We start from the raw sequence: 144,179 nt of genomic DNA, 5'->3' as shown, positions 1-144,179 counted from the left end.
TAAAACTCCTTTGAGGGCAGGATTCAGACCTATTGAATCCAGCTATCAATAAATAGTGAATGCATAGTAGTTCTTTATTGCCACCAACATAGAAAAAGCCCTCAGCTATTCTGAGGGGAAAAGTGAGGTGATGTATTTAAGTTCAAAAGATAGACATTTTGGGATGCCTGGGTGGCTCCGTTGGTTAAGATTCTGCCTTCAGCTCAAGTCATGATCCCAGGGTCCTGGGATAGGGCCCCACATCGGGCTACCTGCTTAGTGGGGCATCTGCTTCTCCTTCTGCTGCTTCCCCTGCTGGTGCTCAGTCTCTCTCTCTGGCTTTCAAATAAATAAATAAATAAATAAAATCTTTAAAAATATATATACATCTTTGAGTGAGAAGACAATGTTCAGATTCCAGTTTTTGCTGTTTCACGCAATTTTGAGCCTTGGTTTCTACAACTATAAAATGAAGATAAAAGCTTTCAAGATTTTTGTGAAATTTAGAGATAATTTATCTCAGCTCTTGGCACATAAAAGTACTTCACATATTGGTAGCTGTGGTTTGATTACTACTATTATTTTGTTGTCACTATTGTTTTACATTCCCAACAAATGGAGTTTGGTAGATAGCTGCTGTTCAATGAAAGGTTAGCTGTGAAAATCTGAAGCTTCCTCATTCTGTCTTTGAGATAGTATGGACTGACCTTAAAGTATTAAACTTGAGTGTTTCACCACCAAGATACTGTGGCAGGTAGAATAATACCTCCCCTTCCCACCTCCCCACAAGGATATCCAAGTCCCAATCCCCAGAACTTGTGAATATGTTACCTTTTATGGCAAAAGAGGACTTTGAGGATGTGATTCATCTAAGGATCTTGAGAAGGGGAGCTTATCCTAGTGGACCCAGTATAATCACAAGAATCCTTAAAAGCAGTAGCAAGAGGGTCAGAGTCAGAGAGCAGAGATGCAGAAACAGAGCCCGGGGAGAGGCGTGGAAAATGGAAGTCCTCTGCTGTCTCAGAATACCACAGACAGAGTGGCTTCATAAACAGCAATTTAGAAATCTTCTGATATCCCGAGAGGTGACTTCACTAAGGGAGAGAAAGACCAGGCAAAGTGGCCGCCCTTGAGCCACAGTGGGCCACAACCCACTGCTAGTTTCCTAGACCCAACGGTTGCGTGGGAGAAGCTTACCTTGTGGGCAGTGGTTCTGCATCTGCACCCTGTGGGGTATTTTCATCCTCGAATCCTTTTGCTTTTATTAAATTCCCTTTTACTTGGCTTGGTTCGGCATCATGGAGACTGCAGGTAAAGCGGAAAGAGGAGAGATGGTGGTCCAGAGCACAGGGGCAAGAGGCAAGAGAACCAGACCATTACTGGTTGGTAGAAGGGGTGGAAGAGTAGCCACCAGGATGAGAGAAAGCTGTGTGAGGGCAGTTGTTAGGGAGCTCTGCAGGGAAGAGGAGAAAGTCTCCAAATTCTAGGGCGATCTGGAGGGTAGGTTCTTCTTAAAGGAGAGCTGCCAGTAATGCTTTGCCACCAGCTTGTTGAATAGAAAGGGAATCAGACACAGATTACCATCAGTAAGAAGAAAGTCGAGAACATATAGCATCCTGGAACCCAAGTGGAAAAGGGAGGATCATTCAGGTCCAGTGCTGGTGCTACGTCAAAGAGCATACGGGCTCAATGGTAAGCTGAGATGTACAGCTACATAGAGAAAATAAATAAATAAAGTCAATTCATATTTACAGAAGCATCTTTTTAATGCCCAGCCAGTGCAACACTCAGGTACATAATCAAACACATAAGTTACTCTCTTTTACTTGATATTGAATTGGGGAGAGGGGGTGGTAACGCGCCCAACCTGGCACTCACTCTTAGCGCTAATCATCTCCATCGTATTTCGCCCCGCAGCCTCTGGACAGTATGTTCCCCTTGCTATGTACCTTCGCTTTTCTCTGAATAATCTGGCCCCCGTACTTTTCTAACTCGGGTTTCTGGTGTCAGAAATGTCTGCGTTCTCGTCCAGCTAGTGATCCCTCAACCAAACTCTTGTCTTCCTCTACAGGAATAGCCCTCCCTTTCTCTTTGTTTGGGACTGACATTTATGAAGGGCAATCATATGCTGACACCGAGCTCACATTTTCCCTGTATGACCTCATTTAGTCCTCAAACCAATCCAAGGAGGAAGGTTCTGTTATTATTCCCATTTTACATAAAAAGCCCAGAGAAGATAAACAACTTGCCCAAGGTTCACTAACTCTTACGTGGTAATCTGGGTTTGCAAGTCAGGTCTGTTGGCTGATTCCAGAATTGGAAATCTTAACTTTTACACTGCTCTCCCCTTCCATGGCCCCCTTCTTTCCCTCCTTCCCCTGTCCCTGCCCAGAGAGCCACTTACGCCGCCTCCCTGCACCTGCCTGCCTGGCGCTAGTATCCTTGTATCATTTCCTGTGTTGTTTGTTAGGCAGCTCTATATATGTCTGTCTCGCTATTAGACTCTCAGTCCTTCAGAACCTATGCTTTTTTGTTTTGTTTTCCTCCATAGTGAATTCCCTGTGCGTGGTAGAGAGATGGAGATATGACAGGCTCTCCAGCGGGTCCTCAGGGCTTGTTGATATGTTTCTCTTCTCTAGAGAAGAAAAGCCTGCTGTGTGCTATTCTAGGCTTAATATTTGGCCTAATGACAATGTTTTCTGGTTGTCACCTAAAAACAAATATCTAAAGAAGAAGTTTCCTTCTAATCCTTGTTTTACCACATAGGCTCCCAAAGTGACATCATTTAACTGGTGGTTTTTTTTTTTTTTTTCCCTCAAGCTGGATAATTATGATGGAAAAAACAGCACAAGAAACAGATTTTGACTGACACTTTGGTGCAGTTGATGTTATTTGTAAAGAGGTCCTCATCTTCTGAAACCTGAGGGCTCAGAGTAAGTATGTGAAATATAGCAGAATTCTAAGGGAATGCTTTTCATATTTTGTTGCTTTTTAAGCAGGAATCACTATTAAATCATTGGTTCTATAGTAGGAGGGCTGTGTTTAAATTAATGAAGGAAATTTTGCTTATGTATTTTTTGCTTCTCAGGGCAGGGAACTCTAGTCCATTATTAAAGCAGTTAGCATTTTAATTAAAACTTTATTGGGGGAGCGCCTGGGTGGCTCAGTGGGTTAAGCCGCTGCCTTTGGCTCAGGTCATGATCTCAGGGTCCTGGGATCGAGTCCCGCATCGGGCTCTCTTCTCAGCAGGGAACCTGCTTCCTCCTCTCTTTCTCTGCTGCCTCTCTGCCTACTTGTGATCTCTCTCTGTCAAATAAATAAATAAAATCTTTAAAAAAAAAAAAAACTTTATTGGGTGTTGGTAAGACAGATCTGGACCCTGAGTCTTTTACCAAGGTGTAATTTATGAATCTTTGCATGATATTATGTGAATCATATTCATTTTTAAACATACATTATGGAAAGGAAGGAAGGAAGGAAGGACGGACGAGAGAGAAAGGGAGAGAGGGAGGAAGGAGGGAGTGTAGGAAGGAAGGAAGAAAAGAGAGAAAGACAAGAAGAAAAGAGAGAAAGAGAGGGAGGGAGAGAGAGAGAGGAGGAAGGAAAGAAGGGGCAGAAAGGGAGGAAGAGAAAGAAAGAGAGAGAGGGACGGGCTAGAAGGAGAGAGACAGGAGGAAGGAAAGTGAGGAAGGAGGCTATTTTGAAGTTCTGTAGAAAACACCACCACTTCCCATCAGCTCTGACTCTGACTGGCTCTTGGACGCCGGGCTCACTCTCTTCTCTCATGGATGCTTCCGGACCCGGCAGGAAGGCTCCAAGTGCTCGGCAGGCTCCTGCTCACAGGCCATGCTGCTCAGGAGGTCCTGCTCTCTTACAAGAGGGAAAAAGTCAGTTCGTCTCCCTCAATCACAAGGACCCCTTGGGATCCTGCTATGGATAGATGAGTGTTGCTTCAAGTTCTCTGAAGTATGATACGTCCTTTTCCTAATTTCCACAGAAATCCTTCCAAACAGTATTTCAGATACTTTTCTTCTTGAACTAATCATCACATGTCCTTTGAGATTTTCATCATCACTCAGTACCACCAGCACGAACATTTCTTAATGAGCTCTGTTGCCAGGCTGGGATGGCTCTGAAGTTTATTGGAACTGATAAAGATTTGGGCCGTTGTCTATAAATTGATAAAATGATAAAATGTGAGGTTTGTTTTTTTTTTTTTTTTCCTTCTAGCCTTTTCCCGTCCTTTCCTGTGTACTCATTCCCTTCTTTGAATATATATGTCGATGATTGCAGATCTGAATTGCCTGGGATTTGGCCTCCATTTATGTGTGTAGTAACATTGTGTGACCCAGTCACAACTCTGACACATGTGCAGTGACAGTAAATGCAATAGACATGAGGGCCAGCTGTGCCCCACCCAAGAACACTGTATTGATGCCTTGATGGCTGGATCTGGTGTATACTTTTTAGCTGCTTGCAGCAGCACTGGTTTTTGTTGTTGTTAATGCTCGGTTTGCAATTCTGTTTGAAATATATAAGATCGCCAAACAGATGAGTTCCTTGATAGACCAGGTGCTGAAGTGATGAGTTCATCTATTTTATATTTGTTTAATTATTTTCACCTGCAGCATTCCAGAGCTTGTATCATGTAACCTGGGCTCTGTAACCTGGCCCGACTCTTTGTAAGTCCTTTCTCCCACACTTAGCAGCGGTATGATGTTGGGCAAGTTGCTTAACCTTCCTGTGTCAGTGTTGTCTTATCTATAAAAGAGAAGAAATAGTAGTATCTAAATCAGGGCTATTGTGAAAATGAAATCTGTAGTCTCTAGCTCCATGCCTTGCACATACTAAGCACTCAGGGAATGTTATTTTATTAACATTGCCATTGCAAGCCTAGAACTGTGGATCCCAAGTGTTAAATGGAGCTGCCACACATGGTCAATATCCAGGGTCTATCAGTCATTCCACTTCCTGGAAAAGATCTTTTCTGAATGCAATGGACTCTCACTTTAAAAGATCAGGGGAACTTTGACCGACTTTTCTTTACGTGCTTGTCTTACTGTACTTCCAACTGCAGTTATGGAAAAAGAAAATCTCTGTGGAAGGTAAGAACTATAGTATTGCTCACCATGACCTAAAGCACCAGCACTCAATCAAAAACTAATTTTAAGGGCCACCTGCGTGGCTCTGTTGGTTAAGTGGCCAACTCTTGGTTTTGGTTCAGGTCATGATCTCAGGGTTGTAGGATTGAGCCCCATGTTGGGCTCTGTGCTCAGTGAGGAGTCTGCTTGCCCCTCTTCTTTCCCCTCTCCCCCACTCCCCCCCGCCCCTCTTGCTCTCCTTCTAAATAAATAAATAAAATATTTTTGAAAACTAATTTTGAATTGAAAGCAGATATATATTTATGTATTGAGCAGCTTTTTCATTCAAAAGAAAAAAAAATACATGTATATATAGCTTCTGAGGAACATCTCTAATTAATGATACTTTCACAGAGGAAAACTAGTTCCAGGAATGAGTAATGTTTACCAGATAAACAAAGTTCTCAAAGTGCTTTTTCAGCTCGGTAAATCAGTAGAAATACCAACCACCCCCAAAAATGTGACTCTCAGTAATCACAGCAGGGCTTTCCTCTCATGCCCAGACCTTTCTCTGGGAAGAGGAAAATCAATACCCCGCAGGGGTTTTTCCAGGTTGACTTCCTTCAGTGTTGCTCCACTCTGGCAACTGGTGTTGACAGCCCAGATGGAAAATGTTGACACACTTAGAAGTGCTCTTCCAACTACATCAAGCTGAAGCCTGTGGAATATCTCTTTGATATAACCACTCTGCTTCATACTCTTCCAATTCTCTCAAGGTCGGAAGGGAGGAGTGTGGATTTAATGTAACACACTTACCAACGATAACCAGTCCGTCTGGATCATCGGTTATGGATTACAGCACTTGAGCAGTTCGTGCTCTATGAAAATACTCATGGACTCAAATATGTGTTATGGCTAAAGGAGGGAAAGTGCACACTGTAGGGAACGTGTATCGTGTCATTACTTCCAAAGACAAAATTCACCTTTGACGGCAGTTTCAGTGGAAAAAGAGGAATTCACCTCAGTTAAGCGGGAGGAGGGATGAGGAGAAGTGTCGCACCCAGAGGAAGTGGTGTCTGAAGAAAGTACTGTGGGTCTGTCCCAAGTATCTCCTTGTACAAACACCCCCCCCACTCCACTTCCATCCCGGCTGTTCTTCTTCCCTGCTTGACCTCCTCGAGGGGGACCCCCCTTCCCCAGCCTTTCTAACCTCCCTTAGCCTCTCCTTACTACTGAACACCCAAGCCAGGTTGGACTCTTCACACCACCTTGTGGCAACACCTAAAAATCTTTTAAAAGACAGCTTTTTGTTTCTTTTGCTCAGAACTTCCATGTAGGTCTTCCTTTTCTAATTAAACAAGTTTATTTTTTTAACCACTTAAGATAACTAAAAATTTGTTTCATACCACTACATATTGTCATGTGTGATTTTGTATTTTAGTAGCAGAGTTGTAGCTAAGGGTGCTTTATCACCATCTGTTTTGTGCATTTTTACTTTTGTGAAAATTATTTGACTTTTGTAAAAATTATTAACTGATTAACAATCAACCGGTATAAGATTTCTGTTTTTAAAAAAAGCAGAACTACCATTGAACCAATGAAGCAATGGTTACATGAAATAACAGTAAGACAAAACTTTAATGTCAGGAGGGATGTGGAGATTCATATTCTGGGCTTGCCGCTCTCCACTTGGGGCTTCAAAACTTCATTCCCACACATCACCAGGAAGCACAGGAAACTGGTTGCCATCTGTTTTCCTAAGGCAAAGCCTCCTCAAATAGGGTACAGCAGTAAGAGGTCTGCTATTATTCCCCTCTCTTCCAATAAAAACTACAAATTATTGATATCTCCCAGACCCTCCTTTGTTCTCAAAGATTCCGTAACTTCATATGTATGGTGTTTCCTAGTTGAAGAATAAAATCTCCATATAAAAGAACGGTTGAGTTTGAAGAAGACTCACTACAGCGTTTGGATTGTTCAAAGAGAAGGGAAACCAACAAATAGTTAAAGGCCTGGAGGTGTCCATGGATGAAAAGAATTGTCATCGTCCAAGAAAATAGCAGTGAGAAACTTCTAGATTTAGAAAGAAACTTGCAAAGTCTGATTCATTAGCTGAGGAAATGAGGAGTGTAAGGTCATATTTGGCTTTTTGGTAGTAGTATGGGATAAGAACCAGGTATCTCTGATCTCTGTCTCTTTGGACCTTTTTACAAGGGAGGAAGAGACTCAGGCCATGTTGAAATACTACCAATGAGACTTGAGCAGGACAGTCACAGTACTGCTCAGCTTCCAAATCCAGACTTAACTATTTGCCTTGTTCTAGACTGTAGGTAATAGAGTTCTATATAGAAGAAGAAGAAGGTTTGATCTTAACGGTAGGTACAGCAAACCACCTTGTCCACATTTCTACACACATTAACTCTGTGAATAAAAAAACAAGGGCTACTTTGGGATTAATATTAGCAGATTTCGGCACATTGTTAGACTGAACATGAATTAGGTGAGTCCTGAGACTATCTCAGGTTTGGGTTTAGGGACAAATGCAGACCCTCCAGTTTGCACAAGGAACCTCTGGAGAAGACTTAGAATAAACAGCCGGATGGTAATATCACTCCTGGCAGATCTTATTTCCATAAAAGCCAAGCTTCTGTGTAACTCTTACCTGTTTTAATCTCTCTCAGCCATGGACTTCAATGAACGTTCTGTTGATGTAAATAGGAAAACATCAGGAGAATTTTCCTCTTTTAACGGTTCTCTCAGTAGAACTGGGACACTCTTACTGTGTTTTAAATGATGGTTGCCTTTGCACTTGAGGAGTAGGTGACAAGGAAGACCAGTGTCGTCGGAAACCAGCATGCCTCCCCAGAACAGGTGGGCCCTGTTCCGCCTCACTCTTGCTCAGCAAACAGAGGCAGACGTGTTGGGACATCTGTAGTTGTGTGATGTCAAGGAAAATTTTCCTGCAGGCTTTGACTTGACAAGCCTTGAAATATTTCCCAGCTTTTCAGCGATATTATAATATTTTCCACGTATAATGGATTTATTATTTTTTTATGCTGCCAAAATGCGGTATACAGGAAAGACAACATGGAAAATTACCTGTGCCTACAGGATTCCAGTTCCTGTACGTTTTGGGGCTCTACACATGCAAGTTGGGACGAGGGCTCAATCAGGAGAGCAATTACCACTGACACGTTACATTGCAAAGCTACCCAACTTTATATAAAATGGGGTATCTTGGCACTCAGACAGCAAACTGAAGGAATACGAAATTGGGACTAAGAATGTGGCCTCAGAGACATTGTTGCCAAGGTGTAACAGAGAATATCTCTCTTTTAGATTTGTCGCAAATATTACATTGTATAATGCAAGTAGACTACTACTCATTTCTTGTACAGATTGAGGTTCTAGAAATGTTACCTATAATCAGCATTGCGTGATGCCAATATCCTGGACGAGAAGTGGGAACAAGACAATAATCCAGACCTTGTTTAAATGATTAGGAATATTAAAATATCTGAAATCACCTGACCAATGGATTTTTTTTAAAGATTTAGAATAACACAGACTTATGCTTATATTGCCTTTTTAAATGGCGTATTTCACAGGGGATGCCTATCGTTGTGCTTTGCATATAGTTTTAATATAATAAATGTTTGCAAAATGAATTTATTTTTTAAAGGAATAAATAAGTGCATTATTGTTCATCACATAGTATGTGATTTGTTCTTTCAAGCCCCATACAAAAACTGCATAGAATTTTCTCTTTTGCCTTCATTGGCCTGAGCACATATGAGAATTGTAGGGAGCTAAGAATGCAAGTCAATGAATACTCTTACTTTTCAGGCCCTTATTTATATAAATGTGTTCATTCCTAGTGGTGATATGTTAGGCATGATGATAATATGTTACGATTGTAGAGTGCCTTATAGTTTTTAAAGCATAGTCAAATGAAATATTTCACTTTCTGGGCAAAGGATGTGGGGATCATTGTCATTATTTGATAGAAAACAAAAAATGGTCAGGCAGATTGACTTGTTTAAGGTCATTCAATTAATAAATGAAAGAGAGAGAACAGTGTCTGCATAGGACTTTTTCAGTACATGTTTCTTGGATGGATGAATAAATGGATGGATGGGTGGATAGGTGGATGGATGGGTGAATGGGTTGATGGATAAGGATGGACAGATTGACGGATGGGTGGATGGGTGGATGAATTAATGGCTCGGTTATATACATTCTATCTACTGCTTTTTGCTACACCAAAACAAAGAGATTAAAGAATTGTATCTTAGTGTTTGTATCTATTACTATTTTTGTACCTTTTTTATTTATGGCAAAATTACTTAACACATTTCAAAAACAAGTTAATCTGTGCACAAATAATTGTTGATGCCTGCAGGGTATTAGGCATCAGCAATATAGATGTAAGGAAAAAAGAACCTCTTTAAGGAGTTCATATTATATTGGGGATTGGAAAGCATAGACCAAAAAAAAAAAAAAAAAAAAAAAAAAAAAAAAAAGGCTGCAATAGAATAACTGTGCTCCATCAGTCAGAATGGCTAAAATTAACAAGTCAGGAAATGACAGATGTTGGGGAGGATGTGGAGAAAGGGGAGCCCTTCTACACTGTTGGTGGGAATGCATGCTGGTTTAGCCACTCTGGAGCCTGCTTCCACCTCTCTTTCTCTGCCTACTTGTGATCTCTGCCTCTCAAATAAATAAATAAAATCTTTAAAAAATAATGAAACCTTATCATTTGCAACGACATGGATGGAACTAGAGGGTATTATGCTGAGCGAAATAAGTCAACCAGAGAAAGACAATTATCCTATCTCTCTTATATGAGGAATCTGAGAGCTGGGGGATGGGGGTTGAGGAGTAGGGAAGGAAAAAATGAAACAAGATGGGATCGGGAGGGAGACAAACCATAAGAGACTCTGAATCTCACAAAACAAACTGAGGGTTGCAGGGGAGAGGCGTGTAGGGATAGGGTAGCTGGGTTATGGACACTGAAGAGGGTATGTGATATGGTGAGTGCTGTGAAATGTGTAAGCCTGATGATTCACAGACCTGTATCCTTGGGGCAAATAATACATTATATGTTAATAAAAATAATTAATAAAAAAAGAATAAATGTGATCTATTCAGCTGTTGGTAATTTATGGAGTAGATAAAATGGAATATTATGATAGAGACTAGAATATAGGACATGACAGGGAAGTTAATGTTCCCATGACATGAACCAAAGACAGAGACTTAACTCACTGAGCCACCCACGTGCCCCTTGGGTTGAGTTTTATAAGTTCTTTATATATTTTGAATACTAACCCTTTAATGGATAAGTCATTTGCAAATATCTTCTCCTATTCAGTAGGTTGACTTGAGTTTGTTGAGTGTTTCCTTCACTGTGCAGATTTTATTTTGATGTAAACCCCATAGTTTATTTTTGCTTTTATTTCCCTTGCCTCAGGAGATGTACCTATTGAAAAATGTTACTATGACTGATGTCAGAGAAATTACTGCCTGTGCTTTCTTCTAGTGTTCTTATGGTTTCAGGTCTCACATTTAGGTCTTTAATCCATTTGAGTTTGTATCTGTATGGTGGAAAACAACGGTCCAGCTTCATTCTTTTGCGTGTAGCTGTCCAGTTTTCCCAGCACCATTTGTGGAGGAGACCATCTTTCTTCCATTATACAGTCTTTCTTCCTTTGTCAAAGATGAACTGACCATATAATTGTGGTATTACTTCTGGGTTTTCTCTTCTGTTCCATTGATCTATGTGTCTATTTTTATTACATAGCTTAAGAATTTTAAGGTGTCAAACTCAGGCTTCTCAAATCTGTTTAATACAATTCAGCTCACTCAAACATAATATAAAGCTCTTATTATGTGTCATAAATTAGATGTAGGTGAATTTTATCAGTGTCTTCAAAACCAAGCCCAGTTGTGTACAGTATATGTACACGAATGCTTCTGAATGAAAAAAAAATGAATGAATGAATAAAACTACTTGGCCCACTCAAGGACCTGATCCTAAAGCTAAATTCAACCATATTTTTTTTTTCCATCTGATTCCATCTCTTATGCTCACTATCTTACTTAAAGAAACTTGCATGTTTCTGGTTACTCTGGCTTCTAGTTGACTCTAGTTATTTCCCCACTTGGATTGGTTTTTCTATTACTGTTGTAACAAATTACCATAAATTTAGCAGCTTTTAACAACACACATCTAAGATCTCAGTGTGCTGCAGTATAAAAGTCCTAGTGAACTCAACTGTGTCTCACAAGGCTGAAATCAAAGTAGTAACAGGGCTGGCTCCTTTTAGAGGTTCTGAGGGAAGACTCTCCATTCAAACTCATTGAACTTCTTGGCTGAATTCAGTTTCTCACAGTTGTAGGACAAAAGACACCATCTTCTTATTGGCTAAGAGCTGGAAGTCACTTCTAGTTTCTAGAATTAGCCCTCTGCTCCAATGTCTCCATCTTCAACCAGCAATGGCCAGTCCTTCTCATGGGTGAGCTGAAGACTTCTCATGCTTTATATCCTTCTGACTTCCTCTTTTGCTCCTGCCCAGAGAATACCCTTTGCTTTTAAAGGGCTTTTGTGTTTAGGTTAGAACCACCTGGAAAATCTCCCTTATGTCATATAACATAACATAATCACAGGAATAATATCAGGGGCTGAGGATCATGGACCCATACTAGAATTTTGCTTACCATACTCCCCATAGTTTATTACATCCATTGTATTATCAAGTATTATGGGTCTCACATTCACACCTTTGCATTGCTACCACATACTAATTAAGGAAGTAAACTGGTGTATTTACCAAGACATGTTAGGGCCTAAAGAGTTTATGTCCCACCTAGGCAGTAGCCCAATGCTAGGTTTTCAATAAAAGTCTAAAAATGCAGATTTGGAGTAAAAAGTATCTCTGTTTCAATTATATCAATATATATATTTTTTAAATCTGTGCAGATCAAAACAAACATTTCTTCTGGCTACATCTAACTCTGGATTATCAGTTTATAATCTAGACTGCCCAGATTTTTAGCTCTTTTCAAAATAAAGATTGTGTCTACATGTCTCCAGAATCTGGAGTTCCCTTGATTCCTGTTAGGCCCCCATTACTGTATAGTCAATGAATTAATGATAACATTGAACTTTTAGTTAAAATTGGGTGATAGTGTATGTAATCTGCTTATCTCACAGAGATATCAGGAGACTCAGATATTTTTCAATCTCCTTAGATAATAGTCCCTACATCTGATTTGTGGTCACAAGAAAGGGTATATTTTAATACTTCAGAAATAAGGTATGTTCTAGGAGCAATGACATTCACAATATGTTAAAGGAAATGTTTCCACCATTGATGCCGAGATTGCTCAAGAAAATAAATCAGGTCTTTGACAATATTTATATCCAAATCATTTAGAGCTTACCTGAAAGCATTTATTTGGTGCATGAAGCTGTACTTTAAACGTCCACAACCTCTTGAGCTCTCCCGCTGGATGCTTTATAAGTGGGCTTTTACTCTACCCAAAGCCCAGTTTTTAAGTACATTAGCAGTCTCTGAGACACCAACAGTTTCTTGCATGACTCCTTAGCAGTGTAACAGTCTTACCTGATATTATATTTAGCATCAACTTCAAAGTCCTATCCAAAATTCAAATGTTTCATATTTCCAAAAAGTAAGATGTCCTAAATTAGTGGGCAGGTGTTGAGAGAGGACAGATTGAGAGCAAGAATGACAACTTACTGAATGGTGCCTCTATCAGTGACACATATAGAAGATCCATCAACAAAGCAATGTGAAATCGATTTTGAACTTCTGGGATGACAACCATGATGTGTTTCCTTGAACCCTCAGAACCTATTCTTTCCATTGGGTAGAGGGATGAATTTTTGAGCTCAGAAGCTATCCACAAAGAAAGTTAGGAGAACTGCTGATTCTAGGCAGTTGCTACTGTACAAAGATAAATGGCATCCTCTAGACCAGCCTGAAGATAAATTTTGGACATTTGGAACTACGGTGTTGTCATAATGTCATATTTACTGTCAAAATTAAAGGATATAAGTTTAGATAAAATATTTTTTAAAAAGAGCTCCCCAGGGAAAGGGGATGCCTGATTGGCTCAGTCAGTTAAGCATACAACTCTTGATTTTGGCTCAGGTCATTATCTCAGGGTCCTGGAATTGAGCCCTACATTGGGCACCATGCTCAGTGGGGAGTCTGCTTAAGGATTCTCTCCCTCTGCCCTTCCCTCCACTCACACACTCTCTCTTTCTCAAATAAATAAATATGTCTTTAAAAAAATAGATCTCTCTGGGTTCATGATTAGAATATATTGCTGCACAGTTGTTTTCTAGGAGAAACATAAAGATATTGTTATTTTCTCTTTAGTATCCACATAGTACATTCCAAAGGGCCATAGCACTAACTTAGATGGGACATTAACCCATTTTGTGTTCACAAGTGCCCCTTACTCATTTCAAGCTTTAAGTGCTTTATGAAGACAATGACATTTATGAACAGAAAGGAAATCTGGCCCGCTTACAAATTATGAAGAAAGTTAATCATACTTTGTGGTAGAGTATCCTGATTTTTATTTTATGATTACAAAACTAAATTTTGTTATCCAACCCAAAACGTCTAGTATCCTAAGCCAATTGAATTGATAGTGTTCTCAGAAAAATAAATGAAACAAAATGAGTTATTTTAAGGGAGGTAAATCTTACACCATGAAAGACAGCTGCTTTTCAAATAACACAAATTAATATAACCTGTTAGAATTTTCTTTTCTTCCCCTACTTGAGAGACGTTTTAAGTGAAACATAGTGACCCAAATCTACAATTTGGCTTTCTTTCCTCCAAGACATTCTTATGTTCAATTCCCACTATTTTTAGCTTTGTGCAGCTGTTCCAAGAACATACTTTTTTTCTCAGAAAGTAATAATTTCTCCACCATCAAAGAGAAAATTTAGGAAAGGTTAGAAAATGCAGACTTTCTAAAAATATCCTTGGCCCACTTCTTCTGAGCACTTAAAAACAACTGGGTTTCTTTAGCTCAGTCTCTCTAAAGAACAAAAGCAAATGCAGAGTGTGTTGTTGTACACGTGTGACCTGACCAATGGAAACTATGAAACATGGAATGCAGGACCATCAAACCACTTACGTCTCTGCTAGTAAGTAGCTTACCTTCTTTCGTGGTTGGTCCCTTATTGTCACTGATTCTTACAGTCAAGACTGGTCTTCACAGTCTACAACCAACTAGCCCAAAAGATGTCACTGCCTTTTTCAGGTCTTCTAAAGAAAATCAGGAGCTTGGCAGTAGAACCATGTCTGACCAGCATGTGCCAATGAAGCAGGATATGCAGGAATTGCATCTATGTGTTTATTGTAGGGATGTGATATCATGATATGGTGGTAGATGGTAGAATGTAGATACAATGCGATATATGTTGTAAGGAGTTACAAATACATCAGAACAAGTGTTACTGACAGAATTCCTAGAAAAACACAAGGTCAGGAATCAAGAATAAGCCCCAGGGATGAAAAGTATTAAAATGAAAATTGTGGTGATTTCCACTTTCCAGAGAGTTGCATAGCTATCGGAATACAAGTGCAAAAATAAATCTCTTTTCTGTTCCTTTCCACTTACAAAAGCTATTGAAGAGGTTGAAAGGCTGCAATATCAAACCCTTGCTCTGATGAGACCCAGGATAGATGGTTCTTTGTTGAGTGGTGTGTATTAACAAGTCCCTTGGAGCTAAACGTAGTTTCGGGGATGAATAAATGGTGGCAGGTTAACTTCAAAGACATCATAAGCTGATGGGCCAGAAAAATGGAAGAACAGAGACAGTGACATAGAGGAGGCCTTGAGAAAGTGGCAGGCTGAGTAGCCCGACCATTGAAGTAGGGAAGGCAGCCGAAAGACTTAAGAACAAGGATACACCATAATCAATTTTGCGTTATTTGCCTTCCATCTCTATAAAATGATTCACTCACTATGCATCTCAACTTTGGTAAAAATCAGAAATAAATACAGTGCCTCCAATCTGGTGAACTCAGTCATTTTTAAGAATTAGTTCAAATGTCAGCCCCTCTTTGTGACTTCCCCTGACCCACCCCTACCCTAAGAAGTCAATCAGGAAATAATCTCTTCTTGTTCTATGTTCTTATAGTACTTCACACATGATGTCTAGAACTTGCCTACCCGGATTTTTTTAGTCTTGCTTTGAAAAAAATGTCTCATCCATTAGACCATGAGCTGGGGGCCTTTTCTGTTCATCTCCATAACCCCCAAATCCAAGCACCATTCTGGGATGGCCCCTAATAACCATTCAATAAATCTTGATTGAAATAAATCACTCAAGGCAGCCTTCCAAGAACAAATCAGCTGTTTAGAAAGAAAGCAAAGTTAAAGATAAAAAGTTTCAACAACAATTTATTGATCACAAAGATAGGGATATAGAGAGAAACCAAAGTTAGTTGTATTATAGGAGCAAATAGTATGGACATCTAAAGTTTCCGGGCCATTGTCCAGGACATATGGCACTTTGTACATGAGTCGCTTATAGTGTTGATATGTTTGTATAGCTTAAGTCTTCAACAGACTGTGGGCACCTCATGTTCTGTATCTCTCCACATGTATAGTACCTGATAGATATAGTCAGGGCCTAAAAAAAGTTTTAGAAAGGATGAAAGGACAAATTGAAAAGAGTGAGTGGAAAGAAAAAAAAAAGACAAAGAGTAAAATATTAAAAGTGTGATATAAAAATATCACAAAAGAATGTTTTGCTGGGTTGGAGGTGTCTAGGCCAAATAAGGCACTCAGACCTACAGGAGTTTCCAAGCTGACAGTGATTGAGCCAAAAGAAAATCTGATTCTTCCCCGTCTCCTCCTTGTTCCTCAGGTGCCACATGTATATCTGACTAACGTCAAAATAGAAAGCTGGACTCCTCGCACAAAAATGTGCTGGCAAGCCAACCAGTGACCTTTAAGCATCAATCACTGAAAATGGGCATTGGAGCAAGAGGCTGGCTGTTTCTCTTCTACATATGCTGGCTGGCAAAGCGGCAGGCACAAAATTACAAGGAGCACAATTTTTGTTTTCAGATCGCCTGCCCAAACCTTTCAGTATTTTCCATAGCTTTAGTGCAAAAAATAACACCAGTCTTAAGCTTAACACAGGATGTGAAACCCCCTCCATGTTTTGAGACAATTGCCCTCCTGTGCCGCTGCTCAGCTTCCTGGCCTCTCCCTACTCACCCAGTGTGATCTGCGTAAATTATTCTAACAGCCAGATACCAAGAGCAAATATTGGCCTTTCTTCTTCCTGTGTCCCCAAGTTTTCCCTTTAATCAAAGGCACCTGGCACCTGGCCAAAGTCAGAAGGAATGGCCAAGGTCTTATTTATGAGCTCAGTGTGGATAAACACAGCTCATAGCAGCCCCCCAGTAGTCCTTCCTTGCTCAGATATTTTCATTCCCTTTGCAAGCCCAAGGTTCGGCGATCTGAAGTTGCCCATCACTGGTGGTTCTTTTTCAAGACCAGGTAGTATGGGGTGTCAAACAACAAATGCAAGGCCTGCCCTGAACTTTAAAGCAGAAAATACAGCTTCTAGAATAATATTTGTCCTTTGGCATTTCTCAAAGTATCTGCTCACAAGCTTACACATTGTTACTGAATAATTCAAAGAAATGACAGTTTCTATTATTCTTCTAATGAACACACACACACACACACACACACACACACACACGAAATGTAGTTTGTTTATTTCTTTGTTTCTCTTTGTTTTTGGAATGGAAGGAGGAAGTGAGGAAAGGCAGTTGCTTTGTTTTTAAGTATACAGTAGACCTCCTTTTAAGACTCCCCCCAAAAATCTTAAAGAAAAACCTCAAAAATCATACTATATTTGAACTTTGAATATAGCTTTCTTTTCCCTAGAAGGTATGTTTCTAGTAGAAGCAGAGGAGGTAGTCAGAAGTAAAGTTAGGCACACTCTATAGCAATGCTATATTAGAATAATCCAACTTTATTTATAACATTTTGTCACCAGCAATGAGAAACAACTAGCTCACGGAAGAAGTTTATATAATGTTCAGAAGTGAATCTAATATTATAGATGAAATACTACTGAAAAAATATTTTTTTCATTTTGAACAAATCTGAAAACTAGAACACATGTAATAGATACTGTATTTCCAGCTTTGAATAAAATGTGACGATATAAATGCTTTGAATAAAATGTTCACTAAATTATCATCTAAAACACTTCCTCAGCATTTCCTTTTTCTATTCATATACTTTATGGCAATAAATTTCAATACCGCTTCATCTTTGTCCTCTCCTGTTCCTATTTCTTCTTAGAAATGTGCTGTGAATGTGTCTTCGAGGCCCTATGACCTCTTGGAGTCCATTCCTAATACCTTAAAGTCTACGTAAGCAGTGGGTAAGGCTTCTTTTCAACAGGTTGCTGTTAAACTAGGTTTGCAGTACAACACAGCTGACTTCACGTGGCTCGTTCCAATACCCATATTAGACATCATTAATTAAGGAAGCTACTTTCTCTTGTAGAGTATGGATTAGACTCAACCTTGCCAAACATGGAGATCCACACCGCCAAGGAAACCTATCTCTCGGACTGGTGATGGTACTAAAGGAAGTCAGGTCTGTTCTCTGAAGTCCCTCTATGTCTTACAGTTGTGAACTTTGATCTGTCATCATCACTCTGGGAGTTTGTCAAGGCCAATTTGAGAAATGGTCAGGACGTAATTAGCTACTGCTTTTCTACAGTTCTGAATTAGAATAAAGGGACCTCTCCCATTTTATGAGTCAGAGAATTTTCCAGAATACCAATAGTACTGGACAAGCCCTGATCCTGGAGCAGCTAGGGCCACCACAGGACAGCTCTACTGTTGTAGAAGGAGCACATTCTGTTCCTTTTCTGGACCAGCCAGCCAGAATAAATAAGAGCCGGGCTCCCCTCATCTCTGGAGCCACATTCCAGTGCGGACTGGAGAGGTGCCCCTGACATTCGGTGTTTCCTACTGGGAAATGTGCTAAAATTAGCCAGAAGTTCCTCAAGTCCTTGCTGGGGAGATATCACACAGTCAGCATAACTCACTTTTCCTCCTTCGGCCCATGTTTTTTTCTTGCTGTCTCTGGAGCAAGTTCTCTTTGGCATTCTGGAGGATTTATAATTGTTGTGTCTTATATTTGTAACTCTTTAGTAATGATCAAATAGTGGGAATTTCAGGGACCAGAGCATTCTACTATACTAATTCCATGCATGAACTACATTCAGAAAGACTTCTGTGTGCGGCTTTTTCTTCCACAGGCCCTATGGGGCTTCCTTGGCCCAGGTCTGAGGAAACCTAGTGCAGAAATGAAACCTCTCCATCCTCCTGTCCTCCATCTATTAGGCCTTCCGACTACGTCGCCTCTTTGGGGCAAAGGCACTGGGGTTTCCAACAAGTCATGTGGGGGAATATGGGGGGATTCTCTAGTAACTCAGGGGCACCACCCATGCACAGCACTGCCGAGAGCTTCAGGTAGGAAGTCTGCTTCACAGGAGAGTGGCCATTCAGCCCTCTCCGTGAATGTCACTTTGTCCCCTCACAGAGGTGGCCAGGACTGTGATGAGGCATTCCTCTACCTACACCAGGCTGACTCCAAGTCTAGCACCAGCATTTGACTTTGGATCTGCTCACCTGACCCCTCGCCCTCTAGCTCGGCCTTGGCCTGAGCCAACTTCCCAGGCTATCTCAGGCCTGGCCCCGGGAGGGCTGGGGGCGGGGGGGTCTTCACCTGCCTGGTCTTCGCCTCTTTCCTGCATCCCACACTGACCTGCAGCCCTGCCTCCAGCTGACCAATGTACCCGTGCCCTGGGGTCCCTTCTCTCCACGACACTACTGTCTATCTGAAACCCTTGAGATCTAGATTCTACCTTCCAAATGCAAGACGTAGGGCCGGAGCACAGAACTGTGGCTGCACTGGGGGCTGGAGAGGCCTCTCCATGGGGTCTGGAAGAGACCTGGAGAGGCCTGGACGCTGGGGCTTGGCACACCGTCTGGGGAGCGCCGTTGCTCACTTGTTCCTTGACATTATGCAAGTCTCTGACCTGCGCTCAGGCTTTCTTTCTTCATCCTGAAAAGGAGGTAGACCTAATGCTCAGGGACTAATTAAATATTCTGCTCGAAGCCTTTAGGACTGGGCTGGCAGGTGCACGGAGCTTCTCAGTATTTGCTTTTATCATCTCAGTGACACCAACACACCTCGAGAAGAAATGCGACTCAGGATCTGCCCTACCAGAAAGCTTCCCAGTCAAATGGGGAAATGGGGTGAACTGAAACTTACCCAAGGTCACGTGGAGGTTTGTAATTTCCGGAGGCAGTTCTTCCACGTAGGAGCCTAGACAAATTAATGACTCCGTTTCCATTTTTCTCACCCATAAAATCGGACCAATAATAGTCTCTTCCCTCTATTACTTTTTGAGCACTAAATCACACGCCATAGATTAAGCAGCAAAAAGCCTGGCATACCACATGTTAACGAGGACTTTTACAACCACTATTCTTACAACTATTTAATGATGCTGAGAATTCTTGCACTTAAAAAACAAAAACAAAACAAAAAACAAAACCTTTCTAATGTGACTGAACCAAATGTTTCCCAAAATTTTTTTACCCTGGGTCTCCTTTTTGGTGACCAGGAGAACACACGATCTAAAGAATTGAACCCTTTAGACCTGTGCGGTGTTTAACAAGAAGCTGCCAGAGGTATTGTGTCTTAACCCAAAGAACTGCTCACTGAGCTCTCCTTGGCATGTGCGGTTCCTGCTGTGAGAGCAAACATTACAAGAGGGCATGGTAGTGACAAAGCCTGGCTTCAGAGTCCAAACTCAAGAGCATCCCAACAGAGGGCCAAGAGTCTGAGCGGAAGACTTCAGATGGAATGGAGTCTAAATCCTCACTGGGCATTTATTATTCTTTTTGGGGGATCAAAGGGAATTATTTCATCTCCCTAAAGTTCAGTTTTCTCATCTACAAAATAAGAAGGATTGGGACTGCTTTGCAGGATTGTTTTCCAGTACAATAAATGACACTTAAGCCTCAAGAAATTATATCTCTTGGTTATTATAATTGTATTGTTATTATCTTGGCTATTACTATCTCAGATTCTCTGCCTAATTAGTGTATGATCTTCAGCACAATACATGTTTATATCTGGAAATTATTCATGGACTTTGGAAGGTTAAATGAGAAAATGCATGTGAAGAGGGTGACCCAGGGAAAGTGCTCAGTATAAAGCTTTTCCTTCCCCAGCTTGGACTCCTATAGAATTGATTGTAGCCCATTTTCCCCTGAGCCCCATGGTTTCTTATATTGAGACTTTTTTTTTTTTTTTTTTTTTTTAGTTTTCTTATTTGAGAGGGAGTGTGCATGCACAGAGAGAGAGAGAGAGAGCAAGCGAGCAGGAACAGGCAAGAGGAAGAAGGAGAAGCAAACTACCCCCTGAGCAGGGAGTCCAACACAGGGCTCAATCCCAGGACTCTAGAATCATGACCTGGACCAAAGGCAGATGCATAACAAACTGAGCCATCCACGAGCTCCAAGACTTTTTTTCCTTTTTTTACCAGACTGAAAAGTATGTTATAAATTGTCTCCCATCAGTCTACCTTTTTCTAAGTATCCAGAATATACCAAATATGTAGAAGATTGTCTATGGTTCACTGTGTGAAAGGAAATAGTGGAATGTCAAGTATTAATCGGACTAGTGTAGGACAAAGTTTCAAGCTAGCTTCTTTCTGGAACCCTTCAAATCAAGACCTTAAAGAAACACCTTTTCTAGTTTTGTGTTCCAAAGTGAAGAGCCACCACCCCTCTGTGGAAAAAAAGCAAACATAACTCTTGGCATGCTTTATTCTTCTTGTGCCTTGAATTCAATCGCAAAGTCCCCAAGTTGAGGAAGCAAATTCCTGTAGGTATTTGGTCCTGCAGAATCCTATATTCCCAGAATTCTTTGGCTCTTCTTCATGTCCTGAATCACTTCCAGCAAGCTGCCAATGGTTAACCACAGCCCCTAGGGCATAAGTCAATGCCGCTTACTTTGTTCTGAAGATTCTGTTAATTATATGGAAAAGGAAACCTCTTACATCTGAAAGTCTTATGGGTCAAATTTCTATCCTCCATAACTTTTCAGAAGGCAAGAATGGGCCTTGTGATGGTTACTTGTATGTGTCAACAGGACTGGGCTAAGTGATGACCAGAGAGCTAGTAAAACATCATTTCAGGGACTGTCTGGGAAGAGGTTAGCATTTGAATCAGTGAACTGAGTAACGCAGATCATCCTAACTCACACAGTAAGCTTCGCCAGACCTACTGAGATCTTAAGGAGAACGAAAAGGTAGAGAAGGGACTTTGTTCTCTCTGCTTGAGCTGAGAGATTCATCTTCTGCCCTTGACCCTGGACACTCTGGTTCTTAGGCTTCCAGATTCAGTTAGAGATTTCCACCCTCAGCCTCCATTTCAGACCTTTGGACTCAGACTGAATTACCACTCTGGCTGGCCCACTTCTCCAGCTTTCAGGCAGATGTCTCCGACTCCAGAACAGTGATGGCCGGTTCCTACAATACATTTCTTCTTATCTATCTATCATCTTTTTGTCATGTATCTCCTATCGGCTCTGTTCCTCTGAAGAACGTTGACAAATACAGACCTCATAGAATGGCCACATATGCAAACATTTGATGCTAAAAGTTTATTAACACTCTCTTTATTTTAGAAAACTGAGAAAATAGAAAAATAAATAAATAAATAAATTGGCCAGAAAATTATACCTCCTTTTGAGAGACACTATATTTTATTTTTAAGCAAACCTACTCTGTGAACAAACTGATTCATCTAAAATAAAATAAAACAGGGGATCACAGGCCCCTGATCCCAATCCCAGGGCTCAGAGGGGAGTCTGCTTATCCCTCTCCCTCTGCCTGGCACTCCCCCCACCCCCTCTCTCTCAAATAAATAAATAAAATCTTAAAAACAAAAACAAAAACAAAAACAGCCCATGGGTGGTTGCTTGCTTATTACCCAGCACAGTCCTTGAAAGTAAGAACTTTATTTTTTCTCTCTATTCACCTTGCAGACAGCCCCTGATATTAACAGGCACAAAGTGTACTTTTTATATAATGATTTCCCTTCAAATAGAAATATTAAATATCATAAAATATTAAGATTTCTATTTTAAAATATAAAAATTAATTGACACAGCTTTCATTACTTACACTGGTTCATCTATTTCATGAGAAGAAACATAGTTGAATTCCCACACACAGGTAATGTCATGAGAAGCTTTCTATTCATTAAAAATGATTCAGTGAATTTTTCTTACGTCAGACACCTGCTAAACATTCAGGTTCTTGAGCTAAATCTAAATTTAGCTACACTTCTCACAAATGGACATTGGCAATCAGTTTGGGGCGGTTTTATTGTTTGTTCCTTTCAGTTTGAAGTGGCTAGAAACACTTGGGTGTGTCATTGTTTTAGATAGATTCCACTAATGTGTGCAAGACAGGAGACTGGGAAGCACTGGGTTCAAAAGGAGTTCTGTACTTTTTCACAATTGTCTTTAAAAGGCTGTTTTAAGATGAACTTTCTTATCCTTCATATGTAATGATAATAGAAAATACTAAATTGTTAGGATTGCTTTCAAGATTTCTAGGCAGATCCTTAAATGCCCACCTACCCTTTCGACGATATTCAAATCCTTCTTGGATTGTCTTTTGGATTCCTTCCAGAGAATTTACCACACTCTTTGCAAAGGTGACAAATCTACCACAAGAGGGCACTGTGCTCCCCATTGACTCCAAAAGAAGCTAAAATCAAAACAGCCCTCTGTCCTGGCTTATGCCCGGAGGTTCCAGCTGCAGTAAAAAGAACGTCTGCATGTGTCTATTGTATTTGAATGGTGATAAAGCAGATGCTATTATGAATCCAGTAGTTCCAAAGGCAAGAAAACAAATATGTAATGAGGACTGGCTGGCCTGCACAACAAATCATTTGTCATTTATGCCACAAGATGGCACTCTTTCCCACCCATAGCTGTGCTGCCTGCAGGGACCCAGCGACAATTTTTCTTAAAACTTTGGGTTGACAATCAGCACTGTCATGTTGAAAAAAAGAGTATTTCTTTCTTTCTTTCTTTCTTTATTTTTTTAAGATTTTACTTACTTATTTGACAAAGAGGGAGATCACAAGTAGGCAGAGAGGCAGACGGGGGTGGGGGGGTGGGGGTGGGGGGGTTAGGTGTGGGGGGTGGGGGGGTGGGGGTGGAGGGGGTTAGGTGTGGGGGTGGGGGGGGGTTCTCCACTGAGCAGAGAGCCCAATGTGGGGCTGGATCCCAAGACCCTGAGATCATGACCTGAGCCGAAGACAGTGGCTTAACCCACTGAGCCACCCAGGTGCCCCCCAAAAGAGTATTTCTTATAAATAGACATTTTATTAAGAAACTTTTACTTTAGCTTTTTAGTTTTTTTCATCTGCTTGTGAAAATGTGTTATTTTTTGAGAACGTGTTTCTGTTAAAGACAAACAAATGTCAGAACAATGAAATGGAGAGCTATTTACTATGCCTGAGGGATTTTCTCCAGTCCCTGAGCAGAGGTTCATTTAATATAGGCAAGGCTGTAATTCACCTATCTTTCATTTCCAGTACTATCTTTAAAAGCCTATCAGTGAAACTGACAGAAATCCTTTTAAACAATCAGCAATAATTCTCCCAGGAGAACCGTGAGGAAGATTATTTTTTGAGGAAAATGACTTCATTTCTTGGTGTGCAAATTAGGTTTTTGGCTCTGAATTTCTGGATAGTTTTCCAAGTCACAAAGTTTGCCCTTATTTTGCATTTTGACTTGCATGGTCCATTGTTAAAGTTCTGAAGCTTGAAGCATTTCTGGGCCGTCTTGCAGCATCTTGAACTGTGGTTTCTCTGTGTAGCATGAGGGTGATGTATTGTCCTCTCTAGGAAGAGGAAGGAGGAGGACAGTCTGAGTGTGAATATGTTTACTGGAGGTATAGGCTGCCGTGGTGGAATGATAAGTGTAAGGGCCTATTCAGCCAGAGAGGCCCCACCCCGGCTGAACGGCCATTTTGTTGTAAAATTTAAATTGACTTTGCTCCCTGCCCCTCAGGGGAACTTACTTAAAAACAAGCCCCGGAAACCAGTCCCAAGTAACAAAGTCCAAGTACAAGGGTGGGTCAGGCCCGGTGGAGGTATTCAATCAGTGGGGGGCGCATACTGTCTCCTAGCTACCAAGGAGTATGGGCCCTGCCCTTTAGGCACCTGTTGGGTGCCAATTCTGAACAAGATGATAGGCTGGTTCAAATGTCTACTAGGGTAAATTGTACTTCAATTGGTCACCGAGCATGACTGTGCAGCTTTCTCTGTGTGTTACAATTTCATTAGCCACCTGTGTGGCCAGGCCCAACCACATGGGCTTTGCTCTATAAAAGTTAGTCTGGAAAGCAGGGAGGGGTCATCCCCTCTGTAAGGGGCAGCCCCAACCATTCTGTTTGAAGGTCGGTTTGATTCTTGATTTTTGGCACGAAATAAAGCTTTGCTTGACTTTTGCTTTGTATCAGTCTCGCTCCTTTAATCACGGACCCATTATTGGGGTACCCAATTTTGGGGGGACCCAACAATAAGAATATTGATGAGGGTTTTTTTGGTTTTTGTTTTTTAGAGAGAAAGGGAGAGAAAGGGGGAGGGGCGGAGGGAGAGAAGGAATCTTAAGCAGGCTCCACACCCAGCACAGTGCCCAATGTGGGGCTCGATCTCACAATCCTGACTGAGATCATGACCTGAACCAAAATCAAGAGTGGAACACTTAACCGACTGAGGCATCCAGGCGCCCCTTGATGTGTATTTTTGAGAAGCTAGTGCGTTGCTGTAATTAGCTAATTGTGAGTGATCCAAGCCCATCCCCTGAGATTACGCTTCAGGAGCTATGATGTGGAGACTGAGAATGGGAAGTTTTATGTTTATGAAATGTCCAATATGATTCTGACACACATCCAGGTTTTGGAATCACTGACAAGATAACTATGACAAAAGATCAAATGAAAGATAATAAGAATTTGAATTGAACTCCTAACACTTGAGGATAGAGAAAGGATTCAAGGGTCTATAAGAAATAGGGACAGGTGACTATGAGGACTGTAGAATTGGGTGACATCTATGATGAGTTCAAATTCCAGTTTATGTGATGAGAAGACTGTGGGGCCAGTTCACAGAAAGGAAATAGATGAGAACATGGAATTAATGAAGCAAGATGAGTTCTATTAGGGATACAACAACTTTGAAATAAATATGTATACACCACATATATTCTTATATAATACATATCATATATAATATATATTACATAATATATAACAATAGATAGTATATATAAATAATTTTACATATTTTATATGTATCTGTATCTCCATGTTCTTGTATCTAGTCCAACATGCTTGAGGCCAGGAATTATCATGAAACAAATACTAGTGAAACCCAAGAAGGACTGAACCCTGATAAGCATCAGCATTTAAGCCTGGAAATTACTGAATCACAGAAATACATTTTGTAAGATTTACCCAACATTTTTAAAATTTGATTTAATTTAAAAAATTAAAACTTTTTAGTTGAGGCTTGTGTTCTTTAATTTGGCCGAGACCTCTTCATTCCAAATTTTCTTATAATTGACAAGCATGATGCTTATTTATATTACCTGTTTAACCACCACAGTTATTGAACTTGCCACTTTAAATCCAGGAATGAGTAGGGTTTAGGAAAAGATGAAAATCTGGGAAAGAACAAGGAGAAAAAGTATGAAGAAAGAAGGGGGTAGTGATTCTTGCATTACATGCAACAAGAAGTTAGATGAGATTGGTCTTAGAAGCAACCTGAACTTTCAACTTATAATTTGAAAAGAATGCATTATTCAACAAAAGTTTATTGATGACTTTCTCTCTACACAGTAATAAGTTAGGAGAAAGTGAGAAACATAAACAAGACAGTTATAATTCTTGTCTTTGTAGAACTCACAGGCCAGAGGACATAGAAAAATATGCAGGGAGTGTATAATAATAAATCCTCTGAAAATGGGAGTACATGATGCTATTGGGTAATAGACAAGGAGCTGTTAATCCAGACATGAGGGATGGGAAGAGTCAAGAAAGACCCCTGGAGGAATAAGCACCTACAGCTGGCCCCTCTGTTTGGCTGGCTGGCTTCCAGTGTCTTGGACCACTCTGACTTGGACTTTGGCTTTCTGATCCTCTTAGTGCCGCATTCTTTCCTGGTCTTAGCATTCCCTTTTAACTTGGGTCCCATGAAATGGATGGAAGCTTCCCATTCCTATGCCATGCCCAAGGAACCTGACTGACCAGATAGAAAAGCTTTTCTTCTCCTTTGTAGGAAAAATGAAAATTCAGGCAGAAACCAAGACATTTCAGATCATCACGAGATTTATTGACTTATAAGCTTATTAATTACATGAACATTTATCTAGGCTGCTGTCTATCTGAATCAAAGAAACCCAGTAGTGTCCCTGAGTTGAGGAGACAGAACTGGGCTTACAAGAAAGCCAAGGATGCTAGTATTCACAGGAAGGATATGAGAGAGAAAAGAGATGCACAGAGAGAAAACCCCAGGAATCTGCAGCAGTCTCCATTAAGTATTCAGTTGACTATGAGTCAGCTCATGCTGAAGCCACAGGAAAAAACACCTGAGCTGATTGGAGGGGATAGTGTCTGGAGGTTACCCAACATTGAGAGTAATGCTAGTGTCTCTTTCCACCAGCCAGAGTTAAAAACTCATAATTAATTGGGGCATTGATTAAAATGCTAAGACAAATCTTGCTTCAGTAGTGAGCAAAAAATTAACACTGGACTAAAAGTTTCCACCAACAAAGCTTAAAAGATCTGGAGATTAAACTGTTTCCAGGTAACTTAAGTATTCCAGAACAAAATTCAAGACTACTTATAATGATACAAAAATATCCCACAACCATTACAGTACACTTCAAAATGTCTACCATTTAGTAAAAAGTTACTGCAAAAAAAAAAAAAAAAGGTCCTGCAAAGAAGCAGGAAGGTACAGTTGATAGTTGGGGAAAGAAAGTCCATTGGTTGGAACTGATCTAGACATATGAAGGTGATGGGATCAGTAGCCAAGGGTGTTATGATAGTTTTTAACTGTATTCCATATATTCAAGAAACTAGAGAAAAGATTGACCATGTTAAATAAAGTAATGGGAGATATAAAAGATTCACTTCAAATTTCTGGAGAGGAAAGCTACAATATCTTTGATGAAGAATATGCTCATTGGTAATAGCAGTGTACAATCCTGGAAAGACACTCCTGGAAAGACATAGCGATAAAAATTTCCAAAATGAAGCACAGTGAGAAAAAAATAAAAATTTAAAAAAGAAAGGCTACTTTGGGGGAAAAAAAAGAAAAGCACCAATCACTGTGAGACAATGTCAAATCTAATATACCTAATATACAAATCACTGGAGTCCCCAAAGAAGAAGGATAGGAGACAGAAAACATATTTGGAGAAATAATAGTCAACATTTCTTTGAATGTTGTGGATCCCGGATCCACAAATCTCAACAACCCCCAGGCACAAGAAACATGAAGAAAATTATACCAAAACATATTGTAATCAGATTGCTCAAACTTACAGTGATCAACAGAAAGCAGTCAAGAAAAAAACCTACTATGCACAAAAGAATAAAAACAATGATTGTACATTCTCATTAGAAATAATGCAAAAGGGCCACAAGGCTAAAGCCATGAAAAGAAAACGAACAGCCTAGAATTCCCAGCAAAAATGTCTTTCTAAAAGAAGGTGAAATAAAGACTTTTTTGCAAAATATGAAGGCTGAGCGAATTTATTACAGCAGCCCTGTGGTACAGGAAATGTTCCTGGAAGTCTGACAAGCGGAAGGCAAAGGATACCAGATGGAAAGCTAGATCTGCGCAAAGAAAGGGCCATCACTGGAAAGCTGATTGCATGGCTGAAATTCTTCTTATTACTGAAATTTCTTTAAGGTTCATACACTATTTGAAGGAAAAATAATAGGACATATCACGGGGTTTATAATACATGGAGATGTAAAGTATACAACAACAATAGTAAGAAATTCTGAAGAGGAGAAATGAGAGTACACTGTTGAGAAGTTCTTACACTATATGCAAAGTAATGAGAAAGCACTTGACGGCAGGACAGGAAAAGTTAAATATGTACACTCCAAACCCTCCACAACCACTAAAATGACATAACTAAGAGTCATAGGCAGCCAGCAAGGAAAGAAAATGGAGTCACAAATAATAATTAATTTAAAAGAAGGCAGAAAAAGAGAAAGGTGAACGAAAAAGAGATGGAACAAAAGGAGGTAGTAAGAGAATAGATTTGAACCCAACCGTGTCAATAATCATATTAAATGTAAATGGCTTAAAGACTGCAATTAAAACAGAAATGACTAGGGGCGCCTGGGTGGCTCCATCAGTTAAGCACCTGACTCTTGGTTTGGGCTCCGATCATAATCTCACAGTTGAGGGATGGAGCCTCACTATCCCCCTACCCTGTCCCATACTACCCCTCCATGCTGGGGGTGGAAGCTGCTTAGGATTCTCTCCCTGCCCCTCCCTGCTCTTCAAAAGAAATAATTGAAACACAGAAATGATCAGAATCTCATACAATTGCAAGACCCAACTACACACTGTCCCAAAGAAACTCACTTTAAATATAAAGATACAAGTCCATTAAAATTAAAAAGATGGAAAAATAAACATCATGCTAAAGCTAATTAATACTAACTAAATATGTGAAAATTTCTTGGCTATAAGTAGTGTCAGTCTCCTGCCTAAATTTATTTATGTGAGAAATAATATCTAGGGGACAGGCCATGGAATAAGTGAGAAATCTCTATACTTCCTCTCTATTTTGCTGTAAACCTTCAACGACTCATTAAAAAAAAAAAAAAAAAAAAAGACAAGGTTTAAAAAAACCCACAAACCAATACCTACAACTTGTTTTGATCTCTTCCGTCAAGCACACTGTTATGCAATTTTCCCTTCAGCATCATCCAAGTGATGTTTCATAGATGTGGTAACTGGAGGAAAGATGAAACTTCCTTTTATTAGGGTGTGATGACGTTTTAGCACGTCTACTGAAGGCAGTCACATGTTTGATGGGAGGGCAGACCTCGGCAACCTGTATGTGTTGTTGATATCCAGAGCCCCTCATGGGAAACACTGTTATTTTGCCACAGAGCACACTGACAGAGTTAAGTTGGCAAATGGTCTTTGACTGTGAAAGGCTATTCCACAGAAGTTGAGAAAGTCTGGTTTTTTGGGGAAGGATTTTCATTAGAAGTCTCTTCAGCCCTCATGGTGAGGCAGAACTCAGGGGACATTCTCCAACACAGCAGGGCCCTCACAGCGTCAACTGAGTTGAGTCACTGAGTCACTGGAGACAGCATCAATAACTCCGATGGAACCAAGGGGCTCTGCAGCTCCTGTCACCAATGTGACAGCAGCTGGCCCCATGCTGGAGCAGAGCAAACATTCCAGATGATGTTTCCCAACTCCTGTTCCTGAAATTAAACATTCTCCTGACACTCCGCACTCCCCCACTGAGGACAGATCCCCCATGCGTGAGTTTTCTAACCAATACGTAGTGAACTGTTTTTGTTATTTAAAAATTTTTCATTATTACTTTTAAATTTTCAAATAGCTTAAGGCTCACGAGAAGCTGAAAGTAGGCTATAGTACAGATTGCCGGTAGACCAGTCATCCAGCTTTTCCTAATAAGAACATCTGAGGTAACTATGGAGCATTGTCTGAAGCAGCAAACTCATATTGGTCCAATACAATTAACTAAACTACAGACAATGTTGGCATTTCACCAGGATTTTCAGGCACCTTTTTTTGGAGGAGAAGGCTATCTAGACTAGGAAAGCTTATCACACGTATATATTTGTGTAACCGTCATAATTAGGAAACTGAACTAGCCCATCACTGCAGAGAAACCTCATTTTATACCCCTCACTAGTCAAATCCTCCTAACAACCCTGCTTCCTAGCAAACTCTGGTCTCTCTTCCACCACTATAATCTTGTCATTCGGATAACATTCCAAAAGTGGAATTGGACGTTGTGTAACCTTTCTAGACGGTTGTGTTCCTTCCGCGTGAGGACTCCAGAAACCGTGCAAATTCTCATATGGAGAGTTCAATCCTTTTCACTGCAGAGTGGTTTTTCAGCGGCTACATGCACCACAATCTGTTTCTGCATTCAACCATTTAAGAACATTGGGGGTGTTTCCAGTTTTTACTAATATAAATAAAGCTGCTATGAACATTCGTGGAAGACAGGGCTTCCTGTCTCTAATATAAATACCCAGGGGCAGAAAGGCGGAGTTATATGTTAAATAAATGTTTCACTTTAGAAGAAACTGCAAACTTTTTATCAGAACGCCTGTACCATTTTACATTCCTACCAGCAATGTGTGAAAATTGGTATATTTTTGCTTCCTCCCCTCACTGGCATTTTTTCAGGGTTTTATTTTAGCCACTCTAACATACGCATAGTGGCAATTGTCTGATTGCTGTTCATGGTGTTTCTCTCCCATCAGGCTGTCAGTTCTAGAAAGTTTGGAGATTTGTCCTGCTTATGGCCTGACCAGGTGGATGCTCACTAAACCTATGCCATCTAACTGAGAGGATGAGGGAACGAAGAACGAAAGGGCAATTCTGCAGGCGGAAGGGAGAAGCTAGAAGGAAGGGTGGGGAGAGAACATGGGAGAAAAATGAAGAATCTGTGGCCCACAGTGTTGGCTCAAAGTCCAGGCTACTGTGTAATCCGCAAGACCAAATTGTGGGATTCTGCAGGCCTGAGGATATTTCTGCCTCGGCCTGGACCTCTGCTCACAAAAGGGTGGGCACAACCCTTAAAAACTAACGAGGGCGTCAATGACGGGTCGCCCCTCCGTTCTTGGGTAAGGTGACACCTACCGCCAGGAGGGGAGAAGGAGCACCTCTTTTCCCTCTTCTGCATACAGTGGGGAGTCAACTTTGCACAGATTTTTCCACTTGTGAAGGCTCTTGTTTTACTTCCTGTTTTATACTGATGCTATTTGTGTGTGTGTGTGGGGGGGGGTGACAGGAGAGAATGCATTGAAGGCAAATTATTTGGACAAATTTTGGGTGTGGCTTCTGCACCTCCCTGGTGCCCACTAAGAAAATTGGAAAGTAGGTTGTTTTAGATTTCTTTCTAGTGCCTGTTACCTCTTACAGGAACGCCTACTCATTCTTTCACCTGAATACACCACCTCGCTCAGCCCGAAACCTTTTACTCTCACCACATCCCACCAAACTCCTTCTCTCTCCAGAAGGCATAATAATAAGATTTACTGTATTATCTTCCCCATTACCAAATAATAATATTCTATTGGGGGGATTTTAGGCAACAGCCAGCAAGGGGGCGTTTTTCCATCTATCCCATAAGCCTTTGAATTCCTGAAGCTGGATCACATGGATGGTTCTCCAAGTTGCCTACTTACGAAGTAAGCCTCGCCTGCAAGACATAGCCTTATACTAGTTCTGTTTGCTGTGTTTTTCTACCAGAATAAGTTCTCCCATGAAATAACTTTACATGAAAACACTTGATTTATTTTGTCTGACATCATATGCTTTGTATCACATTTGGTACAAAACACTCTGAATTCAAAATTTTTTTTTAGAATTTTATTTTGTTTTTATTTTTATTTATTTTTTTTAAAGATTTTATTTATTTATTTCACAGAGAGAGAGAGAGAGATAAGAAGCAAGCAGAGAGGCAGGCAGAAGGAGATGGGAAAGCAGGCTCCCACTGAGCAGAGAACCCAAAGCGGGGCTCAATCCCAGAACCCTGGGATGATGACCTCAGCTGAAAGCAGAGGCTTTAACCCACTGAGCCACCGAGGTGCCCCTAGAATTTTAAATAATAAATATATTTAGCTTCCTGGGATTTGGCAACCTACTTAAAATTTTTTTTCAAACAAGGTTGGAGGTACTCTAAAACTACATATTTCAGAATTATTCAACTAATATTTACAGTGAAATGACTACAGGCAATTTACTGGACTAAACTCAGTAGGGGTTACAAAGGGAGATGATGGAAACTTTTCAGTTAAATCACATTAGACAGTCCATAGGACTGGGATTTTTGAATAACTATCTTAAGAGGATTTTTAAAAGTTTGATATTTTATTATAGCTTTTTCATTGTACTTGGGTCAGCATTTTTTTTTTTTTGAGATTTTATTATTGTATTTGAGAAAGAATGAGAGAACACACGGGCAAGCAGGGGGAGCGGCAGAGAAAGAGGGAGAGAGAGAGAGAATCTCAATCAGGTTCCACACTCAACACGGAGCCCAAAGCAGGGTTCTGTCTCATGACCCTGAGATCACGTCCTGAGCTGAAACCAAGAGTCAGATGCTTAACTGACTGAGCCACCTAGGTACCCCAGTACTTGGGTCAGCTTTAAATCAATCCTCTATCATCATGATGAAGTAAGGCAAAGAACAAGTTAATTCTTCATGCCAAAATAGGTGCTACTATGAACTGGAGCTACTATGAACTGGAGACCAAGCATGTGTAACAAATTCCAAGTAAACATGTTTTTCCGTAGATAGGCAGTATTGACCACAGTCAAAGCTCTCCTTCTCTGCAGACTCTCTGCTCACTCATTCTACCTCTCAGTTCCCCTTTCATCCTGGTAGGGAAAGTGTTCAAGAGTATAATTTATAAATTAGATAGAGTTGAATGGAGCCAAATCACATAAAAATTAATATTCTTCTTGGAGATACAGGCATATCTTACTTAAAGAAAGTTCTTTTGAACTATTGAGTTAAATGAATTCATCTATAGATAACAACCAAAAATAAGTTAAAAGTTCTAAAAATACCACTAACCTTGAGGGTAAATACAATAGCTATAGACGCTGTGCATGTCAAAGATGATGACACGAAGTATACTAGACATGCAAAGAAACAATGTCTTATGGCCATCAGAATAGATGCGGTATTAACTATGCAAAGAGGACTCAAAACTAAGAGATTTTTATTTGCTTTTATTTTTTATTTACTTATTTGACAAAGAGAGAGAGCACAAGCAGGGGGAGCAGCAGAGGGAGAAGGAGAAGCAGGCTTCCCACTGAGCAGGGAGCCCGATGTGGGGCTCCATCCCAGGCCCCGGGGATCACGACCTGAGCCGAAGGCAGACGCTTAACCAACTGAGTCATCCAGGTGTCCTGAAAAAAGAGACTGTTAAAAATCATACCTACAGGGGCGCCTGGGTGGCTCAGTGGGTTAGGCCACTGCCTTTGGCTCAGGTCATGATCTCAGCGTCCTGGAATCGAGTCCCGCATCGGGCTCTCTGCTCAGCAGGGAGCCTGCTTCCTCCTCTCTCTCTCTGCCTGCCTCTCTGCCTACTTGTGATCTCTCTCTGTCAAATAAATAAATAAAATCTTAAAAAAAAAAATCATACCTACAACCTCTGGTTTTCTCCCTGTATTTGAGCTCCAGCTTTCTTGTTTACCAGCGTATTTCAAGTCTGTAGCGAAGTGTCTGAGTCAAGGGTGAATGAATGACTGATGAAAAGCTAAAACCATTTAAAGGATGCATACAGGCTTCCTGCAAGCCCATATGGACAACTACATCTCAATTAAGTAAGGAATGGACTGCAGGAAATCTCTGTTAACCATAAAAATAGAAGATCTTAAAAGAACAAAAGAGAAAATTTCTCTAATTAGCAGTCACAAAAGTGACAGGAGTTGCCTCAGTAACTGTATTTGCCCCGTTCTCCAGGTCCAATGCCCGTATATGGTTCCTGGCTTGAAGATGAAATTGTCCAAATTAACTCCAGACCCTGTGGTTTTGTAATTTGGGGACTATGGAATTTTAAAGAACCGAGTCCTTCATATCAGGACCAAATGGTCTGTGGAAGGCAACACCATTCTTGCAAAACCGCTGTGTCATCTGAGTGATGGGATCTATGACTCTAGCAAGATTAACAAAGGAAGCATTGGAAAATTTCAACTATCCTGGGAAATCCTTTAGAGGAAACCAGTGATAAAGATACAAAGTGTGTGTGTGTGGGGGGGATTCCTCCACTCTTTCTTATTCTCCAAGTGCCTTCTCACCCACTGCTCACGATTCTGCTGATGAGGTTCACGCTGTTAGGAGAGTAAAGAAGGATATTTTTTAAGCATAAAGAACGAATGGGCTAAATAATAAAGAGACTGGAAAGCCATAATTAAGATGGTGAGATCAGAATTAAAAGGGGAAATTAAACAAGAAAACAAACCCAAAAAGTGAGAAATAAGAGAACGGAAAGTTAAAGATCTAAACAATTTAAAATGGAAGGTGAACTATGAAATGCATGCTATAATGAAGCATCAAATTGAAATTTTTATTTTATTTTTAAATATTTTATTTGTTCATTTATTTTAGAGACACGGAGAGAAAGTGTGAACAAGGGGAGGAGCAGAGGAGGAGGGAGACGGAGAGAAAATCAAAAGGACTCTGTACTGGGCGGGGCGCCCAGGCTCATGATCTGGACAGCATGACCCAAGCTGACACCAAGTCTGAGGCTCCACAGACTGAGGCACCCAGGCACCCCCAAACTGGAAATTTTAGAAAGGAGGCTTAGAGTCATCTCTATAAAAGGCTAAGAGACCTAAGATTGACCTCCGAGCTAGACCGTGAGAAAGAAAGTTCAAACTTGAGGTAATTGAATTTAGAAATAGCACCAATAAACGTAATAGGGAAGGAAGTAGATAGAGTTAGTGTGGAAGGTTAGGGCAGTTCTGAGACGCCCGCAAGATTTCCAGCCAGATGTGCAGCACGCCCTCTAGTGGCTAATAGGGAGCAATACTTCCCTCTCGATACAGATCTCTCTCCCACCGCCCTCTCTTTCATGTCCCATATCTGTCTTATTTTTGCTTAACAGAATATCATTTTGCTTAGTAGCATTATTTGGAAAAGCCTGTTTTTCCAGACATGATAATAAGAGAAAGACAACTTATGGAACAATTTCTCAAGGTAAGGTGAAGTTACTGTAATCAAACATGGAAGATAAAAGTTCATGAAACAATAAAAAATAGAGCAGAATTTAAAGCTACTCACAAACTCATCGTACAAAAGACAAGAAAGGTGGATTGGCTCATTTTAACTCTGAACTAGCATTCATTTCATTGAGAAGTCATTACTTCTGAGAGGAGAGACAAAAAAGCAAAATAAGGTGCTTTTCTCCTCTTCAGAATCAGAAGACATATTAGGTAGTCAGTCATTAGAGAGATTTTTTTGAGGGACTGATTGTCAAATTCACCCAGATCTAATATTCATTTGATTGTGTATCATTTGCTCAGCAGAAATGGTTCGGTTAGTCTAATTTTAGTTGATTGTGCCTGAAAGGTAAGAGAGAAAATTCTGTATTTATCATCAGAGAGTGTGTACCCCAGTGTGAGATCTTCAAAGAGAGGGAAAAAAGTACTATTGACAGTGCAGTGTGCTGGGTGCTATCTCTTTATTGCCACTTTTAGTCCACAAGGCACTTCATAAGGCTAGAAATTATTATCCTCACTTTGTCAGTGGGAAAACAGACGCTTAGTAAGTCCAAGTCATTTGGATCTAGTTCATACACATGTAGTTCGTAAAGTGATTGCAACAGGTCTTCCACAATTATTGGGAATAAAATGCTGTCTCCTTAGCTTTTCTGAATATAAGCATTCACTTATAAGAGCAGTTTTAAGCACTAAATATGTAAAAACACTTTACAAATTCCAAAGCATTAGATAAATGTATGGCATTATGTTGCTCATGAATATTTAATAGGGCTACTTAAAAATATTAAGGAGGAAAGTGGTTCAGTTCAGGCTTGCATCCTACATTTGTAGATTATTCCCCACACTTCCCCCCAGTTTTTTTTTTTTTTTTTTTTTTTTGTATTATGTCAATTCCACACCATTAGTCTCTGTCCAGAGGTCTTAAACTTTCCAAAGACATACAGCCTTATTGGTCAACATTTCTCAAATACCTAATTCATGTCATTTAATTCATTTTAGTATATTCTTTTTTAATATTCCCTTTTAAATTCCTTTTTAAAATTCTATTATACTACCTCTAGACTGATTTTTTTAAAAGTAGCATATGTTTGTTGGCAAAACAGAACAGGAAGTAAGGAAGAGACTAGTGAATGTAAGTGGAAGGCCTATGTCTGTCGGGCTGTGTTTTACAGTTGCCCATGAACAGTTTGGAAACTTCCATAAAACTTGTTACGAAAACCTGGCTATCCTCTGCCAGGAAAGTTGTGTGCCCCAAAGCTCATTTCTTGGGGAATGTTTTTCCACCACTGCACGGTACATTGGGAAATGTTTCATAGAGCATAAACTTCTTTTGGACTTTCAGATGCATATATATATATTTAAAGACTCAGAAGTTCTGTAGTAAGCCTGTTTAACTTTGCAAAAATTTTCCATGACTCTTCATATTTTCCATGGAACACAGCTCTGACCGGGGAAGCACGGGTTGCTGCCATCAGTCTATTCGATTATCTGTTTTCTGCTAGTGACGTATCAGTTTGACCATGCTGGATTTGGATACAACTGTCAATCAAGATACTGTAGGGCTAAGATGATCAAACTAGGATACAAACTGGATTCATGGTACAAATTTATGGAAAAAGTGAATGAATAAGCTTTTCATAAAGCTTAATTTATTCAATTCGAAGGACTGACATTTATTCTGAATCCTTCCATGTTTTATTTAACTTTTTAAAAAATTTTATTTATTTATTTGTCACACATAGAGAGAGAGAAAGACAGGCAGGAGAAGCGGCAGGCGGAGGGAGAAGTAGACTCCTCACCGCGCAGGAATCCCAATGTGGGACTCGATCCCAGGACTCTGGATCATAATCCGGGTCAAAGGCAGAGATTTTAACCAACTGAGCCATCCAGGCACCCCTCCTTCCACATTGTAAAGTGAAATGTTGGTGATAGGAGATGAGCTTCCTCACAAGTCTAAATCTCCATTATGGCACAGATAATATCTGTTTTTTGCTCACAGTTCTAAGGCCAATACTCCAGTGCAGAGCCTGGCTCCAAAGAGGCTTTCAGTAAAATTTGTGAAATAAATAGTAGTTGCTCTGATTAGTGCTCTATTTGAAAAAATGTATAGTCAGCACCCCTATGTTGTTCTACTGTTTCTAACTCGGAACTCTTGGAATCACTGAACTAGGTGAAAAGTCAAGTTTGCTAAAATGTCTCTATGGCCGCAGAGACGGTTCTTCTACAGTGTTGTCACTGGGAGGCAGCTACCCCAGTAAGCGTTGCACCAATAGGCCCTGTAGCTAATTTTAATTGACAGAGTGAATCCAGAAATGATATATGTCACTTCTAGGTCAGGTCTCTCTTCCTCAGCAAGGTGAGTGCACGGGGCCATGATCTAGGGATGATGGAATCATAGGATCTTGGGGACCTGAATCACCTTAAGAAGGAAAGTCAGTTACCAAATGAATCACACACATTGAACTATTAATAAACATGAAGTAAACGTTTTTGTGTTAAACCACTCATATTTGGTATTTGTTGTAGAACCTAGTGCTAGCTAACATCAATGTAGGGATCCACACAAATATCCTTTCAGAGGTATAGACTAGAAGCCTATCACCAAAAGGTTAAAATTGGTCTTCTCTCGTTAATAGGATTAATGGGTTTTGTTACTTACGTTTTCAAAGTTACCATATTTTCCAGATTCCTTTCAGTGAATAGGCATGACTACGCATTAGGTTTATAATCGAGGGAAGAACACAAGTAATATATAATATGTTTGAATGATTCCAAACTCTAAGTCCTCTTCTTCTTTTGTTACAGGGATCCTTCTCCGCTCGCTGGGTTCTTCAAGCCCTTTCTTCATTCTGGACCTCCAAACCGGGCATATGCCCATCTCTAGTCAGAACTGACAAACTGAGAAATAATCTCCCAGAGGCGTCTGAAGAATAATCACAACCCAAGTTCTCTTTATGCCTCTCCAAAATGGTGGGTACTGCCTAGAGGAGAAAGACCGCTTGGGTCATTGTACCATAGATGGATCCCTCATTATTTCATTCATAATTGTAGCTTTTTATTCTGAAATAATTACAAACCTAAAAAGAGTAAATTTTTAGAAACCTTTCACCCTGAGCCCTCAAAGTGTCATATTTAAATTATCATTCTCTCTCTGTAGATAGATGATGGATGATAGATAGATAGATAGATAGATAGATATAGTTAGATGGATGGATGGATGGTTATACACATAGATGATAGATATTGTTAGATGGATGGATGGATAAGTAGATACATAGAATTGGGAACCATCTGAAAATAATTTAAACAAAAAGTTGAAGACAGCTGGCACTATTCATCAAAATTCAATTTATAATTATTAACTCAAAATTATTGAAAAAGATAATTATTAATTCTGCAATTATACTTAGAGTAATTTATTGTAAGGAAATGCTTATAATCACAACAATGTTTATCATACTAGAAAACAGGAGATGGCTTCTGTATCCAACAATAAGTTTGGATGAACAAATTGTACAGTACAATTAGGTACAATGCAATTACCATGCTTCCTTATGTTCTTCTGTTTGCCACTCATCGTTGGCCTCCATAGCCATTAAGATGAAGTTCAAAGGTCTTAATAAGTTTCCATCTGCGGACTGCATCTCTCTTAACACCACTAGGACTCTCTTGATCCTGCCAGAGACTCCTTCAGAGAGAGTGATCACCCAAGATACCCCTGAACCTCATCCAGCTTTGATGATTATTGGTGTCATCACCTACGTGTTTGCTACACTTCCTGCATTAAGGATTACAGCAGGGACCATCAGACATGGAGACTCTGTCCTGCCTTTGGTCTCAGGCAATCCTGCTAGCCTAGGAAACAGGTCATGCAACATGACCAAGGGCAGAGTAGAAAGCCTGGACTCTTCTGGAAGGTCTACTCACTGTAAGAGAAAACTTAGAATATAATCAGAATCCTACCGGATTTTCAACAGATAACCTATCTTAATTTCAAATATAGAGCCAATGCCTCACAATTATACATTTGTAAGAATTCCTAAGAGAAGAAGAATGTCAGCTTTATTCTTAGTTACATCAACTGAAAAAGGAGATTCCCTGAATGCACCAATGCAAACTTCTAAAATCCCCGTATCGCTTTCCAGCCTGTATATTCATCTTCCTCACAAAGAACAATGAAAACAAATATATTATTCCATAATTTCAAAGGAAATTGGTTTACTTTGACATCTCAAATTCAGACAGTCTGAAGTAAAAATAAACATGAAGTCTCAACTGGGAAGTGTTTGGGATTATCGTGTTTCTTATACAAATATTTAGATGGAAAATCATAGAATTTGATATACCAGTTATGAAATAAAAACAAGTAAAGTTAACCATGAAATACACCTCATAAATATTACACACATTTCATTAGGTGGATAAATTCTGAGAGCCATGAAGGAAACCCTCCAAAATACAGTATTTATTTAAAAGACGATATAGTTTGTATTGAAGACACTGTTTGCAAGAGAGAAAGGGCTTACAAATGGAATACAAAAATGCAACATTCTTAATCCATTTGACTGGACACATCAGTATGGAATCTCTTGCTTCCCTCAAGGAGTGTACAAGATACCACACAAACATTTAATTTTACTTAGTTTATTAATATGATCCAAACAGACTTAGCTTAAGAAATGAGGAAAGGACATACAATGAGATTTGGCTGAACTACACAAAGGGAACCTAAAAAGTGACACGATTTTCCATTGGCGACGACTTTACTAAGGAAAGTTAGTTTATTAACTAATATAAAAATAAATCTACCATAGCAACTATGACTCAGATTGAGCCAGGATGCCTCACGCGTGACACCCAACGTGGTCAGTGAGGTCCTACAGGGACCCCATACCCTCCTAGCCTGGCTCAAATTACTGGGCGTTTGACCTGGAACCTCATGAAGGACCCCTCACAGCACAGGGTCTGCAGCCAGCTCTGTTTTCTCCTCGGCCTACAACCATTATATACCATTTCTGTGTTTCCCGTAGCTTCTTTCTTTTTAGAGGGTAACAGAGCTCAAGAAAAAAACTCACCTGGCCAATGCTGGGTGGGGAAGGAAAAAGAAATTATTTTAAGATGGGTTTGGGGTAGTTCGGGAGTACTAGTCGACCCAGATAAACCGAGAGGCTAGAATGGGTTTCAGTGAAACGCATTGAGGTCAGGGGTCCATCGGGTTTTCACAGAAAGGGCAGAGCTGGATTAACACTGAAGGAAAGAAAGGACCATTGTTACACTGGGGAAGTCACACCCAAAGAACAATAAAGAGGACGAAACGTGGAACAGCACGTACTTTCTTTCACATTTTTAAGATGAAAGCATTTTAAGAAAGGAATCTGGAAGCCAAATCACCAAAGAAAAAGTAAAATAATGATAATGAGTCTTTAAATAAAAAGAAACGTGGAAGGAAATAAAGCACTCTTCCACCCGACTTTGTCCAAATTGTTAAAAAGGTTGTGTTAAGTCAGTCTAGTTTTGCTTTATTGGCGGCAGATACATGTGATCAGACACATCTGAGCAAAAGGAGAGAACCCAGTCAACATCTCTCAGGTAGACGGGGAAGGATGGGCGCAGAGAGGAAGGGAGTGTGTGACCGGAAGTTCTCCACATGCCTCACACTCTCTCTTCGTGCCCACAGTGTCTTTAACCCACACGCTCGGATCACAGGAAACATCGTCCCCAGGCACAGAATGATGACCATAAGCGTGTGCTGTGCAGCAAGCTACTGAGTGCCATGAAGCCCACGAGAAGCTCAAAAGAGCGATTTCTGTGCACGGAAGAGGAAGAAGAGGCTCCACACACCAAAGGCTCTGCTTTATACGGTCTTTCCACGTGGGGAGGTAACGCTGTCATCCCTTGAATCTGAAAAATCAAACAGTAGACAGTGCCAGTGACGGAAGAGGTCTTGCTCAGCTCCCCGACTTGGGCAGGGTGGAAACGGTGGGTGGGAGTGGGTCGCCCAAGGAGTCAACCATCAGGGGACTCGGAGCATTAGGGATGCGGAGGGGGGAGGGGCAGAGAGCCACATGCGCCTCTGGGAAGGAGAGATACAAACTCAGCTCTCTTGCTTTTTGAAGCTCTCATCCCATCCTATTCCTGCTTCATTCCGACCTTACTTGATCAATCTCCCTCTTTGTAGAGGGTAAAATCAGGACTTCTCAGTCAACCCAAGCAGCGACTGAACATATAAATTATCAGACATATCAAAAGACAACTGAAACATTGGATTTATGGATATTTGTCTGTTCCTTAGATTTAACCTGTTGGGGATTAGGTAAAATGTGACGTCTAGTTTCTTCAAAGATGAAAACAAAGTAGGGCTTACCGACCACTCTGCATTGTCTGTCTTGGAGCATCTCACGTTCACCGGCAAGCTAAGGACAAGCTTGTTGAAGGAAAGACCTTCCTTTTTAGCCCATTTAAACTTATTCATTGCATCCATGAAAGAAAGATTTTTATACTGCTTGGGGCTTTTGATAATGAAAGGCCAGGTCCTGAATTTAAAATAACCACAATCAGTCATATTCAGAACAAAAGCATTAAACATGTCTCCCTTACTTTTCAACATTCTAAGATAGACCTCATACTTGTCCATTTTACACACACAGAAAACCTAATACAAAGGATTGATTGACTCATCAGCAATTCCAGAAGATATACAGGGACCAAGTAAGGAGTCTTTGGAAAAAAATGGAATTCCTTATTTTAGTAGCAGATGAGCACTACTCTAGACAAATAATTTTGACCCAGAAAGCTTCCCCCAGCCTCACAATCCTTTGCTTATTTGTTTTGGCTCTCCTTAACAACAATATGCCTGGTACGTGTTCCGTTCCACAGAATTTAACACTAATGGTGTAATAAAGAGATGTTACTGTAAGACATGGAAATTTCAGTTCCATAGAGTTGAAAAGCCTGACCCCTATGGGCTGCCCTGTTTTGACTTGCCTAAGTGATAATAAATTTAAAAAAATATGAAACTGAACCAGCATTTTTCAAATTTTACTGAGAAAAAAAAAAGCTCTGCTGAAGATAAACTCTTGCTTCCACTTGCTGTTTAAAACAAAACAAAAAACACATTAATATCCAAGAAAGAAAGAAGAAATCACAGAAGAATAACACAATCTGCTTGAAAAGCTACTCCTCCAGTGATATTTTTCATGAATGTAAGTTTTATGTTATTGATTCCTGAAAAAAGGAAAACTGTTAGGTAGTGTTGGCCAACCACAAAGACTTACATGAACTAGTCCGTGAGTCTTCTCAGAGATTGTCATGGGTCACCAGCAGGTATTTGATACCCGTAACAACCCAAGAAAATGGTCCAAGAATTACCGATGGATCGACCTCCCCTAGAGGAATTTACACTTACCATATTTGATCTTCAAATTTTCTTTTTAAAAAACATTTATGTATTTGAGAGTGAGAGAGCACGTGAGCAAGTGGGGGTTGCAGGGAGAGAAGAAGGGGGAGAGGGACAAGCAGGCTCTTAACTGAGTAGGGAGCCAAATGCAGGGCTCGATCCCAACACCCTAAGATCATGACCTGAGCTGAAACCAAGAATCCATGGCTTAACACACTGAACCACCCAGGTGCTCCTACAGTGTCTTTTTAAATCCGTGGAAAGCTACAGGTAGGTTTTCTTAAAAGTCTTAAAATCAAATATTAAAAATAAAATTTGTTTTTCAAAGAGATAAGGTGTACATCTTTAAAAAAAGAAAAGCTACTTCTCCGCCATCTTGACTCCTCACAAAACAAACTGAGGGTTGCTGGGGGGAGGAGGGTTGGGAGAAGGGGTGGGATTATGGACATTGGGGAGGGTATGTGCTTTGGTGAGTGCTGTGAAGTGTGTAAACCTGGTGATTCACAGACCTGTACCCCTGGGGATAAAAACATATGTTTATAAAAAATTAAAAATTAAAAAAAATTAACTGATTTATTAAAAAAAAAAGAAAAGAAAAGAAAAGCAGGGGGCGCCTGGGTGGCTCAGTGGGTTAAGCCTCTGCTTTCGGCTCAGGTCATGATCTCAGGGTCCTGGGATTAAGCCCCACATCCAGCTCTCTGCTTGACAGGGATCCTGATTCGTCTCCTCTCTCTCTTTGCCTACTTGTGATCTCTCTCTGTCAAATAAATAAATCTTTAAAAAAGAAAAAGAAAATCAGTTTCATAACCAATGAGAAACCCTTGAAGGAAATCACCAGCCTGTAACGCCCAGAAACACCACAAGGTGGCACTAGAATCCGTACTAAAGCGCTAAGGGAACTTAACCTCAATGCGTTTTCCACAGCCTTGCTGGAGAGAGTGAATAGTGTATTGTACATGGATGAAATCTTTTAAAAAGTTTTGCTGCTTGAATAAATCAGTAAACTAGTACTTTTCTTTTTGAGATTTCACAGCGTAAATAACAGAAGTAATATAAACACACTTGTAAATTTACTGTAAGTGTATGGAAAAGGATGTAGAAAAAGTTCACATGTTCAGAAACAGCCTGACTAGGGCTGGTGACAGGGGCTGGTGATCCTCTCTTAGATGGAAGCTGGACTCATACTTATTGTCTCCTCTGCATTCCTGCTGACTTTGTCCAGACCTCTATCTGTAATGACATCACACCAACAAACCTCCTACCCCTTCCAGCCTATCCACATTTCCGGATTACTCCTGGAGAAAAGGGAATAGAGAGACGGAAAGAGAAATCCTAAAGAGGTAAATATTTACCCTGTGTATTTTTCCTTTAAACACTAAGCCTTAAACCAGAAACAAGTAACCTTGAAGTAGCAAGTCCTGCTCTCATGGGGACTCAGAGTTGGTTAGGAATATTGGGCATGGTTTAGAAATTAAAACAGTTTCATTTCTTTACATCTGAGCAGTGTGTAAATGTCTACCTAGATGCAAATATAAATAAGAAGGTATTATTTACGTATCACCATAGTTGATAAAAACAAACTCATTAACATCATGATTTAATATTGGTGAGCAATTTCCCTTTGTAAATTCAATCTAATTGACAAGTTCATTTAAGAATATATAGGTAAGTGAAACGAACCTAGACTACCTGAAATAATTTTGGGAAAAGAAACAAATGGCAAAGTTTTGGCATTTACCTGGTCTTATTTCAAGATTTACTATAAAACTGTGATAACAGAGTGTGACATTAGAGTAAGGCTAAGCATGAACATCAGCAAGACAAAATTCAGAGTCCAGAAAAAGTATATGATCCAAGTACTTTCAACAAACATTTCAGGGTAATTCAATGGGAACTGTAAACCTTGGTACTGTAAACCTTGGGTTGGGGGGGACAGGAAAAAATCTTCATAACCTTGGGTAGGCAAAGACTTCCTATACAAGATGTCCAAAGTTAAAAATAAATAGAAAATGATAAAAGGGGTTTCAAAAAAATATTGTTAAAAATGGAAATGAAAATCTTCACAGACTAGGAGAAATGAGTCGTAAAAATATATCTGACAAACAGCTTATATCTGAAGTATAAAGAACTCTTTAAAAATATAAAGAACTCTTACAACACAATAATAAGAAGATGAGTAACCCAACAATGGACAAAAATTTGAGCAACTAAAAAGGAACATATATAAATGACCAATAAGCATGTGAAAGAGAATCAACATTGTTAGTCGTAAGAGAAATGGAAAATAAAACCACAATAAGATACCACTCCATACACTTAAGTAAAATTTAGGAGCTCTTATACATTACTGGTAAGAATGTAAAAAGAAGCATCATTTTGGAAAGTACTCTGAGAGTCGTATGAGGTAAAAAAAAAAAATCCAGTGATTCCAGCAGTCCATGCTAGCCCAGAAAACGGAAAATATGTCTGTACAGAAACGAATACACTGTTCATAGCAGCTTCCTTCATGATCGCCAGAGACTGGACACAATCCAAATGTCTTTCAACTAGTGATTAATGGAGGAAGAGATGAACACAAGGGAATACGACTCAACAATATAAAAGAGTGGACAGCTGATACACCAGCAGAGATGAATCTTAAAAACATTCTGAATCAAAGAAGCCAGGCACAAAAGAGTACATACTGTAGGATCCCATTTTTATAAAACCTAGAAAAGATAGGACTAATGTAGTGCTAGAAAGTGGATTGGCAGCTTCCCGGGGCTTTGTGTAGGAGGAGGGATTGTCTCCAGATAGCAGAAGGGAACTTGTGGGGGTGATGAAAATGTTCTGTATCTTGTCCGTGGTGGGGGTAAGTAGGTATACGCATCTGAGAGTGAGTGCATTTTGTCATAGGTAAGTTCTACCTTAAAGATTTGACTTAAAAAAAAAAAAAAAGTAAAACAGAAATAAAAACATACCAATGAGCCAATGGGGGGGGAAAAAAAAAAGACAGTATCATGTCATACACTTTATAATCTAATTGTTGAAGAAGCAAGCCAGGAAATCTGACCTAACAAGGTATAACTCCTAATCCTTTCGACACTCTAAGACTAGAGGAATGTTGGGAAGCCCCCAGTAAAGTTGTCTCACTGATGGAAGAGAAACTTCTGGGTCACAACAGGTTTAACCATATGATGTAAAGCCTCGGACATTCCCCTCTGGAAAGGGACTTGGTCCCAACCAATTAGAAAACTTCCTCAGGGGCAGGGGGGAGGCAGGGAATATCTGGTTGGCTCGGTTGGTGGAACATGTGATTCTTCATCTTTGGGTTAAGTCTGAACCCCAGGTAGAAAATACTTAAAAATAAAATCTTTAAAGGGGCACCTGGGTGCCACCCTAGGTTGAGGTCTGACTCTTGGTTTCAGTTCAAGTCACAATCTCAGGGTCGTGAAATCAAGCCCCACATCAGGCTCTGTATTCAGTACAGAGTCTGCTTAAGACTCTTTCTCCCTCTCCCACTGCCACTCCCCCTGCCCACTCTCTCTCTCTCTAAAATAAATAAATCCTTTAAAAAAAATCTTAAAAGAAAGAGAACTTCTTCAGCATATTTTCTTAAGAATATCTGAGAAAGGAATAACCCAACCTCTGTAATCCCAGAGTATATAGTCCTACCTCTATATGTCCTATCCCCACAGCCCTTTACCCCAAAATATGGTAAAGTGTGTACATAAAATCTGTCAGCCACACCTCAAACTGTGGTGTGCAAAGACAGAGGGCTACTGTCAGATTTGCTCAGAAGGTAGACAAGAATTCACCCATATTTTATCAGATCAAAGAGCCGTTTTAGACAGAATTAGCTCAGCATAAGCAAGAAATGACATCACAAGCCTGCAAACATAGAGAAAGAAGAAATTATATCATGTTTCATGAAAAGAGACAGAAAAGGCTGACTCTAGAAGAAAATATAAACCAGTTATACCAGAGAGAATTCCACAAGTGTTTCATGTACTAAGTTTATTTAATAAGAGCATGCATTTAATTAAACAAGAGCTCACATACAAAAATTTTAAACAACAGAATGAGATGAAAAGGGAAATAGCAGACCAATGGAAATAAATTTAGGCTAAAACAAATTTAGCACCAAATAAATTAGAAAAAAGCAAGAAGCAGAAGAACCCTCCCAAAAAATTATGAGAAAACACTTGTGAAAAATTCCAAATAGATTAGAAAATACTTTGTAGATATAATATAAGAAAATTTTTTCCCTGAATTGAAAAAAAAAATATATATATATGTAATGAAAGAGCACCCTGTGTTTCAGGAAAATTTAATGCAGATGTTGAACACTAAAATATGTTCAGTTTAACTTATAAATTCTACAGGTAGATGAAGAATACTACCATTCATCCAAAGAGAGCTCCCAAGGGGGAAAAAGTGGTAGGGCCCCAGAATGTTATATACAGCTAAATGCTGTCCAGATATAAATGCAGAAATTCACAAATATAAAAACAACAAACAAAAAACAAACGAACAAAAAACAAACACAAGGCATAAAACACTTGGAAATCCTTCTTTTTTTTTTTTAAATATTTTTATTAATTATTTAATAGAGACACACAGAGAGAGGGAACACAAGCAGAGGGAGTGGGAGAGGGAGAAGCAGGCTTCCTGCTGAGCAGAGAGCCCCATGCGGGGCCATCCCAGGACTCTGGGATCATGACCTGTGCTGAAGGCAGATGCTTAACAACTGAGCCACCCAGGTGCCCCTTGGAAACCCCTCTTGATGAACCAACTTGGAAATAACATTCTGATGAATAAAATGAAAGAGCTCAGAAATGTAGAAATCCTATAAGATTAAGGATTACCGCTGAATCTATTAAAGTCTAAAAGGTGCATTAAATATTGTGGGAATTTGGTTTGAGAAATAAAGGGGAGAATTTAAAAACTTGAAAACACAAAAATTATAATCTAAGTGATAAATGTTTGGAGGTATGGAAAAGGGATGTGGGGGAGAAATGTGAAAGTATGAATGTCCTCATCCTTCATGATTTGAGGTCAAAACCTGTAGTGAAACAAATGTGTGCAATATTTTAATGCTTTCTACAATCTCTATTCTCAACATTGAGATCTTTTTATTAAATACTACTTCTTATGGTTAAAAACAATAGAAGCAACCATGTTTATCTGAAATTCAACAACTGTTCATTTTTAGCTTCATATTTTTATATACATTTTTAAAAGATTCATGTATTTGTTTATTTGACAGAGAAAGCCAGCCAGCACAAACAGGGAGCACAGCAGAGGGAGAGGGAGAAGCAGGCTCTCCCCTGAGCAGGGAGCCCGATGTGGAGCTTGATCTCAGGATCCCGGGATCCTGACCCAAGCCAAAGGCAGATGCTTAACCGACTGAGCCACCCAGGAGCCCCATGTTTTTATATAAATTAAACAAAATTATGATTTAATGTGTTATTTGAATCAGTACAATTATAGTCTTTATAACAGCATTTACTCATCTTTATAGCAACACCACCACAGAAAGATCTCTGTAATAACATTCAATTAATGTTAGCACTGTTTATTTCTTTTAAAAAAAAATTTATTTATTATTTGACAGAGAGAGATCACAAGTAGGCAAAACAGCAGGCAGAGAGAGAGAGGGAAGCAGGCTCCCTGTTCAGCAGAGAGCCCAATGTGGGGCTCGAACCCAGGACCCTGAGATCATGACCTGAGCCGAAGGCAGAGGCTTAACCCACTGAGCCACCCAGACACCCCAGCACTGTTTATTTCTAACAGAATTTGAGGTGATTGCTTGTGCCTTCTTTTTGAAACTTTTTTTTTCTTCCTGCCTTCCTTAAAGCCCTTATAACAAGAGTGAAAGATTTTTACACACTATAAACATGAAGGAATTTTTCTTACAAAGAAAAATTACACACAGGTCCCTTGATTCTTTTCTAGAAATCGAACAAATGACATCCAGCTTTCCATTACATAAGCCTCTTTGGAGGTATGGAGAAAGGGCCATTGTGTGGTGTGGCAGAGAATACAGAATTTATCTAAACATGTGATCTAGTCTGTTATCTGATCTTTTAGGAGTCTTTCCGCTTTTCCTTAAGCCCTGCCAGATCTGTAGGAGGCAGAGGGAAATCACAACCCCTTCAACAGACAGATCTGAGACAGGATGTAGTTATCTTTACTTTTCTACCAGCTCTTCCTCTAATCCTAGGATTGTTAAAGGGTGTTTAAAACAAGACAGTGCACCTAACTAATCATTACATGAAAGGCATGGAATAGGGTAGTAGGGGTTATACATTATAGGATACTCCCTCGAATACGGTCTCCTGAAACCAAATTCACAATATTCTTTTCAGTAAAACAGAAAAAAAAAAAAAAAATCACCCAAGCCATTTCGCTTTCTGGTCGTTTAGCCAGTTCCTTGTTGGTCTGGCTTTTAATAGCATCTATGCCAGTGTGATGAACTCACTTGAAAGTCTGATTTAAAGCCTAAACATGAGGGCACTTGGGTGGCTCAGTGGGTTAAAGCCTCTGCCTTTGGCTTGGGTCGTGATCTCAGGGTCCTGGGATCAAGCCCCACATGGAGCTCTTTGCTCAGCGGGGAACCTGCTTCCTCCTCTCTCTCTGCCTGCCTCTCTGCCTACTTGTGATCACTGTCTGTCAAATAAATAAATAAATAAATAAATAAATAAATAAATAAATCTTCACCACCCCCCAAAAATAAATAAAGCCTAAACATGAACGTTACAACAGAGGCTCCTTTTCACTCGTACTTTTGAAGAATAAATAAACTTCAACCATGTAGTTAAGTGGTTTTATGTGGGCAATGATGTCTCAAAACTGGCCTAGTTCTGGGAAGCAATTCTTAAAACCCAACTTCAGTATTTCCTGGGTGAGACCAAAGGTGCGGACTCTAGCAGAGCTCCTTAGAACTTGGGACTTGAGCATTGTCAGAGGACTTACACAGGTTGAACACAAAAGAAAATAATTGGCCCCTAGAATGCATTTTGAATCATCAGCTTATGAAACAAAGAGCTTTGAATGTCCATTTAAAGTACTCTCAGATTAACCCTTTAAAAGGAAAAGTTTCTAGTCAATATATTAAAAAAAAATTCTAAAGGGGCAAAAATTTACTAAGTCTTATCAGGAACAATATTTATATTTTTAAAATAAGACTATAGGGACACCTGTGTGGCGCAGTGGGTTAAGCATCTGCTTTCAGCTCAGGTTATGATCTTGGGGTCCTGCGATTGAGCCCCGAGTTGGGGGGGGGTGCCTGCTCAGCGGGGAGTCTGATTCTCCCTCTCCCTCGGCCCCTGCCCCCTGCTTGTGCTCTCTCTCAAATAAATAAATGAAATCTTTGAAAAAAAATAAAAATAAAAACAAGACTAGATCCTAGTGTTTTTAGAATGACATTTTATATACTGTTTTGATAGTTATTACCATTTTATTTTTTTGCATATGTAATTATTTATTTTTAATAAAAAGGCAGTTATCTATCTCCCTCTCTACCATAGAGACACAACAAACTTTATCTCCTACATTGATTATACAGCCTCTGACATGGAATAGTCTTTAAATCCCTCTGTTTCCATTTCCTCTTCTACAAAATTGGGATTGCAAGTCCTACTCTACCAATTGGAATTGTGTGAAAACAAATTAATTAAAATTATACATAGAGCCACCCAGGCACCCTTTTTTCTTATATATATATAACTATTTTTTCTATTTATTTGAAGCACAGTAAAAAAAAAAAAAAAATGGTACACTTTGGAAATTCAGTGGCACAAGGTACACTGCCATAACTTGAGGGACATTATACAGTTAAAAGTAAAAGGAAATAAAAAGAAAAAAAATTCCCGTTCAAAACACTGCATTACATAATTTTACCTGCCCAAACAGACCATTAACAAATATTAGGTCAATAAACTGCTAACTCCATAAAAAGGTAGCTTTCTTACTAAAATGCAAGAATTTAAAAGATTGGTATCTAAACAAGAAAAGACAAAAACAAACTGAAATGAAAACCTCGGTATCACATCTAAAATCGGGGCTTTTTGTTTGGGCCTTCATACTCTTCTCTCCCTCTACCATATCCTGCTGGAGTCCCAGGCCCCATTCCTCCAGGACCCTGTCCACCCACAGGTCCCACACCTCCCTGCCCAAAGCGCTCAGTACGCATGTCTCTTCCCATCGTGGAACTACATGAACTACAATCGAATTTACATAAGCATTTTTTCATTTGAATTTTAGTAGATACAGACTTCTGTTCTGGTTGTCATTGGGTTGTCTGAGGAGGAACTTACTAGAACATATTTACAGATAGTGTAATTTAAAAAGATGAGAGCTCTTAGTTCATCATTTACAATCTCTATAATAATTTGGAATAAAAAGTAGATCATAATTACATGCTACTTCAGTGAATGCATTTGACCACATTCTCATGATGTGTTTTTTTTTTCATGATGTGTTTTTAATCCTCTCCTTAAACATATCCCCTTGAAAATCTATGTGTACCTTTCACCTAATTATATCAGTCTCTTTCATTAGAAAACTCTTCCTTATATTAAAACAAAATCTATGCTCCAAAATTTCCACCAGCCACCCTAATTCTTCTTTGTGGTATTGCTAAGAATGAATAAAATCCCTTTTTTCTACATTGACCTTAATATATCCAAAGCAGAACTTTCCATTTCTTCTTCAAATATGTTCCCCACAGCACATACATCACTATTTTCTCTTTCCTCTTTTCTTTCCCTTATCACCTCTCTTTGAGAAGCCATCAACCAACGAATCCATCGTGTGCCACCATGAGAAGGTAACCTTCTTTTTTTTTTTATATTTTATTTATTTATTTGATAGAGATTCCAACTAGTCAGAGAGACAGGCAGGGAGAGAGAGGAGGAAGCAGGCTCCCTGCTGAGCAGAGAGTCCGATGTAGGACTCTATCCCAGGACCCTGGGATCATGACCTGAGCCGAAGGCAGAGGCTTTAACCCACTGAGCCACCCAGGCGCCCCAGAAGGTAACCTTCTTGTAACTGTTTCTCATTCCTCGACTGCCACCCCCTTGGTCCCAGGCGCATTTGCCTCACAACACAACACAACTCAACCTCGCCATCACAACAGTCTCCTGGTTGGTATTTATTTTCCCAGTCTTGTCCTCCCAGAATCCTTTTGAATTCAGTAGGCAAATCAACCTTGTTTCTATCCTACAATGGCTTTTTTGCTCTTAGGACCCAAAGTCTTTATGTCACTTATAAAGTCCCATGTGACCTTTATGTTGCCTGTAACATCCCTCCTGCTGTCCAACCTCCTCACTTAACTCTCTACCATATTTCACTCTGTTTCAGCCAAACTCACCTTCTTGCTGTTCTTTGAACATGCTACCTTCATACCCACCCTAAAGTCATTATATTGGCTTTTTGGAAAGAGTATACCTTGTATCTTTCCATGGCTGGCTCCTCATCACTTAGGTCTTTACTCAAATATCACCTCCTGCCATGGATCGAATGTTTGTGCCCCATATTCATATGTTGAAATCTTAACACTCCAGTGATGGTATTAGGAGCTAGGGTCTTATCCCCTCATGGGATTAGCACCCTCATAAAAGCAGCTTGAGAAAGCTCCCTCCCCCACTCTGCCCCATGAGGTTACAGTTAGAAAATGGCCATCTGTGAGCAAGTGAGTCCTCACCAGATGCTGAATCTGCTGGCGCCTTGATCTGGGACTTTCCAGCCTCCAGAACTCTGAGCAATAAATTTCTGTTGTTTATCAGTTACTCTGTCTGTGGATTATGTGACAGCAGCCTGGACAGACCAAGACACCTTCCCAGAGAAGAAGAGTTTACCACCCAACTGACGACAACTACACACTTTCTTCACTGTTGCAATTATTTTCATAACATTTACTAATACCTGAAATTTTATACGTATACTGTTTATTACCCCTCTCCCACTCCAGAATATAATCCCAAGAGGGCAGAAATAATATAGATCTTGTTTGTTATTTTATCTTAAATAGTTTCTATGATGTGCGATTGTGCAGAGTGAACATAGCAGGCCTGAGAATTCCTTCCTTAGAAATGCCTATTTGGAAGGCTGGCCTTTGGCTGGCGTCAGCAAACCTAAGGAGTAAACAATTTCCTATTCTGATATAAAACTTTCTCTAAATGAAGAATGACTTATTGTGCCTTGACTATTTGTACAAATAATGCAATGTGTGTTGAACATCTGCTTTCCTTCTAGGAGTCTATATTTTAGTACTAGGCAGAGGACACCTATGTAACCAGCCCTCAATAAAAACTCTGGGAATTGAGTCTCTAATGAGTATCTCTCATTAACAACCCTTCATGCATGTTGTCATCCTTCGATGCTAGTAGCATTAAGTACATTTCATGTGACTCCTCAAAAGAGGTCTCTTAGACACTTGCTTTGTGTTTTCTCTAGACTTAGTCCATGTGCCTTTTCCTTTTGTTAATTTTGCTTTGTATTCTTTCTCTGTAATAAATATTAGCCATGAATACAATAATAGCCCGACTCCTTTAGGTCCTCTTAGAAAAATCACCGAAACTGGTGGGAGTCTCAGGGACCCTGGACATACCAAGCAAGAAGCTAACCTCTCACTGCAGCTAAAAATAAGCAAAGAGAATAAGACTTAAAAGAATTCCATAACGTGGTGATAAATCCAATATGAAAATGAATCCCGTCCTTCTCTGAGGTATACTACCCCACTATGAAATCCATTTGGTACTTACGTGACTGGCCTATAGATCTCCTTAACACCAATGAACTGAAGTTGTTCCATAATGTCTGGAATACTTGCACACCGAGTAAGATTAATTCTTGGGTAATAAAGAAGGTATGAGAGACACATTTCATTCCTGGTGCTTAATCCTCCCTGAAAATGGAGATATTTTATTTAGAAAAGTGTATGTTCCACCAACTCTGACACTTAGAGCACACAAGCCACCAATGTCATACAATTCCCTTCAATATTGAAATGTAATAAGTCTGAAACTGAGCAATAATAATCTGAGTGACAATTTGATTTTTAAAGAGGTAGAGACACATTGAAAAAATAAAATGATGTCCATCTCTTTAAAAGTTTCCTTTTTTAAACAACCTAATAATCTCTTTCAAGTTTTGTTCATTTGATGAAAACTATTCACCACAGTGAACATTTGAAAGGATTATGGGGATGTTTGGTTAACATGATACCAATCAGTCAGGTCAATGGAATCTTTCCTTGGCTGCACTGAATTTTCTATAATCTTGTTGTCATGTATAAACATAAGAAGACACATACCACAGAGAAGATAGATTTCAAATTTTGAATCAAGGTGATAAATTAGATATTAAAAGTAAAAAGATTAAAGCTCCTCAGGAGAACACAATCTAGAACTATTACATGTTACAGGGTTGAATTTTCAACCAAAAGTCATTAAACATAAAAAGAAATAGGAAACTATGATCTGTACTATGAAAATAATAAATTTACCAGCAGAAACTGATTGTGAGAAGCTACAGATGCTGCATTTAGCAAAAATTTAAAAACAGGTAAAAATATGTTTAAAAAGTTAAAGATGCTCAAGTAATTGAAGGCAAAGACATCAAAAATGAGTAAACAAATAGAGAATGACACCAGAGAAAGGAAAACATACGAACAAAGAAAATAGAAATTCTAAGGTTAGACATTACCATCATTGAATAAAAAATTCTCAGGATGAGTTTAACAACAGATTTGAGATGGCAGAAGAATCAGTGACCTTAAAGATAGAACAATAGAAATTTTCCAATCCAAAGAACAGAGAAAGAAAAGAAAAACAAAACAAAACAAAACACTAAAAAGAGTGAAAAAATTCCAGAAAATACTTCAAAATACGATATTAAATGTTCCAACAGATATGTAATTAGATTTCCAGAAGGAGAAGGAAGAGAGAAAAGGGTAGGAAAAAAATACTTGAAAAAATAATGGCTGAAATCTTTGCAAATTTAGTGAAAAACATTTACAGACCCAAGAAGCTCAACAAATACCAAAGATAAATTTGAAGAGAGCCATTCCTAGACACATCATAGTCATATAGCTGAAAGCCAAAGACAAAGAGAAAATCTTGAAAGCAACAAGAAAAAAATGACACATCACATGTAGGGGACCAATGATATGAATGGCAGCCGACATTTCATCATAAGTGATGGAAGTAAAAAAGAGATATTGGGATTACAGAAAAAGTAGGGAAAAGTAAATTAACCAAGAATTCTGCATTCAGCAAATCATCTGCTCTTCAAAAAGTGAAGGCGGAAAACTTGGCAGTATTGTTCATAGTTCTAAATTAATGCAGTAGCTAAAATGCAATGATTTTACAAATTGCAAAACACATGTTTTACAGGATTAGGGAAAGGGAGAAGCTAATCTACAAATGAGGTTACAAGTGATGCTTCATTAAAAATCATATTTAATTTATCCTTCAGCTGGGATGACTATTCAGAGTGGTACTAAATTGTCAGAAGGGAGCCCGGCATTTGCATCCTCCCATGAACCAGTCACTACTGCTGGCTGCCCCACTCTGGGGAGCATGACTTCAGGTGGGCCATTTCCTGATACCAAAGGCAATGCCCAGTGAATGACATGGTTGTGAGTTATCATCAGATACTTTCAGTTTAGCTGTGCTGGCTTTGAAGAGGCCACCACAATATCCACTAAAATAATAACGTATGATGTCTGTAGTAAAATAATTCATGCAAACAAAATCACATATAAGGCACAAAACAAAGCCAACACCTGTGGACTGACTGCACCCTCTGTGCTCATTTTTAATTCTCCTCTTCCCCATTTTAACTGAAGATGAGGATTATCTCACCACTTGATTAATCATTCTATTGTCTTTCAAACCCTTTACTTTCCATTTACTGACATACATAGGCATCCCTACATCCACTTACATTTTGTATGTTCTACAACTTTAGGTACCCCCTGGGGTCTGCTTAACTTGTCCTTTTTATTCTTCTGATACATTCATGTTAACATGCATGGCTTTCACTCATTAATTTTCACAAATATATAGTGTAAATATATTCTATGGACATATTATATTGTATTTATTTGTCGTTTTTTTTTGATAAACAGTTGGGCTGTTTCCAGCTTTGTGTTCCTGTGTTGTCACACGCCACCACAAATATTTTATATATTTCTCTCCAGGAACACTTCCTGCAAAAAGAACCTTAAGGTGAAATCCACAGAGGAATGGAACTGGGAGAGCGTCCGTGAATCTAGAGCTTTGCCGGATGATGTCATGCTTTTCCCCATGGTAGTTTTATAAATTTACATTTAGCTATGTACAAGGACTCCAGTTTTAGAACATTGGAATTGCAATTTTATATATTGCCAACCTGATGGGTATAAAATATCTCATTCTGGTTTATATGTGCACGATTCTGATTTCAAATGAGATTGAGCATCCTTTCCTATGTTTATTATCTATTTGGGCCTTTATTTCTGTGAAATGGTTTCTATCTACTGTATTTTTTTTTCTATGATCTATTTGTCTTACATTACTGATTTATGAAATTTTCTTTATATGCTGGATACGAATGTTTTATTAATCTATGTAATACATTTTTTTTTCAGTTTTAAACTTGTCTTTTCACTTATTTAATAGTGGGTCTTGGTAACCAAAAGATTTCAAGTAGTTAAACTCATCAATCTTTTAAAGTTTGTGCTTTTTATGCTTTAAGTTTTTTAACTACTCTCAACAGCATAAAAATATATTCATATATTTTTCTCCCAATAGTTTTAAGATTTTGTTTTTCACATATAAATATTTAATTTAAATACCTGGAATTGGCTTGTTTGTGTATTGTATACCCAGTTGTGCTGGTATTCTTTAGTGGACAGTCCATTCTTTCCCACCTAAATGGATATTGTGTCTGTTCTAAACCAAGTTTCCGTATAAGGGGTTTGTAGACCAGTCTCCAGGATTCCTATTATGTACCACTATTCTAACTCTGGACCCAAAGACACTACTGATCATCATAGCTTTAAAATAAGCCTTCACATCCAGTAGACTGTCTCCATCTTTTATTTTCTAGTAGTGTCTTGCCTGTTACTAACCCTTTGCTCTTCTATGTAGATTTCAGAATCTACTTGCTCCATATAAAAGCTAAAACTGGAAAATTTTTAGAAATATGGGGGCACCTGGGTGGCTCAGTGGGTTAAGCCTCTGCCTTCAGCTCAGGTCATGATCTCAGGGTCCTGGGATTGAGCCCCACATCGGGCTCTCTGCTCTGCAGGGAGCCTGCTTCCTCCTCTCTCTCTGCCTGCCTCTCTGCCGACTTGTGATCTCTCTCTGTCAAATAAATAAATAAAATTAAAAAAAAATGCCTATAGAAATATGAAAAAAAATTAGAGAAAATTTTCACAGCTATGGCTAGGCAAGGATTTCTTAGTTAGGATATGGGAATCTCAAATCATAAAATCTCTCTGAATTTTTTTTACTGAAAATATATCAAATTAATAGGCCAATATGAATAGAAGGATTATCTTTATCTTATGGAGACCTTCGACTCACGAACACAATATCTCTTCATTTCTTTAGGAAAATATGGATTTATAATTTTTTTACCATGGAGATCAAACACATCTAATGTTAGATTTTATTTCTATAGAATTTAGAGTTTTAAAATGCATTTCCTTAAGATAGTTTCTTATATACTAAAATATAGTTAATTTGGGGGCACCTGGGTGGCTCAGTGGGTTAAGCCTCTGACTTCGGCTAAGATCATGATCCCAGGGTACTGGGATCAAGCCCCGCATCGGGCTCTCTGCTCAGCAGGGAGCCTGTTTCTCCCTCTCTCTGCCTGCTTGTGATATCTGTCAAACAAATAAATTAAGAAAAAAAAATATATAGTTAATTTTAGATATCAGTTTTGAGGGGGTTTTAATGTAGAAAATTATAATATCTTTGAATAATGTGTTTTGCTTCTTTGCTTCTTCTTCTCTGATCCATAGGACTTATGTTTTTCCTCTCCTAGTACAATGTTGAATGGAAATGATGATAATAAACATCTTTGTCTTCCTCCTGATATTAAACCAACACTTCTAATATTCAAGTAGTTTGATATTTGCTATAGATTTTTCATAGCTAAGCTTCATCTGGTTAAGGAAATTCTCTCCTATTCCTGGTTTGTAAAATGTTCTTTTTTTATTACTGTCTTAAATCTTATGAAGGCTTTTTCCTACCCCTATTGACATGATCATATGTCTTTTTCCTTCAATCTCCTAATGTAGAATAGTATTATTAATATATTTTCTATCTTAAACCAATTTACATTCCTTAGCTAAACCCGAATTCCTCCTAACATTACATTTTTATATAATACAGAATTTGGTGTGCCAATATTCCCTCAAAGGTATTTCCATCAGGTGCATGTTGTTGACCTCCTGAATACTATCATTATCAAGTTTTAATATTAAGATTATGCTAACTTCATAAAATGAGTTGGTAGGAGGTACTTCCTGGGAGAGACTATGTACGGCATGAATGGTCTACTTCTTGAGTGTTCGTCAGGATTCCTCAGTAAATCTGTTGGGACCAAATTTATTTTTGGGTCAGAAGCCCTAAAGTCATACAATTCATTCTTCATTTTGAAGTCTTGATTCATCTAAGTCGGGACTCAAGCAGATGGTCATTCGCGACCACAGGTCTTTAATACAATTTGCTGAGGAAAAACTAAAAGACTAGGATAGCTTTTCATGAAAAGGTCAACAAACTATAGTGCAAATATTGCCATAGAATCATTAATCTGAAAAAATGTTAAAATAACTCTCATTTCACTCTTACAATGTTTCATGCTCAAGACATTCAGGAATTTTGTCTCCAAATGGGAATGCTTTTTGCTTTTTCTCTTCTAAAATCAAAGTTTATTCCTCCTTCTCCGCAAATGGATTTTAGTAACAATAAAAATTTCCTTACCCAAGTCATCCGGGCTCTATCTTTTGTGTTGTAACGACACTCGGTAATTAGATTATCTCCCTAAAACATAAAAATAAAAGCTTTCAGATTTGGGTTTTAGGCTGTTTTATTTATCTATTTGTAGGCCAATAGTTTTATTTGCTATGTGAGTCGGTTCATTAAGAAATTTGATCCAGGAGAACCTTGATCTACTGAATTCTAAGACTGCTAGTATAATAAACAAGCAAACCAACAAGATTCTCTCAGGCCAGACTCTACCATGTTCTAGCTGTATGGCCTCAGGTAAGAAAAAGAATTATCTGGGCATAATTTATTTATTTAAACAATAATTTTGTAAAATAGCTGTTATTTTGCACAGCTGTAAAGAGATTAAATGACATAAAATGCATTTAGTTCTTAGGGCAAATGAAACACTTCATAAATGTTAGTCATAGATACTAGTTATTATGATTCTCTCTTCATTTATATTCTTTTCTTTAAAGGTCTTTAGTCACATCTTTATTTCCTCACAACAGACTTGTGAAGCAAAGTAATAGTTATTGTTCCAATGTTTTCTAACCTTTTGAACAAATAATTTTGTTATGGCTCACCACTCAGAAAGATGGACAAGCTATTCATGGACCAGAGGCAACTTGTGCTGGGTGCTGGCCCCTAGATTGGATCTCCCTGGCCCACTACTCCAAAGGCCCACGGTCAGTATCTCAACACACCGTCCTCCCACACTGCCCTTCCATAACCCCAACGATTGTTGCAAGCTGGATAATTAGCTCTGTCTGAAACCTGTGTCAAATGAAAGAATTACCTTATCTTTATTTTTACCCAAAATCAAACTTCCCCAAACTCTTCTACGGTATTTAAGAAAAACAAAAACAAAAACAAAAACAAAACCCTCTTATTTTTGCATTTCCAGAATTGCAACCCAAATGTTTACTGGAAAGTCAAGTAAGAAAAGAGTACTGTTTGGTACTCAGAACCCAAGTTGTTCTTCTCTTTTGAAATCAACAACTTGAGTTGCCCCTGGGAATGGTAAGAAAAGTGAGTTTTGATTTTGGAAATCAGATCAAACACATTCCATCTGGGTTGTGCAACACCCACAGTGGGTGGCTTCAAGAATGTGAGTACGATGAGCAACTCACTTTACTGGTAGAAACCCTGCTTAATTGTGATAGAGAGATGCCTTGACTTCTCTAAGATACAGTGAAAAAGAACAAAACATTCATACTGGTAAGATTGTTTGTTCTTCCCTTAGATACTGAAACTCCTGGAAATTGAAGTCGAAATCATCATCATAAGCCAGTAATCTCATTTCCTCCCCTTTGCGAAAATGACGGAGCCTGATGCCCCTGCCAGCCAGGTGAGCATGGAGAAGAACAGCAAACACATGGATTCCGCTTGGCTTCTCGGCTTCCAGAGCCTACAGGCGGGGCACGCAGAGGAAGACACAATTAGCCCAAACAAGCACATGTTCAGACAGTTCACCATAAAAGAGACTTGGAGGGACAACTGAGAAGAAAGTCTAAAGCAATTTGAGTGAATGCTTGAGCAGCCAAACATTTTGAATTTGGATTTTTCATTACTTACTCCTAACAGTGTTATCTTTGTGAAGTAACATTTGCGGTCAAAAAGGAAAGGGAACTAATGCTTACTGAGGACCTATCAGATCACCCCTAAACGTTATCTTTCTTTTCAGAGGTAAAGAGTCAATCAAAGTCATCTTGACAAAAAGATTCCAGCATGTTAGTAACCTGTAAATAGAAACTCTTAAAAGGAAAAATGATTCCTACTTTCCGAGATAAGAAAACCAGGTGGAAGAGTAGAATTATATGCATTGCCCTTGGTCCCACGGCTAGTACACGATGTCATGGCAATTTGAATCATGGTGTAAATAACTCAAAGGGCATAATCCTTCCACTTCATCAGTCTGCCATCTGTCTATAATACAATAATAGCTTATAATTTGTAAAGAATATGATCTAAGCTAAAACATGTTCATTTAAGAAAAAAGAACTGTAAACAGAAGTAGCCATTATTAAATACTTTTACATGGTTTTCCTGACCCAGCATGCATTTTTATATTAAGTACTCCTGCTCTTTGGTTTAAGTAGGAAGGAAACTGTGAAGCAAAGAGGGAAAAAAAAAAAAAAAAAAAACTGAAAATGAATAATGGAAAAAACAAATCTGGATAAAAGATGAAATTGAGAAATGAAAAAGTGACCACATGAACCAAGGTAGAAATTGTAAGAGATAAAATAAAGTGTCAAATATTTAAAAAAAAAAAAAAAAAAAAAAAGTAAGTCAGGAAGGAAACCATCCTGGAAGGTATTTTTGTCCAGAATTCTACTCCTACACCCTTCAAGATTTAAAAAAGCAATCAAAGATCTTGCTACAATGATAAGTAATGGCTTTAGAGCATGACAACAAGAATAAGATTAATAATAATAAGCATGGGATTCCCCAAACATAGTTTTCCGAGAACACCGATGAATCAATGAATAGCGGCTCACAGACCTCATCCTCCACATACCTCTTCTAGGCATTCCAGAGTGCAGTGACCCTCGGACCGGAATTCAGGCATCCCTGGAGGGATGGTGTGGAAGAGGCTTACCCAGAGGCCAGCCTCGATCACCCCAGCATCGTACTTCCTTATGTCTGCTGTATGAAATAACCTCAGTCCAGAATTATCTATTAAGCCTGGAATAAGAGCATATAATTAAAAGCAAGTTTGAGTTCTCAAAAAAAGGAAGTTCTCTACATTCAGTTGAATGGATTTGTGAATTTTCCTTAAAACCTCACAAGGAAAAGAATTACAAGTAAAGATTAATGGAAGACAACATTCAGGTTCACAAACAACAGTTAAGGAGCGCCTTGGCTCAGGTCATGATCCCAGGGTCCAGGGATCGAGCTCCACATAAGGCTCCCAACTCAATGGGGAGCCTGCTTCTCCCTCTGTCTACTGCTCCATCTGCTTTTGCTCTGTCTCTCTCTGTCAAATAAATAAATAAAATCTTAAAAAAAAAAAAAACCAGGAATGAAAACGTAAGTTGTCGTATTGTCTGCAACTATTTTTGACTTACACAGTATACCATGGGAGAAATGTTTGTGTTGTCTAGCTGATAATATTCCACAATGATCTAACATAAAGACAGACAGAAGGAAAATTCTAGTCATTCATTAGAATATAGACTAACTCAACAAAACTTTATTTTGTATTGTTTTCAGGTAAAGTTCAGTAACATTTTCGTAGACGTAAAAGCCCTTTGGTCTAGAGACCACCTGCTGACAGAATAAACTACTGATGATTAATTTTCTTTATAGTTTGCCACCATTCTTTTAATCACTTAACAAAGTAGTCATTCAGTCAACAAAAAATATTAAGAATCTATTCTGTGACTAGAAAGAACAACAATAGGCATGTGAGGAGGAAAGTAAGACACATTCCTTCCTGAGACAGTTATCATAAGGAGGGAGAGCATGAGACCCAAACCCTTCATAAATTCGTTCCACTGACTTTGAAAACTAACTGCCTCCTTTCTGCAGGGCTGACTTACTTACCTGTCATTACCAAATTGACCCTTCGGAACCATTGGCATATACATAATTTTATATTAATTGCTGTGATTATTTTTATTGTCTCTCTTTCTTACTACACTATAATTTCCACCTGGTTTGGTGTGTTTTTCACTCACACTTAAGCACGGAGCAGAGACATAGTTGGTGCTCAGTATTTGCTGAATAATTGCACAAATCAGTGTAAAATAGTAACTTTGAGTTACTCCTGTTGAGAACTTCATATTGAATCTTTAGACTTTTTGGTTTTAGAATATTAAATAAATAAGTTTAGAAAACTAGATTCAGAAATCAAATGTAAGTATAAGCCCTCTTCACTTAAATATCGTATTAATATCATTGCATAAATATTTCATGAGCATATTTATGGTTTTCCTACCCCATAACAAAATATTAATATTTTCTAGTGTGATGATTGGTAGCCTTTCATATGTACAGTCAGAAAATGTTTCATAAGCACTATGTTTTGGGAACTAATTTATATCACAAAGAGAAAAATCTACTATCCTACTTCTTGGAAAGTAAGATGCACTTTTTTTTTAAGATCAGTGACCACACGTATCCATTTTGCCCAGTTCATGGGCTCATTGATCACTGTTGTCCCAGTGTAATTTTTAATAGTATCCTCATTTTCTCTAAAAAGTATCCTAATTTGGATGACAAACATATAGGTTAATTCCTTCTAATATTGGGCGGCAGTATATTTCAACCCTGTTAAGATGGGAGTTACAGAACTTTTAAAAATCACAGATAAAACATATGAAGAATAAACTCACCCTCCTTATAAGTCGGATTGTCATAATGGACCTCCAGGAGCACATAACGAGGATCTAACGGAGTGCCAAGGGATAATCCAACATGAGGTGGATAGGAAAAACCCTAAGTAAGGAAAATTCCATAAGACGTGCCCTATAAAAGTCCCTAAATGTTCTATTCCACGCAAAAACCAACCATTCTCAAAGATATTTCAACATTCTGGAACTCCATGATCTAGAGTGGATATAACAAAATGGCTTAAGGAGAGAATCGCTTCCAATGGAAGGAAAAATAAGCCATTCTCCTATCAGAGATAACGTATAGAGCTTTACTTATAAGTATCAGAACCGAAGGGGGGAAAAATCATGAGCCACGAATAGTGTCCCATCTCAGTAATCATTGGTCCCACCTCTCCACCAATGGCCCAGGCAAAAATAACGGTCTCGCAGGTGAGGAAGGCATCAGGCATGTTAGGGTGGTAGCACTCGTGGCCATAGTCCAGGACACTGTCGTTAAAGCTGCTGCTGCACTGATAGAGCAGGATGTGGTGGACCAGACTCTCGTGGCCTCTCTGTATCAGCGGCTCCACCTGAACAAAGCACAGACGAGAGGAAGGGGGCCATGAGTCAAACCCCCGTACATCCCCAGCACTAGGCAGGAAACTAGCAGAAACGATGATCGGTTTTTCAAGGGAATCCTGCTCTCAACGATGCCAAGGTTATGGTGTGGTTCAAAACTAATTTGTTCTGGAGAAGATAACAAGGATAATGATGGTGACGCCGGCAATGGCGAAGGTGAGATAACCCATGGGGCACCTGGGTGGCTCGTGGGCTGAGCTGTCCAGCCTTTGGTTTCAGCTCAGCTCATGATCTCAGGGTCCCGAGATAGAGCCTCACCTCATGCTGGGCTCCAAGCTCACTGGGGAGTCTCTGGAGGTTCTTTCCCTCTGACCCTCCCCTGACTCACAGGCTCTATCTCTCTCAAATACATAAGTAAGTAAATCTTAGGGGGCAAAAAAGAAATGAGATAACGCTTTCCTCCAGGAATCATAGGATTTACTGATCTGGTTCGGGTTTTGAACTCACTTTTGTTTTCTTTATCATTCTGTGTGGCAGCTGTTTGAAAACATGCTTTCTTCCAGGCTACTTTGTCCTTGGGCCTCTTCCCTCTTTTTTTTCTCTTCTTTCCTTTTCTTTTCTTTTCCTTTCTTTTCTTTTCTTTTCTTCTCTTTTCTCTTTTCTTTTCTTTTCCTTTCCTTTCCTTTTTTCTTTCTTTTTCTTTCTTTCCTTTCTTTCTTCTTTCTGAGTCACAATGAGTCACACTGTGGCTAACCACATTTTTAAAAAATCAAGATTGTAAATAGACATAAAGTTTCTCAGTCTCTCTTCCACCTCAGAATATTACCTTTATCTTTACTGATGGTGACAGATGATGTGTCATTCGTCTATCATTTAGCTAACTAGCTAGTTCGCTACATCATCTTTCCATTATCAACCTATCGATCTATCATCTATATTTCTATCTGGTGCTAAGCATAGTGCTAGACACAACGTAGGACTCAATAATGGATAGTTTTAGTTTAGTGGTTAAAATAAAATTCTTACTATGAGTATCTGGGAGAGAAAACAACATCGTAGTAATGTGCTCCTGTGACATCACTCAAATTAGGAGAGGAAGTAGAAACCAGTGAACAGAGAATGAGCGGTGGAGTTGGATGTAATTCTGACATCCCAGTGCACGACAGCAGGTTCCTTCCACAGTCCCTCCTGTGAGTTCTCTTCATACCACCTGCCCACCTTCCTCCATCCAGGAACTCGGAAAGAGCTAAGCGCCTCTGCAGGTCCCCAAGTGCCGTGCCTGCAGGAAGTTGCCTGCAGTAACTTACCTGTGGCTAAGTTACTTAGTTGTACTAAGTACAGGGCTCCAGGGTTCAGGGTTCATGGAACACTCCATACATCTGCTAAAGAAGCCCTCGTGTGTCCCTAAATTTCCAAGGCTTTGCCTGCCTTAGAGCTCAACACCTTTGCCCTTCCCCTAACTACTCAAATGCAGGCAATGCATTTTGAAACCCTTGCTTGTGCCTTGCTTTAGACATGCATATAAAGATAGTGTTTTTAGCTATTGTCTCTCCTAAACTTTCCATTTTGATTTTCTACATGGTTTTTTATTTTTTCCTTTCTTTCTTTCTTTCTTTTTTTTTTATCAGAAAATCAAAGTGCCCACACAGGGAAACGGTATGTAGTAGGCAGAGATCTGAGTAGGCAGCTGGAGGTCCCACTTTTTCAACCCAGCTTGCCTCTGTGTTGCATTGTGAGTCACACTGCGGCTAACCCCCACACACGCATCTTTAACATCACATTCACAGAAATGACACTGCACATGGCTTTGTTTGCACTTGTCTCGCCTCTAAAGGACCGCGCACCCTGGAGGCAGAAACTATTTTCTATTTTGTTTGAAAATGACAGTTATTGTTCAAGCATGGTTGCATAATACAGGACGCAAAAGGGTAGCCTAGGACTGCGATTAGATTTCAGCCCCCACATCTGGTTTGAGCTTTCTCGTGAGACTTCAGTGGGTACCTCGAGCTCCAAGGGAGATGGGGTGCTGCGAGCAAGTCCACAGGAAAAGAGGCACGGGAGACATTTTCTCGAAGTGCCTTATGGGTTCAGGCAGAACCTGTAGGTTGTGCTTAGCTCCACAAGGTCAGTCCCAGGAGGGAGCCAGGAGGACAAAGGAAGGTTGGTATTGCTGAGGCAGCTACAGAAACAAATGGACTTCATTGAGGCCCAGCGAGAGGGAGAGAGAGAGAGAGAGAGAGAGAGTGTGTGTGTGTGTTAAGAGTGTGCGTGTAGAATTTATTAAGCTTTTAAGGAGCTTCATGTCAATTTCTTAAAAGAAACTTTTAGAAACAAGTACTTTATTTATTTATTTTTTTAATACAGCGAGTGTCAAAAACAACAGCAAAGCTTCTAAGCTACTAGTGCATTCTAGGAATAATAATAACATCTGTATTTTATTTAACACCTACTCTACTCTCTGCCAGTCACTGGATTTGTCATTTCATGTAATATTGACAGCAATCTATTAGGTTACTGTTACTGACTCCATTTTACAGATGAGAAAACTGAGACTCAGAGGATTAGGCAACAAGTCCAAAGTACCAAGGCAGGAAAGAGTAGATGGGGATTTGAGACAAGGCTGGTCTGACCTCAAAGTCAGTACTCTCCTAGCTGCAACACTTCATTGCTGGAGATGCGTCAGGCTCTGGAAGCTGCTCCCAGTGAGAGGGAGGGGGAAGACTGGGAGCCTTACGTCTTGGGGGGGGGCAGTCTCCTGCCCTCCTTGCCACCCCAGTTCAAGCGTCCCTTGGCCCTTAGGGAGACGAGACAGGTGGTGGCCTTTGGTTATGCTGTTTCCTAAGGAGAGCAAATAACAAGGTGTCTCTTCAAAACCCGAGGTCTTCAAAGAGAATTAAATTGTAATTTGACCTCCAGATTACAAACCGAGGGGACAGCCTGAAAGTTTTTCTCAAGAAAAAAATACATTCATAAGAGAACAGAGAAACTTTCTGCATTCAAATCTGAGCACTGTTCAAAGGAGAGAAAGTATGAAGGCTTGGAAAAAGCAAAGCTCTTGGTAAAACAGAAACGATGTGAGATGAAGTTCAAACAGAGAGAAGTGAGAAGTGAGCATGTCTAAACTGAACAAAGATGCCACTAATATCAGAAAAACAAAGCAGGTTACCAAACCACTGAAAAAAAAAAGAATTTCTGGAGAAGGAATTTTAAGATGACCGTGTGGAATAATTCATTGAGACCCCGAGGATATTTCCCGTGGGCAGTCGTAGCTTGTTCAGTGCAGGGGACAAGCTCCAGGTAATGAGAGTCTTGAGCAGAGTTGGGGTTGGCTCTCTCTAGGTGCCCCGCACGGAGCAGAATTGCCCACAAAGCTTCCTGCCACACCTCCAGAGCACAGTGATGCCAGGGCCCTGCTCCCAATCCCAGAAAAGACAGCTGCTCATTATCCGCTGCTTCGTCAACCAGCTCCACAAACCTGCAGTGTCATCCTTCCTTAGTCCAAACAAGGCTGGGGCCCCAGACCGGGGAGCACCCTGTGCGGATGGAGAGAGCGCTGCTCCATGATACAGCCTTCAGGTAGGTGGACTGCAAGCATGAAACACTACTCTTTCTTGTGTATTTGGGAACTGTCCATGCAAGAAGGACTACTGCTTCTGCATCATTGCATCATTGCATCATTTGAAATAATCGTTCAATTTTTACATTAAAAATATTTCTGAGACAAAAAGGCTGTAGGGAATCATTGCTTCCAAGGGACAGCACTTAAACAGGGAGACTTATTTTGGTTACTTCAGAGATGTCACAGTATCATAACAATCTCAATGGAAATGCCAGAAGTTGCTTCTATTAAAAAAATATTAAACTTACAAAAATTGTCAAAGAAGTTCAGGGCAACATAAGGTATACAGATGTGGATAAATGGGTATTTCTGAGACTGGGACAAACATTTAATTTTATTTTTGTTTTAGGCTGGCTATATGATTGCAGAAGAAAAAAAAATTAAAAGGAATAGAAAATGCCTACGGAGGTGGGACACAGTGACACCAACACCTGATGACAGAGTTCCTGATTCCTGTGTTCTTGTACGCAGGGGTGACTTACGGACCAGAACAGAAGGGAATTCCCTACACCCATCTTCACATGCATTAGAGGCCCAGCAAGGATGGCCTGGCACCTGTGGGTTATCTTTTTTAAAAGGTTTTTTTTTTTTAATTTATTTATTTGACAGACATAAATCACAAGTAGGCAGAGAGGCAGGCAGAGGGGTGGGGGAGGCAGGCTCCCTGCTGAGCAGAGAGCCCCATGCGATGCGGGGCTCGATCCCAGGACCCTGAGATCATGACCTGAGCTGAAGGCAGAGGCTTTAACCCACTGAGTCACCCAGGCGCCCCCCCCCCTTTTTTTTAAAGGGTGTTGTTTTTTTTTTAATTTATTTATTTGACAGACAGAAATCACAAGTAGGCAGAGAGGCAGGCAGAGAGAGAGGGGGAGGTTATCTTTAGCCCCCATGCAGAGCAAAACAATAGTCTAGAAAAAAATCACAGATAGAATAGGGATGAGAGGGAAGCCTTCAACCTGAAGGACATTTTTTTTTAAAGATTGTATTTATTTATTTGAGAGAAAGAGAGAGCATGAGAAGGGGGAGGGTCGGAGGGAGAAGCAGACTCCCCGCCGAGCAGGGAGCCTGATGCGGACCTCCATCCAGGGACTCCAAGATCATGACCTGAGCTGAAGGCAGTCACTTAACCAACTGAGCCACCCAGGCACCCAACCTGAAGGACTTTTAAGAGTAAAACTGTCTCCAGTTAGTTCAAGTAACTGAAACTCTGGGGTGCCCCTTACAAGTGACACGGACACAACTGTGGATCAATCCTGTAACCTTCCCCCTTTGAGTCTCTACTTGGGATACTGAAGATACTTTCACAACTTTTCATAAAGGAGCTCAAAAGTCATGATTCACGGGGCGCCTGGGTAGCTCAGTGGGTTAAGCCTCTGCCTTCAGCTCAGGTCATGATCCCAGGATCCTGGGATTGAGCCCTGCATCGGGCGCTCTGCTCTGCGGGGAGCCCGCATCCCCCCCCCTTGCTAGCCTCTCTGCCTATTTGTGATCTCTCTCTCTCTGTCAAATAAATAAAATCTTTAAAAAAAAAAAGTCATGATTCACATTTCTACTTCCATGCATATCAATCTTTCTTTATTTTGTTCTGTGTTCTGTTCCTTGGCTATGGATGAGGATAATCTGTTCAGGGCAGGGGACAAGTTTCAGAAAATGAAAAGCACTTCGCTCCCATTGCAAAACTTTTAAAATCTATGTATACCTTCTAATCAGCTCTCAGTAAATGACTTGATTATTTTTGGTATGAGAAGAAAGAATTTCTATTCACTCTAGTTACATGAGGCCAGAGTTGGACACAATATAATTGGGAAAAAAACTTTAATTACATAAAATAACGACATGATCTGAAGACTCTTACTTGGTGTGACCTTGTTCTATAGAATAAAATGAGATGGGGATAAGACAAAGAGCTTCTAAGTGTATCAAAATTCCTTAGAACTTAGAACCTAGGCACTATATCAGAATAGGAGGTAAGAAACTCAGAATGGAAATGTATGATATCTTTCTGCCATTAAAGTTTTGGGGTCCTTGACAAAACTGTGCCTGTCTGATGGTCTTTCACCAATACCTACTGGCAAACAGATTCTGTTCCAAAAAGACTTCTCCAAAAAGCCACTGAACATTGACAAACTTAAGAATCCACATGCTTTTGCAAACTTCAAATACCAATTACCTCAACAATAATAATAAAGAAACATATTTTTGCTTTATTCCGCTGTACTGAGTTGAACAGTGTCCCTCCAAAAACCATGTCCATCTGGTACCTCAGAATGTGCCCTTATTTGGAAAGAGGGTCTTTGCAAATGTTATTAGTTAAGATGAAGTTACACTGGTTCAGGATGGGATCTAACTCCAATGGCCAGTATCATTATAGAAGAGAAAGGAGCAGATTCAGACTCAGACATACACACAGAGAAGACAACCAAGTGAAGATGGACACAGAGATTGGACTCAAGCTGCTACAAGTCAGAGAAAACCAGAGACCATCAGAAGCTGGAACAACCAAGGAACGATTCTCCCCTTGAGCCTTCAGACGGAGCATGGATGGCCTTGCCAATGCCTTGATTTTGTACTTCTGGCCTCCCGATCTGTGAGAGAATGAATTTCTGCTTTTTCAAGCTACCTGGCTTGTAGTCACTTAACCATAGCATCCCTAGGAAACTAATACATCCTTCACTCTCATTTTTTTTTTTAATCATAAAGTAACAATTCACAGCTTTGTACACTTAACACCTAGGTCATGATTGTCCCTGCATTGGTTTGAGACACAAACTTATTACAAATGCACATTTTTTTCCCTAACATGATTGACATTAAATAATTCCATGTTGTTATTTAGTCTTAAGGCTATTTTACTTGATGAATATGAAAGTGCCCTTGAGAGAGTTAAAGAAGTTTTATTATCTAATAGCTAAGTATATGTGTATCTTACTTTAGTTTTTACTTTTGGAGGGTAAAAAAAGAGCAGGGCAGGGAGGGAGGGGGAGTTCTCTTCTTGACTTGTCCAAGGATACTGAGTCAGTGTGAGAAAAACAGGAGGTTATTAGAACTCTTATGAGCAACTTTCCTATGCTTATTCTTCCAAGTCTACCCATTTAAGATGTTGCTTGTTGAAACATGAGTAGAACATAGCTTTCCAAAAACAACTTGCAATTCAACAAATTAAAAATTAAAACAAAAGGAGAGAGGTAATGGATGGAATGTGTAATGAGCTGGTAATTTGGTAAATCTCCATCACTTTTCTTCCTGCCCATTCTTGTTCCTGGCACCGTGCTTTACATACCCACCCCAGGCACAGGTTGATGTCCATGGAAAAGCCAGTAAACCATCTCTGACAGAGGTTATCCAAAGGGCATCTGGCTCATAATGCTATGCAGCCTATGAAAACATTTCAGCCAGGACTAGCCGTGTAGACAAAGGATTATAAAATCATGCTGATATGCTCATGGGACTATGGTAGGATAGCAGATAGTATCTACCTATCTTGCCCTCCCTGTCCTCATCCCTAATGGGGAGATCTCTCTTAGCATAATAAAATATTCAACTTATAAGAGACAACAAAATTGAGCAAGAAAATGCTATCATTGTCTCACAGATAATCCACTCTGAGAACAGTCAGAGTTCAAAGCACAACTGGACTGCTGACATGGTGTCAAAGGGCCACAGCTTGAAGGGACTTGGCAGTTAAAGCTCAGGAAGCGACAGTTAAGTGGAACAGAGATGAAGAGAAGGAATGAAAGGAAGAACCGAGGAAGAGGAGACTTCTGGGAAATATTGTACCCCCTACTGCAATCCTGATTTCCTTGGAAACTACCATCTTCACGTGTGTCCATGCCCTTTCAACCGTAATTGGCCAATTCAGGAATGGGTGCCCAACCCATCAATCTTTTCTTGGGACTTTAAAACTATGAAAAAGAACTTATCACTTGCCAGAAGTTGGACATTGTGAAAGAAGTCAGTGTATAGTGAGATCCAATAAAGTTGGTGCAAAGGAAAATTCTAAGACAAGATGGTCTCAGCAGGGTTTGAATACTTAAGTTTTTTCTGAGCCCAGCTACATCTCTGCTATTCTCTGGCTTACTTCTTCAATCTTTCCTCTTATTTCATGTCGATTCCTTCCTATTTCCAAAACTAGTTCAAGTTGTGTTTCTTTCATTTGCAACCAAGAGTCTTGATTAAGACTCAAACACAAGTAAATATATATCATCAATTCATCAATTCTGTGTATGCATTTATACATGTATTATCTCAAATTGTCCTTTTTTCTCTTAGAACTTTTTGGAACATGAAACTATTTTGTTTTCATTTTACCCTTTCATTTTATTTATAATTTTTAATCAGAGCTGGGCACATTAATAACAAAGTTCCTTCAATCGAGGCCCTTGAAAGCAAGTTGGGAAATATAATCACCCCTATAAAACACACAAGTGTCTCTCTTGCTTACTGATTCCTGATATATTCCACATAGGTAGTTAGTATTAAAGCTGACTTATTTTTAAGGATTTTTTTTTAAAGAATTGTTTACGTGTGACCAGGAAAATCCCAGAGAAGGCAGATATTAACTCCCTGAGTCACAGCCCTGGTTTTAATGTTTTTCATATTCTCTCAGGGACTGTCACTCTGTGACTTCTGGCCATACAAATGAGTCTGCCACCAGCATGGTAAAGCAGTCAACTACTCAGTTTTCAACAGTCTCAAAACTGGGACAGTCACTGTCTCAACAGCCATACACCTAAGATGGCAACACTGGGGGTCTCAATCGAAAGGACTTTCATCACCTGTTTCATAAAACATACCCCAAAGCCATTGATGAGGACCACGACCACAACCCTCAACAGTTCAGTGACATCTACTGCTTCACCAGTAGCAAGTATGTATCAGAATTGACCCCCGTTTTCTATGCTGAAAATAGGTGTGAAATGCTACATGGATGTCATTGTGCCATTCTGCAAAAATAGAAATGTAGACAATGACATCATATTAAGTTAATTAGTGGTATAGAGCCTACTATTTTTTTAAAATTTATTTTATTTTTTAATTTATTTTTTATTTATTTTCAGCATAACAGTATTTACTATTTTTGTACCACACCCAGTGCTCCATGCAATCCGTGCCCTCTATAATACCCACCACCTGGTACCCCGAACTCCCACCCCCCCGCCCCTTCAAAACCCTCAGATTGTTTTTCAGAGTCCATAGTCTCTCATGGTTCACCTCCCCTTCCAATTTTTCCCAACTCCCTTCTCCTCTCTATCTCCCCATGTCCTCCATGCTATTTGTTATGCTCCACAAATAAGTGAAACCGTATGATAATTGGCTCTCCCTGCTTGACTTATTTCACTCAGCATAATCTCTTCCAGTCCCGTCCATGTTGCTACAGAAGTTGGGTATTCATCCTTTCTGATGGAGGCATAATACTCCATAGTGTATATGGACCACATCTTCCTTATCCATTCGTCCGTTGAAGGGCATCTTGGTTCTTTCCACAGTTTGGCGACCGTGGCCATTGCTGCTAAAAACATTGGGGTACAGATGGCCCTTCTTTTCACTACATCTGTATCTTTGGGGTAAATACCCAGTAGTGCAATTGCAGGGTCATAGGGAAGTTTTATTTTTAATTTCTTGAGGAATCTCCACACTGTTCTCCAAAGAGAGCCTACTATTCTTGCTCCTGTAGAAAATGAGTTTCCAACGTAATCAGGCCGAATAATGACTGTGAATAAGTGAAGTGCCCTACCAGGGAATTGTCCTTCAACGTGATTTCAAGATGTGTCATGCTTTTAGCCCTGGACCTTCATTAGAGAATAGAATTAGGCAGCATCAGTCTATATGATTTCTAAACCAAATGACTAACTTGGTTTGCATTCATTTGTGCCATTAAGATATTTCCAAATGGTATTAGAATCAAATCACTTGTGCAGTATCACTGTCATTGCTCATTTTTCTTTTGCATTTGTTTAAAATATAATGCCCATGAGGGGCACCTGGGTGGCTCAGTGGGTTAAGCCTCTGCCTTCAGCTCGGGTCATGATCTCAGGGTCCTGGGATCGAGCCCTGGGTCGGGCTCTCTGCTCAGCGGGGAACCTGCTTCCTCCTCTCTCTCTCTGCCTGCCTTTCTGCCTATTTGTGATCTCTCTCGCTCTCTCTGTCAAATAAATAAAATAAAATCTTTTTTAAAAAAATTAAAAAATACATAATGCCCGTGAAACCATAAATTTAGAACCTTACCATTTTCTTAACTTATTCAAAGTGCAGTTCACCCTGAAAGCTAATGATTACATTTATCAGAACAGTGGACTATATGGTTTTTTTTCTGTGTGTTTTTACATGTTTCTACTCCATAAGTTTATTCCTACAATGTATGTTTGGAAATCAACTATAATGTCTCAAGGGCTCTTGATGCAATAATACCAAAGTATTTTCAATTCCCAATTTATTCAAAAGGAGAAATCTCAGTGAGAACTGTTTTTTCAAATTGGATCTGGTTGCAACATTCCAGCTGGGCTGTCCAGACTTATTGTTAAGGCATGAACTATTAAGAGGAATGATAAGGCAAAAAAAAAAAAAAAAAAAAAAAAAAAAAAAAAATTCCCCAACTCGTGTTGCCTCTGAGGTTGTGGTTGAGGACGCAACAGCCCCACGAACACCTGCAGATGCTGGGGATGAAGCCCCAGGGCGAAGGGGGAGGGATCAACTGAAGGAAGCGAGAGCCAGGAAGTGACTAGACACAAGGCAGGATGGGGAGCAACTTTCTACCAGGAGACTCTGTCTTCCTCCATTCAGCATTCTTACATAGAAATTCAGTTTTAGTTTACTATAATGTTATTTGAAAGCATTAAAGCATGTTTTTGTTTTATTTTGTTTTTGTCTAGTCACAGCAACTATTAATTCTCAAGAAAATATACCATACCAAAATTTGATATTGGCAGCTTTGCCAATTTGTATTAAAACGGAGTTTTATCGATTCTTGACATTGGTGGCAAAATGTATTCTTCCAGAAGAGGCATTCAATATAGGACCATGTGAGCTGTGACTGGCCAGGATGTTAATATTTCTGTATTTCTTTAAATGTCATGACAAAATACCAGAATGGGGCCATAGATTTACGAATTACATTCTTATTAATCCTCTATGCCCAAAGTAAATTGTTGAAAGATGTGGAATGCCTCACGGATTTGCATGTCATCCTTGCAGGGGGGCTATGCTTGTCTGCTCTGTATCGTTCCAATTTTAGTATATGTGCTACTGAAGCGAGCACTATTGAAACTGTTTTAATTGGTGAATATGCAAAGTGTCCTTGAGAAATTTAAAATATCATGATTTATAGTCATTGATTTCTGAATGTGAAGCAATCAGGTATTTTGCCAAACACCTCAAGCATATAAACACAAAGCAGAAAATTGCTTTTGAGGAAGTTTTGCAATGGCATTCTTTTGTCTACTGTTCTTTGAATTTTTAATAGATTATCCATGAACTCTAAAGTAGATTTTAGCCCTTTATTAACAAATATTAACATTCAGTTAACTGAGATATTCAATAAACTAGAGGTCACGTAGGTCCTCTAAGAAATGTTAAATTAATACCCAAATGGACAGCAAGGAGTAGTGGAAGACCTAGAGGTCAGGAGGCTGAGATCCCTTCTTGGCTGTGCAACCAAACAGCTGTGTGACATGACTGCGAGGAAGTCACAGCGCACGAGCTTTCTTTCGACCAGTCTCTAACACTCTAGTCTATGTATAGACAAATAGCGGCATTTCTGAAGCTAGAGACACCTGGTAGGTGCTCAGAGAATGATGTATTTTTATTGTATGTTGGATTCTGGGTTCTAGATACATTTTTAACATTGGGCCCAAAGAGATAACAAACAAATCTATAGAAGTAATCCATTCACAAATGCCAGTATTTTGAAATCTAATTTTAAGACTTTTATGTTACAAATATTCAGGCCAAAATAAAAATATTGCCCAGTCACATGTTTTATTGCAAAAGATGTAATCATATGAAGTATATATTTATATATACCGTATCAATTTATTTAGGATTTGATTTTCAGATTTGTATGTATAAGACAGTATTTTCTCTATAGAGGTCTTTTTCTGAAATGTGATCTCCCTCTTTGACATTTCTTATATGTATTTACGCACAGTTTTGAATATAAGTTTTCCTTACCATTTTGCTCTGAAAATCTTTTCTCTCAGAGATGTCCTTCATTCATTCATTCATTCATTCACTCAACTAATTAACTAACTAATTAACAATGACTCTCAGATGCCAAGAAGTAAACAAAGATGCATCAAATATAAATCTGTCACACCGTTTATATTCTAGAAAGAGAACATCAGTTATATTCCACAGAAGTTAAGGGCAGAGAATTATAACTTTTGGTTGCCTTCCAGCATCAATTCCCCCAGAAGACTTTTCTGTCAGAGTCCTGAATTTTTTAGCCACACCTTTTGGCTAAGAATGACTCCCACTTCCCATGAGTGGCCTAAACCCATCTATGTGATCCCCTCCTTGAAATGAACTTAAATTGGTCACATCACAGGGACTTTTACGTGGTGGGTGACGGAGGAGCTCTCCTCCCAAAATATGAAAGAAAAAGTTCTATTTCAAAAGTTGGGCTGCAATTTTTCTATCCTAAGGGAAAAGATTTGCCACCAATGTCAAAATTTTCTATCATGTGGTCCTAAGGATGAGGACCACACAATGTTAAGGGCAAAGCTCAAAATGAAGCTGTAGCTCTTGAAACATCACAAATCTCTGGACTATGGGATTTGCTTGAAATAAACCCAAGCAACATTCAGTTGAAACAAAAATGAGTTCGATGCTGATAGTTATTACCAAGGAAAATTGTTTTCTTCATCCACCTTTTGTCTTTCCCCTCTTTACACTACCCAAATCTGGATGAAGTCAGAAGCTTTGTTAATTCAGACTTCTGAAAAACACAAAAAGAAGTTCCCAGAATAATTAGTAGTTGGGTTCTATACTGTGTTTGAAAAACCACATTTTTTTCATGAGAACACTGAATATTTAGAACAACGACAAAGCAGTACGACTCATCCTAATTTATCTTTCTCATCTTCAAAATGTTTTTCAAATTACTGTCTAGGCACAGTGTCTACCCTAGTCCACACCTCCATACATCCCACCTGAAATACACCAATAGCCACTTGCTTGTCCTCCTAGATGCTCAGGAGGTTGCTTTCTGGACGACGCTCCCTCTCTCAACTAATCTTCCCAAGTCACTTTTCATCTTGTTAATCTAACAGATAAAGAATGGTCAATGGCTCTACGCCACCCAGCCTGCAGCTGATGAAGTCCACACTCGTGTTTCTGACATTCAGGATATTATGTGGCTTTTGCTGCATGCGGACTACACAGTCCCATAAGCATGCATGCCTAGCCACAGGAATTCCTTCCTAGTCCACACCATGTCCTTCTACCCTTCATGGTTTTGTTCAGTGTTTATTCCATCCAGTATGTCCGCCAAGCCACTGTTGAAAGTCCAGATGTGGGGGCAACTGGGTGGCTCAGTTGGTTAATCGTCTGTTTTCAGCTTAGGTCCTAATCCCAGGGTCCTGGGATGAAGCCCCACACTGGGCTCCCTGTTGAGCAGGGAGTCTGCTACTCCCTCTACCCCTCCCCCTTCTTGTGCTGGCACTCTCTCTCTCTAACATACAAATAAATTTTAAAAAAAGAAAGAAAGAAAGAAACAAATGCCAGGTTTTGTTTCCCCTGGATGCCTTCTATGATTACTTTGGCACACATTTGCCTTGTTTTTCTAAGCTTCTTTCAGGAGGTAGGGCTATGCATTAGCATAATACAAAGACTTAGGGGCACCTGGGTAGCTCAGTTGGTTAAGCAACTGCCTCCGGCTCAGGTCATGATCCCGGAGTCCCAGGATCAAGTCCCGCATCGGGCTCCCAGCTCCACAGGGAGTCTGCTTCCCCCTCTGACCTTCTCCCCTCTCATGCTCTCTCTCACTCTCTCTCTCTCTCTTAATTAAAATAAAATCATTAAAAAAAATAATAACACTAGTCATCAGGCAGATTCAAATTAAAACTACATTGAGATATCACCTTACACCAGTTAGAATGGCCAAAATTAGCAAGACAGGAAACAACATGTGTTGGAGGGGATGTGGAGAAAGGGGAACCCTCTTACACTGTTGGTGGGAACTCAAGTTGGTGCAGCCTCTTTGGAGAACAGTGTGGAGTTTCCTCAAGAACTTAAAAATAGACTTCCCTATGACCCTGCCATTGCACTACTGGGTATTTACCCCAAAGATACAGATGTAGTGAAAAGAAGGGCCATCTGTACCCCAATGTTTTTAGCAGCAATGGCCACGGTCGCCAAACTGTGGAAAGAACCAAGATGCCCTTCAACGGACGAATGGATAAGGAAGATGTGGTCCATATACACTATGGAGTATTATGCCTCCATCAGAAAGGATGAATACCCAACTTCTGTAGCAACATGGACGGGACTGGAAGAGATTATGCTGAGTGAAATAAGTCAAGCAGGGAGAGCCAATTATCATACGGTTTCACTTATTTGTGGAGCATAACAAATAGCATGGAGGACATGGGGAGATAGAGAGGAGAAGGGAGTTGGGAAAAATTGGAAGGGGAGGTGAACCATGAGAGACTATGGACTCTGAAAAACAATCTGAGGATTTTGAAGTGGCGGGGGGGTGGGAGTTCGGGGTACCAGGTGGTGGGTATTATAGAGGGCACGGATTGCACGGAGCACTGGGTATGGTGCAAAAATAATGAATACTGTTATGCTGAAAATAAAAAATAAATTAAAATAATAATAATAATACAAAGACTTAGTTTGGAATTCAACATCTGGTACTTACGAGCTGTGTGACCTGAGACAGCCTACTTACCTTCAGAAACTCAGTTTTTTTACTTACAAAATGAAAATACAAATCAACTTTCTTTAGTTCAAAGGTAAAAAGGAGAAAATGTGTCTGGGATATCATAATTTGTATCAAGCAGTTGAAAACAACACTCGGTTCTGTACAACTTAGCACAGGTATCTTTTTTTAATTGGATGCAATTATTGCATACATGAGAGCTTTTCTCCTTCCTTGGAGCAGTGAGTCACTGTTTTGCCACTTGCTGACAATTCATTATGTGGAGGAGACTTCTTCAAGGCCTTTATTATTTGTTGTAATTAAAATAAAACTCAAGACTAAATATTGCTGGCCATTTTTTAGTATGCTATTGCTTACATCTTTATGAGTAGGAGCTGTTTTTAATAGTAAATTGAATTGTTTTTCAGGTTAATCTGCATTTCAAACCCTGGCAATTTGTGGGATTGAAAATTCACGTAAAGTAGATGTGATTTTACTATTTCATACTACAGAATATGACTCAGAGAACTTTCCCCCACAGTTTTATTAGTCAACACATGCCTTTCAGTGCAGCAATATGTATATCAAAGGTTTGAGTTTATATGGAATTCTGCCAATCCAATGTAGAGCAGAGAGACACATGTGGATCAACATGTTTTATGGAGTATAAGAATGCAGGAAGGGGGGGGCTTCTCATAGGAACATAATTTGACATCCCAGCATAAGGGAGGCAGACTTATGCAATAAAATATATAGACACTACAACTTTATTTTGTGTGACCCAACTCTTATCCTGGAGAAGTGAATTAAAGGTTAACAGAGGGGGTGCCTGGGTGGCTCAGTGGGTTAAGGTGCTGCCTTCAGGTCTTGGGATTAAGTCCTCTAAGAACCCCGCATGGGGTTCTCTGCTCAGCGGGGAGCCTGCTTCCCCCACCACCTCTGCCTGCCTCTCTGCCTACTTGTGATCTCTGTCTGTCAAATAAATAAATAAAAATCTTAAAAAAAAAAAAGTTAATAAAGGAAAGAATTAGAAGCAGCACTCAGCTGAGCAAAGGTAAATAAACATTAAACTACCAAAACAATGATAAAAATCACTGCAACATTTATTCAAGTAAAGGACTATGTACTTTACATAGTGAGAAGGCAGCCATGATTACTGAGTCAAGAGACAAGATTTCAGAGTAAAACCTACCTTGCTAGCACCTTGTTCTTAGACTTCTCAGCTTCCAGAACTATGAGACACAAACTTCTGCAGTTTAAGGTTTCTAGTCTATGGAACTTTGCTATGGCCACCCACGCAGATGAATACAGACAGTTTGTAAATGGCATAAAGTTGAAAATAATTTAATGTTGTTCTCTATTCAATTATATGAAATTTAGACGATGGACTACCACACAGTCATAAAAGAGTAAGACAGTTCTATACATACTGTAGTGGAACTTTTCCAGGACATACAATTAAATATAAAAAGCAAGTGTAAGTAGTAATGAAAATTCACAAGAACTCCTGGATTTACAGGACTCTTCTCATCTTTTCAGAAGGCCGTCTGGCATGGAGAAAGAATGTAGGCAGTGAAGGAGTTACTTAACCTTTCTTTGTTTTGATTTCTTTGTCCATTAAAAAAAAAAAGGCTGATAGTAGTTACCCAGGAAAAGTGCTGTGTCGAGTGAGAACTAATAGCTGCTGAGCACTGTCATGTCATTGCATTAAAATGACACTTAAATTAAATCATTTGTATGCAAAAAAAAAAAAAAAGCAAGTGTCAAAATATATAAGGCAATCCCATTGAGGTCTAAAAATAAAAGCAGGAAAAACTACATACACATATAAAGAGAGAGGGATGAAAATATACACGGAAGACATAAAGGGATATGATTACATACATATAGAGAATTTCAGAAAGATACAGGAAAATATTGATTTGGTTTATAGGAAGACGACCGTGAATGGGAGAACTTAGAGCTTATTGCTTTTCACTTCATGTCCTTCTGTATTTGCATATTTACAGTGAACAAATATTGATTTTATAACATGTTTTTTAAGTTCTGGTTTCATCATTTACTAGCTAAATGTCCCTGAGAGGTTAGTTAATATGTGAGGTTCTATTCTCTACCTTATAAGGTGATCATGACAATTACATGAGGCCTTGGAAAACCCTTCACAGTGCATGGTATAGACAAAGCACTCATCAAATGTTAGCTTTCATATTAGATTTCATACTTCCCATGCATAATCTATCTATGATATTCCATATGTATTATATATATGCCATGCTTAATTATATATTATACGATTATGCTTAATCGTATAAGTACAAAGTCTCTAAAAACCTTCAAAATTGTTTCTTTCCCCACACAATGCAAAAAAAAAATCTATTTCCTCTCATAATGTTTTAAATTAAAATTTGTTATTTAGAGAACGACATGCTGATCTTCTGAAAACCCAGTTACATCTTCTGAGTTTTTAGGTTCTTAGAAAAACTAACGAAGTTTTCTACCCCACACCCATTGTCAAGACTTCACAGCCCAGTGGCAGATGTCAGTGTATGTGACTCACCCCTGAGCAGGCACAGCTCCTGCTGGGAGGGTCCCAGCAAAGACACTGAGACCTTCCTTGGTTCTGCAGCAAATGTTTTCTGTCTCGCTGGGTTGTTTTCCTTTTTGGTCTCCTTTGAAGTAACAGTTGCTAGTCTGCTTTTTGTTGTTGTTGTTGTTGTGCATTTTAAAATTTTATTTTACAGTTTAAAGGCCTAATAATTCCATCCATGAAAGGACAGAATTCAATTACTAACAGATGATCCTCATGATAAAATTCCACAACCTCAAATTCGAAGAAAAACAACTTCGTTTTTCATTACTCCAATACAGCTTACATATAAAAATAACCAATCTAATGGTGTATATTTTAAAACTAACTTTTAAAAACTTCTTTTCACATCCTGAAAGGTCTAGTACTTGTGTTTATATGTAATTTATCATGATAATTTTGGCAGTTTTAAATACAGTATATTATCTTAACATTTATCATAATTTAAGGATTATATTTCCTGAAGAAATTTAATAAATGAGCCATCTTTTTTTTTCTCCTAAGAATAGGGAAATAGTCATTGAATGACATTTTTTATTCCTTCAGGCACAGTTTAAAGATTAGATCTAACTGTAGGCAAAACAAATTAACAACATTGCCTCATGCAGAGTTCTATGTTGGCTTTTATCCAGAGGTCTAGAATTCACTGCTCTTTAAATTTAAGTTAAAATCAAATGTAAAGTATATCCTGTTTTATCTTATAATGAAAGGAGAAACTGATGTTAAGTGCTTTTTCTCTAAGATATAAAACACCGTTGCTTTAGAACTAATAATAATTGCAGGTGTTCAAATCCTTATTTTCTTGGATTTTGACCCTCTCCATGAAGTGTTTACAAGTAACACAGCAGAACTGCTCAATTCAGCCCTTAAATTAGATACATAATCCACAGTGCCACACATAGTCCAAGTTCATTTGTCTGGGGGGTAAGATAGATTTTCTGAGCATTGTTTACCACTCACCATCACGGACTTGAGTCTAGATTGAAATCAAGAATCCAACAAAAACTCACTATGCACCACTCTTAGGAACTGTGCCCAGGGCTGAAAATTCAAGGATGAGCATGACACAGCAGGGAGGGGCTTCCATTCTCTTGTCAGGCAAAAAAAAAAAAAAAAACGAGTCCCATAGAGAACACGTGGGTTCTATGGAATCAGTACCAGCTACCACTTAACGAATTTTTACCTGTACCAGGCCCATGACACATAATACATTTCATTTCACATTGTCTTCACGCAATCTGGAGACAGGTGTTACTGTTTTCGTTTTACAGACGAGGAAGTTGAGGTAGAGTTAAGTAAACTGAACAGACTGGCCCAGCTGCTGAGTAGCAGGATTGAGAGGCACTCAGGGCTGACCATTCAGTCCCATTCTCTGGGTAACTGTGCTTGCCCCCTTTCTGCTCTGAACAGGCTGTGGTGGGAGTGTGAGACAGGAGTTAGGATTAGAAAAGGAATTAAAATAAGCTCAAAATAATTTTGTACTTTCATGTTACAGTATGTTTCAAAGAGCCATTTGATTATTTGTTTGTTTAAAATTTATTTATTTTAGACAGAGCACGCTTGAGCGGAGAGGAGGGTCGGGGTGCAGAGGAAGAGGGATAGAGACAGAATCCTGAAGCAGACTCCCCACTGAGCATGGAGTGCAAGGACAGGGGCTCAATCCCCCAACCCTGAGATCACGTCCTGAGCCGAAATCAAGAGTCAGGCACTTCACCGACTGAGCTACCCTGGCACCCAAAAAAGCCATTTGATCTTTTAAATCAAGTTTTGCCCTCTGGTTATGAAAAGAGATGATAAAAAAAAAAATGAAAAAGGCGGCTATCTATACTTGACCTCACACAATATGATTAACCATCACTACAACACAATTACAAAATAGAGTCTTTTGTACTTCAAGAAAGGTAAGCGAAGAAATGAATACAAGTGGATGGCTTTTGTAATTACAGTTCCTCTCTAGTTTTCTGTGTTTAAACATGAGGCCTCCGTTAAAAGAAGTTCTAATTTTTAGGGCAATTCCACGATGAGAAGACAACAAACTGATGTGTGCTGAGGCTAGGACTTGACTTCACCACTGGTCTTCTGTGTTGAACCTCCTCTCTAGGGGGATAACCCCCCATGAAGACTTTGCTTGGCTTAGTAAACAGGTTCATACTGAAGTCAGCTTTTCAACACTCTTAAGTCTCCTGCTGCCTTCCAGCTATTTAAATAAATAAGTCTCCTCAAGATGTAGGTTTCTGGAAAGCAAAGCCACTGTTTGAGGTTATTTGTTTGCTTGCTTACTTTAGAAAGTTTACATATAGAGAAAATAATACACTCTTTGTATAAAAACCACCCAGAATTAGTTAACATCTTGTCATTTCTACTTTACTAGTTATCTTTGCCCCCACTTGACCTAGCACATATCTCTGTTCCCATTAGATACTCATGGTGACCTGAACTGCCAAAGTGACCGTCAAGGTGGCTACTAAGTACACACACATGTTGTTAGTCTTAACAGGTCTGATGTGCATTTTTTCTTAAAAATGCTAGCGAACCCCTTTAAATAAAACTTAAAATAACTTTTGCAATTAATACTTTTTTTTTAATTTTTTTTTCATTTTTTTTTTAAGATTTTATTTATTTATTTGACAGAGAGAAATCACAAGTTGATGGAGAGGCAGGCAGAGAGAGAGAGAGAGGGAAGCAGGCTCTCTGCCGAGCAGAGAGCCCGATGCGGGACCCGATCCCAGGACCCTGAGATCATGACCTGAGCCGAAGGCAGCGGCTTAAACCACTGAGCCACCCAGGCGCCCCAAATTAATACTTTTTATCAGAGTTTAAATATTCGCAGTTTTGTAGTTATAGAAATCACATTAAAATGGATCTATTTATGAAGATAACATAAAAAGCATGGGTGATTTATTCCACATTTTTCTCAGTAAGATAAAAGCCACACTCAATTTAAATGTCATAATTTACAACCAGCATAGATATTCAAAGAGAATTTTGCAAGCTTCAGAAATGTGGCCAACCTCTTCTCTTGGCAGTTGAAAGAAGAAACCCAAAAAGGATCTGATAAATTGAGTTATAATAATAGTTCCAAAAGAGAACTCAGCATCTTCACTCCCCCACCCCACCATGAACCATCACTTCTTTCAGATTTGTTTAAAACTCCTAACCCCAAACATCAAGCAAGTTGGGAGGGTCCATAGCAACCCTCGAGAGCATTCTTTCCTTATTTCCAAGGCCACATACCCAATTGAGGCTGCTTTTCCCTCTCACAGACTTTGTCCCAACATGTCCAGGCTATATTCCTGGCTCTAATCTTCTATATTCTAAAATCTCTATGACAAATCATGCCATTTGTCCAGTCGAAACCCAATAGTCCCTCTTTGCCTCAAGAGAAACTCCCTTTTTAGCTTACAATTCATGCTCTCTGTGGTCTTATCAAGAGTTCCCCAAACATTACCAGGAATACCCATTCTCTGTGTCTTTGGTCATGGCATTCCAGCCTTCTCATGGTGAATCTGGCAAAACTGAAATGTATCCATTGGAACTCGAGCTTCTAGTAAAGAAGTAAAAGAACTAAATGTTCAGAACACCTCTCAGATGGAAGACATCTGGATTCCCAAAACTTTAAAAAAAAAAAAGTGTCTTGAAATGTATTGATCAGCTTAGTAAGAAATTAAGAAAGATTTTCCAAAGGTAAAAGAAAAAGAATATAAAGTCAAAATCAGAGTGATAAAAACAGAATCCAAGGATACTGTGGGACCATATGTCATACTATGATCCTGGAATCTCTAAGAATAATGGTCACAGGAGAGGATAATCAAATGATGTAGGACTGAACTTGACATAACTTGACATATACCTCTTCCCCCTGTATCCTTCACTTAAAAATAGAAACTAAACTCTCTAAGCTCATACTAACGCAGTAAAATGGTGGACTAGAAAAAAATCTAACTACTAACAAAGGCAGCCAATGAAAACACTTGACAGACTTGTCTGTCTCTGCTGCAGTTCCTGATTATTATGGACCAAATGTTTTTTTGTATGCTACCCGCCACGCCCCCCTTCCTTCCTAACCCCAGCTTCAAATTTATATGTTGAAGCCTTAACTTGTAATGAGATGGTACTTGAAGATGGGATCTTTGGGAGGTAATTAGGGTTGGGTAAGGTCATGAGGGTAGGGACGTTATGATGGGATTAATGCCCCAATAAGACACACCAAAGAGCATGCTGCCCTCCATCTCCTCACCCCATGCTTACGCAAAGAAGAGGTCATATGGGCACACAGCGAAATGGCAGCTGTCTGCATGCTGATGAAGCCATGAGAAGAGGCCTCAGAATGAAACGTACATGCCAGTACCTTGATCTTGGCCTCCATGACTGTGAGAAATAAATTTCTGTTGTTTACCTATCTATGGCATTTTGTTATGGTATCCTGAGTTGACTAAGACATGGGTAGAAGAAAATAACAACAATATTCTTCCTTGGAGATGAATAAACGGAGGTTCACCCTCATGGGACAGCAGGATTCAAATTTATAGTTCTGTATGTTTAGGGAAATTCCAAACCAAGAAAATAAAGAATCCCTCATGGGTCGCCATCCCCTGGCACTGGCAAAAGCAAATACAAATATGATACTTCCTGGCAGGAGCATCCTTTCATCCTGTACCTTGTGATTTCCATGGATTACATTAACTTGGCAAACTTAAAAAACACTTTGGGAAACAAAGTATCCACAGCATATTTAGATTCCCAAGGACTGGAGTCATTGGAATTATTAAGCATAAAATAGAAAATAACTATATATATTTCATTTTTAAAATGTTATTTAGTAAATTTAAATGTTTTTAAAAATAAAAGATGGAAAGATGAGCAAGAAAAAGATTGAATCAGCATATTTAAAAAAGGACAAAATAGAATCTCTATACATAAACAAATAATTGAAATTTAAAACTCTATGGATGAGTTAAATAGCACATTAAAAAACAAAAAACAGGGGTGCCTGGGTGGCTCAGTAGGTTAAAGCCTCTGCCTTCAGCTTGGGTCATGATCCCAGGGTCCTGGGATCGAGCTCCGCATTGGGCTCTCTGCTTAGCAGGGAGTCTGCTTCCTCATGTCTCGCTGCCTGCCTCTCGGCCTACTTGTGATCTCTGTCTGTCAAATAAATAAATAAAATCTTTAAAAACAAAACAAAACAAAACAATTTAAGGAATAAATACTGAACGTGAAAATATCATTTTGACCTCAAACTTCTCCAAGACAACATTTTTTTTTCACTTTTATTAAGGTATAATTTGACATACACTAAGGTGCATACATTTAAAGTATAAAATTTGTTAAATTTTGACACGTGGACACATTCATAAAACCAGCACCAAATTGAGATAATGCATATACACATCATCCTCAAAAAGTTTCCACGCACTCCTTGGCAATCCCTTATTGTCTTCCCTCCTTTCTTCATTCTTATTTCAGGAAACTGTTCAATGGCTTCATATCACTATGGAAGACTTGTATTTTTTTTAGAATATTATAAAAAATAGAATCTTATTATATGTACTCATTTTTTTTTCTGGCTTCTTTCACTCAGTGTAATTATTTTCAGATGAATCTATATTGGTTTTATGTAGCAGTGGTTCATTCTCTTTAATTGCAGAGAAGTAGACCATTGTATTTATGTATAAGGAAAGTTGCTATGAACACTCTTTTATGAATCTTTGTATGACCATATGCTTTCATTACTCTTAGCCTTTAGCTAATAGCAGAATAGCCAGAATATATGATAATGTATGTTTAATGATTTGAGAAACTGCCAGATGATTTTTCAAAGTGGTTGCACCACTTTTTATTCCCATCTGCAGTATATTAGAGTTCCAGTTACTCCCCATCTTGCCAACTCTTTAATTTTTATATGGCAATTCACGTAGGTGGCATCCCAGTATGGTTTTAATTTGAAATTTCTTACCAAGGAATGATGTTGAGCATTGTATCAAGGCAGTGGACATCAGGCAGAGGAGAGTGATCTCTGGAAATGAAATCCATCCTATAATTTCCTCAGACGACTGTCTGGAGAGTTTCGAGGCTATTGCATAGAAAATTGAAACTCAGGCAGAACTTGGCATTCTGCCAAGAGTTGAGGAGATCAAATTGGGAGTCCAAGGAGGCCACGAAGGTTACAGTTCACAGAATATAAAATGGGAGAGGAGAGAGGTGCATAGAGAGATAACTCAGGACATCTACATTAGGTCTACCTCAAGGACATTACTGAGCACTGATTCTCTTACACAGGTAAAAATGACCCTAAAAAATCCTACCCAAGACCAGGTGAAAATAACTCGTAAAATGGAATGCATTTAGAGTCAGCAAGGTCACCTTCAATACACAGTTCCTAAAGTGGGGCCATTACCTTATAAACATCAATGTATAGAGTTAACTTCGATGTGTATATATTTCACTAGGTCATAAAAGTATTAGATGAAACAATGACAGAAATATCACAATGCAGAGAATAGAGCTTTTCCCCAATAGAGAAAATCTTGAGAGGAAAATCTTGTCATTCACACAGTATTAGGTAAAGTACTCAGAAGGGTTTGCCTTGCAGTGGCTAAAATGAGTATCTAACGTAGCTGAAACACATGATCCAAAAGTCCTGATTTCAAGTAACTTAACTATAACCCAGAACAAAGCTCAAAAATATTTCTAGATACAATATATCCATCATCCAGTAAGGCAAATCAAAATGTCTCACATCCAAGCAAACATTACTAGTCATATAAAGAGTCAGAAAAATAAAACCCCTATGACAAAATTCAAACAAACTAACCAAAACTCGTGCAAATGATAAAAATAGTAGACAGGGACATTAAGACATGTATTATAACTATTATTCATATGTTTCAGAAGATAGGTCAAAGAATATGTTAAGTATAGTAGACATGCTGGAGAAGATATTTTTAAACTATTCAAATCTAACTTTCAGAGATTAAAACAACGATTAAGGTGAGAAATACAGAGTATAGTATTAAGAGCAGAGTAGATAATAAAGAAAAGACAGCCAAATTTGAAGATAGAGTAATAAAACTATTCAAAATAAAAACAGACTAAGAAAATGAATTTTAAGTGAGATGTAGGACAACTAGAAGCAGCCTGATATACTAACAACTCACGGTAAGAGGGGAGTGACAGAAAAGCCTATAACTAACAGTGCAACAAATGGTAAAAGACTCAGTACTTTCACCCTAAGGGAAGGAACAAGCAAGGAATCCACTCTCACCATTTCTATTCATCATTACAGTGGATGTTTATACAGTCCAATGCAGATAAAATTGTTATTTATCTATTTATTATTTTTGAATATTTTACTTATTTGAGAGTGAGAAAGAGAGAGGGAGCCGAGGGAGGGGAGCAGGGGCAGACAGAGAAACAGACTCCCCCGCCTGAGAGGGGAGCCCAATGCGAGGCTCAATCCCAGGACTCCAGGATCATGACCTGAGCAGAAGGCAGACACTTTACTGACTGAGCCACCCATGCATCCCCAGATGAATTTTTAAAAGAGAGAAGAAAAGGCATCAAATCAGGAAGAAGTGAAACTCTCTTTATTCTGAACCGGCATGATGATCCATGCAGAAAATCCAACTGTATTCTATAATTCAGCTAGAACTAATAGGTGAGTTTAGCATTTTTAAGGGACACAAGATTCATATATAAAAATCATTTGTGGGGCGCCTGGGTGGCTCAGTGGGTTGAAGCCTCTGCCTTCAGCTCAAGTCATGGTCTCAGGGTCCTGGGATTGAGCCCGGCATGGGACTCTCTGCTCAGCAGGGAGCCTGTTTCCCCCTCTCTCTCTGCCTGCCTCTCTGACTACTTGTGATCTCTCTCTGTCAAATAAATGAATTAAATCTTTAAAAAAAAATCATTTGTACACATTGGTAAAAATCCTAAAATGAAATTTGGACGTAAATGTCATTCTAAAATAGCATCAAAAATATTAGATACTTAGGAATAAATTTGATAAAATTGTATAAGACCTTTGCACTAAAAACTAAAAACACTGCTTAGGGAAATCAAATAAAATATGCATGACCTAGAATTAGGAAAAATTTTTTAGTTACAATACTAAAAGCATAATCATTAAAAAAAAATAGACTGTGCTTTACCAAAATTAAGAAATTCTTTTCTTCAGAAATTCTGTTACGTGAGAAAAAGTGAGAAAAGACAAACCACAGATTAAGACAAAATATTTGCAAATCAAATATGTGGTAAACAAATTGTATCCAGGATATTAAAGCATACTCAAGTTTCAATAATAAGAAAACTTTAAAAATGGACAAAGATTTGAAGAGGCAGTTCACCGAAGGTGAACTATATAGGAATGATAAATTAGCACATGAAAAAGATGTTCAGTACCCTTGGTTATTAGGGAAATGCAGATTTAAACCACAACGAGATACAACTATTAGAAAGGCTAAGATTTAAAAGTGATGATTCCAAGTGATGGTGAGGAAGTGCTGTACCTGAAACAGTCAGACCTTGTTGCTGCGAATATAAAATATCACTGTATTTTACAATTTACAAATTACAACTGTAAATTTATATATGACATATATAAATATATATATAATATAAAATAAAATAGTGTAACACATAGAGAAACAATCTGATGGCTCTTAAAAATACCAAACATATTGCATACCATATGACCCAGACCTTCTACTCTTAGATATATGTCCAAAGAAACGATAACATAGAAGCTTTATTTGTCATTGTCCCCAAATGAAAACAACACAAATACCCATCAAGTGAATATGGATACACCAATTGTGCAATATCCATACAAAGGAACGTTATCCAGCAATAAAAAGAAGAAACTATTACAAAAAAAACTGCCTTGCAGCTAGGTTAAAACTGTTTCTTAGGGAAGAGTAACGGTGTGCCAGTTCCACAGCCAGGACTCAAATGGCCTTAGAGTTTCTATTTTCTCACTTAGAATCTTGCCCCCACCATCAGAGCAAGCTCAATCTAGACTTCTGGAGACTATGACACTTACTATTAATAAGACCCCACTTCCCATCAGAGGCGTCCTAGACCAGCCTGCAAAGAGTTGACTCTCCACCCTAGGAGAAAGACTGCCCACACAAGACAAGCTGCTTACAGACTTAGGAGTAAGCAAAGCAATAAACAGAAGAACACCTTGGTTCATCTATAAACTACAATAAATGTGTATTTACTTAAAGTCCTTGAATTTTGGGATGGTGTAGTGCACAGAATTAGCTGATACAAAATGAATAAAAAATTCTGGGATATTCAGATAATGAAACTCTACCAAAAAAATGAACACGAACCCATTATTTTCTACCCAAAAAAGCATGGATGACTCACATATCACATTGAGCAAAAGAAGGTAGGCACAAAAAAGTCTATAGCTCATAAAGTTCAAAACAGGAGAAAATGATCAGTCAGAAGAGTGGTTATGTCCCGAGAGAGGTAGGACCTGGAAGAGATCTTGGGGCCACTTTCGGTGGAACTCTGGTGTTCCATTTCTTGATCTGAATTCTGATACCCTGAGTTAGTTCACCTTATGAAAATCCAGTGAGTTGTATACCAGCGTTTGTGAATTTTTAATGTATGTAATTCAATAAAAGGATTTTTTTAATGAATTAATTGACCAACCAATTCACTGAAGGGGAAATATAAATAAAAAGAGCATCAGTCTCACTGGTAGTCTGAGAAAACAAGTTGAAACAATCATAAATATCAGTTTTCACCTATCAGGAGCCAATAAATTTTTCTAAAAGACTGCAGTACTCAGTCTTGAGACGTAATGAGGAAATATGCACACATTGCCAGTGTGTGAATTTTAGAAAGCAATCTGACAAATATGTTAAAATTGGGAATGCCTATAAGCTTAACTCAATGTATTTAGGAACCTCTCCTACAGAAATGAAACCACTAAGGACATACATAAAAGAATATTTATTAAAACTTTGTTTACAGCAGCAAAAAAAATTAAGTTCACCTTAAATGTGAATCCAACTGTAAATGGCCGCAAAAACTGTGGTTTATGTGTATTAGGGGATTTCATTATGCAAATATTAAAATAAATGCTTTATTATATTTGACTTGCAATGATATGGGTAATAACTTGAAAGAGCAAATTTCAAAGCACTATGTACAGTAATCCTCCTTTCTTTAAAAAAGGAAGGGTGATTAACTCAATAAGATCCTGTGTAATTTTGTGTTTTCTTGAACATAAAGTTAAAGAAGGACACAAATAAATGGTTACCTCCAAACTGGAATTTGGATAAAGGATGACATCACCACTATTATACACTTCATTTTTTTTCTTGTCATAACAATATACGTTACATTAAAAATGAAACAAATACACATTAGATAATACTTTTTGATTAATTCCCAGCATTTAAATTTAAAAAAAGGAACATCAAGCCATTTAATTAAATGCAGTTTTCAAATCTTATGTAACCTCAGTGCAAGTAGACACAGACTTCATACAAAATTGATTTAAAAAGGAGAAAAAAACCTAAGGGTTCTCTGTTTTAAAAAAAAAAAAAATTATTTATTTATTTGTCAGAGAGAGAGAGAGCACAAGCAGGGAGAGAAGCAGGCCGAGGGAGAAGCATGTTCCCCCACTGAGCAGGGAGCCCTATGTGGGACTTGATCCCAGGACCCAGGCAGATGCTTAACCGACTGAGCCACCCAGGTGCCCCCCAAGCGTTATCTTAAAAAACAGTGTACAGTACAAACTTCCTAAACCTTCAAAAAATGAAGGATAAAAATTTAACTTTTGTGATCTCTTTTCAGGATCATTAAAAGAGCATTTCATATCACACATGAATTTTATAAGATTATTAATTCAAACTGAAAAACAAATAGATCATTGCCTAAAATATCTTCTGGCAACTTGGAATAAATATACTTTGAAATACTGTAACTGAACCAACAATCTGTTGGAAAAAAATTTTTTTTGCTATATGAGTGGAAAATATTACTCAGTACTGACATTTCCTGTTTATCATTAAAAAAAAAAGAAAGTTCTCTAACCTTGCAAATTTAATTCAGTTGTAAATCTTACAACTTCTTGCAATAAGAGCTTGCCTTACATAAGAAATAAAATGTATCTGGCAGGCTCATTCTTAAAAGAATTAAAATTTATCTTTAAAGTGAATAGAGAAATAAAAAGCAAATATAGTAGAAATAGAGAAAGCCAAGTTATAAAAAACTAACATACCATATGAAATCCAGTTGGATATAAACAAATGTATTTCAAGGCTTTCCCTTTTTAATGCCTCAAAAAAGTCAATGAAATCAAAATGAGTTTCACAACTGCTCTAAATTACTGGATAATTACATCTAAGTAATTTAAAGCTTTTCCAAAGCTCTGAAAATTATTTCATTATAGATTATTAAAAGATGACTACAGAAAAGGATGCAAATCTTCAGTATATTTTTTTACTTTAAAATTGTTTTATATTTCATATGTTGAAAAAGAAATGTAGCAATTTGGAATTTATGACCTAAATTTGAATTCCAGTTTCAATTAATTAGCTGGAAGAGAAAAGCAGACTTTTCTTGCTTGACTTCATTTTCTCCAACAACTACATAAAATGTTGCCCAAGCAAACAGAATATGTAGTGTCCAAGTAAACAAAAAGTGACAGTAGAAGGACAGTATTTCACACCCACCATGCTTCAGGTACTTTATAAAAATCTTCCGATAATTTTCCAAGCAATCTTGTGAATAGGTGTGAACATTTCGCCGGTGAAGAAATTGAGATTCAGTGTTCTATTTAAATTACTCAAGATCATATAAGTGGTAAATGAGCAGGATTTGAAATCAGCTCTAAGTGACCAGGAAGACAGGGACCTCCAAATTTAGACTCATATAAATTAAATCCATTGTGCAAGCTCCCATCACTAGACTAAGTGAATGATATCTTTTTTAAAAAAGATTTTTTTATTTATTTGACAGAGGGAGTGATAGAGCACAAGAAGTGTGGTGGCAGAGGACAGAGGGAGAAGCAGATTCCCCACTGAGCAGGGAGCCCAAAGTGGGCTTCGATCCCAGGACCCTGGGATCATGACCTGAGCCAAAAGCAGGCGCTTAACTAACTGAGCCACCCGGATGTGCCCTTAAGTGATGTCTTATAATAACTCTGTGACATCAGGCAGGACATCTATTTTTTCTGAGCCTCAATTTCATAATCAGCAAAATGGCATAAGAAAGAAGTAAAGCACAATGTCTGTTACCAATGGGTAAACAACAAATAATTTTCCTTCTGAAATTTCTATTTATTTATTTTAGAGAGACAGCATGTGCATGAGCAGGATGGGCAGACAGAGAGAGAGAATCTTAAGCAGCCTCCCTGCTGATCGTGGAGCCTGATGTGGGGCTCCATCTCACGACCCTGAGCTAAAATGACAGGCCGGCCGCTTAACTGAGCCCCTAAAATTCAATATTTTTAAAGCACTTTCAGAGTAATTTTGAGAAGATAGGAATTGTTATTTCCATTCTAAATATGGGAATATGGTGTTACCAAGATCACAAAAGGTAAGAGAAAAGCCCCCGGGCATATTCAAATAATAGACCATGCTACTGATAGTGATGAAACACCAGTATTCAGTTTCCATCCTAAAGGAGTGCATTTGCCTTTAAGTCACCAAGTTAGCTACTATGGCAAAAATATCCCAATTTCATTTATAAAGATGATTTTAGAAAGTGGAAAGTTTTAATACAATAATGATGACCTAAACTTGAATCCTGCTTTCAGTTAACTAACCAGATGAGAAAAGCAACTTTTTTCACTAGACTTCATTTTTAGCAAAATAAATGTTTTCAAACGGTAAGGGATACAATTTAATGGCTGCGATCTGTTTTCAGGGCATATCATATCACATATGAATTTCATGTGACTATTAACTCAAGCTGAAGAAGAAATAAATTACTCTGGAAAATGTCTTTCGGGGTGCTTTTAAGCAAAATTTTTTTTCAAATCTTGGGCTATCTGTAAATTATCTCTGGAGACCTTTATTAGGTTCATGGTCCAACATAATGAAAAACTGAATGATACAAACTTCTATGTAGAAACTCACATACATTGCATACATTTCAACTATCAGAACATGTAATTGACATTGACAAGGGAACAGACTTCCAGCAAATGCAAGGGTCAAATCACTCTCCAGGGACTATAGCTCTAAGGAAGAGTCCCTCATTTCCACAAGAATTGAAAAACCATCACTCTCTTCTGAGGGAACTGTCTGCAGCTTTTCTTTAAAGAACTAAATGGTTATATGCCTATCATGCAATTAAGAGGTAGCTTCGGCTTCTATTTTGGAGACTATGACACAACTCACCAGAGTTCTAACTTTAAGCAAAATGGGTAAGTTCATGTCTGGGGATAAAGCTAACAATGGTATCATTCAAGATAAAAATCAGTGACCCCATTTAGGTACTAAAGGCCACAATCTGCAGCCCCTTTCAGCATTTCACACTAAGGGCTTTGGTATGATTAAGGCATTCTCTGGTCAGAAAATGCAGTTACCCTGACAACAAGTAACAGCCAACTTTCTGCATTCTAATCTGACATAACTATACGCTGGATTTAAACTTTAGCCAGCAGCTGTGAACTGGCTCTAACATGAGCAGATGTCGGCTGGAGCATCAAGTAGTCCTTGCCACATGTGGGACCAGATGGAGCTTCCACACAGACAATTGTGTAATACTTAGGAACTAAAACTAAGGAGCAAGAGTCTTACTTTTTTAGTCAATGAGTGCTGCTCTCGGCAAACCTAGAATTCATGTTTTGAGGCTAATCTAGCAAAAGTGCTCATACATGTTTATTTTAAAAATATACCATCTTCCAGGGGGAGCAGGGTGGGGAGGGACGTATACATACAGGACACTTAAGAATAAGAGGCAAGTTACTTAACGTCTCTGGGCTCTGGTTTCCTCCTCTGTAAAATGAAGACAATAATACTACCTACTTCCTGGGTTTTCTTCTGATGATGGATGGTCCATGAAGTGGACAGTGCTCTCAGTAAGTGTCGTCTCATCACCTGATTTTATTTTGGTGCTTGAGCACGTGAACCGAGAGCTTGTGTCCCAGCCATCTTCACGGCACGTCCCGACCTCCCTAAGATCTATTCGGTTGTACTTTCCCCAATTATTCTTTCCATACAGCAGGAGGTGGTGTCCAGACCAGCACTCCTTACTTTCGCCTCTACTATGTACTTTGACAGCAATGTTCGCTTGCCAGGTTTAGGGTTTCCCTGTTATTCAGGTGTGCCTCTCTCTCCCCATCTGGGCTGGGGTGAAAGACTATGTCTTATATTGCCTTGTATCTGCTAGAAGTCACGGTACTGAGAGCTGTCCAAAGCAGGCACTCATTAGACACTCATGATTCTTCTTCGCCATTGGGAGGGTAGTGCAAAGGGATATATCCCTCTGATTAAGACTTATAGTGTATCATGTACACTGATTTCTGGAACATACCACCAAGGGCCTCTCCTATCTCGCAAGACTTGCTCAGGCCAAACTAAAAGCTGAAAGGCTATGGAGTAGTAGTTACATGATCACTAATTGTTATTTACTTCATCATGCCTTTACTTAATATTTAAAGTTCCACATACAACTCAGTGAGATTTCAGGGAGGAAAAAGATCTCTCTTGATCAGTAATGGAATGCATTTAGAGTCAGCAAGGTCACCTTCAATACACAGTTCCTAAAGTGGGGCCATTACCTTATAAACATCAATGTATAGAGTTAACTTCGATGTGTATATATTTCACTAGGTCATAAATCTTTTCCCTTCGTAGAAGAAAGCATCCCTTATATCCGAATTAGTTCATGTTGAAATTTTATAATGGAAGTCAGCTGTGGTTCCAGGAAACAGCTGGTGTTTTTTCGTCTCTGCATCCACAAAGAAATATGCAATGCATCAAGGAATTACCTATCTCAAAACCATAAACTGCTTAAATCTTTTTCATGTGCAGACAACTAGCAGTGTATTTCGAGAGGGGATATGTGCTGTGTGTGCTCAGTTTTTAGGACATTTGTTGAATAAAACAGTGTATTCCCATAAAAATGTGTATTGATGCTACTTAACATGAAGGACATTTACAAGGTGTTATAAAATAGAACATAAAGACAGCAATAACCACCCACTAACATAAGGGCCTGGGCTCCATTCCTAAAGCTTCTATTCAGATGATTCATCCGAGATTATAACTCAATGAAGCAAGATTCAACCACAACGGTTTTGCAATGTGAGAGTAATATTTTTCTTTATAAAATAATAATCAAACTTTCATGTGTAGAAACACACTCACTTTAAACACACCAAAAGAGGCTTGGTATTTTAAAGAACACAGCTCTGTAGTCTTTTATAACTTGATTAGGATGATCTAAAACTGACCTCTGATTTATGAGTTTTATAAAATCAAATAGTAGATATTTATTTAAAGTGAGAGTCCACCACATATGGAACATTTTCCTGCCCATTTCTAAAGGAACCATTCAAAAAAACTAGAAAAAATATTCATTGTTGGATCAAAAAGGAAACAATGGATGACATTCTGTTTTGATAAGCATGTAATTTTTTACATTGAAAACAAAAACAAATTAAATTTGGCATATTATATCCTGTGGGAACACACACAAAAATTCTCTTCTTTTACAACTTTTTAGGACAACCTTTTATTACAGTTTTATAAATGTTATACAGATACCAAGTTTAGAAACTTATTTTATAAGTTTCCAGTTTTGTTAATTCTGATATTTAACTAAGGTCCTAGAATTTTAAGGGCTAAAGATGGCTTAGAACAACCTCTCAGTTACACAGGTTGATAGTCTTTGAATTGTGTTATTAACGTGAATTAATCTCTTGAGACTCACTGTGATGCCTACATAATAACTTTCCACTGACCAATGGTTAGTTCAGAAGTAGAACCCAGCTTTCAGCCTGGCTCTTAGGCCATGCTGAGATGCCAGTACTTCTAGTTCTTTCTCCAACAACATAGCTCTTCCTGATTTTAGGAAACTTTTTTCTGGGCGTTTTGCTATAAATTTAACTTCCAAATTAAAGCATTGTTTCTTCCCATAAGTCCCTTTTCAGAGTGAAGGGGAATAAAATAGATCATCACCATTATTTTTACTTCTCTCCAAAGAGGACTGTAACTCAGCTTAAAACAGAAGGTTATGGTCTTGTTCCCCATGATTCTTGTGTTACAAGATGTGTCCCATAAGATTAGCAGACTACTCTCTTTTCACTGAATTTTTTTTCCAATTCTTTTCTCCCTACCATCATCTCTGATATTTAATATTCTGTGTCTTTTTATAGCCATATGGATAATCTTTCACCTAATCATTTCAACTCTAGTCTCATTTAAGTGACTTCTTAAATCTCAAATGATAGTTTATGTGTCATTTCCTGTTAATGAGTCTTTCCAAACCTCAAGCATGAAAACAGCAGAGTTCTGTCTGCTCAAACGTCACCCAACTAGGTCTACGTCAGATCCCAGGACCTTTGAACTGGTATCTCTGGGAAGGTTCTGATGGCATTTGCTCAAGAAGCCTTCGGTCTCTGCCCTGATCTTATCGGATTCAAAAGAGGCCTTGGCTCTGAGAAACTGACTCAAAGGACCTGTGGCTGGATACAAGCTATTAGATACCTCTCACCCAAATTACTTTTCATTGAAGCGTATATCAGCTAGAAGGCTTGGGTTAGTAGAATTGTAGAGAGAAAGGTCCAGCAATTTTGCTAGGAAGATCTGTGCTCGGTCTTGACTCTGCCTCACAGAATTTGTAGGATAGTGTTAAGCAAGTTACTTAGGCAGCTATGCCTCAGCGTGCTCATCTGGAAAGTGGTGCTAATTCAACTTGCCTTGTAGGAGGCTGTGAAAATCTAACAAGAAAATGTATTTAAAGTAATACTTTAAATCATACCTCCTGGCCTTTAAGTAAAAGTAAAAAAAAAAAAAAAAAAATTTGCCTTTAAATAAAAGTAAGAAAAATTTTTTTTTTACTTTTAAGTAAAAGTCACTCCTATCTACATATTACATATTATTCCTTCTTCTTACACCTATTTTGCCATCAACACCTAGAATCCTACATAAATATCTTAGTACAAATTTAGTGCTTTCGGTAAAAGTGCTGTTCGTTAACTTATTTGCCAATTTTTATAGCCAATAATTATCAATAAATGTGCTAATGCTTTTCAATATTTTTGTCCAACCTTTTAGACTACTTTTTAAAAAATGTACTAGATTGGGAGTAGAGTTGGGTGGTAGAAGAACAAAGAAGAAGAAATATCTTTTTCTATCTGTGAAAATGGGACTATTTAAGGCCGCAAAATGGGAGGGTAATGGGTGACCTAAGAATGTGAAAGAATATTTCCCAGAGGATATTCACCAGCTGGATTTTATCCTTACTTAGACAGGAACAGGAGGAAATGAGCTTAAATTTCATTTGGGTTAGAATAATGGGAGCAAAACTATGAAATCTAATTCCCAGGGAATCTTTTCTTCAAAATAAAATAGAAACTGACTTCCTATCATGATTTCAGTGCAGCCCTGATAAGTATGAGAAAGTACTAGATGAAGTTTGAGTTGTCCATCTCTATAATCCCCATCAAGAGAAGAAAATGAACAATTATGAGCCTTTTATGCAACAGGTGTTTTCACTTGTATTTATTTCATCGTCACTGGAAATTATTTTTCCTACTTTACAAGTAGAGATGTAAATTCTGAAAGTTAAGTTTGTCCAAGGTCATCAAGCTAATGAAACGCAGAGTTAGAACACAACTTGTCCCGATCTCCAGAGCCTCTACTATGCACTGCACCAATCTGTAAGCTTTGCTCACAGTGGCATTCTTAATTTCTACCCTTATTTAAAACTGACATTATGTCCAAGATTTAGATTTATTTATTTACTTAGATTTATTTCACTTAGGTTATTTCCAAGATTTAGAGGTCTCTGAAATCCAATGTAAATTGGAAATGTAGGTAGTATTTATGAGCTATCTAACACAGGCCCAAAATAAAAGAACTCCATGAATATTATTTCATTTGATAATGGTAGTTATCACTTGAGACAAGAACTATTATCTCCATTTACAGATGAGAATCTAAGTCTCAAAATACATGCTAGGAGAACCCAGGCCCAAGGGACTAAAGAAAGAGGCCTTTAAACTTCAAGGGAAGCAGTAGGGTCCTAAGCATTCTCACCCTAGCAAGCCTAGGGATGGTGAGAAGCAGGAGAATCTGCAATTCAGACCACGGCATCTGAACCCTAGCACGTAGTTCACTTTCAGGTTTAGCAAGTCATAGATAGAAGTAAAAGGAGCCATTTGAAATCATTGGATCCAATCCCTTTATCTTACAGACAAGGAATTTGAGGACCAGGGAGAGGTTAAGTACTTTCTCTAAGGTCGGAAAGCTAATTAGTGACAGAGTTAGCAATAAATCACTTCCATGAAAAGACATGCTTTCAAAGTGAATTCAATTACCTTGTATTCTCAAGTGGCTATTAAGAACACCCAAGTAGCTAGACAATCTCCAATGTTTCTGTCAAGTAGATGTAACTCAAGAAGATCTGGAAAGGAACTTTGCAACACTGAACAATCTAAGACAGCAATCTTTCAAATGTGCTAATTTGAGTCAACCCTTTATTGTTAGGAGCGGAGTTCTACCCACTTTTTTTCTGTACAGAGTTATAATTTCAGCCACAGTAAATGGCCAAGTATTTTCATCTCTTCTAGTGCATAAGAGATATATGAAACTACAGATACACTGAAATATACATATATATAAAATTATTTTGGTATTTATAAATTTTGATGACAAATTCCTAAAGAAGAAGATTCTTATGATTTTACAGTATAATTTCTCTAGAAGATAAAAAGTTTTCCATTTTGTCAATGGGTGACAAAATGCACAGGCGCTGGGATAATCATCGGTATTAAGAATTTAATAATCAAATATAGTGTTGCCAAGTATTTAAAAGGAATAGAAAGTATTTTCACAGAAGGCATACTTTGAAAGTTAATTTCTTTCAACATACTAAATAGATCTAGCTAAATATCCAAAGATTTGCCTTTAGAAGATATGGTTAAATTGGTAAAAAGACAAAGGGAAACAGTGATAAGCTAAAAAAAGTTTAAAAGAGTTGGATGTAAATGGGTGAAACTACAACCATTCAGTCAACAGTCAACAGCAAACATCTGCTAGTCTCCCACCTAATGACGAAAAACTGAAGGTGAACACATGAAAAAAGAATGAGAACTAAAGCATAGGGTCTGTGGAAATGCATCCTGAAGACAAACCAAAATGTTATTTCCATCAGAGAAGAAAAATCATATCAATGAAAATATATTTTGAAATATCAATTCAGGGGAAAAAAGGAAGAAGATAAACTGACAAGAGATCATTCTAATAGTTGTCAAGTCCTGTAGTTTGACACTGAAAATTCTTACAATTTACTAAATTTAACCTAGAAGTCTTACACATTTTCAGAAATAGAAATCCTCTATCACACTTGACATTTCTGAATATGTTAATGCTGAAGCTTTCTATGTGATGGTGTCCTTTAATTTAGAAAAAAAGGAGGAGGAGAGGAAGAGGAGGGAGAAAGAGGAAGAAGGAGGTCGAGGAGGCGGAGGAGGATGGGGAAGAGGAGGGAGAGGAGGAGGAAGAGAAATAAACGTAATAGGGAAACTGACCAGCAATGTTTATTTAACATGGTACATAAGCCCATATACTCATGCCATGTGTCTAGGACAGGAAAGTCAATTTCTGAATGACTATTTCATGGCTATACAGTACTCTGGCTTCAAGAACATTTCATGGTCATTCAGAGTCAATTATTCTTAGATTTTCTTGTCCTAGGAAACATTCCCCCAAATTAAATCATTCAGATTTATGAATGACACCAATGGAAAAGAACAGCAGCATCTAATATCATGTCAAGAAAAGCGTTCTGTTCAGTAGCAAGTATACAGCAGAGCATTTCTCTTACTGCATCTATTGATGAAAAGAATGATGATAGTGTTTTGTTTATCTCAACTTCACATTTCTCTACAACGGAAAGTTTTCAAGGTGGCCTCCCTAAGTGAAACAAGGGACAACCTGGGTTTCATTTGGAATTCTGACTGTTTAGAAAGGATTGACTGGTTTGGGATCCCTCAGCAACCCAGAAACCAAGATGACTGACAGATTAGCGACTGAGTATTGCTAGTGATCTACTTAATTTTATTTACTTATTTAACAAACACTGTGTGCCAGGCATTGTTCTAAATACATATGTTAAATTCCTTTGATTCACTTAAAAGTCATAACAATCCTATTAGGTGAGAACTATCACACTCATTTTCCGGGTGAAAAAACTGAGGCACAAGGAAGTAAATAATTTGCCAGTGGTCACACAAAAAGTAAAGGTAATTCTCCCTTAACACTCAGCCATAGTCAATCTTTTAGCATGACGCTCTTTCCTCTTTGGGGTCTCCTCACTAAATAGCAGTTTTCAGTGAAAAGTAATTCAGACAGCAACATTGGGGGGGGAAAAAAAAAAAAGAAAGCCTGATAATAATAGCTGAGTTTGGTAAGAGTTTTCTATGTGTCAGATACAGTGCCAAGTGGCAATAAAAGTTTTTTAATTGCTACATAACCTTCAGTCCAAATAATCCCATAGGAAGTTACCATTAGAATTTAAATCATAAAATGTTGGTGACAAATAACTTTCCCATGGATAAATGTCTAATAATGGCAAGAAGGCATCCACATCATGGGGCGCCTGGGTGACTCAGTGTGTTAAAGCCTCTGCCTTCGGCTCAGGTCATGACCTCAGGGTCCTGGAATCAAGCCCCGCATCGGGCTCTCTGCTCAGTGGGGAGCTTGCTTCCTCCCCTCCTCTCTCTGCCTGCCTCTCTGCCTACTTGTGATCTCTATCTGTCAAATAAATAAATAAAATCTAAAAAAAAAAGAAAAAGAAGGCATCCATATCTGGCCCATCAGAGTACAGAACTCACCTACGAGACCAAAGGGCTTACTGCTGCCCTATAAGAAAGGCGGGTCTTTAAGGTGAGATGGCTACAGGATGAGGAGTCAGCTGGCTGTTCTTCTTTTCCTCCTCTTTAACATGATAGGCCATCAACAATTATTTATTAAATCAAATAAGATAGATCAAGTTTAAATGGAGGAGTTCAGAGTTCAGTTCATCTATGGGGAATTCTCTGGCAATAAAGGCTACACACACATACACACACACATACACACCCACATACACACACACAAAACAGTGTGCTAAACCAACTGATAACCCCAGCTTCTAGCAGATCAACTCCAGTTGTTACTATCAGGTGATAATGATATCACTATTGACTAAAAAGAGTAGAAAAAAATCACTTTCTCCCAAAAATTTAAATTTAAGGTGAAGTTACTTATTTGGCAAAGCTTAAATAGGGTCATATTCAGATAGGGAGATATGGGCTGGACAGTGGGTCTCATGAGAGTCACAGAAGTGGTCTCACATGAGAGGTATGACTTTAGTGTAAATTGTTAAGAGTTTTTTTTTTATAATCTCCGTATCTATCTTCTAATGTGAGATGCTGTCATCTGATAATACAAATATTTTCAAATCACAATTTAAATATTTTCCACAAAAATCAAAATACAAATCAATAAATTGGAATCACAAGTGAATTAAAGCCACCAACAATTTTTATCACAATCCCATTTCTCCTGCAGATGGAATTATTGACCTTTTTTGTTTATACTTTTAGAAATTATTTACCTTTGTTAGTTTACAATTTTAGAAAATATTTACCTTATTTCATATTTTTGGTAGCAAATGATTGTTATCATTACATGATTAAAATTTAAATTAAAATGTAATCAATATTTTTTATTTTAGTCATTTACATTAAATATATTCACAAAAAGCCACTGATATATTTTATTTATCAGCTTAATTTTATAGTTATTACAACTACAAAATGTATACTGGGCAGTAGTATTAACAATCAAACTGCAATTATACACTTTTCTTTGTTTGAAATGAGAGTGCAGACAACAAAGTTGATTTCTTGCAGTATTACTATTATCAATATGTTCTTAAAACTCACTGCAAATGACACAAATATAACACAATATAAAAGGCATTTTTTTTTCTGAGAAAGTACATTTTGTTTTTTGTATCAGAGAACTGAGACTTTTTGATCCAGTGATTTGTGGGACATAAAATAAGGAATAAGGACAAGCACCTAGCTCATGGCTTTTCAAAATATAGGAGTCTTTGAGTCTGTGAAAAGAAGATACAATTTTCTTAAATTACTAGAAATCATCTCTGCTAAGGGAAAGACAATGGAAGTTAGGTAATTTCTCAAGGTAGGTATTAAATCTATGAATTCTACTGCAGAAACGTATTAAAATTTTATTGTAAACTGGCATACGCCACAAATTAAAACTTTTTTAAGACTGTCTCCAAACATGTAGAACCTGAATTATTTTTACCATCTTTATTATTCAAGATTTGTTTATTTATTTGAGAGAGAGAGAGAGAGAGAGAGAGAGCGAGCGCCAGTTGGGGGAGGGGCAGAGGGAGAGAAAGAAGCTTCAAACCAACTGCCCTGCCTGCTGAGCTGGGACCCTGAGGCAGGAACCTGAGATCAGGATCTGAGCCAAAATCAGTCACTTGACCAAGTGAACCACCCAGGTGTCCCTATTTTTACAATTTAAATATTTTGGATTTATTTTCTAACTAGAGCTTTCTTTTCTCTTTTTGGGTTTTTTTCCTTTTTAAGACTTTATTTATTTATTTTTTTAAAGATTTTATTTATTTGACAGAGAGAGAGAAATCACAAGTAGGTAGAGAGGCAGGCAGAAAGAGAGAGGGGGAGGAAGCAGGCTCCCTGCGGAGCAGAGAGCCCCACCTGGGGCTCGATTCCAGGACCTTGGGATCATGACCCGAGCTGAAGGCAGAGGCCTTAACCTACTGAGCCAGCCAGGTGCCCCAAGGTTTTATTTTTTCTTTTTTTTTAAAGATTCTAGTCACTATTTGTTTGACAGACAGAGATCACAAGTAGGCAGAGAGGCAGGCAGAGAGAGGGGAAGGGAAGCAGGCTCCCTGCTGAGCAGAGAGCCCGATGCGGGACTCGATCCCAGGACCCTGAGATCATGACCCGAGCTGAAGGCAGTGGCTTAATCCACTGAGCCACCCAGGCGCCCCCAAGGTTTTATTTTTAAGTAATCTCTTCACCCAACATGGAGCTCGAACTCACAACCTGGAGGTCAGAAGTCACATTCTCCCCCGACTGAGCCAGCCAGGCACCCCTTCTCTTTTTGTAGACCTTACTTAAGTTCATTTCTAAGTAAATGTTTCATAATACTTAACAACCTTTAAAATGTTTCAGGGTTTAACAAGCTCGGGAACCTATTCTATAAATGGTATTCTTAAGTAATAATAGAATTTTAAGTTCCAGCCACCAACCCTCTGCCCCTGCCAGCACCCAAATTTTGTATAACCACTCCTCTCTCCCTCAAATCCCCTCTTGCTAGGAATAAAGAACTTTCATCATCTTATAGAACTCCAGATACTTAATACATGCCCACATATCTGAGCATTACTATGATAACCATCCTACTTAGAGAGTTGGAAGATATACTGACTCCCCTTAAGAGCAAATTCATTTTTCATTCAACTTAATTATTAACATTAATAACAACTAAGAGGGGCGCCTGGGTGGTTCACTGGGTTAAGCCTCTGCCTTCAGCTCAGGTCATGATCTCAGGGTCCTAGGATCGAGCCCTATATCGGGCTCTCTACTCAGCAGGGAACCTGCTTCCCACCCCACCCCCTGCCTGCCTCTGCCTACTTGTGATTTCTCTCTCTGCCAAATAAATAAATAAAATCTTTAAAAAAAAATAACAACTGAAAATAAAAATGCATTGATGGGGGCACCTGGGTGGCTCAGTGGGTTAAGCTCAGGTCATGATCCCAGAGTCCTGGGATCGAGTCCCACAACGGGCTTCCTGCTCTCCCTCCTGCTTGTGCTCTCTTTCTCTGTCAAATAAATAAATAAAATCTTTTTTAAAAATGCTTTGATGTAAGTAGTTAAGGGCTTCATATCCTATCAATTAACATTTGCTGAAAAATGAATCAGGAACCCATTTTATGAAACATTTGCTTTCATTTCTGACCCTATAGTTTTTTACATTTGTCCCTTAAGCTGAGTTCCCATTAAATTTACTGCAAATGACACACAGTACAATATGACACAAAGTATATATAAATAAACCATTCTCTTTCCTGAGAAAGGCTTTTCACTGGCATAATACGGCCTTAGGCACAGTATTGTTATACAATGTTATACATGGAGGAAACAGAAAATAACATTGCACAGAAATAAGTGTCTCATTTGAAGTCTTCTAATTGCAAAAATACTCCACAAATATTTAGGACTACTTAGTAATTCAATAAACATTCCCTCAACCTGCCCCTCTTGTCTCTGTAAGTAGTTATGAATCATATGTACAAACAAAAGGCAGCTCTGTGCCTCTGGACAAATATATTAGTAATTAACAAATTTAAGTCACTTTATAGAATGTACTCAGTGTTTCCATTTCTGCCAAAATGTTTTGAGGTTAGCAGGGCAGTGTTACAATGGACCACCCTTTACAGACGAAGAAGCCAGGGCATTACCTCAGCACTACTTACCTGAGGGCACAAAATTAGTTCAAGAAACAATCTGTGAGTCGAGCCCATATACTTCCTTCTGGATTCTAGAATCTACAGGTTTGCTCCTTTCTCACATCCACACTGCTTTGTTACATGGTCTGGGGGCTGGCGAAAAGCCGATGACGTCGGCTTTCTGAATGTTTAGAGCATTTGTATCGCGACTGAATTCTATGTTCTTCCTTCCTGTGTCTAGGACACTTCTCCCAGGTTCTTCGAATGCATGGGTTATATATTCAGGCTCTGTGGAACTACCAAACACTTTCTAGCACAGAGCCAAGGACGTGTAATCCCTCAAAAATACTTGTTCATTCACTAACTACATGCAAAAGTTTTGGGAGACTATTTCTGGTAGAGGTGGGAGGAAATTAAAGGCCACAGGCAAAGTGGGCTTCTTTCTTACCCAATTCTGAATTTTTTAATGTTGTGGGAATCCACTCATTTTCCTGTTTTCAAAAAAAATCACTATAAAAAACATTTTTTTGACAATATCCAATATTTACAATGAAGCAGACATTTTCAAACAATATTGGTGGGGAATGTAATCTTCCTGTATATAACTTATTGATATGCAAATGTATTATTTAAATGGAAACTCCAGCAATTCCAACCGTACAATGTTGCCTAAGAAATAACCAGTGTTGGGGTGCTTGGGTGGCTCAGTCGGTTAAGTGCCCGACTCTTCATTTTGACCCAGGTCATGATCTCTGGGTTGAGAGACTGAGCCCCCCCAGCCCTGTCAGGCTCCCCACCGAGCATGGAGTTCTGCTTGAGATTCTTGCCCCTTAATCCTTTCCCTCCCCCTCTACTCCTCCCTGCCCTACCCTATGTGCCCACGTGAATGCGCGCTCTCTCTAAAATAAATAAATAAATAAAATCTTTTTTAAAAAAGAAAAGAGAAATAACTAGCAGTGTTCAAACGCATCCCCCAACTTTTACCTTAAAATGTAAAATTAGGAGACAAAAATCAAAATCCCGGCTACAATCCAAGATTTCTCTCTAAATTCAGTGACTCACAAGACAGGGTGTAAGTCAGATAAGCCAGTTCTTTGTTCTTGAAATAACTTTCACATACTTGAAAATCATTTCAATTTTTTTAGTCATTTTCATTTTGACAACAATTTCTCCTTCATTCATACATATTAAATTTAGCCTGTGATTGAGTCACATACCTTTATTACATGATGCTTTTCTTGGAACACAGGAATCTTAAACATTTGGCACCAGTAAGTTGTACCTTTGTTTGGGATGGGGACCTGTCTTAATAAAAAGGGGAAGGGAACACAAAGTCACACTATTAAACACAGCAGTGTAAGTTAAAAACTCTTACACGATTTCAATAAACCCACCCTTCCAGCCATAAAACCTGAAAAAACTTACGTCCTGATTCACCAGGTCAAAGTATCGTAAGGCTGTAGATAACACGTTGGTTTTCTCAGGATTCAACAGTCGTAGACTCTTGGTGCCACGATTAGAGTCATGGTACTTGGGGCCGGCTTCTCCCACATCTTCATGGTGGTACGCCCAGATCACTCTCACAGTGCTCTCCTAGGGATCACACAAGGGCATCATTACGTCTCATGAGAGCCCTGTCCTAACCACTAAGCTGAGTGTAGAGAACTCTATTGGAAGCCAGATAGAGACGTGAAGAAAAGAGAGTAATGACATTTGGAGTCCTCAGTATGGTCTCTAGGATTAATTGTCAATTTGATTAAGTCATTAAGTTTCCAAATAGACAGCTTTCTTTTTGGAAGAAACAGTCTCTCTCAGCACGCAAGATTATGTCTTCTGAGAGAGCAAAGAACAACGGACTCCGTGGTTATCCTTTCACACGCATGACAACAGTCAGTAATCTTCACACTAGGTCTGCAAACTAGCAACTCGTAGTTACCAAGCAAATACTCCTGTTCAGATGCAAGATTCTATAAAATTAAAACCTGTTTTTATGCCATGCAACATTTTAGGGAAAATAAACAGAATGAAAATTAAAACGACTTTCCAGATCAGTACCTTTACATTCATAATATATTTTTCCTAGGCACTAGCCCGGTCATGTGTATGAATTGACAGAAAGTACAAACACAGGAAGAATTTCTGATTTGGGGTTTATTATCCTAGAATCTAGCTTTAGTCATTTATGAATCTGGGAATTTCCAAGGGACTAGGGTGTCCCAATGAGGGAAAGTACTGTCAGGTGAAATTGGTTTCCATTTAGCAAACAAGAGATTGCCCAAGGGGAACTGAGTAGGGAGGGGGAGGGCTTGCTGAGGTGTGAAGAAATGGTTCAGTCCTCCCACAGATAAAGCTGTCTTTGCCAGATCTTTGTAATAAGAACTTTGAAAATAAATAATAAAGCAAAAGCTATTTATTTTAAAAGCTATATTCTTTCTTAATATGTCAAATGACTATAATTATTTTTCCAATTAAAGTATAATTGCACTGTATATTACATAAAAAGTGATCCATGTCTTTGCATGTGTTCTTTTTCTTCCTCTTTGACTCTTTACACTAAATGTTAATCAAAACTGTTTCAGATTTTTACATTCCCATCTTTGAAGCTTTATCAAATAAAAAAGGTAATTTGATTGATCTATACAGAATGAAATCGATCCAAGAAATTCATGAAACTTCCTAAGTACCACATGAATTATATACTGTCTAAATATTCAATTTGCATATGCATAAAGATATTAATGTTTGCATGAAGTCTGACAATAAAAAATCTTGTATAACATGTTGGTAGCAATTTTAATCAATCTGCTATTCATCTCGACTTTAGAAATGTACAAAAATGAACCAGTCACAAATCAGGTGAATTATGCCCTGATATTCAGTATCATCATCCCCTCTTGTGTAATATATTTTTTTCCAACCTTTATCTATTGTGGATTCTCCAACTTGATATAGAAAAAGCTAGAACTCTTATAGATAAAAATCACACTCACTTTAAATGGCCCTTCAAAATGTGAGATTCAAAACAAAAATTGCCTTTCTTCAAATGTATAGTCTTAGATTTTCTGTGGTTTCCCAAAAGATTTCAAAGGTACTCTAAAACAGACTGTGTGACTTTGTTTGCAGAGGTTATTTTTAAATATTTGTTCCTTTTATTCTGCAGTGTTTCACAACCATAAATGCACAGTATCTTCATGCATGCATTCTCACATAGGCTCCGTACCGTTATACTCTTGTCATTGATGTCACATGTATGCGGCTCTCTGGTAAATTCAATTACTGTGTGGGTGCTATTTTCCATGGCATATTCCAAGTGGTAATCTTGTTGAGCATCTTTTTTCAACTCTCTGTTTGCATTTGTAAAATAATCCTGTGGAAAATATGGGAAAGAAAATTAGGACATCCCAGATTCAGAGTGAAAAGAATTTAGATTAGGAATATTTATAGGACCTTAAAAAAGTGATTTGGGGCTTGCTTATTACAAAGTCCTATATCTACAGTCATTTCTATAGTCCTGGGAGTTTTCAAGGAGCTGGAGTATCCCAACTAGGAAATCAGTTCCCTATGAAACTGAATCGTATTTGGACCTCAGGGGCTCTGGGAAAATGTGATATGGATTTATGGTATCATAGAGCATTGAAAGAGATGGAGTAAACAGACATCAAAGATCACCTAGTACTTTTCCGTCATTATACAAATGAAAAGAGGAACTTCCACACTGTGAAACAGCTTGCTCCAAAGTGAATTGACTAGACTGGGACAAAGATAGAACCAACCCATGTAGAACCAACCCAAGGAAAGCCCTTTTCCACTGTTATCCCAGTTGGGGCTTCCCATCACCGCTCCTAAAAGCAAAGAGGCCCCAGCTGAGGATACAGGTCATTTCAGTATGTGCTGTAATACCCAATGCTCATTAAAATGAAATGCAGTGGAAAAGAACGGAAAGAAATTAAACTCATTGAATTACAAGATATTGAAAAACTGGGGAAATTTTGTTTATATGGATTAGCGATGATTTTTGTACTAAACTTAATCAGTGGTAACTTTTGGGAGGCAGACAAATGCAACAGAGAGGTCGTGGGCTTTGAAATCAAATGGCAAGAACCTGACCCCTGGCTCTACCCTAAATAGCCTCGGAGAATTATTGAAGTCAAACTCTGTGAGCTTTTGTTCTAACATTAGTGAAACAGGGGATAATACATACCTATTTATGGATTTTGAAAGATAAAGAAATGAGGGGAAATTGCCTACAATGGATTACTGCCCATTTAATGCTAATTTCCTTTCCCCTTTTCCAATGCAGTTTGGTTTTTATCCAAAATATTTCCCTAGACCATATACCATTTACTTACCGTATTTTACCACTTGCCTACTATCTTACCACTTGGCCCTTACTAATATATTACTGTATTATAAAACTCATGGTGCTAATTCTCATCACTTCTAGAAGACACCAAGTTGGCCTTAATTGTCCTGGCCTTTCTGTGCATGAGAATATTTTATTTTTAATGAGCCATAAAAGGCTGATTTCAAAAATGCATGCTGAAACATAATTACAATTATTTTTTTCCTAACATTAAAATTGCATTTGAAGAAATGATCACTACGCTTAGATAAATAAATAAATAAAGTACACCAGGAAAAAACCTTAAATGGTAAATGTCACACTCAAATGGATGACATCTGGCATTTTTATTCCTAGTAACTTTTTTTTTTTTTAAAGATTTTATTTATTTATCAGAGAGAGAGAGAGCGAGCACAGGCAGACAGAATGGCAGGCAGAGGCAGAGGGAGAAGCAGGCTCCCTGCTGAGCAAGGAGCCCGATGTGGGACTCGATCCCAGGACGCTGGGATCATGACCTGAGCCGAAGGCAGCTGCTTAACCAACTGAGCCACCCAGGCGTCCCTCCTAGTAACTTTTTGAGGTAGCTATCGAGTATGTGTAAATTTGACATCCCGAAATTTTTTTAAACCCATTATCGGTGATGCACAGAGCCTAACTAACCCTTTTTCACCCTCACGGCAACTACAACTCACTGAGCACACCCCACACACGAGGCTCGGTTTAAGCGTGTATTATTACGTGCACACGCATTAAATCATTTCCACCTTCACATCAGGTCTATGAGATAAAACCAGTTTCCTCTTTCACAGACAAAGACACGAAAGCGTAAGAAGGTCAAGCATTTTGCTCAGGATCACGCAGTTGGGACGCTGAAAAGCCAGTATTCAAAGCCAGACTGTCTGACTTAAGTCTGTATCCTTCTCCACTATTACACGCTGTAGTGGCCGCTGCTGGGAAGTCTACAGAAAATATCTACATTAAGGTTTTTTTGATTGTTTGTTTTTACATGAAACGTTACTTTGCTGCTGCTAAAGTTGGGGGCTGTCAAAATCTTTATTCTGAGAACCGGTTGTAACTGTGAAAACAATGTATTCCTGTCATATTGTGATCCTCCCACTTTTGATCACACAGATTTTCAATATGTGGGTGAAATACCAATGTCCAGAGACAGAGAGGGATTTGGATAAACGGAGCCTTGATACTGAGTTCACATTTCATGTCACGACTCAAGCAGTCACGGTTTTTGCAAACAAAAAGAACACGAAACAAAATGCAATGAAGAGTAGAATAATTATCCCAGTCTCGCAAATATGTTTCCAAACCCATTAATCCCACAGAATATCCAGCTGGCTCGCCAACTTTCCATTCCTTCTATTCTCACTCACCAATAACAATTCCTTCAGCTATTCAACGTTTTTCTGACGTTTCAGATAACTTAGCTGTGAGAAAATGGGAGAAACTTCACTCAGGTCTCCCTGAAGATCCACTGCATGCACATCTATGCTACATCAACTGCTGAGGGTTCAATATTGTGAAAAGACAGGTGACGGTTAAGTAAAAGATCTAGGCTTCTGGCAACATGTGATTGTCTGAAAGATGCTGGTTATCTTCAAACTTATTGGGGGAAACATGAATGGATTTTATTATAACTGAAATGTGAAGCAGCCCTGTAATTCCATTTTATTTTCTCCACATTCTCCAGTTCTTAAGGCCTATTTTGATACATGTCTTCAGATTTGAGCCTACCATAGCTTAGCTATCAAGATAGTATTATCAGTTACATGTTTTCTTGAGCTAGGCCCTTCCTAATGCTTAGAAATGCACATGTGAATCTCTTATTGTATTCTCAGGAGGCCTCCTGAGACAAATATTAGAACCCTCTCTCTTTAAGATGCCAGTATTTCCCCACTCTCAGCTTATGATCATGCATCTCACTTTAAGAGAATTTCAGTTATGATACATGACAGCTCATATCTTGCCTTCTTTCTATCCCAAATAATATTCACTTTTTGGAATCATTAAAAAAATACTAATCTAAAACAAAAGCAGGAGAGAGATATATAAAATAAAGTACAGATGAGACAAGGAGAAACCAGAGATGCAAATGAAATGAAAGGGAAATATTACATTAGATTCTATAGGCATTAAAAAGTTAATAATATTATGTACACCTAGACATAAGAAACTTGGATAATTTAGATGTGAAACAGGCAAAGTTTGAAAGACATAAACCAGCAAAATTCATTAAGGAAAACAGATACTCTGAACAGCCCTACAGTGTACTCAAGGGTAAAAGCCTTCCTACAAAGAAAATTCTAAGCCAAGTTTCTTTCACTTGGAACTTTACCAAATATTTAAGGAAGAGGTAATATCAACCCTTCACAAAGTCTTCCAGAAGATAAAGACCACAGAGCACTGCCCAAATCATTGCTTGATGCCTGCCTTACCCTGATACCAAAATCAAAGACATTACAAAAATACGTATTAGCAAATAGAATTTAGTGATTTTTTTTAAAAGGATACTATATCATTATCATGCAGAGTTGGTTCAACATTATAAAATCAATCAATGCAATTCATTACATTTAAGTCTAAAAAAGGAAATCACAGAATCATCTTAATACATACAGAAAAACCATTTAAAACATTCATTCAAGGTAAAATCTCTCAGCAAACAGCAGTAGGGTACATTCTTAACCTTATAAAAAGCATCCATTAAAAAATCCTACAGAAAACATCATAGTTAATGATGAAAGTCTAAATTCTTCCCCTAGGTTTGGGGACAAGTAAGTCTTGGGGAAAAGGCAAGGATGTCCACATTTCTCACTTCTGGACAGCCCCACTACTGACTACTTCTGACAGTTTATCTCTACTATTCCCATTCTCTAAGCATAAACATCAAATTCTGTCCCTGACATTATCTCCTGTCTTCATATTTCATTCTTTGGGAATCTCATCTACTCTAGGCATTTCCAATCACTGCCTTCCTTCAGTATCACATATCTAAAAGTCTACTGGATAACTCCATTGGAAGTCTTAGTATCATTTCAGAGTGCAATATAACCAAAATTGTATCCACCCTTTGTCTCTAAGACTTGTTTTCCTGAATTTCTTTCAGTATCCTGCTATTCTCCCACTAACCTAATTCAAAATGGCAGTCTTCTTTAACTTCTTCCTCTGTTACTCACACTTCCACAATCCTATCAGTTCCTCCTTGGAAAAAATATCCCATCTTTTACTTCTACTCTATTACAACTTCTTCTACCTCACTTCAGAGTATCACCTGTATTATTTATGTCAGAATCACTCCCAGTGTGTCACTGTATTTTATTCAATGGTCTATAGTACAAAGTTCTATAATTTAGATTCAAGTTTTTCTACAGTTCAGCCTAAACTGGTTTTTCAGAGTGTCACCATTAACCCTGCCACATGGTCTCTATTATCTATTTATTATTCCCCTCAAATTCTGCCTTTTTCTATCTCCTAGCTTTTATTCATACTCTTCTCTATTCCCCCTACTCTCTTTACTCCACTGAGAAATCCTCCCCACTAAATCCACTCACTGAAACTTAACTCCATTGAAACACTTCCTTCTCTTCAAGACTCATGACTCTAGCTCCTCTATGAAGTTTTCTTTGATCATTCCAACTGGAAGTGATCATTCCCTCTTAGAATCCTTACTCCTCTTTTGCATTCTCATGGAGCCTGCAATATATTCTAGATAAAAATTATCTTCTCAACCATGCGGTAATTGCCTGGAAATAGAAAGCTAATCTTATCAATCCAGCTATAAATTTGTACCTTTAATATAGTTGTTTGTGCTGTAAACGGAACAAAAAGAGGGAGATGGATTATTTTTTCAATTGTTCTCAATTACATTTACATATGGTTAAAATCGGTGTGGAATGTGTTTAACCAGATGCTAGCAGGAGTTTGAGCTGGCATGATCTGCCACGCAGACACATCTGGACCTGAAATCTGGGAACGTTGTTGTGACCTTTTAGCCCCTAAATGGACATGAATCTTATGAAACTGACATCAGCATTCAGAAAGAAAAAAAAAAGTTGATGCATGCAACAGCTCTTTGAAATCTTTTTACACTTAAAGGGCATTTCCTACCTATTTTAAAGAAATAAGGCAAAAACAATAACAAAAAAAATGCAAAAAAAAAACCGCCACAAAAAACCCCCGAGATCTAAGAGAGAGAAACCATGTTTCAGAATGTTTTCTCCTGTGAATTTATATCCTGAGTTACTTGCATACTGCAGATGCTTATTAAATATGTGTAGTTTTAAAGGAGCATCCTGCTTTTCCTCTTGCTAATCCTAAATTATTATTTTAAAATCATTATTTTAATTAATTATATAAATTATTATATAATTAATAAATTATAAATTTTAAATTTTTCCTCTAATGCTAATTCAGGAGCCATCATCCTATATGAACATCTTGGTGGTATGGAAGTAGTTTCACTCAGGGGAATAAAATTATTCCCTCACAACACCTTCTTTCTTCCTTCAACCTGTATTAAGAAAATACATGAACGAACCCAACACAGTCTTAATGGGGTCAATATTTTAAGATAAAGAAAATGGTATATGGCAAACCTTAAAAGTGCAATGAAGTATGCCAGAAAGAGAAAGAGGTTAAAGAAAAAAAAAATCTGAGTCCCAAATTCCCTATCATTCAACTGTTCTTGCCAGGAGGAAGAAAAGAAGGAAGGGAGGGAGGAAAGAAGAGATGAAAAGAAAGCAAGTCACCCAAAGAATAGTCAATCTTGAAAATCCTTCATGCAGATTGGCTAAATCCAAAAAAGTATTGCTCAGTGAGTTTAGCAGTTTCCTGACAGTTTGATAAAGGGCTACATGTCACCTGACTGGATAATTACATGGAATCATTATTTTGTACTATTATCTTCTTGGAGGAAAAAAAAAACACAGAAAAACCCTGCAGAATGAAATTGACATTAAAACATCAACCAGTTAGGAGCCTGAAAACCAATAATATAATCTAGAAATGTATAGTCACAAAGCCAGACTGTATAATACTTATGTTTATGAAATTCCCCGAGATCACTTGGACAATCTGATTTTGACCTTTACAGTTAGAACAGGATGACACATCTTTGCCCCCATTCCAGGTCCCATTTGGCAAATACAATCAGATACATCTCTACTGAGCATCCGTGGTAAAGACCATTTCTCAGCCATCTTCCTATAGTGCTCAATATTCCTGCACTTTTACAATAAAAATAGGAATACTGATCACAGTGCACTCTCACAGTCAGGATCAGATGCCGCAGCCATTATAAATATCTAATTGTATGATACATACTGCATATAATATAAATTAACATAAAATACTGATAAATTAAAAAAAAGGCTCCAATTCAGTGTCATCAAAAATTTATTTTATGAGGACAAGAGGGTTGAGGAGTATTCAGAGATTCATGATTCTGTATAGATTTTGTAAAAGTTTAAAAATAAAATTTGAAGATCTTTTAATTATGTCAATGTGCAGAAGTCATTCTTCTTTACATTTATTCAGTTTTAATGTTGTAAAGTGAAATGTGAACTTATGTTACTCTAGCTAAATGGCTTTATGTGAATTTTCTTTTTAATTTTCTTTATTTATTTGACAGAGAGAGCACACAAGCAGGGGTAATAACAGAGGGAGAGGGAAAACCTTGCTCCCTGCTGAGTAAGAAGCCTGATGCTGAGGCGCCCCTTTACGTGGATTTCAATCATATTTTAACTTAAATATCTACGTTAAGATCAACTTCAAAGGGGGCGCCTGGGTGGCTAAGTGGGTTAAAGCCACTGCCTTCAGCTCAGGTCATGATCCCAGGGTCGTGGGATCAAGCCCCACATCAGGCTCTCTGCTCAGCAGGGCACCTGCTTCCTCCTCTCTCTCTGCCTGCCTCTCTGCCTACTTGTGACCCCTGTCTGTCAAATAAATAAATAATATCTTTAAAAAAAAAAATCAACTTCAAGGTGCCTTGGGTGGCTCAGTCCTTTAAGCATCTGCCTTCAGCTCAGGTCATGATCCCAGGGTTCTGGGATCAAGCCCCACATCATGCTCCCAGCTCAGTAGTGAGTCTGCTTCTCCCTCTCCCTCTGCCTCTGTCCCTTGCTTGTACTCTCTCTCTTTCTCTCAAATAAATAAATAAATAACCTTAAAAACAAAAAAAGGTTAACTTTAGTAGGAATTGCCATGAAGGTATCATTTTCTGCTTTTATTGTGGATTATTATTTTAATCAGGTGCTTCATTGTTTTACCTTTTAAAGATAAAATATTACCTGTTATCCTTGAAAATCTGAGTTGATAATTAGACTTCAGCAGTAAAGTTAATCTGCAGTTGTGTCATAAAAATGAAACATGTTCTCACAGGATGTTTTGTCTTTTGAACACTAGGCTTTGAAAAAAAAAGATGAAATATATCATTGAGATTTCAAAATGCGGAGAGGCAAGAGAAAAGTAAGTCAGCCCTCACCTCCGTTGGCTTTTATCACCTGGCATGATAAGCACGAGTCCTGACTGTCCTGACTGCCACTTTAAAACTAACATCCAAAAGCTGGCTTTGGAAATCGGCATGATTGCTACGATCTCTTGTTAAAAAACATGATTACACAGATGTTCAATTGGTTCTTTCTCATTGTCAGTCTTTTTTCTCTCTCTTGAATAAAATCTCTGCAACAGAAAAGAGCTTTGACTGATACTGTGGTAAGCAGGATGAAGTAAAAACTCTTCTGGGTGTAATAAAAGATATGAATAAACCCGGTTCAGCCTGGAAAACTGAATGTAAGCACAGCTGCAGGGGAACCTTGAGAAAAATGTTACCATCTGCCATCACTTTCTTCAACAGGTGCTTGTCGTTTTTCCTTCTTTTTCTGAATCTCAAAAGCCTTGTGACTTCAAACATTTCTGTTTGTGATATCAATTTCTATAAGTGTTACAGTGGTTTAATAATATTGGTAGTGTAATAATAAATATTTTTGTGTTAAAGAGAATCTTTGATCCCCAAAATTCATAAGCTGTATAAACAAACTATGTAAACATAACCTTCAAATTTCAGGGTAAGCTGGTTTTAATAAGATATTTCTTCACTAATCTTAGAAATCAGGGCAGAATGTCAAAACACAAGGAGCTTGCCTTCTAGAAACCACTTCAGATAAAACTGAAACTCTTTAGGTCTAATAAGGGATCTGTTAAATAGCTACTGGAATACCAAAATAGGAACCCTGTTGGCTTGCGTTCCAATAAGGGGCCCACCTGAGCAATCTGTTTGTTCTTTAAGTGCCACCTTCTGAAAATACACATCCTGCATTTTCCCCTACAGCCAATCATCTCAGTTCAGTTTTCACATACAGTAATTTAATACTTTGCTATAATTATAGAATTATCAGAGATAGAATGTAAAATTAACATTTTGACTCTTTAGGTTAACAATAAATACCAATGGGGGAAACAAGCAATTTCAGGTTTTATCATAGAAATAAGATATTATTTTACCTTATCTTAATCCCCCATCTTAGTTTTTTAAAATTTTAGAGGACTTCTCTTAACTACCCATGACCACTGTACACAAGAAGTAAATTTTGAGAAGAAAACTGGCTCCTTCCTTCCTCCTCCTCTCCCTCCCTCCTTTCTTTCCTTCCTTCCTCCCTTCCCCCCTTCCTTCTCCTTCCTTCCAACACAAATTTCATTGAGCAACTAGTATTCCTCAGCCTCTATTGTAGGGCTAAAGGCACATAACTATACAGGATAGCATGCAAAGTCCATACTCTGATCAAACTTATAGTTTAGTTGTGGGGAGGGGGAAGCTGACAATTTAAAGATTATTTTTAATAATAATATAACCAAAATGTTTAGACATCAGCCACAGCTACTTCTTTCAAGATATGTCTCCAAAGGCAAAGGAAACAAAAGCAAAAATGAACTTTTGGGACTTCATCAAGATCAAAAGCTTCTGCACAGCAAAGGAAACAGTCAACAAAACAAAGAGGCAACTCACGGAATGGGAGAAGATATTTGCAAATGACAGTATAGACAAAGGGCTGATATCCAAGATCTATAAAGAACTCCTCAAACTCAACACACACAAAACAGATAATCATGTCAAGAAATGGGCAGAAGACATGAACAGACACTTTTCCAAAGAAGACATACAAATGGCTAACAGACACATGAGAAAATGTTCATCATCGTTAGCCATCAGGGAGATTCAAATTAAAACCACATTGAGATATCACCTTATACCAGTTAGAATGGTCAAAATTAACAAGACAGTAAACAACATGTGTTGGAGAGGATTTGGAGAAAGGGGAACCCTCTTACACTATTGGTGGGAATACAAGTTGGTGCAGCCATTTTGGAAAACAGTGTGGAGATTCCTTAAGAAATTAAAAATAGAGTTTCCCTATGACCCTGCAGTTGCACTACAGGGTATTTACCCCAAAGATATAGATGTAGTGAAAAGAAGGGCCATCTGTACCCCAATGTTTATAGCAGCAATGGCCACAGTCACCAAAATGTAGAAAGAACCAAGATGCCCTTCAGTGGACAAATGGGTAAAGTAGATGTGATCCATATATACTATGGAGTATTATGCCTCCATCAGAAAGGATGAATACCCAACTTTTGTATCAACTTGGATGGAACTGGAAGAGATTATGCTGAGTGAAATAAGTCAAGCAGAGAGTCAATTATCATACGGTTTGCTTATTTGTGGAGCATATGGAATAACACAGAGGACATGGGGAGATGGAGAGGAGAAGTGAGTTGGGGGAAATTGGAGGAGAGATGAACCATGAGAGACTGTGGACTCTGAAAAACAATCTGAGGGTTTTGGAGGGGCAGGGGATGAAAGGTTGGATGAGCCTGGTGGTGGGTATTATGGAGGGCATGTATTGCATGGAGCACTGGGTGTGGTGCATAAACAATGAATTCTGGAACACTGAAAAGAAATTTAAAAAATAAATAAAAATTTTAAAAAATATATATATAACCAAAATGTTTAGATAATGAATACTTAAAGGAGAACAAAACAGATTATAGAGAGTGACTGGAAAGCCTTCAGGCTGAGTGACCAGAAAAGTCACTACTGAGAAAATGATACTTACTCTGAGAAATAAACTAAAATTATGAGCCAAACAAAAGAGGTTATGGAGGAAGCAGATTCCGGGAAGAGAGGGCAGCAATGGGAAAAGACCTGAACAGGGGTGGGCATCCGGTTTGAGGAAGCAAATAAAAGCCAGGTGGCTGAACTATATGGCGCCCAAGAGAGATGAACAGAGATCAATGGAGGTCCCAGAACTTATGATTCCTTATAGGTTGTGTAGGGAGTTCAAATTTAATGTGAAGCTTATATAAAAGTCATTTGAGCTTTAAGCAGCAAGTGACATATTCTGATTGACACAAAAAAAGTGTGTGTGTGTGTGTTACTGTGGTTACCATGTAGAGGATGACAAGAAGGAATAAGAGTGGTGGTCAGAAGACAGGAGTCATGAGGCACTTGGGTGGCTCAGTCAGTTAAGCGACCAACCCTTGGTTTCAGCTCAGGTCTTGGATCTCAGGGTCATGAGACTGAGCCCCAGGTCAAGCTCAAGGGAATCTGTTTTAAGAAGTTCTTCTTCTGCCCCTGCCCCCAGTAGTGCACACGTGTGTGCACACTCTCTCTCTCTCCTCCCAAATAAATAAATAAATCTTAAAGGGAAAAAAAAAAAGAGAGAGATAGGCTGTCATGCAGTGTCCGGGTGGTCTGTGAATGATTGGTCATAGTAAAACTGAAGGGAAAGAGGCAGATTTTTTACTTAGCTTAGAGGAAAAGTCAACAGAACCTGAAGATGTATTTCATATGTGGGGTGAAGGAAAGAGAAGGTGAAACAAAGACTCCTAAGCTTTGACTGGAGCTACCAGGAGGTGCCATTTACTAAGACTGGGAAGGCTGGGAAAGAAAGATGTTGAGGGTAACAAGGTTAAACTTGAGGTGCCTACCTAGACATCGTTCTGGGTGGGAAGGTCAGGAGACAGAGAATATGCAGACTGGGAGGAGATAAATCAAAATAAGGTCACCATCAAGTTTCAGAAACTCACCAACTTCACAATCATCTTCCCTCTTGAAGCCCTCCAAATTCTTCTGAGTATATACAAGTCAGAAAGCATTTTTTCAAATTCAGATTTTAAATTTCAGATTTCAATTACACATTCATGAGACATAATTCAAATATACTGAAATATACACAGTAGGAAGATGAAATGCTCCCACACCCACTGTAATGGGACAGTACACACAAAGACAGGACAACTTCTGAGACAGAGTGAAAAACAACATAGATGGTTTCCAATATAGTTACTAATATCTTCTTTTCTATTGAGTTCTTGAATAATCTAAAAGCATGAATGTGTTATTTTTAATATCACACTAAAGCTGGAAGACAGCCTGAAAGTCACCTGATCTCAGCTCCTACCAAAGGAGGAATTCTCTCCAAAAAAAATTTTTTTGAAGACTGATTTATTTCTTTGAGAGAGAGAACATAAATGTGGGAGGGGCAGAGGAAGAGGGAGAGAGAATCTCTTGCAGATTCCCCGCTGCACCTGGAGCTCAATGCAGGGCTCCGTCTCATGATCCTGAGGTCATGACCTGAGCCAAAACCAAGAGTCAGACGCTCAACCAACTGTGCCACCCAGATGCTCCTCTCTCAGAAATATTTTAAAAGAGATGATTACACAGTATTTAATACCTCTATTGAAAAGCTCATGAATTTACAACTTCACAAAGCAACTCATAAAATTTCAAGACCTCTCATTGTCAGAAATGTATGTTATACTGAACTAAATAAAATCTTCTACTCTTTAATGTATTAATTGGGTCTTTTTCTTCCTTCTGGAGCCTAACAGAGAGCATCGAATCCATATTTTTTGAGGAATACTGTCCACTACTCAAAACAAACAAACAAACAAAAATAATCACATCTTTTTAATCACTTTCTCCAGGCAAAACATTGACAGTTCTTTCCCATAACCCAGGGAATCCCAGCTTCCAGAGATTTCAATCATGTTTATAATCCTCTTTTAGATCTCTTAAAAATGTTATTCTGAAAGTTACCTTCTGATGTGATTAGCCTAGTACAGAGTACTCTGACAATATTACCTCCCTTCATGTAAACAGTAGAGTTTATAGGCTAATATTGCATCTATGTGTTTAGCCAGCACATATTCTGAGTTTAAAATGACCTAATATTTAGAACTTTTCCATGTGAATTCTAATTAAGTTCAATTTTACACATTTTATATATACACAAGTAATTTTTTAACCAGGTCTTTAACTCTATGTGTATTGTCAGTGAATTTTTAACTTTTAGTTTCTTTTCATTCTTATACTACATTACCATCTTTGAGTCCTCATCTTGTAGTCCAATGTAACCAGTCTGTTATCAACGTATTTTCGATATGAATGTTTAAATATCCATGATTATGCCTAATTCAATTTTTTTAGTCCATCTCATGCAAGAAATGAGAAACTCTGCCAATTGCCTTATTATCATTCCGATGTGCCATGTACTTAATACTCCAACCACAAGTCCAGCAAACTAAACGCAAAAGAAAATGCAGTCTTGTTAGTGTAACCTGTGTTTACTGAAACTATGCTGGTCTCTGGTCATTAATGACAGCAAATTATTCACAAACCAATTGCTTATAGTTTTTCCTCTAATTTTCTTAAACACTGCTATCAATATCCCCCATCTCTATATTGAGCACATAAACCTTTTCCCCACATTGAAAAGCTGCCATATTTGTCTCCATGTCATCTCCTGCTAATTCTGACATTTCACTGAATGCTTGACCAATTATAATAGTATCTTGTATTTAAGTACTTTCAATGTGCCACATAGTTTGCTGAAGAGCTTTACACGCCTATTCCATTTAATTCTCATCAAAACCCCATGCTTTAGATATCAGGAGTCCCTTCTTCATAAAGGAAACTCACTTAGAGAGGCTAAGGAGTTTGCAGGGACCCCCACATCCAATAAGCAGCAAGCGGTGCCGGATTTACACCAAGAATTCCTGCTTTTAAGTGTTCCTCAGTTACTCTACAAGCACTTCTTGATGACCTGTCATGCACATGGAATTGCTGTCCCTGGTACCTCGGGAAGATGTGGCAACGTGGACAGTCACCAACTTGTAAGTGTTCCATCCATACCCTAATAAAATACTAATTATCTACCACTGCACTACCATTCCTCCTCTCCCTTCTGCAGTGATAACTTCAGGGCATTTCACTGCTTACTAGTAACCTCGGAGAACAGAGGAAGGAAGAGAGAGGATGTCTATTTACGTAACTGGAAAGACACTTGAGAATTTTTCCAAATACACAGGGAGTCCCTTTTGTTACTGTTAATTCTAATGAAAGATTTTAAAGTAGAACATTTTTCTTGGCTTAAATGCGGGCTGAGAATTATCTGAAACTTTTGTTTATTAATGTTCCTTTGATGCCTTGTAACCATATATAACTTGTGAATTTTAGACTCTGTGTGGGCAGATATTCCTGTTGCCTAGAAATACAACAGCTAGGACCAACTGACAAAAGGTGTACAGAAATGATAGAAAGCTAGGAGAGAAGAGATATGTTGAAATACACCACTACCCACATTCCTTCCATTGCTACTCTAGTTTCAGCATGTAAATCTGAAAGAAAGTACTTGGGAATTATCAATAACATGTCAAACTCATCTTAGAAGCATTTCCATTTTAGGGGAATCCGGTTTGTTCTTCTATTTTATAAAACATTTTCCCGTATCCAGACATACTGCCGGCCTTGCTTCAACATCAGACTTCAAATACACTCTGAATGGTTTTGTATGGAAGTCTCCTTTGCATCCCCATGCCAGATGCCTGGAATCTTCCAGGCTTTCTGTAGGTTCTCCATAAAGGAGTTGACTACCTGATTCCTATCAAAGAGCCTGAACACATTAGGTCAGTAGTTCCTGAGCATGTCCGCTGATCAGAATCACCTGGGAAACTAAAATTTATTAATGCCTATGTCCACCCCCTGAGACTGTATGAAATTTAACTGGTTTGGGGGAGGGAGGGCAGTTACCTGGACTTTGGAGTTTTTTAAAGACCCCCCCAAGTGATGTTAATGTGCAGAGAACTTCTGGCATAGGAAGTATCTTCTCAGTTCTCAGTTCTCTATTAGCCGCGCTGTTCATCACTAGACCGTCATCCGCCACAGCATGAATCCATCTTGGCTCTGCCCAAAGGGATCTGGATGTCCAAAGTGCCAGGAGGCCTAGCTTCTACCTGGTTTCATCAACCATGAGTTCCCTTGTTTGAGCAAATTTCAGGGCATGCACTTTGCACAGGAGAAAAGGGTAGCAATTTAGTTTTACCTAACAAACTGAGATTTCCGAGTTTTCGTTTAACAATTGCCTGAAAGATGGAACTCTTCTGCAGGCACATGTGTTTTGCTGATCTAGCTTCTCCAAGTTCTTTAATTCTCTAATATTGTTGCAGATGAAAAAGAACAGAGTATAAGAGAAAAACACTGACACCTAGAATTAAAAAAGAAACTTCTATAAAATCACCAAGTCTCTAGATCAAAGCGTGAAAGACTCTAGTGGAGCTTACTAAACATCTGTGTAGAAATACCACAGAAACAGAAAAGAGAGCTCATGTGGTTCAGACACATTTGTTAAAACATTAATTATATTTCTTCCAGGTAAGCAGTTTCCTATATTCAAGGTCTACTAACTTCTTTGATGCACATGCCAGGTAACCTTCTTCACAGTATATAATGTTTTGAGTTGTAAACACTGTGATTAATCTCCAAAGACAACCTTTAAGACTTGGGACATTTGTTTTCCTCTGGGTCTTGATCATAAGCACTCTAATCTGAAATAGCCACATGGTTTCCCCTTATCACATCACATCATGCTATTTAATTCTCAGCACTTCCTGGTATTTTTCTTGTTTATGTATTTATTTGTTTATCCCCCACCAAAATCTGAGCTCCATGATACCACTGGCTTCATCTCACTCAATGCTGTGTCCCTAGGATTTGGAACTTGAACAATAAAAGTTCAATCAATATTGGTTAAATGACTGAATGACCATTCCGACATTCACTGCCCATAGGTAAGTGTTTTATTCAGTCATGTGAGAGTCACAAATTATTGTCCTGCTTTGTAACCTGCAGCCTCAAGTTTGGACATCCACAAAATGGGAGGAATAAGACGTTGACCTCAGAGGACTATTGTGCGCATTATACGAGAGTACATACTTTAAGGACTTATCATAGTGTATGGCATTTACTAAGAACTCAGTGAATGAAAAATCATACCATAGAAATGTATGTCTATGACATTTATGGGGGAACAGAAGTAGTAAGAGAAATACTATGATTTTATTTTACTGATCACTTTTAAAACCTATTTATTATGCATGTTCTTTCACTATTAAGGAAGAAAATTGGAATGTTTTTATGTAAACTACTGCTTACTTGCAGAAGAAGAAAGAATAAAAAACCAGGACTCAGAGGAAATGAATCCAGGCTGCTAATCTGTATGGCCACCACACCACTGAATAGGTGTAGAAGACTCAGGTTCTCACCTGTAAAATTGGAGGTGTGGGGAAACTTAGGAGCCCTGAGGGGAATCAACTGAACTCTGAGCTCTTTTTTTTTTTAAGTTTGTTTATTTTTTAGAAATCTCTATACCCAATGTGGGGCTCAAACACCTGACCCTGAGATCAAGAGTCACATGCTCTGCAGACTGAACCAGCCCGGGCATCCCTGAACCCTGAGCTCCTAAGAGCTGTAAGTAAATACACAGAGCAGCAACACTAACCTGTAAAAGCAGTAACTGTTTAAAGTCTTCTCATAATTTTTGGTTACACGAGATGAAGAGGAAAGGCCTGGATTGCAAATTAAAGGTGGTCTATACATTATTTGTATAGCACTAGATATATAATTCCAACTTTACAGTTAACAAAAAGTATGCATTTGAAGTTATTTTTGAGGATTTCTCTGCTATGCACTATATGCTATCCTCATGAGCAGGGTTTTTTGGATGTTTGTTTGTTTGTTTTTTGGGGGGGTCTACGCTAGATTGTAACAAGTTTAAAAGACATAGATTGGGAAGAAGTTTCCTGGGGACCCAGCTGGCTATTTAAAAGTTCTGTACTGGTTATTTTTAAAAAAGTTATAGTAAACAGCATCATAAGGCATCTATACTCAAAGTTTTGTCTTTTTCTCTCATATGGATCAAACATTTTTCAGAAACATGTTGATGTATAATGAATTCATTCCTTTTGCCAGCAACTTTATTGTAATAGGGCTCTATTACAAAAAAGTGAATCAGTAAGCCACCATTCATTTTCTTTGAAGTGGACTCTGCCTTCCCTTACAAGAACCCAGAAATATGCCATTGGTAGTTTGAAGCTCTGGACTTGTTGGGCAGTTCAGGTGCATTATTCCCATGGCTCTTAGGTCTGCCCTGTTTCCTCAGGCTGGCATTATGAAATCATCTGCTCTGCCAGGGAGAACCACACAGCTGTAGAGTATCGTGTGTGGAGCATTACACTGGCTCATGTGTCCTTATTACTAATGCACAAAGCACGATGCTTGGAGAGGTCCCTTCGTCATCTGGAAATCGGGGTGGGGGAGCATAATCTGAAGACTTATAAATATCTCTTAACAAAGCCCCAGCTGAGCTGTGTCAGGGTTGTACGCTCTCTTCATCTTTCCCTTACAGCTTTTCAATTTGCTTTCCAAACATTTCTTTGTTGCCGTTGGCTGGGACGCGCTTAAAAGCAGCACATCGTTAACCACAAAGAATGCTCACTGTTTTCTGTGATTTCAAATCACAGCACAATTTCCGAGCACTTCCTCAGCGAACAGCCCCGCAGCAATTACCCTGCTGCTGAAGACTTGCTTCTCCTCCACAGAAATGTTTCATAGAGGCAGCCCGGGAGCAAGGCTGTAACAAATGATGACATATGTTTCAGCCTCCATTCACTGGCGATTTCTACCCCCAAAGGAAGAGTGAATCAATTTTTGTGCAAATTCAACGGGCACATCCGACAATGCTGCCCTCTTCTCTAACTCACACAAACTAGGCATTCATCAACCCGGATTACTTTCCTCAAATGGGGACTCACAGTTGCTAAGTGGCTGGGGTGGGGGTGGGATTGCACTGTGTCAAAAAGGGGCAAAGTACAAGGAAAGGACAGGAATCCATCAGGGAAGTGAGAGTTAATTCAGTGAGACAAAATAGTGAGGTTTTCAAAAGCCAAGGCGAGAGGAAAGGCTGCTTCCCACCCCCACCCCAGGCAATCCTGTGAAAGCCAGTGCAGAAATGACCTCAGCAGCATCCCAACGGTCACATTACCCCAAGTGTGAGACCCTCCACAACAGGGTATCTGATAGATGATGCTGAGACCTTCACTTCCCAACCATGTTTCTCTTTTCTTTCCCCTTTGATCAGACCTGGTTATATACCCATTTGGGTCAGTGGGTTAAAAAATGGGCAGGGGCAAATTTCCATAAAGCCTCATCTCTGGGTAGAGTTTTAAGGGTGGCCAGGCCTATAGCCTTGAGGCAAGGAAATTGAACTTGATTTTTCACCCACAACCTACTAGCAAATGTCACACTGCCCTCTGGAGGTATTCTCACTGGCTCTGACTCTGAATTAGGGATCGGCAACCACTGAAAAACATGGGAGTTGTAGACTTCTGTAGTCTATTGGCAGGGAGTGTGGAATAGTGTGGGATAACTGTTCACTAACTCCTTCTGAGTGGTGTGAGTAAAAGGAAAGAAGGTGAATAAGTAAATATTGTCTCCCAATCTCAGTAGTGTCAAGAGAGAATAGATGCATGTAGACAGGTGCTCAAAGGTGGTGGTGGGAAGGAGACTGTGACAAGTCAGTGGGGATGGGTGTGGAAGCAAATATTTTGCAAAGACGGCCACACTCAGATATTTTATTCCCCTGAGACCTCCTTATGACATGTTCCTGAGGGGCCACCTCATGTTCCCTCTTGAATACAGTGAGATACGACTACAACGAAGATGAATCAAAGGTTAAGTTATAAAAGGCTGCTATCTGGGCCTCTCAGGGTATTCACCATGGGGACCGGGCCACTGAGCTGTGGGGAAGCTGAGTGGTCACACTCCCACCACAGGACCAGCTAAGTTTCCCAGCCAAGAGACAACAGCAGCCGCCAGTCAGGCAAGTGACTGAGGGAGACTTCCGATGATTCCAATCACTCACCTTGGAGTTGACATCAAGTAGCCCCTCCTTGAATTGCAGAGCTGAAAGCCAACTAAGTGTCACTGTATTAAGCAAACATGTTTTGGGGTGTTGTGTTATACAATAGATTTAAAAAAAAAAATGGACAAGGCCCCCTCTGGCACTGGACATTTCTTGCCACAGAATAAGCCATGCCTGAAGAGAAATGGGACCTGCCCCTCTGCCTTTCATGGCTTTTCATAATTTGGGTCGATTCGTTACTAACCTTGGCATTTTCCCTCTTGGCCCCACACTAAGTTATCCATGGGCTCTTATCTCCACGAAAATTTTGTGTATGTATGTGCTCTACATGGTGCTTTGTACAAACTTGGATTGTGGCCAGTATTTCATAATCAGATTTTATTTACACACATCTAAATTTCCATCTTCTCTCAAAAAAACCAAAAGCAAAAACAAAAGATCTGCCAATACCTGATTTGCATTCCCACAAAACAGTAACTCAGTCACAAAAACTCTTTTCCCCTCAATCCTCTCTACTGTCTGTTGCATTGCATCAAGCCCATCACTCTTTTATACTTGCTGTCTAACTTCTATAAGCATTTGGGTTTCTGGCATCTATTTTAACCAACAATTCTTTACCGGTTGGCTGGAATTTATTCTAACACAGTTATCTAGGAGTTAATATCCAACTGAAAAGAAAGTTTAAGATAACTAGAAAAATAGAAGTCAGAATCATGAGAGAAAAAAATATCTGAAGGTCAAGTTTTTAAAAATTAAATAAGAAAGGAGGATATAAAATACATAGAAAAAAAGAAAGCTTCAAGGGGAGGTGACCCAGATGTCAATGTAGGGTATTATCAGTGGCCTGATGCCATCTCCAACCATTAGCAGCTGCTGCACATGCTTGGATGCCCCAGAAGCTAATGCTTTGTCTTGCAAAGTTTGTTCTCACTGGGAGTAAAATTACATGAAATCTGAAGTCCACTAATTGAATTACATATACTGTTTAAGGACCCTGTTTACCTTTTTGGTGTAGTTGCTCCTTAACATACCACTGTATGAAGACTCTCAAATTAATAGTTTCTAGAAAAAAGATTCAATTTCAAGTTTTTAGAAAATCACCTAGCCTGGATGACCCAGAAGGAACTGATATATTTTTTATTTTTAGTGTTTGGTGTCTTTCATTTTATTAAAGAGGTTTTTGATCAGTTTTCTTTTCCATATAACTGATGAGTTATTTCCATATAAAATAACTGAGTGTATTTTATACATCCTAGAATGAGTAGGATGAAGGAAAAGGAACAGTAAGCTTGTCAGTCCACTAAGAGAACAATTATCATACATAGATGAAAATAACGATTTTATTTCCTTGGAAATAAAAATGGAGGGGAAAATCTTATTTCATGCTCATGAAATATATTAGGAAAGTGACCATTTCTAAGGTTTATCTCATAGTGATAGGTATTCACTGATTATTTTGAGAAAATTCATATGGCTCCAACTTAATCCAAAGAGCATTTAGTTAATTTTTATACAGTCTTTATGAAGAACCACCAGCAGTGTGAAAACACTCTGTGGTTAACAAAGTCTGTTTTTGCGGTGGGCCAATTACGGCATGTTGAAACAAGACTCTACTTTTAGTCTTTCATTAGATATCAAATTGGATGGATTTTCTAGAAATGCTGCTCTTTTTTGTGGGGGGGACAATATCAAGTTATCTTTTAAAGTATACCCTGTTTTATGATATTACTATAGAAAGATTTTCCAAGTCCTTCTCAACAAAACGTGCAAAGATAGTTAAAGAACATACGTTTCCCACCCTGAACAAACAAACAAAGGACTTGGCTCAATTAGGTATTTAAAGAAGATACTTTCTTCTTCATTATCAGAAGAAAGTTAGTTATTCAGCTAGTGAGGCCTGTTGTCCTGCGATCAAATTCTTGGTTTACAAATTTGATGTCTGAAATGTTGCTGGAGGAAATTTATACATCAATGACTTCAACAAAGCATAGTCCTCCTAAAAGTTCATTTATTGGGGGTGTAGTAAATTTATTTTGGGAGAAAGGATTAATTTATATATAAAAAAAAACAGACAACAGGATGGTTTTGAAGCTTTTATTACAGTCATTTTCTTTATTTCTAGCCAGAGTTACTAGCTCAGTGCCAGAATTAGGGTTAAAATCTGATGGCATCTCAGTCAGAAAGTTGTGGAAATCAAACTTAGAAGTGGGAAATAAAATTACTGAGAAAGGCGCTTTGGTATCCAACCAGTGCACTGATTTTAATATCATCAAAACCTTAATCCAAAGCCAGAACGGTAAGGAGTTTTCATTTTGAAGAAAAGACTTTTTAGCAAAGGGCAGTATTTCGGGATGAACATTTATAAGTAACAGAGTATATTCACCATGATATTATGTAACCATGGAAAAGCGCCCAAAAGTTGTGAAGATCAAATTAACAAAGATGTCCAGAAAACCTAACCACCTAATCATTCTGGTTTTCTCACCAGCCTCCCCCACTCCCCCATTCATAAAGATATCTATGAACAGGCAACGTGCCTACTCCGACTCTTTCATAGCAAATCGGCAGCTGTCAAATTAACTCGGCTGGCCATTAAAAGAAGTGAAAAGTTTCCCCACTTCATAGAGGATTTTGCCTGGGGAACTGTAAATTTTGCAGGTCTCTGAATGGGCATCCTAACGGGCTCCCAGAATAGCAAAGTTCCTAAACGGTTCTTGGGGACCTTTCGTTCATCTCTCAGATGAGGCAGGGAACCTCAGCTCCATGCCTGGGGACTCCGGAATGGCTGGGATTTGGTAAATTCTGGGATCCTGGTTCTAGACAGCAAGATAGCAAAGTGCTAAAGCCCCCAGTTCCCTCCAACCCTAATAGCCCTCTCCTTAGGTCCCCAAAGGTCGTTCTCCCTTTCCAGGACGGATGGACCGGGATGCGTGGCAGGTGTGTATGTGGGGGATCTAGTCAGTGCGGCGCTGGAGAAAGGAAAGTGTTCCGAGACGGAAAGCTGCCCGGGGTCACCCGTGCTCAGCTTCCCCGGGGGCAAACTCGGGGCCGGGCGGCGGAGGCGGGGAGTCCAGCCGCGGGCGCCTTTGGCTCCGGGGGCCCGGGAGCCGACCTCCAAGAGGAGCGCGTGCGGGGTTCGGGCTGTAGGGCTGCGGGAGGCTTCCAGCCTCGGCCGCGGAGGGCACCGGGCGGCCCCGGGGGCGCCTGCACTCGCGCCCGCCCCGAGGGAGGGAGGAGACGGGACGCGGCTCGGCGGGGCGGGCTCCCGGAGGGGACGCGCTTACCTGCAGGTAGGGCCGCCCGTGGGCCACGCCGCCCACGACGATGTCCGCCCCGGCCATGGCTCCGGTGGGCGAGAAGCCGAAGCCCACGTAGCCGGCGGTGCGCACCTCGAGGCGGAAGGCGAGCCGGCCGCCCCGAGGGCCCCAGCTCAGCCAGTACTTGCCCTCGGAGTCGAGAAGGGTGCGGTGCGGGAGCGCCCGGCCCAATCCCCCCGCCGCCGCTGCGCCGGGGAGCAGCCCCCAAAACAGGAGCAGCGGCCAGCCGCACATCCTCAGGCGCCTCCTGCCCGCCGGCACCTGGGTCGCGCCGACTGGCGGAGCGAAGAGGCGGCTGGAGGGGCGGTGGCGGCGCGCGGGAGGCCTGGGCCCGCCCCCTCGGCCCGCCGCGCGCCTGCCTGCGGGGAGGGCCCCGCCTCCCGCTCCCCTGCCCGCCGCGGGCGACCCTCGGCCCGTCGGGCTTCCCGCCCAGCCACCTGCGGCCCGACGTCCCGGTCTCGGTCCCCGAGGTCTGGGCTCCGTGGGGAGGCAAGAGGGCAAGAGCTCCTCCGCTAAAAGAGGCAGAAGCCGAGAAAAGGGGCTGAGGCCGAGGGGAAAGGAGTGAGCACGCTAGTCCTGGGAGAACGTGGGCGCTGGTTGGGGCGCGGGACGGGGCGCTGGCCCGGGAGTGAATCCCTGGGGGAAGGAGGAATTGAGGAGAGAAGACAAGTTTAGCCTAGCCGAGAAGGGGAGGAGTTGAGTGATCAAAAGGGATAAATCCTGGGTTTGGGAGGAGGGACAGTGAGAGAAAGTCCCGGTCAGGGCTCCCTAGCCCACGGAGGGACACCATCATCTCCTCCGGGTCATTTCTCCCACCCTTACTCTTTGTGGGAGTCCCAAGGCTGGCAAAGTCTCGCTCGTGATGACAGAAAGTCAGCGCCCTGGTGCTTTCCTTCCTGCTGGGTTTGGTTTAGTTTGGTTTTGAGGGAACAAATATGGCCAAACTCCTTCACCATTGTAGGTCAGGATTAAAGCATGCTTTGGAAATTAGATTATAATTTGAAATCCTCTTTTCCCGCTCTGTCAAGTTCTGACCACAGTCACATTTAGCAAAAAGTGTTTTAGCAAGAAGTGTGTGTGTGTGTGTGTGTGTGTGTGTGTGTTTTACCACATCACTCCTGTTTTCAGTACTCTCATTATTCATTGTGGCGACTGTAAATACCTTCTCTATTTATGTGCTCATGTATTTGTATTCTGCCATGTTTCTAAAAAGTTCTAGAGCGGCTTACAAACATACAAACAATGCGAAATAGAAAAATAAGAGAGGATATCAGTTTCAAAGATAAGAGGTTAGGAATAATACTACAAATATGTACCACTTACTTTGGATTTGGAAGCTCTGTACAAGCCACGTATACACCCTGTTTTCTCTAAGTCTTAGTTCAGCCTGCTTTTTCTTTCTCTTATTTTCTCTTTCCATTTCTTTCCCCAGAACTTTCCCAAACTTACTAGCCTGCATCAAAACTTTTTTCTCCCAAAGATTCAGGCATATGTCACCATGTCTGGAAAGTGAACTGCAAGTGGATCCGCTGACCGGGGAGCTCCAGGAGTGGCCTGAGAAGGGACCCATTCCAAGGAGAGAAGGGATGGAAGTCTATAGGTTTAGCCAATGACAAGAGGCTGGCATCAGAGAAGAGGGCTGTTGAAACTGTGGGACAAGGTAAGAAAGAGCTGAGTTTCTACAAGCCCCATGGCTGTGGCTATTGCTTCTGGCTCCAGCCCTGAAGAGAAGAGGAATGTGGAAAGAGAGGAACAAAATGGTGGACATGGAGGCCAAGAGGACTGGGTCTGGGAACCATGTGAGGCACACTCACCACATTGGGCAGGATTAAAATCCTGCTCGGTTATTCCAGAGCAATCAAAGATCAAGTTCCTGCTTTGTGACCCCACTTTATTCCCAGCATGGAAGAGCCTGGAACACATAGCTATATCTGCTTCCTGAGATTGGTTCTATGAGTTCTAAATTCATATCTAGAAACTGCCCCCCATTTAATGTTCTAGCTTCACCTTCCATCACTCTCACCTCACTCACCCCATGCCCTCTAGACACATGAAAACTACCTCTAGAATTTTCAAAAGAGAGCCCTGCTGTTTCACATCACTGTGCCTTTTCAGACTGCTCACTCTGCCACATTTGCCTTTTCTCCCCGCTGAAGTATTTTTTGAACCTTCCTCCTATATTTCTGCCAAGATGACATTGGCCCCTCCATAGTGGAGTTCATTAAATGTTCTATCCAGACATTTGACATTTATAATTTGACATTTATCCAGACCTCATGATTGCAGTGCTAACACTTCAGTGTCTGTTGATATGCTTGTTTTCCTCCATTAGCCTCTCTAGATCAGGGACCGCTCTGGTTCCCAATTGTAAATGCATTGCCTGAAGTATGGACCAGCATGCTATTAGTGCTTAATAAATACTTATAGAAAAAGTGTATAGGTGCATTTGCAGATCCTCCTGGAAGCATCTTCTTTACGAAGTTGGACAGTGGGGAGAAAGTTTGGCCCCCAGATATGTTGAAGGTTCTGCCCTGCATTAGTATTGGAGTAGAAATAGAAAAGGAGACCACACATGGATACACAAAAGAGAAAGTCTTAAATGGTTTTTATTATTTCATTAAGTAAAACCATTGAATGTGAAGTTAATGTCTTTTGTTTGTCTGTAACTGACATTGTATCTAAAACACCCTGAGTGCTCAAGAAATAGTAAAACTAATAAAATCATCTTGACATCAGGTTAACAAACAGAACATTATCAGCATAATTCATTGGCAAGAGACCTACTCTGCTTTGGTTTGAATTATTCCCGTAAATAAAGACAAAAGAGAAAATTTTATGTAAGTGTGGTGCATAAGCGCCTGAGTTCCCTAGACCAATACCAACTGCCTACTCATTTGCACAGAGGGCTCACTTTCCCAATTTGGAAATTAATTACTATATAACTGCTTGTCTTAAATTTGTAAGGAATGCAAGAAGAAAGCGTAGGTCCATTAGAAACTTGGGCTATATGGCAGAGAGGAGAATGAAATCAGTAGCACGGGGTTTCAATTTTATTATTTTTCAAACTACTGTTTTTGTAAAAATGATACTTGCTCCTTATTCAAAGAAAAAAAAAAAAGTCGGGAAGTGCAGGAAAGTTTGAATAAGAAAGTAAACTAAAAAGATCACCTGAAATTCCACCATCCAAAAATAACCCTTGTATGCATTCTGAGAACGTCATTCCAGAACTGAGTCCCATTAAAATCTTGGAGAAATAGCCTGTGGGACAAGAATTTGCAAAGGAACAGGTGAATTAATTTTGGATGACTCCACTTGAAACAAACAGACTCTAAACATGCCAGTTACAATCCCATTTTTCTGGGTTCTTCTAACCACATGTATCCAAAAAAGAAACAGAACAGGCAAAACTGAAGATTCATCAAGGTCTTACTCAAGGACAGAACATTCAACCAAATTACTCATTCTTAAAATGAATCATTTTCTCACACTTTTCAATCAGGAATTTTAAATGTAATGTTTATTTTGAATCCTCACCCATTCCGACACACCACTGGAGCTGGCCAGTGTGACTACCCCCACGCTGAGCTTCCTCACCTTCCTACCCTCTGCTCTGAGGGTTTATTTATATTTCCACATTCATCAGCTGCAATGGGGGGAGGAGAAAGGAAAAAGGAAAGCCCAAGGGACCCTAACAAACCAATGCAAAGCTGCTTGGCATGAACTGGAATTGTCTGAAATAGGTTGTTTCTTAGACAAATAGAGGACTATCATAATTTTCCTGTCTACTTGGACCTAAGGTGCAACAATAATACTAAATATTTATAAAGTTCCTGTCTTCTAGGGAGCTCAAAGAAAAATATTTATGTAAGTGATCTCAGCAGTTGTCCAGCATTCAAATAAGGAAGCTGAAGCATTTTCTCACTGTTCTCTGGATAGGCTTAGTTAGCAGACCAAAATTGGTCACTGGTTCAAGTTAATATTGAGTCAGTGGCAGAAAAGCCAAAAATAGAACTTGGGTTTCGTCCTTCCTTCCTCCCTTCCCTTCCCTTTCCTTCCCTACCCTCATCCTCCCTTCCCCTCTCTTTTCTCCCTCCCTTCCTTCTTCCTTTCTTCTTTCCTTCCTTCCTTTTTTATTCCTTCCTTCCTTTTTTCCTTCCTACCTCTCTACCTCCCTCTTTCCTGGTTATAAATGCACTGTCTAGAGTATGGACCAGCATGCAGTTGGAGCTTAATAAATATTAGTATAAAATATTTATTACATCACCTTCAATAAATAATAATATTTTTTTGTCTAAGATTCATTTATTTATTTGAGAGAGTGTGCAAGCAAGTGGGGCAGGGGGCAGAGGGAGATGGAGAGAATCTCAAGCAGGGTCCAGGCCCACGGGGGAGCTGGACTCCACGCTCCATCCCTGGCCTGAGCTGGATGTTTAACTGACTAAGTGGCACAGGTGCCCCCTCCACCCCTGCCAAATAATAATTTTTAAAGCCACCAGGTCATCACTGGGACACTTCCTTCCAGCAGAGCTGATATTTTTCATATAAGCAAGATGTTTGACCCACTATTAGCCCAACAATCTACTCCTTATTGTAATAATGGGAGAAAGTAATGATGACTGTGGGTGAATGGAGAAGATGAGGCTATAGTACATTTACTTTTATCATCAGGACGCTGAGATGGGCTTAACTGACTTCTTGAGGTTACTTTGCAATGGAGGGCCAGTTGGCATTGGAAATCATTCTTAGGTTCCTACATATGAAAATAAAAGTAACAGCAGGCAAACCATTTCTCTGTTGCAAAACCTACACTTTGGCATTATCTATAAACTATGTTCTGAAATAAGATTGTTTCAACCAAGAACAGTCTGTGGAAGAAAAAAAAAAGTAATATTCTTTTTTATCACTAATGACCGTCTGTTAAAATTTCCCTTTATGGGGAACCATGATGTCTATCAATAACATGGTAGAGAAGAAACTGATTGATACTAGTATTTAGCCTATAAGGCTGTAAAGCCATACTTTAAAAGTTGTTTGTGTATTGATGAGACCAATAGGCCTGGAATTTTGCCATCCATCAGAATGATCTAGAGCTTATTGAAAATAACCATGTCCTCGCATTTTAGGAAACTGCCCTTCTGTGGAGATGAAGCAACATTAGCTGTCAGTGATTGTGGGAGGAGAAATGAGGGGTGATAAAATGTGCTGAGTTAATCCTAGGAATGCCAGTTTTGGAAGGAACCTGGTCAGTATTCTCATCCTGCAGCTGGAGAAGGTAAGTTCTAGAGAGAAGCAAACTGTTCAGAGCTACAGTGTTTTAGTAGATACAAACAGGATGGTTAGGTTTCTCGCACAATGAATAACAATGTTGGGCTCTTTCCCCATCCTTCTCTTAACAGTTAATTCTTTTTAATGTCTCATGCTCAACCTTGGTATTGATTTTACCAAGTTCTAACCTCCGTAAACCTATTTGGAGAAAGAAGAGAGAGAAAGAAGTCAATGTGAACACGGTGCTATTCTCCCGAAGCCTAGGGCCCCCCAGATATTATCCTCCTGGTTATGCAGTAGATTAAATAAGTACTTGTGATTTTGTGTGCTTATACTTCCATGGCCATCGATTAAAAGGAAAGCCTGGGCGATCAAATGAAATGAGCAACCAGTATCTGTTCAAAACTGAATACGAAGCTGGCTGCACACTGGATATGAGATGATTCAGTACCACTTGATTCCAAAATCCCACATGCGGTTTCGGAAAAATTTAAAGCAATCTGTACTCTAATGGGGGAGAAAAAAACCCATAAAGACCAGATATATAAATACAAAAATGTAATTATCCATAAAGTTCATTAAGTCATGACAGTCATTACTAGGCATAATAACTAACAAAAAGACGTTCCCTTAAATAAAATAGTGGACTAATTAGCAATTATTTTTCCATGTGGAAACTGGTAAATATAAGACCCAGTGTGGGAATGAGTGTTAAATAAGGTTCTGAAGCTTTCTAAGCAATTGCTTTCTAAGCAATACTTAGATAAAGAAGAATGCAGCAGTGGGGCTGGGGCAGGTGTGCGACCCCAGCAAGGAGGCATCGGGGTACCAGTGTCCCTGGGAGAGTCGAGGCTGCGGTGGGAATGGACAGGATGCATCCAGGCCCTCCTGCACCCACAGCTCTGTCAGAGACAGTGAACAGGCCATGTGAAATGGGCTAACACCCTTCCAGAGAATGATAGGAATCGAGAAAGGAAATTAAAAAAGAATAATGGGCCAAAGTGTGGGCACCGGAGGGCACCTCTAGGGAGATGACTTCTGAGCTGAGGTCTGGATGTTGCCTGGGAGATGCTCAGGAAGATCCATAGGAAAGGTGTTCCAGAAGCAACAGCAAGTACAAAGGCCTAGCCTCAAGGGGCTGACTGGAGCCAGAGGTTGAAAACACTGAATTGAGAACCAAGCCCCACAGGAAAACGGAGCTGGAATCCCAGCCCAGTTCTGTGTGACCCACAGCCCCATGGCCTCCCTACTACATTGCCTCTCAACACAAAAATTCTGGCCCCTGAGAATTTATCTTCTAGAACCAGCAGAGGTCAAGAGTTCTTTGGAGAAGGCAGCTCTGAGGCTTTAGTTAAAATCCTGAAGCACTTTGGAAAGCACCAAAGTCCAACCACAGAAGACTAGCTAAGCCAATCACGGCCCACTTCACAAGGAATCTCTTGCAGTAGTTGATAATGCTAATTATAAGGATGGAAACATAGGGAAAGGCCCATCAAAATATGCTGAGTAAGAAAAAGCCCCATGCAAAGTAGTCCATATGTCATGATAATAATCATGTCAAAATATGACCATGTGTAGGGACTGAAAGAAGGTGAAGGTGAAGACTTGTGTGTTTGCTTGAAGGAGCTGTTCTTGTCACGTTCAAATTTATACTTTACAGTTAATTTGTTATTCTAAAGAGTCTCTGTGTCTCAATCTATCCTACCCCACCCACAAAAGCCTAGTTTAGGTCCGCCTGGGTCTGTCACCTGCATCACATACCTTCTTCATGGAGTTGTCGGGAGGAAAATGTGTGATAGCTTCTCATGGCACCCTGTACCTTTTCTTCATGGCGCTTGAGGCAGGCCAAGTCATTGAAATCCCCTTCTGCCCTTTCCGTGTTCTACCTCCATCCACCCCACCCCCAGAAATATTGTAATTCTTTTTACCCAGATTTTAGCCTGGCCCTCAAAGACCAAGAACCAAAGGCTTAAAGTCTACAGCTCTTCTCAGCTTTTGAAAACTAAACTCATTGAAGAGATTATACCTGGGGTGAGGGGCGAAAGAAGAGGGCCTGTGAGAAGCTAGGAGGAGGATTCCTTATCAGCCGCATAACAAGAAGGGACTGTGTACCTGCTCTCAGAGAGACTGCAACTCGAAAGGATTAATAAAAATCATTACAGCAATGTAACTAACACTAAGTATTTATTATGAACCAGATCGTTTTCTTGGCAAAAAAGAAGAAAAAATACACATATGTATATGTATATGTATGTATGTATATATATGTATGTATGTAAAAAAAAAAGGAAGAAAAAGTTATTTGTTTCCTATGCTGCAAGCTTTTATTTACTGTCATTTGTAAGTTGAAGCTCTAGTCTTTTTTTAAAAACATTTTATTTACTTATTTGTCAGAGAGAGACAGAGAGAGCGAGCTCTAGCAGGAGAAGTAACAGACAGAGGGAGAAGAAGGGACTTGATTTCAGGACCCTGGGATCATGACCCGAGCCGAACGCAGGCACTTAACCGACTGAGCCACCCAGTCCCTTGAAATTCTAATCCTAATCTTTTGGAAATTTCTGCATTTAAAGGTCCATATTAGAAGTTAAAGAAATTAAAGATGAATTATCTTTGAAACTAAAGATAACTTAGCCTCACATAAATGCAATTTGGTCTTAAAAGTCATCTTTTACCAGGGCACCTGGGTGGCTCAGTGGATTAAGCCTCTACCTTCAGCTCAGGTCATGATCTCAGGGTCCTGGGATCAAGCCCTGCACTGGGCTGTCTGCTCAGGAGGGAGCCTGCTTCCCCCACTCTCTCTGCCTGCCTCTCTGCCTACTTGTGATCTCTGCTTGCCAAATAAATAAATAAAATCTTAAAAAAAAAAAGTCATCTTTTATCTCACTTAATTTTTTAGAAAGCTATACTTTTTAAACTAAATAATCAGATTGAATGTCACTGTTGTAATTGACCGGATAATTACTGTCACCTCACCTATAGCAGAGCTTACCAAAACTGTCTGTCAAAACCCCAGGCCATCAAAAAATTTAGCTTTAAGAGTAAAACTATTAGTAATAATGAGAAACAGGAGCATGACCAGAAAGTTAATTTCTAAAGAGCCCTATCTTTGGGGAGAATATCACTGTATTCACAATGCCTTCTTCTTCTTTACTTTTTCTCCTTCCATGATGTTTAGGGAAATTAATATTTGGTAAAAACAAATTTCAGCCATGAGCTAGAAACATTTAAAGAATAAAGAGTAACTACTAAGAGGAGGTTATGGACAGAGCCAGGTGTTGTAACTCTTGGGAGTAAAACCATAATAAGGATAATGATCATCACAATAATAATAATACATTTATTGAGTACTGCAAATATGTTACATGAACTGTCTCATTTAAGTTTCAGAGTAACTTTTATGAAGTCAATAGTGTTGTCTATTTGGAGGAAATTGAGGAAGAAAATTGCTTTTTGATTTATAAGCAGCAAAGACAACAGGATCTTCTCTCAATTGTGAAGGACAAAATTCCTTTTATTTATTTATTTTTTTAACTACCATAAACTGTCATGCATCCTAAAATTTTCTATGTCTCTTATCAAACCCACTCTATTGGTAATATTTTTATTGAATTAAAGTAAAGTAAAATAAAATAAAATAAAAACACAGAAAACCAATTTGCTACAGATGTTTGGATCTTTCCTTAACACAAGTCTCTAAAACTTTATGTGGTTACTGAGTTCCCAGCGGAATGGTTATATGCTGAGATTGATCATATGGCAATGGAACATATGAAAATTTAATGGTGAGGAACAATATGTGAAGGGGAGAAGTAGGTTGAAGTTGAAGGAAGTGAGTCATTTTTTTATATTTTATTTCTCTGTCTCCTCCCTATATACACACACACTTTAATTCAATTATTTTTGCTAGAGGGAATGGAAATGATCAATCCATTTTTCTCCTTTCTCAGACGTTAGGAAAAGGACAACTAGAGGTGTTGAAACTCAAACTTCACACAACATAAAATGAGAGTTAATGTCTTTAAAGGAACAACTTAGGAAAAAAAAAAAAATAACCTGGCTCTCCTTCTCAAGTATGTAGCTAGTGCTTAGAATTCACAGCAGCAAAAAAGTTATGGAGAAAATTGCCCTGATCATGCTTTTTTTTTTTTTTTTTTTTCAAATTATGGATTTATATTGTGACTTCTAGTGACAGTACAGTGAAGGCATTTTAAATAATTATGACCATGACTAAAAGCATTAACCAGTTAACATGTATGACATATTTTGAAAACGTGTCTTTTAAAAAAACTGACAAGATTTTATTATTGTTACTTATATTGCAGGTCTGTAAAGGCAGAAAAAAAATCTAAGGAAGTCAAAAATATAATGATTTGGGATATAATCCAGAGAAATCAAAATATTATTTCTGTATCTCTCATATTGCTGAAAAGCTTTTTTTGCTATCATAACCAATGTTTTGAGGTGAAAATATTTCTAAAAAAGTCTTCCCTTGGAGAGTAGGTTTATCTATGTAAAAAATATTTAAAAGGTCTAAGTATTCCAGGAAAGGGAATTGACCTGACCTAGGGAATCACTTTGACCTGCCTGCTACAAAGAAGAAACCACAGGATCGGCCATAACAGACCATTCCCTGCTCCACTCTTCCTCTATCTTTGAAAGTGATGCCTTAATTCGGTCTTACAGAAATTCCTGGGTCAATTCATTTCCCAAGGAAATAATAAGGAATACCAAGTAAAGAACATTAATTTGAATTCTCTGAGTCACTGGGAACAAACGCGAACATCACGTAATAAAAAGCACATTATTCGAGAGTGGCAAAGTTAGGCAAACTGATAAACCCGATGACAGTAACTTCTTAAAACACACTTGTCATCAATTCTGAATTACCTAGTGAAGCAAATGACCCCTTTGATATGGAGAAATAACCTGGAAAGTGTTTATCTAAGGGGGTATGAATTCCATATGGTTTTTTGGTGACGAAGAGTAGAAAAAGAACTAGAAAAAGCAGCAGATTGAATCCCACTGAATGAGTCAGAAAAGGGAGAAGGAAGGGACAGGGTCAAGAGGAATACCAGAGTCCTGTCAACATCAGTCACATGGCCTCAACCCGCCCAGTGTCCATCTTCCATATCCCATTTCAGGGTAACTCTTCATCAATCATGGCCTTTGCCCTGATTTGGCTTGTTTGTGGTTTTTCTCAATAAAAATAGAAAGCTGTCCTCCTACGGGCCCTGGGTCCTCAGTGACTCAGTCAGTTAAGCATCTGACTTGGGCTCAGGTCATGATGGGGGAGGGGGCAGTCCCTGGATCCAGCCCTGCATCAGATTCCCTGCTCAGTAGGGACTGGGCTTGTCCCTCTCCCTCTGCCCCTCCCCCTCACTCATGCATGGGTGCACATGCTCTCTCTCAAATGAATAAATCTTTAAAAAAAGAAAAAAAGAAAGCTCTCCTTCTAAACCCAGGGAGTAGATGCTTGGGATGTTCTAACAGAAAGCAGAAACTTAACTAGATTATCCAAGACAGCTCGGCCCAGCTAACTACCATATTGATAGGAGGGGAAAACGAGTTGGTGCAAAGGGAAGATAGTAGGAGTAGAGCTTATCTAAAAGAAACTTAAGGATTAAAATAAAATTTGAAAGTGTATATGAGATATGAGGTCAGATTTATGAGCTGTCTTTGAGGCAGTTTGGTTAGTAGGATGATCTCCATGTACAGGACAGTATTAGATTGGGGAGTACCACATCTTTAAAATCAGAATGTCTAAGTAAATTGTGATTTTTATAGAAAGAACAGTTTTGGGTTTCTGTGTTATTTTTAAGATTTTGCTTATTTATTTGACAGAGAGGGACACAGCAAGAGAGGGAACATAAGCAGGGGGAGTGGGAGAGGGAGAAGCAGACTTCCCACTGAGTAGGGAGCCCTCGGCGGGGCTTGATCCCAGGACCCTGAATGCAGACTTAATGACTGAGCCACCCAGGGGCCTCAGAAAGAACTGTTTAAAAAGTAAAAAATATGACTCAAATTGCTAGAAAGAAATGTTCACAGTATACATTCTATAATGAAGAAGCTCGTTTATTCAGCTTTCTGTAAATAGCTACCAGGATTTAAAAGCTTTTGTATTTTTACCAATGCTTAAAAATTACTAGGTCTGCTGATTTTTATGGGAACTTCTAAATAAGCAAACATAAAAAGAAAATTCACATGTATTGTGAAGCCAAACCTTTCTAAGAAACCATCATGTTTACACAGCTCTATAAAAAAAGAACACTTCCTTAATTCATCAGGATTAATCCCTTGAAATATTTTTTATTTGAAATTTGTGAGCTTTTAAATTTAGACTGCATCCCAGGGTATTATTTTGTTTATTTATTCAGAAATATTTTTGAGAACATCTGTGCCTGTAAATCTAGATACTGACAATATCTCAAAAACCAAAAAATCTGTCCCCTCATGGAGCTTTCATTCTAGTGATTTAATGAACTCAGGAAGCATTAGAAGATGAACCAAATTCTAGGTAGTCAAAAACCTGATGGGTTTTTTTTTTTCTCCCCTTTTGACATGGTTACAGAACACATTTTTCTTTAATATAAAACCATTTTTGAAGTATGCTCACTTTCTTATTTTGAGCTCTATCAAAAGAAAGAACAAAATAACGGCCTCCATTTTCCTAAATAAATAAAGTGTTGAAATGTTTTGCTCCATGTGGTAAGAATTACCGGAACATGGAGACTAACTAAAACAAAGCAAAAATTTGGGGGAAGAGTATTTATATAAGAGAGAAGTGCATCAGTTCTTAGTGGAGCCAAGACACAAAGTTTAAACCACTGTAAAGAAATAACACATCCAAAATCTAAAATCTAAGGAAACAAAAGGGGATGTGCCGTTTTGAGGAAGACTGGAGTATAAACTTCACAGGGGTCTGAAATGCTAATGCATTTTGTTACGTGATACCCCGAAGCAAAGCTGTCTAAATTATCAAATTAATTTATTAGGAAATAAATTCAGTCAACCAAGTGAATGTTTGCGTCTGACATTTTGAATGATTAGCTTTGTTACGTAAATATTGTCATCTCTTCCTGCCTTCTATTTACTCAGATTGCTTCACACACAATTATTCTTTGGATCCCAGGGTTCCAGCTTCACTTCCGCAGTCTGATTTCTTCTGCATCTGGACCTCACTGTCCAGACCCCCTGCCTCCAACACACACACACACACACACACACACACACACACACAGTTAAAATGTGTCTCTAATTTCACAACGCATTTCATAACCACACGTTTAAGAATATGTACATATTATGGGATAGCTCTCTGTGCCTAGAAAACACACCTGCATGTACAACATCTTCCTAGTATCTATTTAACACATGTTTGCAAAAGTTAAAACTCAGCTATCCAGGCTACACTTGGAAACAGATTATAGTTTTTATGAACCCGGTAGAAATGGAATCCTTTCTTCAGAGACACATTTTTTGTTTTTTGGTTTTTTTTCCTCAGCCAGTTATTGGGAAACTTCTGCATATCCTGGAAAATACTCCCCCACAATCTTGATCTACTCAGCAAATTCAAATGTTCGGTTTAAAGCAGATTCACATTTGAAGGCATTATTTCACTGCTCGCAAATACAGGTACAGTTTGCTTTGCAGCATAAATAGGAATATACTGGAAGCATTTTCAAGTGGTACATTCTCTAAATGTATGGTATTGAATTGAAGAAACCCAGCTTTTGATGGTAGGGACGATGGTGACTCATCATTGTCATTTATGATTCTCTTTCTCACCCAGTCCTTCTTCCTCTTTCTCTCCCTTCCCTCCTTCCTTGTTTTTTCTCTCTCTTTCCCTGTGTCTCTCTTCCTTCTCTTTCTACAAGCAGAGTATACCTATCGATAAGGTATGGATTCATTTTTTTAGAAAATAAAGAGCATGGACTTTGGAGTAGGAGACCACTGGATCTGAATCTCAGCCCTGCCACTTGCCAGCTGTGCAACCTTAGGGAAGTTAGTGAACTTCTCTGTGCCTCATTTTTTATCACTTATGAAATGTAGATATTACTAGTTATCTCATAGGACTGAGCTCATACTTACAAAGTCCTTGAAGACTGGCACTAGGAAGTACTGTGTAAGTACATGTTAAATAAAATAAATAAATAAGCCTAAAGAAAAAACTGTTATTGACTCCTAGAAATAATTTCTCTAGAACAAAACCATGGAATATTAATCTAGCCACCCAGGTTTTTTTGTTTACATCTGATGGTGCACCTGCTCTTACATGGCAAATATATTCCATTTCAAGAAATTAAAATGGATTCCTTTTGTCCAGTTAACCCACACTTGTCAATAAGAACTCCAGAAGTTATCTATTGTTTCCATCCTATTGGTCGTTAATGAAAGGGAGGCTTCCTTCTGAATTAGACTTGAGTGGAGAAGGAGCATGGAGAGGGAGAAAAGTTCGGCAGAAGTGACAGAAAGTAAAATACAGGAAAGCTGGAGAAAACATTTAAAACCCCTGTAATTAAAAGCATGCAAAGAGTTCAGTTGACCTCAGCTGACTCCAATAACACGGTTACAAGAGAAGAGGTCTACTCCAGCATGCCTTTAACAGTAAATACAGAGGTGCAGACTTCCAGGAAAAAAAGAACATCAAAGGGAAAGGGTGAGAAGGCGGCGGCGCCCCACCCAACCTCCCTGGATGAACTGGGCTTCACATAATTTGCCAGCGGACTAACCAAACCAGCAGCTTGGACCCAA

General features: G+C 39.0%; 1 protein-coding gene and 1 non-coding gene across 2 annotated transcripts; both read right to left on the bottom strand.

Annotated features, from left to right (window-relative positions):
• Positions 1-38,627: 38,627 nt before the first annotated feature.
• MOXD1 (monooxygenase DBH like 1) lies at positions 38,628-130,482 on the bottom strand. Its single transcript, XM_032339501.1, has 12 exons — positions 130,131-130,482; positions 108,458-108,604; positions 106,663-106,830; positions 106,455-106,538; positions 63,318-63,497; positions 62,929-63,031; positions 61,110-61,276; positions 59,808-59,999; positions 58,586-58,645; positions 53,372-53,514; positions 41,592-41,760; positions 38,628-41,128 (listed from the first exon to the last, which is right to left on the bottom strand). The coding sequence occupies exons 1-12, from the start codon at positions 130,395-130,397 to the stop codon at positions 40,928-40,930; spliced, it is 1,881 nt and encodes a 626-aa protein (XP_032195392.1). The 5' UTR covers positions 130,398-130,482; the 3' UTR covers positions 38,628-40,927.
• Positions 74,254-74,360, bottom strand: LOC116589554. The gene has a single exon (XR_004285328.1). It is a non-coding gene; the product is annotated as a U6 spliceosomal RNA (small nuclear RNA).
• Positions 130,483-144,179: the final 13,697 nt, after the last annotated feature.

The sequence above is a fragment of the Mustela erminea genome, chromosome 4 (assembly GCF_009829155.1).
Source record: "Mustela erminea isolate mMusErm1 chromosome 4, mMusErm1.Pri, whole genome shotgun sequence".
Taxonomy (NCBI): domain Eukaryota; kingdom Metazoa; phylum Chordata; class Mammalia; order Carnivora; family Mustelidae; genus Mustela; species Mustela erminea.
The sequence above is the reverse complement of the archived record's forward strand: the minus strand, read 5'-3'. Positions and strand labels throughout refer to the sequence as shown.

Coding starts and splice junctions, on each gene's coding strand:
- MOXD1 (XM_032339501.1), bottom strand. CDS start 130,397: ATGTGCGGCTGGCCGCTGCTCCTGTTTTGGGGGCTGCTCCCCGGCGCA. Junction 106,831..108,457: donor TCAATGACAAGAGTATAACG/GTACGGAGCCTA, acceptor TGTGATCCCTAG/GAGAGCACTGTGAGAGTGAT. Junction 60,000..61,109: donor CTCTGGAATGCCTAGAAGAG/GTATGTGGAGGA, acceptor CCCCGCCTGTAG/GCTCTGGAAGCCGAGAAGCC.